Genomic DNA, 144,179 nt, shown 5'->3' with positions numbered 1-144,179 from the left:
TTAACCTTAACTTCGCCTGGGCATAGTCAGACCTATATAAAGGTCAATTTGGTCAAACACTTTATACTTTCCAAAAACCAGGCGAACTTATACTCGTATCAACCTCGGCGAAGTTAACTCTCGAATCGATTCTTGTTGTTAATCTCCGTTTTAATCCGTGTTAAAGGTGTGTAGGGTCGAGTGACTTATAATTCGTATCAATGGTGTTAATCAAATGTCGTTTTGGTCTGATTCGAGATCTCGCTCTTGCGAACTTATAAACACCCACTTTTCAAACTTATTTTAACATGTTCGTAACTAATGTGATCGTCTAGATCTCTTTAGTATCATGTCTTTATTGTCCACAATCACCAAATTCTCCAAATTCACTTAATCTGGCCTTCTAACCCTTTGTCGTTTCAGTTCAGGCGAAGTTATCGTTTAGGCGAAGTTATCCTTAACTTCGCATAAGGCTTAACTTCGCCTGCTGCTTTAATTTTTAATTAATCAGGGGCGAAGTTGTTCAAGGGGCGAAGTTATGTTTAGGCGAAGTTATCCTTAACTTCGCCTCAGGCTTAACTTCGCCTGAAGCTTTTCATTATTTAAAAGATTAATCTGTTGTTAGGCGGAGTTATTGTATAGGCGAAGTTGTGCTCAACTTCGCCCAATGTCTAACTTCGCCTGTACACTAAAGTTTATCTTAACTTCGCTCATGGTAATAGGCGAAGTTATGATCGGCTTTAACGATTCTCTAACTTAGACTATTTGTGGTGCAGATATGGCAGCTGTAGCAGGAGCCGGTGGTGCTGGTGGTGACGAAGGCGGTGATAACAACCGTCAGTTCTTTCCGGGGCACAATATGTATATCACACTGGACCCGGATGCTAGCGGTGTTGATGATTATCGCGAAATCATCACCTTTCTTATCCGCTCACGTATCTTCCATGCTATTACTACAACTCTGCCCATTTCTCTGCCAAACATAGAAGACTTCTGGCGAACGGTTGAGTATGATTGCAGAGTCGAGCCCCCAGTTATTCACGCCATCGTTAACAACCAGGTGGTGCAGTTCTCTTCTGAGCAGATAAGGGTCGCCTTGCAGTTTGGGAATGAAACAAGAGATGATCCTACAGACTTTGTTGCTCCATTCAGAGACGGTGCATTTTTAAGAATGGGATATTCTGGTCCATTGGGTGACACTCAGAGGCGCAAGGGATTTTTGTTGGATCAATGGCGCTTTCTCATGCACGTGATGATCATGTTCATGTCAGGTAGAAAGGCTGGTACGGACGGTATGGGTGCCACGATGCAATCGGCAATGACAGCACTGACTTACAACAAGCGTTACAGCTTCAGTCAGATGGTGTTCTATGAAATAGACCGTCAGAGACGAGCGGTGGCTCGTGAAAGATTCTTGATGTATCCTCGGTTTTTACAAATGATCTTGAATCATGTAGCTCCTATGCTACCTCAGCGCCGTCCGATTCGTTATGTGGAGAGTGTCAGCAAGAGAATTTTTGCACAGTGCAGAGCGTCGAGTGCTAGAAGTAAACCAGAGCTTCGTCCTCGACATACTCCGCTATTTGGGTATTTGATAAACCCAGCGTATGTTGCTCCTAGTGGAGACGAATTTCGGGATCCGGCACCGCAACAGGCTGCTGTTTCTCAACCACCACCTATGGTACAGCAAGCACTACCTGCTGCTCCTGTTGTGGCACCGGAGGATCAAGTAGACCTTGAAGCTGCTTTTGGTGGCCAAGGATTTTTCGATATGGAACGTGTTGACCCTGAGGCAGAAGTTCAGATCTCAGTTGCAGAGGTATCTGGTGTTGAAGTGTCTTTGGTAGCTACGTCGGTAGCTGATTCTGAAAGAACCGACTCTGACTCCTCAGCTGATGATGTTGCTGAAGCAAGACAAATACTGGTCACTCAAGAAAGGATTCATGGGAAAAGAAAGAAAGATACATATGACAGTGAGTCCGATTTTGAGGAGGAGTTGGGTCGTTTGATTCGTCGATCAAAGAGGGTTAGAACTGGTGAAGGTTCGGGAGCTAGTGAAAGCTCGAGGGTGGTTCGTTTCTCACCACCTGCTCTATCTGGAATGACCATGGTCCCTGCATCGGTGTCTGTGACAGGACCAATCACCTCAGGTGCCCCCGTGTTGACAACATCATCTTCTTTTGGCATTTCACCTACCACATTTCAGCTTTCGACGCCAGAAATTGTTTCCTTGCCACCTCCTACACTTACTCCATCGGAGGTGGTTGCAAGATTCGTAGAGTCGACGCTGGTTGCCACCGCAGGGTTATCTGTTTCAATACCCCCTGCAATTACGTTTCAACCTGTTTCTGATGTCCCAGCAACTTTGGGGATCCCTTCACCGTATGCTCAAGACACCTCTCATATGAGTTTTGATTTTGATGCAACCTTATCTGACTCGGACAGAATAGCAGCTCTTGAAAGGGTCGTGGCAGAACAGTCGAGAATAAATCTGATCCAGACTCACGCTATTCAGCGCCTTGTTGCAGAGAATCAGATTCAGTCGTCCCTCCTGATTGAGCACGGTAAACTTTTTGATGCCTTGAAACAGTTCTTGGCATCTCATGGGGAGACGAGCTGCAAAGGCGACGAGTTGAGGACGAAGAAGAGGAATGATCGAGACGATGATCCCAATGCATCGAAAGGTGCAGGTGGTGAGTTGCCAAGAACTGAACAAGCTCTTGGGACTTCCACATCTCAGGGGGAGTCTACTGGTGCAACTGGTGAATCGGGCGGTGATGACGTGGTGGTAGTAGATGATGAGGAGATGGTGGATGTTGATATTGAAGGTGACGACGATGTGTTACCGATTGAAGAAATTGAGAAGATAGGGGCTGAGATTGTGATTGACAGTGAGGTTGAAGAGGGAGAGATTGTGGAAAAAAACGTTTGAGCATGAAATTCCCGAAGTTGATAAGTCAGATATGGGCCAAGATATGGGAAGCGATGAGACTGAATGGGAAGAGCAGCCGAGATGGAAAGAAGGCTACGCTCAATGGTTCGTAAAGACAAAGAAACTGGCGGTTCCTACTATGTTCAAGAAGAGTTACAACATCAAAGGATATGCTGAATCGAAGAAGGGGATTATATGCTGGTTATACGATGAGCAGTTGAGGCTGTTTGTGATTAAACGTTTTGATGGAGTTCAGTATTTCAAGAGATTGTTGAGATCGTTTAATACCTTGCCGGAGTGTGAGGTGAAGGACTTAGCCAAGTTGGGGTTGATAAACAGGAGTGATGACAATATGGCTAGGATTATTGGGAAGATCGTTTGGAAAGAAAGTATAAAAGAGAAAATGTTCGAGTTATTAAAGCCGCAGAAAGGAAAGCTCGTTGAAGATAAAGACAGAGGTATGAGAGCTGATGGCAAACCTTGGAAGATAATGAAGTATAAGCCGATCCGGTGTTTAAAAGAAGTGCCGATGAAACAAATGCCCAAGGATGTCTTAAAGAATCTGAAATGGTGGTATGTTGATAGTGAAACAGCTGAAGCGGTGATGGAGGATGAAGATGAACAAGAGTTGCTGAGAGTGTATGATCCAATGCACTTGGTGAATTTGTCTCAAGCTGACTTGCAGGTGCTGAACGAGAAAAAGATATTCTATATTCCAGCATGGAAAGAAGAAGGAAAGAAATATCAGAGAGTAGTTTCCGTTTGTGTCAGAGAAGGAGTTCATGCTTGAAGACGGGTGACTCGAGTTTTGGGATTACAAGACACGTGATTGAAGTTAGAGATATGAAGCTACTGCCAAGGAGGAGTCTGTTGGTACATGATGTCAGTAGTTCAGTATCTAGTGTCTGTAATCGTGTTAGTTGGATTTGTTTATGTGTTTTAGATAACTTGTCTCACAAGTTCACCTGTTATAAGCGAACTTGTGGAACAAGAGAAGTTATCAACAACTTCGCCTAGTCTGTTAGGCGAAGTTGTCGATAACTATATATGTTTGATGTACGGGTTATTTTGTAACAGTGATTTCAGTACGTGTAATTGTGATTTGGCTATCACGTGTTAAAGTAGTTGTAATACAACGTGTCTATTGAGTACTGTAACGTGTCTTTGTACTTGGGTTTAACGTATATCGTGTCTAACACTCGTATCGTCTTACGTAGGGAATCCGCACCTACGTAATACGAGATATTTCCGTGTAGATCCGGCTGGGAACCTACAGAGATAAAACATATGATATATATCTTGATGCTTGAAAACTTGAACTAGACGAAAATATGGTTTTGTTAACAAAGTTGCTAAAATCAGAAACTTTATTCGAAACTTGAAGCTAAGGCTTGAGCATGGGTACTTGGATAATTATTTGATGTGTATTATGTGTTGCATGATGATGAAATACATGTTATTATATGCTTACTTGCTGTACATGATGATTTGACTTGATAATATAGCTTAAAAGGCTTTTCGGTAACATTAACGGTCGGAAAGTTCGAATTTTAAACTGGACTGACAAGGGGTTTTCGGGACTCTTTTGAATCAGCCCCTAAAACCATAATATTCTTATACCTAACATAAGTCAAAGTATAAGAGAAGGTCAAGAAAGCAAAACTTGACCCTTACACGATTCGTGTCGCGAAAATCGACACAAAAATGTTAAAAATTGATGTTTTTTAGAAAACAAAACCAAAAATAAAAACCATGACATTTTTATGAATAAACTTATGAAACTTGACTAAAATCATACATAAACTGAGTTTTGGTAATTTAAAATTCAAATTTTACACCAAAAGTTAATCGGTTCGTCATTAAGGGCAAAACCGTCAAAAACCGGCAAAACCGACAAAAAGCGTTTAAAAGTAATAATATGGCAAAACTTAAATTTTTCTAAATATTCCAGCAACCAAAATATTACTTTCACAATTTACATTTAATAAAAATTTACTAAATTATTATTAAGTAATTCTTTACTTGTGTAACCGATAATTGCTAAGTGATTGAATAGGAACCTAGTGTGCTTGTATGCTTGTGTGATCAATTAGAATGAGGTCATATAGGATAGGGTCGTCACCGAATCATTCAAACTTGAACTATAAAAATTAACAAACGTGTACGGATTTAGGACACGAGTTTTTTGGACAATTTCTCGAATTAACTGTGAGTTTTCTCTACGCCCCTTGTTTTAATTGTTTTTCTTAAAATGTATTGGGGAAAAGCATATTTGCGTTGATATATTTATAAATATATATATATATATATATATATATATATATATATATATATATATATATATATATATATATATATATATATATATATATATATATATTGTACTGTTTTCGTTGTATTGTTGTTGGAAAACGCGGATTGTTTTACAAATTGTTTTTATAGTGGGATGATACAATTTGGTTAAATAACTGTTAACCGGCGTAACGGACACAGAAATGTTGGTAGATCTTACGGGGTGACGCCCCCCACTTACACTCGCGTTGGGTTAAAAGTGGGAATATTTTGAGTATGGTATGTTTCGAGTTATCAAATTGGTAGTCATACACGCGTTGTACTCTTAACTAGTTTACAATTAACACTTTTTTTGTAAAATGCAATTCGTTGGTTATTTTAGTACCGTGTTTGGTATTGTTATGTATACCGTGTGTGATCTGTATGGTGTGTGTACCGTGTTTGTTCGGTACCGTTGGGGATATGGTAGGTTGCAAACTATTATATTCGCCTGTGTTACTATATATATATATATATATATATATATATATATATATATATATACGAAAACTGTTTTTATCGAGAAACTCACCAACATTCGTGTTGACAAAATTATTTTAATATGCTTTTCAGGCAAATGAGGATTTCTCGAGAAGGGAACATGAACGAAGTGTCGGTGTTTGAATAAGATGTTGTTTGTAATATATTAATGTTTTAAATAACGGCGACTACCACATCCCGAAAGGCTTAACCTAAGTCTTCCGTTGATTGTCATTATGGTTTTTCGGGGTGTGACAAGTCGAGCCCAGCCCGAGCTTGACTAGGCTCAACCTCGGTTTGTTTCAACCTTTACTTTTAAAACTCGAGCTCTGCTCATTGTTAGTTTTACAATCTCGAGCTCAGCTCGCTTACTAATTATTAATTAATTTGTATACATTTATAAATATTTTTAACTTTTTTATATATAATAATATATATTATTTATTTATTTTTTAATATCATTATATATATATGGGTGTGTTATTGTACAATAATGGTTTATCGTCGTACATTACGTATGCGACCTTCCAGAGCATTAGATAAAAACGCGCAGTTACAGTTTCGTAGATAACACAACAGTAGTACGCGATCAAATGCATCGATTACAAATCGATTCGATTCAAATTTGGAACTCCTCGCTCTATCTCATCCAATTTCTAAACTCTAATCACAGCTTAAAGTATAAAATTTTGAAAGTCAAAAACCAAAATTGAAATAGAACGTCGTCGAACATCAAGAGTCTTCAAATTGATCAAAATTGATGATTTAATCAGTCGATTATAAAATAGCAGAATAATACATTCAATTGAGCTCTGATTAGGGTTTAAAATATTATGCTTAAACGTTTAGAACAAAAAAGTTCATACCAAAAAAATTAGAAGTTTAGAACTTATAAACTAACAAAAAAATTGGGTCGCGTATCGCAACCGGGGTCCTTTTAACCCATCGCATACCGCGATGGGTCAAAAACAAACTCGTATATGTTTTACTCCCACCACCGACTCTTCTCCTTCCTTTATTTTCTTTTTTCTTCATTCTTCTTCTCTTTTCTTCTCTCTCTCTCTCTCTCTCTCTTTGCAACACACCACCATTACACCATCTCCACCGCCTACCATCATCACACCACCGCCACAGCATCACCATCATCAGTCTCATCACCATCGTCTAACAATAACCACTGTCCATATGGTTGTAAGCGAACCGAACGTTCAGCGAACGTTCGGTCGTCCGTTCGGGAAGAAGTTCGTTTATGTTCGTCAATTTAATAAACGAACCGGTCATGGACAAAAAAATTTCGTTCGGCAAGCTTAACGGACGAACACGGACAAGGGTCAAGTCTGTTCGATAGTTTTCGTGAACATTTGGTAACGTTCGTCCGATTACGTCTAGTAATGTCCGTCTGGTATCGTTAGTGTTTAGATATATCCAGTATTGTAATTTAATTATGGAATTTCTAGTGTTATTAATCACACTTTTATGTTACTACACATGTCTGATGTCTCTGATATTATCACACCCCGACTAGGTAATTACGGAAGCGTAATACGGGAATGTAACAAATAATTCTGGTATCAACCACATTGTTTATAAAGAAATTCAACAAACTAATTTACATCATAATACATGGGTTGGTACTATGTTTACAAACTAGAAGAAAATCACATAACCGGTTCACGAGCTTCTTATTCAATTCTATGTATTTGCGTCTATTCACAGCTAGTCAACTTCATTTCTAACACCAAGCACGTAAGAAATTCATTCCAACTTCGGTTTACCTGAAAAGCATGTTAAAACGGGTCAACTACGTCTAGTTGGTGAGTTTCAGTTTCACGAGTACGAACAAAATCAGTATACGAGTTCGTAAAGTTCACAGTATGTATGTATATATGTATGCGTATGATGTTTTTATACTAAGCCACAAGTGAAACCAAGACAGCTCGCACGCATGGCCACCCTTGCCCATGTACTCCCGTTGGCATTTAACAGCCACTTTGCCCCAAGTATGTACTATGTCTAACACCACATAGCAAAATGTAATAAGTTTAAATGACAATGTGCAACTGGGTTAACATGTTCCGGCATACCCCTCGGGCCCTGTCAGTTGGGTTTGTCAAATCGATAGTACTATCCACACGTCACTGGCACGAAGTTAATCACTTGTGTTTGTGGGGACTTTCAAGTGTTAGTACTTTGATAATTCACATCATCACAAGTTTTCAAGTATATAAGTATATTCTTTCCACCCCAAAAGTTCTTAAAACAGTTTAGAAAGTGGGGTCGTGAAACTCACCTTATCGTAGTTCAAGCTGGTAATATGTGTCAGTAAGTAAGGTGCCTCGATTATAGCTTGAATCCTATAACCGGTATCGTACTGTTAATACTAGCATAATGTTTAAGCTAAATCGGGCTGTATAACTAGTCTGGGTATAGCTGTTAGGCCCAGAACATGACCATAGACTTAGATTGTGACGATGTATACTGTGAAATATTCAAAAGCAGATTTGGCTCAGTTTCACCGTTTTACGAGGCTGGACAAGTTGATCGTTTATGTGTTTCGGGATCAGGTAAGTTCACACAAACTTAAGTAAATATATTGGTTGAATAAATGATTTGATTTATGAAAGAATTTTGAAGTTTCGGTATATGGATTGATCGCAGGGTTTGTTTTTGTTTTCACACAGGTTTGATTATACAAAACGCGTACAATCCACCCGAATTGTCCGGAATTCTTGTAGGAAGTTCGTTTTTATCAAATTCATCTAAAACTATGATATTTGACCAGTTTTGACATGTCGACATACCAGTCAGTCCGTTAAACACAAAACTGCCGGTTTCGTTGAAACAATTATAGTTTAAATATTTGATTAATCATAGCTAATTATGTACTTATATCTAAATTGGGAAAATTTTTGTAAAAATAAATTAAAATATGGAGAATTTTATAAAAATATTTCAGAAATTTTATGATTAATTATCTATTTATAAAAATTCATTTAATGTGTTATAATTAAGTAATAAATAGTCCGTTTATACCAAACGACATCCGAAAAATCCTATATTTTTTAAGTGGTTTCAATATCATCATATAGCGCCTGAAAAATCTATAGAATCTAACTCTTTGGCTAAAATGCATTTTTGGGTGTGTTTTTTGGCTGTTAAAACTCATTAAAACACAATTGCACAAAAATACTTAGACATCTCAAAATCATCCCAAACTTTGCCAGTAATCTTACCAAATCATTTATGGTTTCCGAACCAAGTTTCATAATTTTTCATGAAGTTTACATATTTTTCCCAAAAAACGCTAATAAACGATAATAAATTCGCCAAATATTCTCCGTTTATCGAAATATTACCAAATTTGAACAGGGACACATTTACATGATTCCTACTGTCACTGCAAAGTTTCATAACCTAAAAACAAGCAAGTCACAATCGAAGCACAAACAGCCCCTTAACGAGTATTACGGTATTACCTTGTCGGTTTTCGGTGGTTTTCGATGGTTTAAAAGACTCTCCGGGTCTTGGGTCGCAAACTCAGTATATCTACATATCATATAACATCCAACCAAGCATAAATCATCCATAGAACAACCTTGTTAATTAGGGTTTCGGTTTTGGTTTCAAACCGAAATTTTGAACCGTAAAAACAGCATATTCATGTTCTAATCCGTGTTTTTGGTCAAAAATCTATATGTTTCTGGTTTTTAAACATGTTTAACATCAAAACAAGATTTTAGTTGATTTTTATGGTTTTTTGATTGTTAAACATGTTTAAAACTAATCAAGAGTTAATTTCCCATGGTTAAAATTTGTTAATCAAATAAAAATCTCAAGAGTTTTGATTGTTACCTTGGAGGTTTTGGCTGCTAGGCGAAAAACAGCGCGAAAACGAGTGCTTTTCAGCCCATTTTTGTAAATTAAGAAAAACGTACTGACTCGTTGTAAAAATCCAGAATATTTTCACGGATTGCTTAGAACATGTCATATAAGTGTTTTATAAATATTTTTCGGCTTAACGGATGCTATAATGCTCGTTTTGATGTTAACGACTGCGTTTAAACTCATAGCGTATCAATAAACGAAACCTTTTTTTGTTTAAATGGTTTTAAACGTACTGGGGCCTAAATATCAATATGTTGGCCTCTATAATATATTTGTAACTCATATATGACCCCTCGGTATATATACGGGTCATAACTAGTATCGGTCGGTTACTCGTTTAGTCGCTACGAATTAACCGATTTATAATTTACTCGCTACGTATTGAATAAGGTATGCCTCGTTTTGTCACGAATGTCACATTCTCCCCCCGTTAAGAAATTTCATCCCCGAAATTTGATGTGTTATCGGTTTTCTTTTTAGGGAACAGGTGTGGGTATTTCTTTCGGAACTCATCTTTTCGTTCCCAAGTAAATTCAGGTCCTCGTTGTGAGTTCATCGAACTTATACCAATGAGATCTTGTCGTGTCGTAACTGTTTGGTTTTCCTGTACACAATTTCTACTGGTTCTTCTACAAAGTTTAGCTTTTCATTTACCTGAACATCTTCCAGTGGTACTATTGCCGTCTCATCAGTCTGGCACTTTTTCAGATTCGACACATGAAACACATCGTGAATAGTGCTCAGTTCTAAGGGTGGTTTTAGTCGGTAGGCTACGGGACCAATTTTTTAGCAACAATCTCGAAAGGTCCAATGTATTTCGGGGCTAATTTATCGGTCTTTCCAAACCTTATAACACCTTTCCAGGGTGACACTTTCAGAATTACTATGTCGCCTATTTCAAAATATAAAGGTTTCCTGCGAACATCGGCATAACTCTTTTGTTGGTCACAGGCGACTTTCAATTTCCGTTTAATCTTAGAATCTTATCAGTCATTTCTTGTATTAAATCAGATCTTGTAATTTGAGTATCACCCACTTCTGTCCAACAAAGTAGTGATCTACATTTTCGCCCGTATAATGCTTCATATGGCGCTGCTTGTATACTACTATGGTAACTATTATTGTAAGAAAACTCAATGAGTGGGAGGTGTTGATCCCAGTTCCCTTTGACATCCAGTACACAAGCACGTAGTAGATCTTCTAAGGTTTGAATAGTTCGCTCAGATTGGCCATCGGTTTGGATGGTAAGCGGTACTCAGATCTATTCGAGTTCCCAGAGCTTCTTGAACTGTTTGCCAAAAATGTGAAGTAAAGTGACTGTCTCGATCGGAAATAATCGAAAGAGGTACTCCGTGTCGAGATATAATTTCATCAATGTAAATTTGGGCGAGTTTCTCGGTAGTGTAGTTGTTACGGATTAGAATGAAGTGTGCAGATTTGGTTAATCGGTCTACAATTACCCAAATTGCATTGTGTCCTCAGGAGGTTTTGGGAAACGAAGCACATTGTAATTTGTTCCCATTTCTATTGTGGGATTTCGGGTTGTTGTAATATTCTCGAAGGTTTATGATGTCTTGCCTTAACACGAGTACAAGTCACACCTTTACTAACATAAGTGGTTATATCTTTCTTCGTACCATGCCGTCTATAAAACTGTTTCAAGTCTTTATATATCTAGTTAACACCTAAACGGATAGAATTTTCATGAATTTACTCGGTAAGGCTAGTTTATTGGCCTTGCCTGGATGGTATTTAATTTCATAATCCTAATCGTTTAACAGTTCTATCCATCTTCTTTCCCTCATATTCAATTATTCTTTATCAAATATGTGTTGTAGGCTTTTGTGGTACGTGTATATTGTACACTTGGTACCATACAAGTAATGTCTCTAGACCTCAAATGCACAAACAACTGCTCCCAATTCCAAGTCATGAGTGGTATAATTCTTTTCGTGTACTTTTAATTGTCGGGAAGTATACGCTATTACTTTGTTTCTTTGTATTTGTACGCATCCTAAACCTTTACGAGATGCGTCACAATAGACTACCAAGTCTTCAGTTCCATCTGGAAGACTTAATATTGGAGCTTCACATAACTTTTGTTTTAATGTTTGGAAGGCCATTTATAGTTCTTCTCCCCAATCATACGTTCGATCTATTTGAGTTAGGAGGGTTAAAGGTTGGGCAATACTGGAAAAGTTTTCTATAAATCGTCGGTAATATCCGGCTAATCCCAAAAATTGGCGAATTTCTTTTGGTGACTTAGGTACTTGCCAATTTTTAATAGCCTCAATTTTACTAGGGTCTACTTGGATTCCTTGTTGATTCACTATGTGTCCTAGAAATTGTACTTCTTGTAACCAGAATTAACATTTGGACAACTTGGCGTATAACTTTTCTTGCCTTAATAATTCCAAGATTACCCGTAGTTGTTGTTCGTGTTCCTCCTTAGTTTTCGAATATATCAAAATGTCATCGATAAACACTATCACGAATTTGTCAAGGTAAGGTTTGCAAACTCGGCTCATGAGGTCCATAAACACGGTAGGCGCATTGGTCAATCCAAACGACATAACCAGAAATTCATAGTGACCATACCGAGTTCGGAAGGCTGTTTTTGGAATATCTTCTTCCTGAATTCTTACTTGATGATAACCAGATCTGAGATCAATTTTCGAAAAATATTTCGCACCATGAAGCTGATCAAACAAATCATCAATTCTAGGTAAGGGGTATCTATTCTTTATAGTCACTTTATTCAATTCCCGGTAATCAATACACATCTGAAAACTTCCATCTTTCTTTTTCACAGATAACACTGGTGCTCCCCATGGTGAATAACTAGGTCGGATAAATCCCCTGTCTAGTAACTCTTGAAATTGGTTGGACAATTCTTGCATTTCAGAAGGTGCAAGCTGGTAAGGTGCTTTAGCAATGCGAGCTGCTCGTGGTATTAATTCAATACGGAATTCGACTTGTCGGGTCGGTGGTAAGCCAGGCAAATAATCGGGAAATACATATGAATACTCGTATACCACTGGGATGTCTTCTATTCATTTTTCATCTGGGTTCTTGACTGTTACGTTCGCCAGGTATAAAGTACAACCTTGGCGTAAATACTTTAGTGCCTTAAGTTGGTATACGAGAGGCAGTACAGTACCCGATTTCTCACCTTGAACAATCATCGCCTCATCATTCGAAAGGGGTATCCTAACAGTCTTATCCTTACAAACAATTTCCGCCTTAAACTAAGACAGCCAGTCCATACCGACTATAACATCGAAACTTCCTAATTCCACTAGAAGTAAATCAATAAGAAACGGGTGGTCGTTTAGGATCAGGGAACAGTTTCGAATGATTTGTTTCACAATTACAGACTTACCGTTAGCAAGCTCTATAGTCTAGGTATCTGTTAGTTCACTAACCGCCATATTTTCTAAGGGTAAAAAGTTAACAGATACGAAACTTCTATCAGCGCCCGTATCAAACAAAACTGAAGCATACTGACCGAAAACTAAGAATGTACCCGTTACTACGTTCGGATCACGAATCTCTTCACTCGATCCTATTACAAAAGCGCATCTCCTAACTGCATTGGAAGTTGATGCCTGTGCTTGGTTCTGTCTTCTTACTACATTCTGATTCAACTTGGAATAGTATCTTCGAAAGTGTTCCATACTACCACATTCGTAGCAGGTACGAAAGTTCATGGTAGGTGGAGTTTTTTGATTGAGTTGTGGTCGGGTTGGTTGAGGTCGAGGTCGAGGTGGATGTTGAGAACGACGAGGCTGGGTTGTTTGAGATTGTCGGTTCGGAGTATTCATTTTGTTCTACAATTTGGGGCACAATGCCCAATTTTCCACATATTTGACACATAACTGTTCGACACTCGCCAATATGATGTAAATTACATTTTTCACATTTCGGCAACGACCCTTTGTATGTATCTTGTTTCGTGTTGGAACTGGTCATAGTATAATTTTGAGTTGAAGGGCGGATTCTTTGATTCTGAGATTTCATTTGTGCTCTAGAGGTACAATCAGTTCGTTTCAGACTAGACGATTCCCCTGGTACACTTAATACACCGTTTCTTGTAAGGTCAAAATTAACGACGCCGACTTATGACACGTCACTTTCTAAAGTTGGGTGGGCTATGGAATTGACTATACTTCTCACGTTTGGGGTCAGTCCCCAAATGTAGTGCTCAATGCGCTTGGATTTCGGAATAATTGACCATGGTACTAAACGAGTCAATTTGTTGAAACGGTTTGTGTAACTTAAATGATCAGGGCCTCTCATTTCCAAATTCCAGAGTTCGTGTTCCAACTTATGGATCTAATTTCTTGGATAGAAATGTTTTAATATGAGGATTTTAAGTTCAGTCCATGTCACACTGTTAATCGCTTCTCGTTCCCGAGTTTGTACAATCATATTCCACCACATTAAGGCATGATTAATAAGCATGCTAGTAGTATACTTAACTATACATTATGGTGGACAGTTGCTTATGTTAATTTTCAATACATCTTATCAATCCGTTTAGTTCCTTAGTACCACTGAAATTTATAGGTCTACATGACATAAACTATTCATACGAACATTCTCGACAAGGGGATGCGTGTTACCAGAAATATTAGTATATAGTGGGGGAGTTATATTCGTGACATTATTTGTATTCAACGGGGAAATAGTATTCGTAGCTGCATTAGTGTTCGGCGGAGGTGTAGTATTATCGGTTGTATTGGTGCTCGACAGTTGGTTAACGGTTGTATTTTCAAGTATGCAATAGTCAGTATCACTGCTTGTAGTTGGCAAGCAATCATTTCGTCCACCTCCACCTCAGATATAGTATTAGTTTTCTCCGGGGCCATTCTATAACAATAATCATAAACACACAGCTATGCCAAAGAACACATTTGTATTACCCATAATTGTTACTGTACGTATTTATTCCAAAATCAACGCATAGGCTTAACCTGGTATAGGTCGGCACTTTAAATAGACATACTAAAATTTATCACTATATATAGACTTAACCCGGTAAGGGTGTCAGTGCTTGTAATAATAGTAGATTATTAACATCCTCCATGTCAGCGTAATATACTACTGCTAGTGCTGCATGAGGTATCAAAGACTACGTACAACCAACCAGACTATTTTTATTTCTGTTTATTCATATGTATATAATACAATAACCACATACAACCAACCATTTAGGCTGCAATAACTGTTTGACAACCCCATAACTAGGTTGCCACTCTGTCCAAGAGCTGTTAAGAATGAGTATCGGATCAATGTAAGTTAATTACTACTTGTTGTATATCCAGCATGTAATCATATAGCTCCTGTCTTCTCTGTAAGTTGGTAATTATAGCTATTAAGTGCTTTAGTATCTGATTAGTCAATACAGCTAACCAGGCTGGGTCGGCTAAATGGGGAGGTTCTTGATTAGGTATAGGTATACTCCGTGTATGGAAAGTTAACCAGGATACGGAAGGTTCTTTCCCTATGATAAGTTAATCTGGTTGGGGAAGGCATACTATCAGGTGGTGGTACTCTCGTACAGTCAGTCTGACTAGCTCTAAGAGTGGATGCAGTCAACGGGGTATGATGTGATAATGGTGTGGAAGATCTAGGAGTTCTAGTGGTAAGTATTGGTGAATCCTACCTCATGCTTAGGTGATGTTCTAGGGGAATAACTATCTCATCTATAGGCTGAGAAGTAAGGCTTATCAATGGCGCCTCATATGGAATCACCTCGTTTCTCTCATGTCCATCTGTTTCTACATATTTGTTCTCCTCTGAGTCTTTTTCTGGTTCTTCCTTCTCAAGAGATAGTGTTGGTATTTGATCAGTTGCATCATATCTGATTCTCAGCATCCCTCTTTACAAAGGTTACTATAATAATAACAATTCTTAATAACATTAATTATAATAATGTATAATATTAATTACAGTTTAGTACATACACGTATTCGCACACATTAGCATATATAGTCCTTTATTAGATATATAATTATTTAATATTATATTTTATACACATATGTTGTTGTTTTTACCTATTAGATTGTTCAACGACTCCTTCTCGAATTCCCTCGTACAAACAAGTCCGTTATTACGTTCCGGACCATAATAACCCACTTGTCCATTCGAATTCATCCCGAGAATCATCAGTATATATTATTTAATATTATTTTATTCCCAGAGTAAATCGAGCCTACGGTTATATTAGGGTATCCTAAGTGACATCCTAATTCTTTATAACCAATGGCTCTGATACCAACTTATGTCACACCCCGACTAGGTAATTGCGGAAGCGTAATACGGGAATGTAACAAATAATTCTGGTATCAACCACATTGTTTATAAAGAAATTCAACAAACTAATTTACATCATAATACATGGGTTGGTACTATGTTTACAAACTAGAAGAAAATCACATAACCGGTTCACGAGCTTCTTATTCAATTCTATGTATTTGCGTCTATTCACAGCTAGTCAACTTCATTTCTAACACCAAGCACGTAAGAAATTCATTCCAACTTCGGTTTACCTAAAAAGCATGTTAAAACGGGTCAACTACGTCTAGTTGGTGAGTTTCAGTTTCACGAGTACGAACAAAATCAGTATACGAGTTCGTAAAGTTCACAGTATGTATGTATATATGTATGCGTATGATGTTTTTATACTAAGCCACAAGTGAAACCAAGACAGCTCGCACGCATGGCCACCCTTGCCCATGTACTCCCGTTGGCATTTAACAGCCACTTTGCCCCAAGTATGTACTATGTCTAACACCACATAGCAAAATGTAATAAGTTTAAATGACAATGTGCAACTGGGTTAACATGTTCCGGCATACCCCTCCGGCCCTGTCAGTTGGGTTTGTCAAATCGATAGTACTATCCACATGTCACTGGCACGAAGTTAATCACTTGTGTTTGTGGGGACTTTCAAGTGTTAGTACTTTGATAATTCACATCATCACAAGTTTTCAAGTATATAAGTATATTCTTTCCACCCCAAAAGTTCGTAAAACAGTTTAGAAAGTGGGGTCGTGAAACTCACCTTATCGTAGTTCAAGCTGGTAATATGTGTCAATAAGTAAGGTGCCTCGATTATAGCTTGAATCCTATAACCGGTATCGTACTGTTAATACTAGCATAATGTTTAAGCTAAATCGGGCTGTATAACTAGTCTGGGTATAGCTGTTAGGCCCAGAACATGACCATAGTCTTAGATTGTGACGTTGTATACTGTGAAATATTCAAAAGGAGATTTGGCTCAGTTTCACCGTTTTACGAGGCTGGCCAAGTTGATCGTTTATGCGTTTCGGGATCAGGTAAGTTCACACAAACTTAAGTAAATATATTGATTGAATAAATGATTTGATTTATGAAAGAATTTTGAAGTTTCGGTATATGGATTGATCGCAGGGTTTGTTTATGTTTTCACACGGGTTTGATTATACAAAACGCGTACAATCCACCCGAATTGTCCGGAATTCTCGTAGAAAGTTCGGTTTTATCAAATTCATCTAAAACTATGATATTTGACCACTTTTGACATTTTGACATACCAGTCAGTCCGTTAAACACAAAACTGTCGGTTTCGTTAAAACAATTATAGTTTAAATATTTGATTAATCATAGCTAATTATGTACTTATGTATAAATTGTGGAAATTTTTGTATAAATAAATTAAAATATGGAGAATTTAATAAAAATATATCAGAAATTTTATGATTAATTATCTATTTATAAAAATTCATTTAATGTGTTATAATTAAGTAATAAATAGTCCGTTTATACCAAACGACATCAGAAAAATCCGATATTTTTTCATGTGGTCTCAATATCATCACATAGCCCATGAAAAATCTATAGAATCTACCTCTTTGGCCAAAATGCCTTTTTGCGTGATTTTCTTCTGTTAAAACTCAATTTAAACACAATTGCACAAAAATACTTAGACATCTCAAAATCATCCCAAACTTTGCCAGTGATCTTACCAAATCATTTATGGTTTCCATTCCAAGTTTCATAATTTTTCATGAAGTTTACCTATTTTTCCCGAAAAAACGCCAATAAACGGTAATAAATTCGCCAAATATTCTCCGTTTATCGAAATATTACCAAATTTGAACAGGGACTCATTTACATGATTCCTACTTTCACTGAAAAGTTTCATGACTTAACAAAAAGCACATCACAATCGAATCACAAACAGCCCCTAAATGAGTAATACGGTATTACCTTGTCGGTTTTTGGTGGTTTTCGATGGTTTAAACAACTCTCCGTGTCTTGGGTCGCAAACTCAGTATATCTACATATCATATAACATCCAACCAACCATAAATCATCCATATAATAGCCTTGTTAATTAGGGTAGATTTTGGTTTCAACCGAACTTTTGAACCGTAAAAACGACATATTCATGTTCTAATCCGTGTTTTTGGTCAAAAATCTATATGTTTCTTCTTTGTAAACATGTTTAACATCAAAACAAGATTTTAGTTGATTTTTATGGTTTTTGGATGTTTAAACATTTTTAAAACTAATCAAGACTTAATTTTTCATGGTTAAAATTTGTTAATCAAGTAAAAATCTCAAGAGTTTTGATTGTTACCTTGGAGGTTTTGGTGGCTAGGTGAAGAGAATCAGCTGGTTTTGAGTTGTTTGAAGTTCAAGTGCAAAATTATCTTAATTTGTTTATTATATACAAAATGCTAAAACAAGGGGGATGTGTCCCATTTGTGGCCGCAAGTAAAGGGGGGGCCTTTGGGCCTCCCTTTGGCCCATTAGTGCCTCTTTTTCCGTGCCACGTATAAATCTCGGTCCAAAATTTAATTCGGGTTCGGTTTTTCGCAAGAAAACTAGTTCGAGTGCGAAAAACAGCGCGAAAACGAGTGCTTTTCAGCCCATTTTTGTAAAATAAGAAAAACGTACTAACTCGTTGTAAAAATCCAAAATATTTTCACGGATTGCTTAGAACATGTCATATAATTGTTTTATAAATCTTTTTCGGCTTAACGGATGCTATAATGCTCGTTTTGATGTTAACGATTGCGTTTAAACTCATAGCGTATCAATAAACGAAACCTTTTTCGTTTAAATGGTTTTAAACGTACTGGGGCCTAAATATCAATATTTTGGCCTCTATAATATATGTATAACTCATATATGACCCCTCGGTATATATACGGGTCATAACTAGTATCGGTCGGTTACTCGTTTAATTGCTACGAATTAACCAATTTATAATTTACTCGCTACGTATTGAATAAGGTATACCTCGTTTTGTCACGAATGTCACAGATATTATAGTGATCTAATTTATGTTAATATATTAAGTGTTAAATATATTTGGATGTTATATGGTGTAATTCCAAATTTGTAGGTGAAGTTGTTTAGATTTATGTTTGGTATTAATATTTAACTGTTTATATTGGTCCATTAGTGTTCGTTATCCATTAATGTTCACATGTTCGCCTGCCCATTAATGTCCATTAGTGTATGTTTGTCCATTATTGTCCGTTAACGTTCGTTTACAATATTAACGGACGGACATGGATGGACACGGATAAACTCAATTTCTTAATGGACAGACACTGACATTAATTTTTGTTCGGTAGAGTGTTCGTGAACCGTCCGTTTGTTCGTCAAAAGCTTAACGAACGGACACGAACATGATCTCGTCCGGTCCGGTTCGGTCCGTGTACACCCCTAATCGTCCATCTACAGTCATTACTCACCACCGCCTCACCAACCACAGCCACTCAACACCATTGATTATTTTCAAGTAATTGTTTTTCGAAATTGAGGTATGTTTGATTTAAATTTTATAATTCTTTACTATTTGTCGGATTTAGTTGTTTAATTTTGGTTTGTGATAATATGCTTATGTTTAGGTTGAGTTCAGTTGGATTTGTGTGATGTCGTTAAGCTTGGCTTGATTAGAGTATTCGTTGCCGGGTTTAATCGGGTGCATGTATGGTAGAACTTGGGTTGTAATAAATATGTGTTACCAGGTTTCTTCGGTTGGGTACTGGTGTATTTTTATTAGTTGGTTTAAACGAGTGAGATGACGAATCAGGTTTGGTGTTTGATGTTTAAATCATTATGTTAATGTTAATTTAAATGATAGTGATTTTTCAATTTAAACGACTAATTCGAACTTAAGTTAATATTTTAAACTTACAAACCCGAGTTGGCATTTATATATTTTACCGACATGTGTGATGCTTGTGTGTTTTTCGCACGTTTTTCGAGACATTCAGTATGTTCGTTTGTGTCTGTTCGTTTTGTGTATATTATGTGTTTAGAGTTTAATCGAGTCTTCGGGGATATATTTTGTAGTTTTAGCTTTAAACGAACATTGATTTTCTCGCCCGTACTCGATCTTTATTCGGGCGGGACAATCTGGATTTTTAAACATATGTAAAGTGTATCCCCGAAGTTTTCGTTTTTATTTATTTTTCGTTTTTCCGTTATAGTTGTTATTTTAATATTATATTATTGTGTGAGACGACCGCGACCGAAATGCTATACGGTCATCATCATAGTTTATCGTTGGCATATCTAGCTTGCACTGTTTTATATTTACAGATGTGTCTGATATTCCAGGGTCCTCGCGCGCCGCTGGGTGCAAGAGACAGAGGCAGAGACCACCAGGTGCGGGAAGTCGTGGCCTGTTGGCTGGTCCGAGGGGTGCACCCGAGCCCCCTCGGCCTATTGTGCCACCCCCACGTGAGCCCCACGTTATTCGCTACGACGCGGCTGCAGATGCAGTTTCCGCTCTGTCAGCCATCGCGCCCACCTCAGCCGTCCGTTACACTTGAGATGATTTATCAACAGCAGGTTACCATTTTAGCTGGACAGGAGGCGTTTCGTGGTTATTTCCATACACTATTTGATCATATGCATGCACCACTTCCTCCTACACTTGTTGTGCCAGCTGATCAGGCTGCTGCGATTGCTGGTGGTGATGCGATGCAGGGTGTGGAGCAACTGGGTGCTGAGGATGTAGCTCCGATGGAGGAGCAGTGATGGATAGCAGCAGACAGCCGGTTACATTTTTGGTTTATTTTTTTCATTTATTTTTTTTTTATTATCATGGTATTTACTTAATGATATAATATTGGGAAAATATGTATGGGTAACCGGTTGGGTAATACATGTATGTATATTGTTGGTTTGATGTCTATTGTGCATAACTTTTGTATATTTTGTTGTAATTAGAACTTTGTGGGTGTAGTTCACTATAAATCCTCACGATTCCTCACTCGTCCACCCTGGCTACCAGGGGTTTAAAGGGCTTGTTGCATACGCTAAACGCAATCGTGATTCCTACGAAAGTGGGTTAGGTCTTTTAACATTTTAAACTCATTTAACAAAAACTTATTATGAAACTAACTAACTCGGCTCGGTAATTGTTTTATGAACTTAAATAAAACTTAGCTTTTTGCAGCAATTTTAAAAGACTTGCATCTTACAGTTGTGAGAAGCTTTGCTTCTACACATCTCGAGATTTTGTAGATTCAGTTACAGACTTTGGAGAAGACGAGTGTTCATGCGAGTACACAAGTGTGCATTAATGTCCACGGGAGTTCATGAGCCGCGAGTTGCATTGCATAGTTATTCTTATCAGGTGATTTCAATTTCATAATCTATTTTTGTCATTTTAGTTTAAATGTTAAGAGTGTAATATTTACTGTCAGTTCATCACAATAGAGCCACGGTTTTTTTTAAGTGTTTAACAGTCAATTTCCGCCCCGTCCCTCAAATGTTCGTTAATAGTTTTGAAATTTTAACATTGAGGACAATGTCAACCTCAAGTGTGGGGATAGAGAAATTAAAAAAAATAGAAATTTGTCAACAACACATGTTGAGTGAGTAAAGCACCAGATTTTGACACTACAATAATAATATATATAAGAGAAAATTCAAATTGTTCCTGTGAGATAACAATTAAGCCATAGCATGTATACAATTCAATTCAAACAAATAATAAAGTATGGGCTAAACTGTTGCCAAGCGAATCGGGCATTGGTTACCAAAGTGAGTTGTCGGTGAAACCATTGTCAAGCGAATCGGATGCCAGCCACAACGACGTTCGTATGATCATACTAAAAGTATAAATGTTGGACCCCTCCAAAATGCAAGCACACAAGCAAATAAGCATATAACAAGTTAGGCATAAACTGATATATACACGCAAGGATAACAGTTGTTAATGTGGATACTATATAATAGGTAAATAAATAAGATACGCATATGTCCTTAAAAAGGATTTAAAATAATTAAAAAGGGGAGTAATTACTCACCTAAGCAATTTAAGCAAAAGATAATGATTCGTTAAGAAAAGAGGTATATCAAGCTCTTCGGGAATTACCGACGAGAAATCCTAAGTAACAATAATTACGGCAATTAAATATGATTTCAGCAACAAAACTAAAACTAGATAGGCGTTTGGGAATTTGATGATCGAGTGTGTTCTTTGCATAAATTCAATATTACATTAATTTATTATCACTTTTATTTATAGAAAACAGTATATTGTAATTATATAAAATTATGATTATAAGTAGAATAAATAATATATAAATTTTGATAACTTATATAAAATAATAACCAAATTCTTTTACAAAATACTTAATAATTATGTAAAATAATAAGGTTTAATATATATTTTGATTATGTATTTTAAATAAACAAAAACTTTTATAAAAGCCTTTATAAAATATATATACACATATATATGAATATACATACACACACACACACACACATATATATATATAGTGTTAATCATGGTTCGGAAAGTAACTAGTTAATATGCTGGGTTTTAACAAAATATAAATGAATTACATATTTTATAATATTTATATTATTAATTAGTGTTTAAATGGATTAATTAACACTAAAAAAAATTGTTTCCAAAAATAGGGCCGGCCGGGACTCAAACCCGCGCCATGGCCGGCCATCAGAATTACACGCTCACACACCACACCTAGTCAACTGGGCTGGGTATCCTAGGTGCTTAAGATCTGAACAGAAAAATATATAAACAAACATTACAAAGACCAGAAACACCTATGAACCCTAATTTCACAATTAGTTTAATTCGTTCCTGTTAATCAATTAGATGTTAGGGTTAATGTAATACGATCAAAGGCGATCCTGAAGCACCATTTATTTACCTCTTGCGGTGTTATATGGTTGGGTATTTGGGAAGAACGGTAACCGACAGAGAGGGTGACGAAAGGTCAACCAAACAGCAACAACAATCAAATCAAATGCAGGGATATGATGGTGAGGGTTAAGTGGTCGTATATGTAGGTTTAATTGTATTGAGGTCTTCGTTATATAATGAATTTATGAATGGTTCTAGGTCGGCTTGGTTGAACAAGTAATACGAATTAATTGGATCACGTTAACTATATTAAAAACCTAGGTTAGGCCGAAGATGGTACATATAATACAAGGCATAATTCAATTACCAAGTTTACAACGAAGATTAAGTGCAAGAAAAAATCAAATGGGTTACGGGTTCGCGGATATGGTTCATGGGTTTGGATTCTGGAATATGGGTTAGAAGATATAATACTATATTAATATATCGTATGTTATTGGTCCCTAGACTATGTGGGTGGACACATATTATGGTTAAAGTGTAGTCTTGGGTTAAAAATGAATATATTTCAAAGTAGTTTACTTAATAAACAATTAATAATAAAATAATAATAAATACTCGATAAACGCGATATTTTATAAAATTTTTCCGAACATAAAAGCGGGTCGGGTAATATAATTTTGAAAAACCGAGTTGTTACAGTCTCCCCTACTTTAGGAAATATGTCCCGAAATTAAAGAATACCGTAACAAAACTATTAACTTTTGAGGAACAGGAAAATTTTAAATATAGTTTAAAAATTTATCATAACACAGAACCTTGAATGGTTAAAGCAACGCTCTAAATGAAAATCCGATAAGGACACTTATATATAGGATGTACGAGCGGCGTATCCACCATATCTTTATCATCTTTACATTTGTATCGTTATTCCAACTACTTTCGATTTTTTATTGTGTCACACAATTGCACGTTTCGTGATTTTCATGTGAGGACTTTGATAATTATGTTCCGGACCATAATTATTATTATCGTTGGATGGTCCACATGCTTTGTCTCATCGTATGGGTTTACAAAACATTTGAAAATATAATTTCAATAGAAATCTTTTTGAGAAAAGGTTTATAAGCGAGATATCTTTTAAATTAACAAAATTTATAGTTTGGTCATTTAAAATGGGGAATTTTATAAACAATCTTCCGGTAGTTTTAAATTGTTACTCAAAAGACATAACGATAGAAAATCTTAGTTATTACTTCAATAATTCATAAAAACGTTAATCCGAAATTTGTTAAAGAGTCAATACAAGGCAAAAATACGACGAGCAGCAAAGTCTCCTAGTAGCTTAAATCCTCAAATGCGCATGTCTTGAAACCTTGGAACTTGGGCATCTTGAATAATTTGATCCATAAGAGCTTGTGCAGTCGTGGTAGATTGTTTCGGCATCGCTTGAATAACTTGAGCTTGTACGGGTTGCAAAAGGGTTGTTTGATGGGTGTAGGTTTGATAAACTTGAGCTTGCGGGTACAGAATCTGATGTGTTTAGGTTAAATACGAATGATCTTGCTTAACGAGAGAAGCTTGAAGGACTTGGATTGATAGGTTTGGACTTGATGGGTAACGTAGTAGGGCGTAACTATAGTTTGAACTTGATTAGCTTGGATGATTTGAGGGCACATAATGCAGAGATGATTAGGGTTCCCATTGGTGGTAGGGGCATCAACTGCAGCCTACGGGATACTAGCGGGTCTAGATGTCACAGATTGTTGCGAGACAACTTTTTCACTAGGTGGTGCACGACAAGTATTAGCAAAGTGGCCATAACGGTTACATTGGATGCAACGGCGGCATAGAGATTTAATCGGGTGATGGTGGTTACAAATGGAGCATAACGGGAACATACCAAGATAAGGTTTCTTGTTTAAGGAAGCTTGTGGTTGAGTTGGATTAGTTGCAGCAGGATTCTTACGTTTCTTGTTGGTATGATGAGTGGAGGTAGATGGTTCGCAGTTATCAGAAGAGATGTTAGAAGAAAAGGTTGAACCGACGGCATTGATGTTTTGAATCTGAGTTACTATTCTAGGGATTGCAATAGTTAATTCCTTGGCTATACAAGCAGCCATACGGGGGTCGTGAGAACCGAATTATTGACGTTAAGGACGGTGGTGGTGTCTTAGAGAAGACATTCTATGAGAACAAAAAATAAATATTTGTAAGATGCAGGATATATTGAGGAAAACAATTTAATAGTAAAAGTCAAATTGTTTTAGATAACACGCAATAACTTTGCTTTAATAAATAAGGGGTACATCGCGTAAATATTTATTAGATGATGAAGTCAAACAATTAATGTGTGATAACTAGTTGAAGAGATAAGGTCAGTTTAAAATTAAATTTTTATTTGATTAAGTTAACTTTAAAATAAACTAACGAAACATAAATTGTGTGTTGGCCTCCCATGAGCTTTCCATGTCAGTTTGAATGGCCCAACGAAACTAACGAGTTAAAACAAATGAGTTAGACGGCCCATGCGCGTTACATGGCATTCTAACCGTCCCAACTAGTTAACGAATTAATAATACAATAGAGTTTGTCGACCCATGAGCGTTACATGATGTCTTAACTGACCAAACTAAATAACGACTAAACGAGGGAAAAATATGAGTAGTTGGAGTATCCCGTGAACCACCACGTATGATGAACTCCAGCAAAAAAAACATTCAAAACAAGTTGAGGAATGGATAATAGTGGTGCCCATGGATACCATGGATTTTTCACCCAACTAACCATTTAAATAACGAAACACTATAATCGGAATTACGAATATAGCCACGAACCACCGTGAATTCAGTTTAAAAATCAACCTAAGGTATCGGTCGTACGACAGTTGTGTTCCGCTTTGGCCGAGAGGAACTTGTCATACTACCTAGTCTTAACGTGAATGAGCAAAAACAAAACTAAGGAATTCTTAAGGAATTTCCCAAAAATAAAAGACAATATAATTTGATTTACATTAGTTAAGAAAAATTATCTTTGAAGGTTGAGGCATAGCCTCGGAGTTGTATGTGTGTGCACGACAATATAATAGCAAACAATCATTAAATAATTATCTAAGAAAGTTGTAAACAATTAATTTGAACACATAAGGTAAACAGATAAGCACGTATGAGGTCCTAACCATATTTCTAGGACTTTTCTAACGACCTATCTTAAACTTTCGGCTCTGATACCAATCTGCCACACCCCAACCTAAGGCGGAAATGTCGGGGCGTGAGCTGATTGTTCACAGCTCTCAAGGCACTATCATGCAATATTTAAAAGTGACAATATCTATTTAATTCAATTAAATAATTCAAATAATTCAAGTACAAAGTACATAATACATAACATACAACAAAACAAACTTATATCTCAAATAATCTTGATTAAATTCTTCTATCTTAAACCTTTCACTAAGTCTTCACCAAATCTTGCAACTAGTTCATACAATAACCTGTATATGCGTATAAAATAGAAAGTTTTTCAACAACACATGTTGAGTGAGTAAAGCACTAGATTTTGACACTACAATAATAATATATATAAGAGAAAACGCAAATTTGTTCCTGTGAGATAACAGTTAAGCCATAGCATGTATACAATTCAAACAAATAATAAAGTATGGTCTAAACAATTGCCAAGCGAATCAGCCATTGGTTACCAAAGTGTAGGTGAAACCATTGTCACGCGAATCGGACGCCGGAAACTACGACACTCGTATGATCATATTAAAAGTATAAATGTTGGACCCCTCCGAATTGTAAGCACACAAGCAAATAAGCATATAACAAGTTAGGCATAAACTGATATACACACAAGGAGAACAATTGCTAATGTGGATACTATATAATAGGTAAATAAATAAGATATGCATATGTCCTTAAAAAGGATTTAAAATAATTAAAAAGGGGAGTAATTACTCACCTAAGCAATTTAAGCAAAAGATAATGATTCGTTAAGAAAAGAGGTAGATCAAGCTCTTCGGGAATTACCGACGAGAAATCCTAAGTAACAATAATTACGGCAATTAAATATGATTTCAACAACGAATCTAAAATTAGATAGACGTTTGGGAATTTGATGATCAAGTGTATTCTTTGCGGAAATTTAATATTACATTAATTTATTATCAATTTTATTATCATTTTTATATATAGAAAATAGTATATTGTAATTATATAAAATTATGATTATAAGTAGAATAAATAATATATAAATGTTGATAAATTATATAAAATAATAACCAAATTCTTTTACAAAATACTTAATAATTATGTTAAATTATAAGGTTTAATATATATTTTGATTATGTATTTTAAATAAACAAAAACTTTTATAAAAACCTTTATAAAATATATATACACATATACATGAATATACATATACATATATATATAGTGTTTAATCATGGTTCCGAAAGTAACTAGTTAATATGCCGGTTTTTAACAAAATATAAATGAATTACATATTTTATAATATTTATATTATTAATTAGTGTTTAAATGGAATAATTAACAATAAAACAAAAATTGTTTCCAAAAATAAGGCCGCCCGGGACTCAAACCCGCGCCATGGCCGGCCATCAGAATTACACGCTCACACACCACACCTAGTCAACTGGGCTGGATGTCCTAAGTGCTTAAGATCTGCACAGATAATATATAAACAGACATTACAAAGACCAGAAACACCTATGAACCCTAATTTCACAATCAGTTTAATTTGTTCCTGTTAATCAATTAGATGTTAGGGTTAATGTAATACGATCAAAGGTGATCCTGAAGCACCATTTAATTACCTCTTGCGGTGTTATATGGTTGGGTATTTGGGAAGAACAGTAACCGACAGAGAGGGTGACGAAAGGCCAACCAAACAGCAGCAACAATCAAATCAAATGCAGAGCTGTGATGGCGAGGGTTAAGTGGTCGTATATGTAGGTTTAATTGTATTGAGGTCTTCGTTATATAATGAATTTATGAATGGTTCTAGGCCGGCTTGGTTAAACAAGTAATACGAATTAATTGGATCACGTTAACTAAATTAAAAACCGAGGTTAGGCCGAAGATGGTACATATAATACAAGGCATAATTCAATTACCAAGTTTACAGCGAAGATTAAGGTGCAAGAAAAAATCAAATGGGTTACGGGTTCGCGGATATGGTTCATGGGTTTGGATTCTAGAATATGGGTTAGAAGATATAATATTATATTAATATATCATATGTTACAAATTGGTCCCTAAACTATGTAGATGAACACATATTAGGGTTAAAGTGTAGTCTTGGGTTAAAAATGAATATCTTTCATAGTAGTTTACTTAATAAACAATTAATAATAAAATAATAATAAATACTCGATAGACGCGATATTTTATAAAATTTCCCAAACATAAAAGCTGGCCGGGTAATATAATTTGGAAAAACCGAGTTGTTACATACGTTGATCTGAACGATTCGTTACCAGTTGCTATAATAATTGATCATAGGGTTGTTTGATTAGGTTGAATACGATAAAGCATATAGTTTCCCTTAACTAAGTCACACTGGCAGTGACCGTATGATAACTAGTGTCATGTGTAAAGCGACTGTTGATGCCTAAGGTTTTGTCTAGTTAATCAGTCTGAGTTGATCATTGATAATTAATTTGTTAGGTTGCATGAGATTACCCTTAATTGCATACTTGAAGTCATGTGTGTTATTTTCTTTTTATTAATTGATTGAAATTTTCTTTGTTTGCTTGTTTGATATTGAAAACTAAATCATTTGCTAGTGTGATCAGCATTTTCGACATTTGCTTCATAATGATAGAGATTAGTTACACATTACACTGACCACATACTCCTTATGGTTCGACACCCTACTTACCTAGCTTTATTAAGTGATTAGGACACTGATTCAATTGTTTTTTATTAGATAGCAACAGTCTAGCATCAGTTTCACATGTTTGTATGAATTTAACAAGTTTAAGGATTCTAACATGTCAAACATCTATGTGTTGATTGTCTGAAAAAGAAGAAAGCATGTTGGTTTTCTGTTGTATTAACCCTGTTTATAATCATGTTTGATGACATATTATTTATTGGATGACTATATTCTAAGAAATGTTACTTTTTTAGGGTCAAGAAAAGAGTATATGTACTATGTAGCATCAAAGTCTGCAAAATAACATATTTGCCGGTGGCGTACGTGTGTGCTGAAGTTGCAAATAACTGACCTGCATTAATCTTTAGTTTCACTTGTTTGAATGTATTTATCAAGTTTAAGAATCCTAACATGTCAAAACTCAGTTGATTGACTGTTTGCAAAAGAAGAAAGTATGTTCTTTTTCTACAAAATTAACCCTGTTTATAATCATGAATGATGGAATTATTGTTACTAAACATATATTTATGTGTTAGTTGCTCAGGATTTAATTTAAGTTATAATATCAAAGAGGAAATGGGTCAGAAGGGCCAAGGAGTGTAGTGATTCACGTTACCGGCTTCAAAAAGTTCAATGTGTTTGCTACCAACCCGACTGAAACCTTAGTTTTAAATTTAAGAAGTTATATTGAAAAGACAGTTTTGCCCCCTAACGTCACTTTAAGTAGTTGTACAGTTCTCGAGACTGCAGGTGACGGTGCTTTGCTTGCACTTCAAAAGCTTCTAGAATCAAGTGAGAACAAGTCCGGTTCCAAAGAAATTATATGGGTGAGATTAATATTAAATTGAACGTTTTTCTATGATTTAATTCATTGGGCGGATTGTTGTTTAGTAGGCAGCATAAGTAGAAAGTTTGAGAATGACAAAAGGTACAAAGCAACACGTGTGGTCGGTAGATTGAAAAGATTAAGAGCCAATATTGAATCTGCTTGTGTAATATCTTCATGTGTACATAATGACACGTCACACGTACTCTGTGAACTAAAACGTTTATTCACATTTGAATATACTCGATATTGGACCTGTGTTTTTATATTCAAGGGCCTAGATTTGTTCTTTTTGCTCGTTTTCTATAGTTCTCAAACGAACTTATGAACACGTCCTGCTAGCTACAAAACGTGTGAAGTGATTTTTCAAAGTATTCAGTTCAAGTGTGACAAGTAAGTTTGCTTTGTTAGTCAAGATGGTGTCTTTTCAGGAAACTATAAGTAGAAGGGTTTGAACCAAATACAAATTAAATTAACATGCTAAATGTGAGAATCAAGTAGTGTAATTACAACATATTGTAATTATGTGGTGTGATTACAACATAGTATAATTACACTACGATGTAATTACATAATTACACTATTTGATTTGCATGTTTAGTATAGTTTTTTAATTTGTACGTTAATTTTCTCCTAAGTAGAATCTACTTACGCTTCACCGAAAAAGACACTGCCTTGACTTGCAAGTCAAACTTACTTGTTACATTCAGATTGAGATCCTTTTGATACACTGTAAAATGGACATTTTAAAGTCGGTATTCACATATGTGATGCAAGCTGTCATTTTTCGCTGAGTTATTGGCTTTTTTTAATCAGTTTTGAATACGAAAATTGGGTTAAGTCAAACTGTATTCTTCTTTGCACTTTCACGCACGACTGTATTTATAGGGTTTATTACTTTATTACACCAAAACGAATTTTACTTGTAATTTTTTTCTCATTATATATTAGAATATTGTTTCCTCATATAACATTTAGGGCCGGATCTTGGGTCGGGCAATCCGGGCGACCGGTCAGGGCACTTAATTTTTGGGGATACAATTTTATATATATATATATATATAGGATGAATATCATTACAGAACTTTTAAATTATTTAAGAACTTGAATGAACCCTTGAAAACTAACGTTTTTTATAAAATTTTTTGCATATTAGTGTTTTTTGAGAGTAGTTTTATCATTTTATTATATCTATATCTACGATTACAATTTTAAAAAATTAGTTTTTATACATATTTATGTTTTGTTTTACACCTATGTAAATTTGTTAGTACATAAATTTTACATATATGTAAACTTATGATTAATATATGTAATCAAAATTTTTATATAAAATATGATAAAACTACTCTTAAATAATGTTAATATATAAAAAAAATTAAAAAATTGTTTGATTGTTAAGGGTTCCTAAGAGTTCTTAACTTTTTTAGAATTCTTAAATGATACCAACCCTAGGATGAGTATATATATATATATATATATATATATATATTCAATTTTTTTTTATAAAATAAGTACAAGTCTTAATCCTTTATTAGTTTTTTGGGCCTAATCTTTTTTTACCCATAAACCATTTGAAATATTAGGCCCACGGTCTTTTTATTTCGTTAATCGTTAAGGTCTACGACCCATTTTAATTCAGCCCGGCCGAGTCATGTAAATTCTCGGAGACAACCCTTGTAGCATACTTTCGGTTTCCTATAATTGTAACCTTTATAGACGTAAAACAGCGACATGGCACACTGCCCACACTGCCATGTGATAGAAAAAAAAAGAAAAAAAAGAGGCACCATATCCCCATTTTACACGCTATATAAGCAGTTACTTACAAGTTACAAGGGTATAAAATAGGAAGCATATTATATACAATGGTAAATAAAACATATGTTCTTACATGCAATGCAAAAGGGGAAAGTTACAATTAGATATTAACTTTTATCATACCACTATTTTATAGGATTTTCGTATCAAGTATTTAGTGAAATTAATCATTAAATTAATGAGATGTTATAACCCGTTTAAGGACTATCTGAGTTTGATAAAACTCATACACATTAATTAAGAAATCTTCATTTACAAATAACGTAATTAATGTGTAGAATCATATGTTGTTTTTAGTAGCAATTGTGTTTAGAATCATCTTACTTACTAAAAGCATCCACAATGGTGGATGAGTAAAAGGAAACTAAACGCGCCAATTACTACAGCCTTTCTTAACCAGACATAGGACCTCTTTCCTAATTCATCTACGGTCTTATCTTACAAGCACCAGAATGAGAGAAGGACTTCCTGGCTTGACTTTCTCACATAAAAACTTCATTAGTATAGATCTGTAGCCCGTTCTGGGTCTTTAACCGAAACTGGGACTAGGCATGGAAAAGCTCGATCAACGTCCTTTTCTCCCGAGGTTCGAAATGTGGAGGTACCTTTACCGTCACCTGCTAGCTCTGTCCGCCGCAGGTTAGCGACATAAAGTGCGAATAAAGGTTCATCGGGACATTTTCTTCAACAACTAAAGCCCTTATTATCCCCGCAGAGCCTCCAAAGGAAGTAAAGACTACAAGTCCCTAAGGAAGTTCCTTGCCCACTTCTTGGCATCTGCCTTGATTATGTTTCATGTCCGTGAATCGTATTCATGTCCGAACCCCTTCTCTGTTGGTGAAGTCGCTCTACGGTTCGAGTCCGTATAGCCCTAGAGCCCTATACATACAATTCAAACAATTCACGAATAATCGGGTCATTTCTTGGTGAACATGATCTGCCATAATCTCTTCGATCCCTTCATTTATGTGCCAGAATAAAGAGAGATTTGGTAGGAAAGTGGAAGAGACTTTTTTGTATATGATAATCAAAGGGAGTGGGAAAGCTGCAGTAATTCTTTGGAAAAGCCCGCTTCTCTTTGTTTTCGAGCTTTAATTCTTCAATCCACTGATTCGTTCCTTCATATACCTCCCCACCAATAGATAGAGACAAATGGGAATAACCGAACCACGTCTACAAAATGCCAGTACCATGCAGCTACTTCAAAGCCAACGTGATGCTCCTATCAGCTGTCATATCAGATTTTCAATCATCCACTTTTAAACATCAAAAGTTTCAATTTCTCCTCCAACTCTACATCCACTTTTAAACATCCTCATATTACACATACTCACCTGCTTTTATAAATTCTTTCTATAAACTAAAATATTTTTTTATAAGTATTTTATTTTTCTATTTCATATTATTACTGTCTTTCGAAAAATTAGGATGGTTAGTTGGTTACCTTTAGGTAGCGTTTGGTATATGGTAATGAAAGACGGAATTGAATGACCCATTCAAACGTAATGAAAATATGTATGTTTGGTTGAAATTCGGAAAGGAATAAGCTATTACCAAGGAATGTTTTTCCTTCTAAAAATAGTCATCTTCATTCCTTCCATCTACCCAGTTTTTTTTCCATTTTATGTCATATTTTCAAGTTAACGTATTTTGCCCATCTGAATTGCTTGTCTTGGGACACAAAAATTCTGTAAAATTTTATTCACATATTTCAATAATAATATTTTCTTTTGATTGCATTGTAATTTCTTATGTCATTTGATATTTTGATCTATAGAATATATTTTTGGAGGTCTCTATACTAAAAATTTTATTCCTTTCTTGTGATTTTGTTTCTCTAAATTAGAAAACATATTTAAATTTATTATAGTTTTTTAATTGGATAATGTTAAAGTTGGTAAAAATAAATTATTTTGAAGCTCGGTTTATCATTTTTTTATGAATTATTTTTTATTCCTTTGACTTTTCAAGCATACTAAACAGTATAGAGTAATGATACATTTCATTCTCATATAGTAACCAAACAGGGCACCATTCCCTCATTTATTTTATTCACTTGTTCATTTCATTATATTATACCAAACAGATCCTTAGTATGTAAGCTTAAACAAATAATATTTTATTATAAAAAAATTTACCATTGAAAGTAAAAACAAATAAAAGAAAATATTTTTTTAGTTCAAAAAGAAATAATTAAAGTGAAGTGTTGAAATTGATTTCAAAATTTAACTGAAAATTAATTAGATTTGACTCAGTTATCATGTTAGCTTACGTTCAGCTTGTGAATACGTTCTAAACTGAAAATCCAACGGACATTTAATTCTGAATTTGAACAACCATTAGGTGTAGACGTGCACATAAAAACCGGTTCCGGAACCTAATCGGTGGAACCGAACCGGAACCGGTTCCAGTTCCAACCCGGTTGGAACAATACCCGGTTTGGGTATTTTTGTACCCGAAAATCGTACCCGGTTCTAATATTTATATGTCAGTACCGGTTCCAAACCGGTTCCTACCCGGTTCTTAATTGGAACCGGTTTGATTCGTACCCGGAATAACCGGTTCCGACGGGTTTTTTTGAAGGGTCAAACAAAAGTCAAACTAGCCGTTGGAACCGGTTCCAACGGTAATATAGCCGTTGGAACCGGTTTTTTTTAGACATCAATTAGCCGTTGGAACCGGTTCCAACGGTAATATAGCCGTTGGAACCGGTTTTTAAGACAATAGATCCGTTGGAACCGGTTCCAACGGTAATATAGCCGTTGGAACCGGTTTTTGGGCCAAACCTATATATAAGTTGTTTCCATTACTTGTTTCACCACCAAACTCAAAAACAAACTACAATACTACTCCTTTAGCAAACCCGTTCCTTTACCCGACCATCCAACTAAATATTATTATGGCACCCATCAAAAAAACTAACAACAAGGCTAAGAAGAGTGTTTTTATTGCCCCCGTTCCTGTTACGGAGGACCCAAGGGTTGTTACGGTAGTCAACCATAACCGCAACCAAGACGTATGGAAGAATTGGGATTTGATTGTGGATGACGAAGGTTATCAAAAGGCTCGTTGCAAACTATGTGGTTCATTATTAAAGCACGATTTCAACTCTACTTTGAGAAAGCACATCGAGAAGCCATATTGCAAGGCGTTGAAAGGCATTGGCGCGACCGATCAAATTGACTTGGGTAAAGATGGTACACTATTTCGTTACAACACGACTCAAGTTCAAGATAGAATGGCAAAGTTCGTTATTCAACGAGGTTTGCCGTTTAACCACTTTGATGACCCGGAGTTGACGTCGTTGATTCGCGAAACTCTACAACCGAGATACACACATGTAAGTCGTACTACCTTAAGACGTCATTGTATCAGGTTGTGGGAGTGTGCTAAAAAAGAGTTAATCGAGTCTTTTCATTCTTTAGAAGCCATGGTTAGTTTAACTACCGATGTTTGGTCGGCACCACACGGGTTGCCCGAATCATACATATGTGTCACCGCTCATTGGGTTGATCCGGTGACATGGCAATTGATGAAACGCACCATCGCTTTTGAAAACTTCCCGTTCCCACATACCGCCGAAAAATTGTTTGAATTACTTGATGAAGTTATAACGACTTACAACTTGAGAAATAAAATATTTTCGATTTCGTTTGACAACGCTTCAAACAATACTAAGGCGGCTGAAAAATTTATCATTAAATATTCACCACCTTGTTTCGGGGATTTTTTTCATGTCCGATGTGTTGCACATATCATCAACTTGGTTGTCCAAATAGGTCTTGACAATGAACACATTTGTGATGATTTAAAATACTTTAGACTTATGTTACAAGATGTCTTCAAAAGTGGTAAAAGAAGACATCTTGAATATAAGAACTATTGCAAGTCGGTTGAAAGAAAGTATTTGGGGCCGAATTGGGACGTTCCAACCCGTTGGAACTCAACTTGTCATATGTTAAAGTGTGCTTTTGCCCAACGCCAAACTTTACAAGCTTTTCATAACAATCTTGTTGAAGAACGCGAGGCCGATATGTTTCCAGAAAGTGTTTGGGTCCAAGTCGGTTATTTGTTGGAGTATCTTGATGTGTTCAAAAAGTCAACAACAAAATTATCGGGAGTCTATTACCCTACTAGTTGTTGGGTTTTGCAAGAATTGTACTATATGTCTTGTGTTTTTAAAAGCTTTGCGGAGAAGAACAAACTCTTCGAAAATATTGTTGCGGTGATGAAAGAAAAGTTCATAAAATATTTTGAAATCATACCGCCGGTCTTCACTTGTGCCGCCGCATTAAACCCCTATTGGAATGTTAATGGGGTTGAAACAACGATTGAGGAAATATTCGACAACTTAGGTATGCACGAGATTGACCCGAAGTTGTCGACGGAAGCGAAGGACAAGTTCAACAAAAACCTTCAAGACCTTTATGACCATTATTTTCAAATGTATGGTCCAAGCACGAGATCGTCTTTTGTGAAAAAAACAACAACTGGTAGGCCGTGCAATGACCCACTTATAAACTTGATGAATGGGATTCGTGAATCGGCATCTAAGAGGCAAAGAGGAAACACACCAAGTAGCGAACTTGGTCGATATAGTGGAGCAAACTATGTTGAGGGCGCAACGGTCGACGAAATTCGCAATATTGATTTGTTGGCTTGGTGGAAAGGTAAACAAAACGAATTTCCCATTCTATCCGTCATGGCTCGTGATTTGCTTGCCGTACAAGCCTCAACGGTTGCTTCCGAATCGGTTTTTTCTCTTAGTGGGAGAGTGTTATCTATGCGAAGAACAAAACTAACTCCCGAGTCTCTAGAGGTTTGCATTTGCCTAAAGGACTATTTGGATGCGGTGGATCGTGTACAACACAAGGCGAACTTTGAAGACGAAATACCAATAGAGCGTCATATTCATGATGAGGAGGCGGAGGACGGGGTTTCTTCCGATAACGAAGACGAGGGTGAAGACGAGAATGAAGACGAAGAAGAGTTGTAATTATTTGTTTTGGTAAACTTATTTGTAACTTGTTCAACTAATATTTAGTTTTGATTTGTTTTATTATAATTACTTTTGTTACTCATGATTAATTGTTTGTTACTTTTTTAATAACGACGAACATTTTATTCATCTAAAAAATAACTATTACAAACATTATTAAAACATAAACGATACTAAACATAACAACTAAAACATAAAAAACAAAGTCCGTCGTTTTAACCCGGGAATACTTATTTTTGGGTTGTAGAGCCGGACGACTCTCCCACTTCCGTTTTTTTAGCTTCCATTCTTCTTTTCTCTCGACAATACTTATTCGTATGTTTTCGTAATGTCGAGTTGGAGGCTGCTTTAAGAAACTTCGAGCAATATTTGCAACGTGCCAACTCATGTGAGTCGGTCATGAGACACAAATCGTAATGAACCCAAACATCGGGGCATCTTGTTGTTTCGATCACCATAACAACGTCATCATTGGTTGCCATTTGTTGTCGGTTTAAGGTTAATTGTGGTTTGGAGTGTGTTTTATAGTTTTGGGAGTGGTTTAACAAGTACACAAACAAACCTTGCTATTTATAGAAAGAAGATAACCTATTTATAGTTAAAAAACCGGTTTCAACGGTCTAAAACGGCTATATAGCCGTTGGAACCGGTTCCTAACGGCTATAATGTTTAAATTTCAAAAAAAACCGGTGGAACCGGTTTTTACGTAAAAACCGGTTCCGGTTCCAACCTACCCGGTTCCTAAAAGTTTGCATTTCTGGGCATCGGTTCGGGTCGGGAACCAAACCGGTTCCTGACTGTAACCGGTTTCATTTTCTACCCGGTGTGAAAAAAACCGGTTCCGAACCGGTTCGGGTTTTCAAGGTGAACCCGATTTGTGCACCTCTAATTAGGTGGCATGAATTAGGATTCAACCGTTGTTTCTTAAAGCCGTAATTAGAGGTTTGGTTAAAAAATTCTCATCAAAACGACCATTTCAGACGTTAACGCCCCTTTATACTACCAACTCAGTTCACCAATAACTTGGCACAGACTAAAACCCTCAACTAGACAGATAACGACACATCAAAAGCGGGCAATTAACACACAAATAGATCAAAAATAAAGATTCCAAAACTCGATGGATAGGAAAGTAGAATATAACTTCATTGTTGATCACCATCAAAACCAAACATAAACATAAACTGATTCAAAAGTAGCGTCTAAAAGACAAGCTCGTGCGGTTTCATGCCTGCTTTCAATGAAAACCGTGCACCCAAATAGCTTTTCAAATCAGGTACAGCCTCAATGGATTGTATCAATGCTGCATCCACTGATTTCTGGTCATCCTTTTTCTCCTGTGGAAGCACGCTCTTTTCCTATACATGATTTAATAATTAATAATAACTTCAGTTTGTGTACACGGGTCAACCCAATCTCATATGGGTCAAAAGGATTCTTGATTTAACCAAAAAAAGTCAAAAAAATTGTGAATGCGAGTCAACCAGTTACCTCTTTCTCTGCCTCAAAAAACTCGCCTTCTCCTTTCTTCTTCTTTTCAACCTTCTTTCCAAAGTACTTATCATCAATCTTCTCAACGTTTACACCCGAGATGTCGACTTTGGTTGATGTTGCAATCACATACGACTGATTCACCCTCCTCAAAGGAACACCATTGATCTTAAAGGGGCCTAGAAAGCGGAAAACACTTTTAAAAGACAAACAAAATAAACACAATATAAAGTTAAACAACATTACCAGTAACCAGCAAGAGTCCTGAGGTAAGTTGCTTCAAGAAAACAACTCTTTTGCCCTTAAATCTTCCAGCCAAGATAATCAGCACGGTTCCAGGGGTAATGCTAGCTCTAAACACACAGATAAGATAACAAACCAATTCAACACATATACAAACTATGCATATACATTAACATGTATAAAAACCTGAGTTTGGTGGATCGGGGTTTGCGTTTGTAGACAAGCGGTTTCTTGACATCATCAGCTGGATAGAACTTTGGTGGCTTCTCGGTTGGAGCAGCTGCAACGGCTTGTTTCTCGTGTTTAGGAAACGCGCCACCATTCTTGGCCTTGATGGCCCATAGACCCCTCTTGTGGTACATCTTTGACCTTGAATACTTGCCTACGCCTCTGATCAAATCAGGGTTTCTGCACGCATGAGGTTTCCTCGCCTGCGGTGCCATTGATTCTTACCTAAATTGTCAAAAGAAAAACCAGAAGAAACTCGTTAGCTAAAAACAAGCATAAATCAACCCCAAGTTCAAAACTACAAGCAATCGTTTATTATTTATTAACTAATGCTCGGCTCGAGGTCTTAAACAAGCCATTGCTCTTCTTCTGTGAAATTAATACATACATGCAAGTCTAAAATAAGTAAACCTTAAAAATACATACAAGTCTGGAGCTCGAAAAGGCTCGGCATCGTTTAGATTAAAGATCATAACTGATTAGTTTAGTTGATAGATGAATAATCAAGCAGTAAGTAGTATACTAACAGAACAGTTAATAACTAGTCTAGTATGCATTTCATTCAATAATAATCAAGCAAAATCAGATTCACAGTAAACAAAACCTAAATTAATTAATTAATTGATCTAAATGGATGGATATATTAATCCAACAATGAACAATGACTGGAACTCAAATTACCTGCGAAGAGCAGCCGTCTGCAAGCAAGAAAAAGAAACCCTAACAGCCTGGTGGTCTGGTTTATATGTAAAATGTGTCAAAGGGCAAAATCGTAAAATCAAAAAAACCCTAATAACAACACGTACACCAATCTTATGTTTACATTTACAAAAATTTATACGACAATTTTATTTTTTTTTATAAAAAAAAAACTTGAAATAGTTTATGATTTGTGACAATTCTTTTTTATAGCACTTGGGACGAATCTGTGACTTTTAAGTGTTAAGTTATAAAATATAATAATTTGTATGTCTGTTCTAGGGTTGGTGGTCCAGTGACAAAGATAAGGTCTCATTTTGTGCCCGGGAAATTCAAGTTGTGTTCTTTTTTATAAATGTAATGTTTGAGTTTGTTTTTATCTGAAGATTTAAAAGCTTAAATTATGATAAAAGAGTCAGACAATGATAAATTATTGAAAACGCAAAATTAAAAGGCGAGAGTCAGAGCCTAGTGATTACTATTGTTTAAATGAAAATAAGTAGATCGGTATATCTACTTTGAGATTCAAATGATTCATTTGTTAGCGGTTTACTAACTTAACAATGTGGTTCAAAACTTGAAATTGGTTGTGTAAATCAAACATGTCAATCACCTTTTATTATGCATACGTAATGCCTGAAATACCATAATCATAGATTGTCTTGTTAATTTAAAAAAATCATACAAACCTTTCAATTAACTTTTATTATGTATACGTAATGCTTGAAATATGTAGTTATGTATGGTGTCCCCCTTACAAATGCGTGATTATGGGTTCAAATTCTTACAAGTGTAAGGTTGTGGTTTCAAATCTTACGGAGCAGCTCCCTAAACCCAACATGTTCTTAAGTGATCTTAAGAACATGAGATAAAAAGCACCTATCGCATCAAAAGTATATCTAGTGAATTCGTGTAAAATGTAAATATGATAAAAAGCACCTATCGCATGGGATTTTATAAAAAAAGGGTTTAGAATGTGGCTAACGGAAGCAATCATACGGCTAGAAAACCAAACGCTTCAACAAACCTCAAAGGTTCTAGACAAAACGTATAAGTTCACATTTAACAACAGTCAAACTAAAAACCTAACATAAATGTTCACCGCGAGGATAAAATAACATTAACCCGATTCTTATTCGTTATCTTCATGACCAATACTTGTTGCAAAGGGTTCAAACTCCGCAGGTTCATCAACATCCATATTGCAAACATCAGCGAGTGTGTTCATGCAATATGTAAACATTTAACCAAATCGTAGTCGTTTGTGCATAAGGCTGTCAGTTCCAAACTTATAACCAGTGTTAAAACTACTGTTATTTATAATTTCATCATTTTGATTAAAAGTCTATCTAATTAGAGCATCCATCAAACAGTCATCTATCATTCAGCAAGCATACCAGCTTACACAACCTTAAACATGATAGCTCATAGATAAAAACCGACAAAAATACCGAGCATAATTTAATACAAAAAAGCCGAAAACTTGTTTTCTTGTACAACTAAGCTTTATTTACACGAATCTTTTGGCCTTCAAGCACCTGCAAGAACACATATAACAAAAGTCATATCCAAAACAATCAAACTGAAACAACACTAGCAGTGTATTAAGAGTACAACCAAACATGCATGATTTACAAACTTACAGCATCATTAAACGATGAAATGGCAGCTTCTACCTCCTCTTCTGACGAGAACGAAACAAACCCGAACCCACTCGATTTTGAAGTTCCTGGAACCCGAGACACTTTGGCACCAAGAACATTTCCTTTTTCTGCAAAAAAGCTTTTAAGGGAGTCGGATGTCACGGTTTTTGCAAGGTTACCCACATAAAGTTTGTAAGGGCTGTCAACAAATGGGGCTTCTTCTGATGGAAGGAGTGTAGAGCTGACTCCAGTCAGAGGCTTCTCTGTGACGTTTACTTTGATTTTACGCCCTCCGATTTCCTGGTCACGAAAATTACCATGTTACCCTTGTTGATGGATGTCTTTTAGTCATATATAAAAAGGGCAATTTGGACCCCGACTTATGTTCAATCTCTATTATAGATATTAATAAATTATTTTTCTTGTTTTGAAATGTATCCAACTTGTAATTTTGAAAAAAACTGAAGATTTTTTTGTAAAATCCTCATTTTGATTAAAATTACAAGTAGTAAACCTTTTATTAATTAAATTGGACATAAGTTAGGTGCCTTGTTATGTAGCTTGCTTAGGCATGTAAACGAACCGTACGTTCAGTGAACAGTTCGGTAGGAAGTTCTTTTATGTTCATTTATTTTAATAAACGAACGAACATGAACAAAAAAGTTTATTCATTTAGTTAAACAAACGAAAATGAAAACATGTCCGGTTCATTCATTCAAATTTGTTCGTGTCTGTTCATGAACGTTTGTTCATTTAAATTTGTTTGTGTCTGTTCGTGAACGTTTGTTCATTTAAATTTGTTTATGTTCGCGCGTTTACGTTCATTTATGTTCATTTGTTTAAGTTTGTTCGTTGATATATTCATTAAAATTATTCGACCCAATAAAACATACTATAGTTTTAATAACTTTTTAGGCCCAACACATTAGTTATAACTGGTTTTAGTTATAACTGGTTTTAGCAGTTCGTTCATCTATGTCAATTATGTTTGTTCGTGCACCGTTCGTTTATAACATTAGCGAACGAAAATAAACAAACACGAGCATTAAAACTTTGTTCGTTCAATCGTTGTTCGGTTAAAGTTTAATGTACGGACATGAACATGCTCCTTTCATGTTCACTCGGTTCATTTACAAGCTTAAAGTTTGCTCTGTCTCTAACATACCCTTTAACAATGATAAAAATATATGAAGACTCTTGTTGACGCATATCAACAGATAATGGGTAAATATGTAATTTTGCATGCGATGGAAGCAACTCACCGTGCCATTTAGCTTCTCGATAGCGGCATTTACATCTTCAATGGTTTTCATTGTGACAAAACCAAATCTTCGACTCCTTCCAGAATACTTATCATACAGTACCTACAAATTCAAATTATACAAAGCTGTTAACTTGGATGCTGACAAAAACCAATATTTTGAAAAGAAAACCAGGGACATTTTTATAATTTGACAATTCGGTTGCCATTTGAGCCGAACAAACAACACAAGTCCAAACATCCTAAAGATTCTAGCAAACAAAAAATGAACTATTTTCAACAATTCACGTAAATTTGGGCAAGCCTGGTTATAAATATCAAAAACGAGCAATATTTCCCGAATGCAAAAAAAGATAAGACTTGGTTACTCAAACTATGTATGTACTTTATTAGAAAAGGAGTCATCCGATGCTTCAAAATCTGAAATTTGATGGTAACAATTAGGGGTTCACATCATCTTAAACAAACCAAACACCAGGCATACATATGTACATAATTGGAAAGTTCCTAAACCCGGTTCAAAAACGCACCAGAAGAAGTTGAATATGCCAACAATCTATACCAATAATAAGTATATAAGTGAAACTAATTCCTAAGTTTAAGTCTTAAGTGGTTTGACCTCAAGTTTATGAAACTAATAAAACATCAAAATGTGCAATAACCGCAAAGCCAAATTTCTATGCATGTAACTAATTATGCACATATAAAAAAATATCTACATCATTTGAATTCACATATAGAATCGAAAACCACAAATTCGATGCAAAAAAACAGAAATAAAAAATTCAAGTTTTTGGAGCCCGATTCAAATGCTAATATGAACACGCCCACCCCTAAACTGATCCTTAAGCTCAAACCCAAGTAATATGACCTCAAAGTTCAAACGTGATACATAATTATATAATAAAATATAAAAAAAAAACCCATAAATTAAAAAACAACCTCTGCTTTCTCAATGGCACCATGTTCTTGAAAAACCTTCTGGAGGTCATCATTGGTTGTCGTCCGAGGAATGTTACCGACATACAGCCGCCTGGCGGCTTCCGACGAAGGGTCAATTGCCACCGCAGTTTCTTCGGCAACACAAAGAAGCCTTGTGGGCTGTCTTGGGTTTGAAAACTGAAAGAGGGGTTAGAGAGAGTGGTGTTCGGTTTTGAAGAGATTGGTGTTTGGGGTTTGAAGGATAGTGGGGATGCAGAGATTGTGGCCATTTTGGAAGAATAATACAACCCCTACTGAGATGAGAGAGATAATAATTAATTTGCAGTTTGAGCAAGAAATGGTGAATGAAGAGAGTAGTGACGATGGATAGAGATAAAAACATAAATTGAGATTTTTTTACATTTTATTGAAAGAGTATAGATTTTTTTATACATAATTACAAATTTTGTCATTTATGTATATGCGATGCGATTGATAAATCAGGTTACTTAAAAAGTTTATTTGCGGACAGTGTTCTTCTTATGACAAAATACATTTGTTTTTTTTCCTTTACACGAACTACAATCCAAAAACTCAGTTAAATCTAAATATGCCAAAACTTAATAAGGTTTTTGTTTAACATATTTTATTTAGTTTCTTTTTCTAATAATATATTTAACCTTTTTAATTAAAAGTATACTTAAATAGTATACGTAAAAAGACTTAAATGCCCACACATGCCAATACTTAACAGGGTTTATGGATGCCAGTTAGTCAAAATGACAAAAATCAAACAAACATGCAATGAAAATTGTAAAGGACACCGCCTACAAATAAAATATTTAAAGGACCTGGTCTATAAATTGCATATGTTTAAAGGACAAAATTTGTAATTCTATCTTTTTATTATATTTATAATATTTTAATAGAGGTATAAACAAATCAGTTTCGTGTAAACTTAAGCTCTACTTGTTTAGCTTAACGTGGCTCCAGCTAAGCTTGTAAAATTGTTTTCAAGCTCGGAGTAAACCTACTCTGGATACATTAATGAACACATAACATGCGACTTAATGAAGTGCAATGACGAAAATGACAAAATTACGGCAAATACTTTGACCATCCATTCGATCATGTTTTGTTTTTCATTTCATCTTAACCTGTGTGTATCTTACATTCTATATGTTCAAAATTTTGCTCATGGATAAATTATGAGGTGGAAAAGTCAGTTGCAACGACCCAAAATAAAATACTTGGGTGTTTTCATCAAGTATAATTTCAATATATGGTTGTATAGACCTTAAACAACATACTGGTTAAAAAAAGTTGTCCCGCCAGAGTAGTTGGATGTGCAAACAAAGTGTAATTATTGGCTACAGTCGATCGTCCCCCCTACCACTAAGGTAGGTTCACCACTGCTTGGCTAATCTTATTATCGTGTTATTATGAAAAGTGGATAATATTGTGTGTAGTTATGCATCACATGAGAGTGGTTTGTACTTTGTACATAGTTTCTTTTGTTAGGTTTGATATTAGTGTGGTAAGTCACTAGGTCATTTTCAATAATTAACTTCTTTTGTGTTCGTAAGACTATACATAACCTTTTTGTACAAAAGAAAGTTATTTTATTCTCTTGTTTTTCTAAGAAAGTTCAATACACATTAATTGGTATCATAACGCAATTGTTCAGGCTCAGCCATGTATACTTCTATCTTCACCTTCCAAACTATTCTAGCTAAGCTTTGATTACTTCGAATCCTATTTGGCACCAACACCACCCCAACCGATTGCACCAAGATTGCCTACCTTATTAGTTGATGTTACGTTAGAGAATTCTCAATTCATTCTCTAAAATTATGTGAGGGAGATTTGTAAATAATATGGTATGGTTATGAGTGGTTGTGAATAGAAGAGAGAGAAAATGTTATATGAAAAAGTTAAATTTGGGGATTCACTGCACATACCGTATATTTTTTTAATATTTTTTTAAAGTGGTTGTGAGTATAAGAGAGAGAAAATATAATGACAAATGTATAAAATGCATTATTTAATTAAAAAGGAGAAAGAAAATACAGTGATTTTAATGTAATTATATGATATATATGAATATACGGTAAGAAATGAGCTAGGAATGCTCTTAATAAGCCCTATTGCTATTACTACTTCCATTTGAACATCAAATTTTGTTTTGAGATTTCAAACATCCTCTAAAATCCAAATGGTAGGCATGAGCATACAAGAGTTCCACCCGCATTTAACAACGACTTCAACGTTGTTTAGTGTCCCTACTTCATAGAAAACCACTACAACTGATACATCTACCATTACCTGAATGTCAATAGCCTCTTTCATGATTCCTCACTTTCTTGAGGTGTTGGCCTTGCCCTTACTCTCCAATTATTTAGCATAAATAAGTCATTCAACACCATTTCAACACACCAATCAAACTTACATTTGAACAACAAAACTCTTATAGAAGAGGCGATTGGGAAACATAGTGTCGTCCATCGTGGCGCTCTATTAAGACCTCACTGTAATTCACTCAAAACAACGTAATGGCCCAATTCTCTGGTAATAGAAGCTTGTGGAGTAGGCCAATCTCCTTACATATAAAAACAGACTTTTGGTGCAATCTTCTTCTATAGAATTCTTAAGAGCATTCTCATCTCATTCTCCATCTCCATATTTATAATTACACTACAAAACACTACATTTTTCTTTCATGTTCAATTAAATAATATTACTTTATACATTTATCATTACAGTTTTATCTCTTCTTTACTCACAACCAATTCAACAAATATTAAAAAATATATAGGGACAAACAAAGTTTCCTCAAATTTACAAAAAATCACTACCCTTTCTCTCTCCACCCTATAATTCACACTCACAACCACTCAAAATCACACCCTATAATTACAAACTATCCTCACATTAATATAGAGAATGAGTTGGAAATGCAGTACAGACTTTAAATAAAAACACAAAAACAACTGCATATCCTAAGTGCACTTTATTTTGATCAACAAACAGGGGAAACATGGCCTAAATTATATGTATGCATGTATCTTAAAACAAGTTTAACAAATAGCTAGGAAAATGATGGTTATAGCTTCTTGAGTAAAGTCGTCACGCTATTAAGATACGAGAGTCGGGTCACTTGAAAACGAAACAATACTAGAAGAGGTTCGTTTTTATACGATGTTGGAGAGATTCAAGTTTGAATGAATGAAAATTAACTCTTAAGTCATATATTCATAAAGTGAGGAATACTTCATGTCTAAGCTAAAGAATCATGAGGTGTCAAATTATTAGAAAATGGTGTAGTAAAATTTGAAATGTGTTCCACCAACTATTTTAAAGTATTATGTGTGTCCTCATGACTAAGCTTGTTAACAATAGAAGTTGACAAGTATCATTTTATCTCCATAATTAAATTTAGAGCTTACATGTGTCTCTCACACGCTTATAGAAAAGAAGATATTTTCTTTTAGTTATTCCTTCCACAATATATAAAAACATATATATATTATTTACTAATACTCATTTAAAATATTTAGACTTTGACTTTGTTTAATCACTCGGTTAAATATCTTATAACTTTGAACGCTTATTTTTTCTTAACGAGAGTTTAATATATATTTAAATATTTTATTTTATACTCCAGAACGACCATATCTTAATTTTACATCAATTTCCTTTTGTTGGGTATTTACACTTTGGCCCTTCAACTTTTATAAATTGACATTTCAAAAGAACATTTTGGCGGTTGTCACAACCGGTACCATACTGAGCACTTTTGGTACTAGTACCCATTTTGGCGAATTTGGGGTCATTACTTTTGGTAGTGATTTAGTATGGTTGTTGTACCAAATTCATCCCTAATGAATTGTGCCAGTATAAAATCATAAAGTCTTGCAAAACCTTTGCATAGTTTCAAAAACATTGATCGTAGTAGAAACATCTATATATCAATCACTAATATAAGTATATCATAATAAAACTATTAAGATTTATATAAACCGGTATACACTAATAACATATGCATCTTTCATATGTTATAGTCTTCGAAAATTCACACTTGTGCATTTCATATTGATGCTCCCAACATTAGATGACATAGGTTGTTTTTTTTTTTGTTATTTCATCTTAACACACTTACAACGTTTTTTATAATGTGGTTAGACATTTGATATATTCTTACCGACTTACAATTAATTGAACAACTCTCAAGTTGTTTGTTATGTAAATCTCTTATGGCAATCATCTTTTTTTAAGAGAATTTTATCTTTGATGTGTTCATAAAAAATGATTTTAAACACAACAAGTAATAATTAAGTAATGAGAAATCCTTTTAATTTTATGGTGAAACATACATGTAAAGTGTGGAAGAAAATAAATAGTTGAGGTAACACGCTAGCTATATCAAGGGGACATAATAATAATAACAATAATAATAATAATAATAATATTGTGAAAGTGCCGCCACACCACAAACTTTCTTTCTTTCTTTACGTCAATTTCTTCTTCACCTCAAAGCACCTACAAATACAAATAATAATCCAGATCTAAAACACAAATATCACTTCATACAACAACGATCCGCTTCAATTCACTCTCTTTCTTTCTTTCTTCAGGTATCAATTTTGAATGTTTATTATTCACTCTTTCTTTTACGACTTTTTTTATTTAATTTTGCGAAGTAGACGTAGATCTAGGGTTTTGCTTTGTACGATTAGGTTTCAAGTAAGCTTAAGAGTTATTATGTTGATGCGAAATCTCACTTATTGAATAGATAGACATATCTAATTAGTGAATTCAGATTGCTGGACTTATCAAATCAGGACAATATTATTAATAATTTTTTCCGTAAAGATTGATTAGGGCAGCATATAATAACGTAAGAATGAAGATTTGATCTTCCAAATTGCAAAAGTTTAAATTGCCTTTGCTTTCATCATTTTAAACACTAAATACTACGTCTTCTTTTTATAGTAATATGATTCACAACTTTAAGCTTTTTTAGTCCAACTTAACCTGAAATGTACTTTCATTTTGCTGCAGCTTAAACGTTTAAATGTTACACATTTTATGACCTGATTGCTTAATCATTTAAGTGTTACGCATTTTATGACCTGATTGTTGCAACTTCTCTGATGACACATTACTGCATTATAAACATCAAATGCTTATGATTCTCTATTTTTTTTTAACTTTATGTAGATTCTTCATTAGCTGTCAAATATGTGGAGAATCAAGCAATTCATGCCTAAGGAGAAATCAGGACTTGAAGGTCGCGTGATCGACATTGGAAATTTGAAAATCCATGTTCGCCACGTCATCGCCGAGGGCGGGTTCTCGTGTGTTTACTTGGCTCAAGATGCTCTAAATGGTTCAAAGCAGTATGCACTGAAACACATGATATGTAATGATGAAGAATCACTAGAACTAGTGAAGAAAGAAATATCTGTGATGAAATCACTTCAAGGACACCCGAATGTTGTTATGCTATGCGCTCATTCTATTTTTGATATGGAGAGAACGAAGGAAGCACTCCTTGTAATGGAGTATTGTGGTAAGTCTCTGGTTAGTGTTCTTGAGAGCAGAGGTGCTGGTTTTTTTGAGGAAAAACAGATACTTTTAATGTTTAGGGATATCTGTAATGCAGTTTTTGCTATGCATTGTCAGTCACCACCCATTGCTCACCGGTAAGTCACTATACATATATTGCAATTTGTTCCTTTATGGCTTAGTAACCAATTTTAAATCTGCAACTGCAGTGACTTGAAGGCAGAGAATCTTTTGCTTGGACCTGATGGTTTATGGAAGTTATGTGATTTTGGTAGTACTTCAACGAATCATAAACGTTTTGAGAGGCCAGAAGAAATGGGCCTTGAAGAAGACAATATACGGAAGCACACAACCCCTGCCTATAGATCACCTGAGGTTTAATAAAGGACTTGTTTTCTTCACACGATAATTAATACTCAGATCAATTTTTTTTTTCCGTCATTTCTAACTTTTGTTCTTGATTCAGATGTGGGACCTGTTTCTTAGGGAAGTTATAAGCGAGAAAGTTGATATTTGGGTAAGGTTATTGGTCTTTATGTGTCTTGTGTGACATGCTAAAGCGTGTTTGGGTTGACTCACAAACATGCTGATGCGGAACTTCATTTAATACAGGCGATCGGGTGTCTTCTATTTCGCATATGTTATTTCAAGTCTGCATTTGATGGTGAATCGAAGCTTCAAGTTTTGAACGGAAACTATCGGATTCCAGAACAACCAAAGTACAGCTCATCCATTACCGATTTAATCAGGGACATGCTGCAATCTTCACCAGATTCCAGACCAGACATCACGCAGGCAAGAGCTTTGCTTGATTGGACATTCATCTCCATGAATTTAGGTTAGTTATAGATTGAACATGTTCATGGAACATAACATGTCCATGATCACTGATTCTACTTTGTTTGATTGATGCAGGTGTGGTTTCGTGTTAATGGTCTGTTACCTGATGGATTACAAAAGTCATTACCAGATAGACCACCTGAAATGCTTCAAACTGACATGACTGAAGGTATGACACCAAATTTTATTAAAATTTTTTTATAGTGGCTTGACTTTGGCCATAATGCAGTGTGCACTTATTAATATGAAATTATGAACATTCAATTTAATCGTATCAAAACTCTGGCTTATTAGAGTAGTTCAAACTTTAAATCTCAAATCTTACAAAGACTTGCCAGATGACATTTGTTTAACCCCAAAATTGGTATATCTAGCTTAATTTGAGTATCTGCTATTTGCTATTAAGTATTTTATTTTAATTATTAGTTAAAGTAGAGGGGGTTCATAACGGGTTCAGGTTAAAGAAGCCGTTTTTTAGTATTCGTCAAAGCAGTGCGTAGGCCTGTAAACGAACTGAACATTCAGTAGTCTGTGAAACATTTGCCGGGAAGTTTGTTTATGTTCGTTTATTCAATAAATGGACAAATTTGCACATAAAGTTTTTGTTTGTTTAGTTAAACGAAGAAAGATGAACACGTCTCGTTCGCTCATTTATGTTCGTGAATGTTTGTTTACGTTATTTTGTTTGAATTTGTTTATGTTAAGTTTGCCAGTTTACGTTTGTCAATATATTCTTTCAATTTTTTTTAGTCCATTACAATTTAGTCTAGTTTCAAAACTTTTTAGGCACATGTTGTTTTTCACACTACTTATACTCTTTTAGCTAGTTTAGCTCATTTGTTAATTTATGTTCAGTTATGTTCGTTCATGAACCGATTGTTTATACTGTTAATGAATGAACATATTCATCTTCTTAACGAACAAGAAAACCCCATTCTTTTTGTTGTTCGTATTTGATCATTTGTTCTGTTAAGTTAAACGAACGAACACGAACATGCTTTGTTTGTGTTTGTTCGGTTCGTTTTTACTGTTAACGGGTGAGCATATTCATTTTCTTAACGAACAAAGATAAAGAAAGTCTTATTCGTTTAAATGTTCATGTTCTCGATCGTTTGTTCAGTTAAGTTAAACGAGCGAACACAAACATGCTTTGTTCGTGTTTGTTCACAAGCCTAGCAGGGTGGGTAGGTTGGTTGGCCCACAAGGCCACAAATGTAAGAACAATGTTAATCTAAATTTTTGAATAAAACGATTTATGTAACTTTTCTGACTTTTAACCATGCTTTTATCTTGATCCTTAATTTGACCCGTTCAAGATAATAATACAACCCGTCTAATGATAAACGGGTTTAAAACACGAAATTATTACCTAATCTCAAGAATTAGGACTTTGTTATTATAATCAATTTATTATTATTGGTGCTGGTGGATTAACAGGTATTCCAAAGTCTGCAAACAAATCTTGTCCAATGCCTCGTAGAAGTCCACCTCCACCTCCAACCACTGCTGAGTCAGCACGGACCTCACCTCAACCGGTGGGAAGTGGTGGGCCCATAGGTGCATTTTGGTCAACTCAGCATGGTAAGGAAACAGCTGTTGCTGAAGATCTTAGCAAAGTTACATTTGATGAAGAGCCAAGTGTTCCCGAAAGGCGATTTTCTATGCACAAAAATAGTCCCTCACAAAAACCAGTTCAGGACAAATCTGGCCCTTCAAAGGACTTCGAAATGAACTTTTTCCAGGATGGTACAAATGCCTTTGCAACTGAGTTTGATATTAATAAAGTTAACCCCAGAATGAGTAATGTTGACTCCGGAAAAGAAGAACAGTTAGAGGCTGAGGTGGAAAGATTGAAGGGACAGCTGAAGCAGGTTAATATGGAGAAAAGTGAGTTAAGTTCCAAATATGAAAAGTTATCTGCTATTTGTCGCTCACAGAGGCAAGAGCTTCATGATTTGAAGCAAACTTTTGCTTCTACAACCCCGTCACCAACTAAAACCGCCACCAAAATCCAGTCATCTCCTGTAATTCAAAACCAGTCTCCCACTCAGCAGGTAAATTTCTCAAAAGTTTTATTAAATTTATTTTAAATGACAAAACTACCCCTCCATTTAATATTGAAAACTAAAGAATGGGTGGGACACACTTGAAGATAAAAATAAAAAAACACAATAAATACCTTCACATGAACCTTTAACAAGTCAGTTAGAAAAGGGCACATTAATCATCTAGCAAGTTACATAACAGAACTTTTATACGACAAAGGACGAAAAACCGCTGCAACACATGAACTTCAGTGACATTTTTTGTACTTATTGAAGTCAGACATGAGTAGCGTATAAACCCCAACCATAAAAGACAAAGCTGTAATTTAAAGTTTTATACAGTGGAAATAGGGCAAACCCAGCAAAAGTTTCCCATATTAGTATATTTAAAATCCATAAGGTTTTCTCTGTATCTAAATATAGATTAGTGTTAATGTAGTTTTTGTAGTCATATATATTTAACAAATTAATATTTACATAATTCAAATAACTTTAAACTGTGTTGTTCAATCGGTATATGTTCTTGATTAATGTTTGCTTGATGAAAAGGGACTGTTTGATGACACACCTCCAAAGTCTGAGCAAAACTCATGGCAGGCGTTTCCGGAGGCTCCACCTGTAACAACTACCCCACTTGTAACAACTACCAACTCTAAATCTGTTAGAACCAGAAATGGCCACCAGAACAACAAACCGCCTGTAGAAGTGGCAGCAGCAGCAGCAGCAGCAGCCACCAGTTGGGGATTTGAAGCAGAAAGCTTTACAGCGGTTCCTACTCCCAGCTCTCAGGTAAACGTGCATTTGAGTCCACCTCAAGGTTTCGGTGACTCCAAAAAGAAAGAAAGTAAGTCGAGTTCTCAACCTGCGGGATGGGCGGGTTTTTAAGGAGATGTTATATCTATCATATATGAACTTTGTGTTGAAAAAGAGGCGATTTATGGGCTTGTTTGTCTGATGTGTGTTCTTGTATACGGATTCCAACTTTTGACTTCGTGTTGTCGAATGATTTGTCAGTGTTTGTTTTTGTGGATTTGAAAAATTAATATATGCTTATGAAGAATATCACGCTTTTGAAATGTCGTATCATAGTGAATGCGTTTTGTGGGTGCTTGTGAATGGTTAAACCGACTGGTGTACACGGTACGACCGAAAGTAAGTTGGTCAGGCACATAAACACATTGAAGTTAGAAATCAGATAAATGACACTTTTTAAGTATTTGACATTTTAAATTGGGTTTTGGGTATGGAGTATTTCAACAGAAAAACTTTAACCTCATAAGATATAAATTGGTATACCGGATACACACTGGTATATCCGCGGACCAATGGCGAGCAACGAGTCACCAATGGGATTGACATTGGTCACACATTGAGGATGAGGGTATTGCATGTTCTGATTTTTTATGATTGAATGTTAGTCCTACCAATAACACAAAATTGTTGCAGCATATACATGTGATATTACAAGGTTGCGTAAGTTGGTTCCTCACTATAAACATGTGATACGGTTGGTGCATCACTTTAAACAAGTAATACGGTTCGTCACCATAAACATGTGATAAGAGTATCAGTTGAAAACGTCAAGGAGTTGAACAGAGAAAGAGCATTGGATGTGAAGTTAATGAATTAAACCTGAGTTGGAGTGAATATATACACGATATGATTTGGACGTTTCACTACTAGACATTGGATTATTTCATGTATGTTAGAGAATTCCCATCGTATACATTGTTTTATGTGAGTAGAGTTTTTATATTTTAAGGAGTGATTTAAAGAGTCGTGAGTGAAAGAGAGAAAAACTGTAGTGAATTTTCTGTATATTTGAAAAGTTTCTGTAGAAAATTTCTTAATATTTTGTGAAAGTGGTTTTGGATAAAGGAGAGAAGAAATGCAATGATAAATGTAAAAAGAAAGATTATTTAATTGAAAAACAAAAAAGAAAATGTATTAACTTTTAATGTAAATTTGATTTTGGAGATAGGGAAAGGGATTAGATTGCTCCTAGTGTATCGATGTCTTCGTCCTTTCATATCATCAAACCTACCTACTACAGTAGAAACTCGATAAATTAATACTTGATTATTTAATAAACTCTCTAAGATAATATTTTTTGCCGGTCCCGACTCGGAGTTAGGGTGCTAAATTAATAATTCGCTAAAATTATAAGATAATACATTTTTGATAATTTCTTTAGACCCCATATAAAATATAAATTAATAATTCCTTATATATAGCATATTACATGTATGATTTATGAATGTTTCTTGAAAAATGACTCAATTGTCTTTTGTTTTTTTGTTGAAATCAATTTCCCCTTGAATCTCGTCTCTAATTTTCCTTAGCATGGTAAGAACTTCTGGTGTTGTTTTCTCATAGCTCAACAAGAAATTGTTCAATGTGATTGCCGCTTTAATAGCTTCGTTTCGCGAAGGGGGCTCCATTGTAGAATAATTAAGTGGAAGCTTGAAAAGTGTTTGTAAACTAAGCATTCTACTATAAATTAATAAAATATTAATTAATATATAAGTTAATAATTATTAATATATTGATTAATTAATAACTCTTTTAATTAATAAATTTTGGTGGTCCCAAGTATATTATTTTATAGAGTTTCTACTGTAATTAAAATAAACTAGTGTCCCGAGAACACACTTCACATCCACAGACTATACTAGTGTCTTGATGAGGCACGTCATATGTAAAAACTCTTCATTACACTTAAAATTTCCATACACTTAAAATCTTAAAATGTAACTTTGTTTATAGATAACAAAACCGAGATGATGTTATTATGTTGCTATAGTAGAGAGTTTGAATTTAGTGATTTAAGAACATAAATGTCCCATCGGGAGAGGGCCGCTCATCTTATATATAAATCATCACCATTTGTTATCATTAAGACTAATTATAAGAAATCTAAGACTTTATACTTCGAAATGTGCTAGGATCAATCAAGATGGTTCTAAACACTCAATTAAGTTATATCAAAACTATAACATAATAATCACACTGATTGATTTGCGAAGACTATTCAAATACAATTGAACAAGAGTATAGCAGAGGATAATTATTTCAGCCTTAATTGTATCATGCAAGTATTCCCAACTTATAGTCTCATATATGACTACATGATCTATCTATATTAACACATAACAATTAGAAATTAGAAATACTAATAAATGCAAAACCCGTTAATTTCTCGCATATACCAACAACCAATAATTTAACCAGAATCATGTCATGAAACAAAGTACTAAGAATCGACACCTTTCACCATAACAAAACAATATTGACGACCATGGGCGTTATTGAATGCGGTAGTAAACACGTTGCTCGGTAACACAATCAGTTTACTTGTTTCGATGAGCATTAACCATTGTGATTCCAAATAAAAAAGAAATGAAATTAAAAATAATAACAGAATCAATCAACATAGATATTGTTAAAAAGACTTGAATATATACATACATAGACAAGTAGGAAGTCAAAGTCAAAGACATGAGCGGAAGTGAAAGACAAGAATGAATTAATTAAAAACAACCAATCGCTTTCGACTCCAAAACCAAACCCTAATTAATAAAATCACCTTCGATTGAATCTTAATTTGATTCCAATTGAATCTGAATTTGATTAATTACAATTCCAATTGGTGAATCTAGGGTTTTGCGCGGTTAATTGTCGATTAATCCTAGGGTTTAGTTTGCAAGCTGGCAATGGATTACGAACCTTACGATAGCAGCGGTAAGCTATTATTAACTCTCTATCTATTGATTGATTGATTATTTGAATCATTTCATAAATTATTATTATTATTATTATTATTCTGTGCATTTTGTGTCTGTGTATATGTTGTTAATTAGGGCTTAATTAATATTATTTATTAAAATTTGATGCTGAAGAAAGTAGTTATATTTAGTTGAAATTTGTGTCGGCTTTTATTAAATGAGATATAAATGTTAAAAGAAGAATGTGAAGTTTAGTGTTTGGTATTAATAATGAATGATACAGAGAAAAAGTGATATAATAGCAAAGTGTTATTGTATTGGATAAGGTAGAGTGGTAGAGTAGACCAACTGTTTCTTTTTTTCTCGCTCATGTGCGCGTGCTTACACCAGACCGTCTTGGATTTCTGATAGTCAACTCAAAGGTTGGTAGTTATTAAATGATAATTTGATTATAAGTCAAGTAGGGCCCTTAAGTAAAGATCTTGAGTAAGCTTCCTTTTTGGATTTAAAGATGGCTGCTTGCGTATCTGACGTATCTTTGATGCTGGGCTTCTTTTGGTTGCTTTCTTTTTAGTTCTACTTTTAAAGGACGGGAGCACGTGATCTTTCAGATTGTTTTGACATGATTTTTAGTTACGTATTAAGGGAACATATATTTATCAGTTGTCTTTTAGAATGTTTACAAAGGTATATTCGTGCATAATACCTTTAATCTCTTTGTACATCAATGCTTTTAAGCAATGTACTCACCATCTCAGCGTTTCTAGTGGCTTGATATGATGGCTGTTAAGCAAAGATTGCATCTTTTGTTTGAAACATGAACTCTATGCTGTTCAGATGATCAGATCGGAGGTAGGAGTAGAGGCTCGCTGATGAATGATAAGTGTGCTCAAGAAGTAACCTAATTTAGGAACCATAAAACGAGTATTAAGACATTCCTCTTAGATAAACCAGTGAATGTGTTGTATATTGATTGTGTATCAAGTAGGGTTACGTAGGGTTTCTATATTTAGAGAATAATATTACACATAGATACCATCTAGTCTATGTTAAATCATGTAACTTGTCTAATACTCTGTATGTTATTGGATGTATATACTGAAATACTGATTAATTCATGGATTGGTACTTGCCTTTCTAACAGTTAGAGCTTCAAAATAGGCACAAATGGAGCTTGACAAATATTCATTTACACCTGCTTGCATTGAAACTGCACATATGCTAATTAGAACATAGACCATAGCTATTTTTTTACCTTTCTGAAGTGTGGTCCTTGTTGAGGGGTAATTCTCGTAGTAAATCTGCTACTTTGTTGGATTTAGGTTCATGTCCTAATGAACTGGAAACCTGGAATGGTATATAATGTTGTATATTATCCGAATCCATGCTGCTTGTTTTACATACATATGAATGATGGTTCCATCCTTTTTGGGTGACTGCAAGTACATGATGATAGTGCAACTGTAATTTCTATATGTTCGTGGTTGGTACTAGTGGAATATCAACAAAATATAAAATGGTTTAAACATCTGTGATGCATATATCGTATGTAAATCACTTCTGATTCCTGTTCCCCAATAAGAGCTAATTTGTTGTTTCAAATATGTAAAGCACTAGAAAGTTTTTGCTCTCACATTTTTAGGATAACATAACTCATAGGTGAATTTCTTTTCATTAACCGAAAGTGCTGCAGGAGCAGATGATGCCCCGGGGTACTGGTTTCGATGACCTGATACTCGACAGTGACTCAGTATTGATTCTTGACTGTGATCCTGCATAGATTAAGTAGCCAAACGGTTATCTGAGAATTCGAATGTGTAGATGTATAGCTGGGAGTTTGAATTTGAATCTTTTGTTTATATTTTATTTCAATCGTTTCATTTATTTTTTATTAGTTTAATTTTTTGTGGGGTTGTTATCTTGTTTTTAGTTCAAAGCTTATAAAAGCTTAAGTACTTATAAAGGTTTGACCTAAAAACAAGATAACAACCCCACAAGAGATAAAACTAATGAATGATAAAGATAATACTCTTGAATAAAAGTTAAAGAAAGATTCGAACTCCAGATAAGCGTCTTCAAATTTTAATTCTCAGATAAGCGTTCAACTCCTTAATCCATGTAGAATCACAGTCAAGTGCCGGTCGCGGGTAGGTATCGCCGTTGGGTTCTAGGTTGTTGGGTCTGGTTGCTCCTCGCATCCTGATAATGTAGATGCCATCTCACTCTTGTACATATATATCTGTCCTTTGGAGATTATGCCTTCTAATGATTGTCATCATTTACTTGAAGTGGGTAGATATATTAGGACAGATGTTTATATCATAGTTAAATGGTTAGATTCATATTACCAAGGTCTAACTAGAACCTTTCTCCAGAACAGTAAGATAAGAAAAAATTGTATATCTTTCATAAATGTATGCAATCTAAGACTAACATGTACAATATGTGTTGAAGCATATTCAATGTAATAGTACTAGATGTAGAAAAACAGCAAACATGTATGGAAATGGGATCACCCATGTAGTATCGCGGACGCTAATGGACTGGGTGATTAGTTTATGTTAATGGTTTGTATTAATGGCAGGAACTGATGATGATCTTCCGCCATCTCATCAAAACAGAATTCCGAGAGGTGGACGTGTGGCAGGTAATGGAAGAGCTGCAGTTATGGGTGGCGTACAATATCCTCCTCGGATGTATGGGGAAAATGATATGGAAGCCCAAATACATCTCCTTGAGCAGGAAGCATACATTTCAGTTTTACGAGCCTTCAAAGCTCAAGCAGATGCAATTACTTGGGTATGTTTTGTCATTATATATATGCATGAATCTTACGTGTTTTAAATCTTAGATGTTCAATAAATGAATTTGTCCAGGAAAAGGAAGGTTTAATCACCGAGCTCCGAAAAGAATTGAGACTGTCAAATGAAGAACACAGGGAGCTTTTGCTTAAAGTAAATTCAGACGATGTAATCCGAAGAATAAGGTCCAATAGTTACTAAAACGTATATTGCCATGTTATGATGTTGAACTTGCTTTTCTGATTTCTGGCTATGTATTATGATGACATTAGGGAGTGGAGACAGTCGAGTGGGCTTCAACCTGGGATGGTCAACACGAGTCAAGCGGTTCACGATCCCTTACCGAGTCCATCTGTCTCAGGAACCCGTAAGAAGCAGAAGATGACCTCATCAGGACCTTCTCAGTCCTTTGGTGGGCCACCACAACATGTACCTCTACCCGCTTCTTCATCTGCTAGAAGAGCACCAGTGACAGGGAGTAAGGGGAAAAACAAGAAATCTGTAAGCTCATTTTTATATTTACTTCTATTTACCATTTTTATCTTATGCTGTTCACCAATTCACTCTTGTTTTGTCATGGTCAGATGATGGGTGGGGCGTCTTCCATAAAGCCTCAGCAACCTCCAGGCCCAAATGGCAGGGCCCAAGTTGGTAACCGTGCCACTTCTGGTGCTGTTGCAAACGTGCATGCTGAAACATCTGCATTCTCCCCATTAATTGGGAAAAAAGTAAGAACCAGGTGGCCTGATGACAACAATTTCTATGAAGCTACAATAACAGACTACAATCCTGTTGAGGTAGTTTGATTTCCTTACATGCATGCACTCATGACTTTTTGCCTCCAATCCTGGAAGATGTGCTGAAAATATGACTTTCAGGGTCGGCATGCTCTAGTATATGATATGTATACGGCAAATGAGACATGGGAGTGGGTTAATCTTGCTGAGGTATGCGTAGATATATCTTTTGCTATGTTTTTTTCTTCATCATTTTAAAAATATCTGTATTATTTCTCGTTGATGCATAATAGATATCTCCAGAGGATATACAATGGGTGGACGGTGAGGACCCTGGGATTCCTCATCGTGGATTGGGTCATGGAACGGGTCGACCCGTTGGACGAGATAATGGTGCAGGTGGAGGAAGAGGCAGAGGGATGACCAAGGGTCAAACAAGAAAGGAGTTTCCACCATCACAGAATGGCATAGGAAAGAAGGGTTTAGATGATATTCAATTACTCAACACTGATACACTAATTAAGGAGGTAAATAATTTAACACTCGAGGCCAGTTTCAGATTCTGTTAAATTGTATTTTCTTGTTTAACGGTTTTTTTATTGATGAACATGTGCAGGTGGAGAGGGTGTTTGGAACTAGTCACCCAGATCCTCTTGAGATAGAGAAAGCTAGGAAAGTCTTGAAGGTTAGAACAACACAAAGTCTGAAGTTTTGTACTATTTTTTTTTAAATGTCATTATTGATTTTGATATTATGCAGGAACATGAACAAGCACTTGTGGATGCCATTGCAAGATTAGCGGATGTCTCGGATGATGAAAGCGGTACAACCTCATTTCAACTATACTATGGTTTACTTTTTACGTTAAAGACATAATGCTTAAATCAACTGTTCTTCATTTGAATGCAATCTGATAAAAACATGATAAATCTTTACTTTTGATTATATTATTTACCAGCTCATTTCAACTCTACTATGGTTTTTACTTGTTGGTTGGTGTCACAGATGAAGGGGGGCGATGATCGATTCGTGGACGACCAATGGGTTGAGAATAGCCGAGCGAGCGATTAATAGTTGCATGTAGCTTTTATGGAGAGGACCGTAAATGGCATGGGGAGAGATGATAGTGACACAGACTAGAGATGTTTATTTTAGGGATAGAGGTTGCACAAGTGCAATGAGAGTGTTTTAAAAGGCTTTGTAAAATATCATGTTTGTTGGTTTTTACTTAGTTATGTGTAGCAGTTAGGTCACTGGGAGCAGCCTTTCTGCCCGGAAAGATTCAGCCTCATTGCACCCTTAGCTTTGCGGACCCAACAACAGCTCTCCTATGAGTAGGATGTTGCTGGTGTTTGTGGGGGTGTGGTGATGGTTGGAGAAAAGGGTTGACTTATAATGTTCATACTTGCATAAATTCATTTGTGGTTTTTTTGTACACTTTACTTTGAGGGTGTTATTTAGAACCTACAAGATGAGTTTTTGGTGTAAAGACTAAATAGATACAATAAGTTTATTTAGAACCAAGTTATCAAATATCAAACAACCTGTCAATTCTTCATATCAAAATCACATGAATATAGTTCTCGCTTCATTAACTGCATCAAAGTTAGAAAATTAGTCATCAAGATCAAAATCCATTTGAATAAAGTTCACTTAGCTTTGATGCTAAATTGTTCTCTGGACACAATTGATGAACATGAAGATAATTTACCCCAAATACTAAAATATCTATAACTAATGGGTAACCATAAAAAATCATGATATTATATTTTACAAACACAATCTCTATTCCTAAAATAAACATCTCTATCGCCTCTCCCTGCTTGTATTGGGTTATCCACGCATCAATTGCCCGCCATCTGTAAAGCCACCCAACAAAAATCAAATTTGCTGATCATAAGCAGGGGTGTAAATTTCTAACATGCCATGGAATTATTGGGTTTGGGTTTAGCATAAAAAGGTTAAGGACCATGTTCATTACATGAAGGATCGTTCTTTTTTCAAAAGAATGTAAACTAGAGAACCAAGCCCATAAATTAAACTTGATGGTTATTTTAGGCCAAACTTTTTATAGTTAAAAGGGAAACTAATATAAGATTTTGTAATAAAATTAGTGTCGCATGTAAATTGTATTTTTTTATTGCTAAACAATAATATGCTAAAAACATGGGCTAAACGGGTCGTGTACAAGTCAACCCACGAATATTCGTATCATGTTTGGTTCATTTGTCTAACACGATTTTCGGTTTGTGTTGTGTTGGGTCCGTATCGAGCTGGACCCCCAGAAAGCGAATTCATAGCATAAGTCATGACTATACTTCACGATTGCGCAATCCAAATTATTATAGTTATCATGTTTTCTATGTAAAACATATTAGAGTTAAATGAGTTTGTACCACTTTCACCATCCGAGATATTTGCTAGCCTTGCAATGGCATCGGTAAGTGCTTGTTCATGTTCCTGCATAATATCTATATCAATAATGACATGTTTATAAAAGATGTTACCAAAACTTCAGACTTTGTGTTTTTCTAACCTTCAAGACTTTCCTAGCTTTCTCTATCTCATGAGGGTCTGGGTGACTAGATCCGAATACCCTCTCCACCTGAACATATCAATCAATAAATGAACTGTTAAAACTAAAAAATAAGATTTAACAGAATCTGATATTGATACTGAATGTTTAATTAGATACCTCCTTTATTAGTGTATCAGTGTTGAGTAATCGAATATCATCTAAGCCCTTCTTTCCTATGCCATTCTGTGATGGTGGAAACTCCTTTCTTGTTTGACCCTTGGTCAACCCTCTACCTCTTCCTCCACCTGGCCCACTATCATGTCCCACTGGTCGACCCGATCCACGATGAGGAATCCCTGGGTCCTCACCTTCCACCCATTGTATATCTTCTGGAGATATCTGCATCAATAAATAATACAAATACTTTTAAGAAGAAAAGAAAAGAAAATATATGAAGAGATTTATCTAGGGTTACCTCTGCAAGATTGACCCACTCCCATGTCTCATTTGTCGTATACATATCATATACTAGAGCATGCCGACCCTGAAAATTATACTTTCAGCATATCATTCAAAGTCCAAAAGTCATGCGTGTTAAGAAACTAAACTACCTCAACAGGATTATAATCTGTTATTGTAGCTTCATAGAAATTGTTGTCATCAGGCCACCTGGTTCTCACTTTTCTCCCAATCAACGGGGAGAACGTTGATGTTTCAGCAGCCCCATTTGCAAGTACACCAGAAGTTGCACGGTTACCAAGTTGGGCCCTACCAGTTGGGCCTGATGGAGGGTGCTGAGGTTTTATCGAAGACGCCCCACCCATCATCTGACGATGCCAAAACAAAGTAAAATCGGGGAAAAAACATAATATAGAAATAATAGTTATTATAAAAAAAAAATCAGCTTACAGGTTTCTTGTTTTTCCCCTTGCTCCCTGTCACGGGTGCTCTTCTAGCAGATGAAGAAGTGGGTAGAGGTACATGTTGTGGTGGCCCACCAAAGGATTGAGAAGGTCCTGATGAGGTCATCTTCTGCTTCTTACGGGTTCCTGAGACAGATGGACTCGGTAAGGGATCGTGAACCCCTTGACTCGTGTTGACCATCCCTGGTTGAAGCCCACTCGACTGTCTCCACTCCCTGTTGTCATCATCCAAGATAGCCAGAAATCAGAAAAACAAGTTCCTCATAGACTTGGAATAATAATACAGTGTGTATTTATTAAAACTATCGGACCTTATTCTTCGAATGACATCATCTGAATTTACTTTGAGCAAGAGCTCCCTGTGTTCTTCATTTGACAGTCTCAATTCTTTTCGAAGCTCAGTTATTAAACCTTCCTTTTCCTGAATAAATTCATTTAATGTACATCTAATTAAAAACCTGATTAAAAAAATGAAAGATTCGTGCATATATAATGACAAAACATACCCAAGTAATTGCATCTGCTTGAGCTTTGAAGGCTCGTAAAACTGAAATGTATGCTTCCTGCTCAAGGAGATGTATTTGGGCTTCCATATCATTTTCCCCATACATCCGAGGAGGATATTGCACGCCACCCATAACTGCAGCTCTTCCATTACCTGCCACACGCCCACCTCTTGGAATTCTGTTTTGATGAGATGGCGGAAGATCATCATCAGTTCCTGCAGTAATCTAAACTATTAGCATAAACTCATCATCCGGTCCACTAATGTGTGATCCCATATCCATATCATACGTTAACACATGATACTAGCTACTATTAGATTGCATACGTGGGCCCCACCTAGGTTATAAAGTAAGCATTTGTTAGCCACGCTTGTTGGATATGACTTCTACTGTTGAAATTTATTTCACAGTTTTGTATCTTGCTTTCTTTGAAAAAGAGTTTTAGTAGACATTGGAGATTATTATCTAACTAGATACAGCAAGATTACATCTTCTTGACATGATAACGTGACTTAATAAGGTGAGGATTATCAATAAAGAAGAAACAATGCATATCCTCAAAAGAACAAATTATGTAAAAGAGTAGCAGGGCATCTGTGTTATCAGAAAAGAAGTTCACCAACGGGTTATGTTATCCTCAAAAAGTGGGAGGAAAAGCTTTTTACTGAGCATCTTACATATTAGCACAGTCAAGCACCTAACATAATTCCACCAACAAGAGTAAAAATTTCCCCTTTTCTTTGTGCGAAGATTCCAAAGAGATTTACAGAACAGAATCTCCATTCACATGCATCATGCATGTGAAACAATAAAACAAGAAACATGGGTTATAACACTATACAGCACTATATACCCTTTCAGCTCAATGAGACACGAACCTAAGTGTGATTTGATTAGGGTTTAGGTTGTACATAATAGAGTGAGTGTTAAGGGTGAAGACATATAAAGAGGCTAAAGTTATTATGCATTGTAGACCTTCAAAATGACAAGATTCTAGAAGATGTTGATAGATATGTATTCAGCTGATCATACATCACATGTAAAAAGCATTATCCCAAAAGGTCTAATGGTTGTATGGTATTCAGTTATAGGCAATTTAGTGGTCTAACTTACAACCTAAAATTGAAATTGAGTTGAGTCTGGTGAGTCCAATATATCAACAACACACTGCTATCTCAGTTTGTGTGTATCATTATTCATTTATATTAATATAATAAAATAGGTCCACACTTACTTAGCAAACACTTAATTTCTGTCTACATTTAAAATTCCAGACAAATAAAAGCAAGTCTCTAGAGCATATATATATAAAATGAGTAAAGCAGAATTAATTAAGAAACAAATATAGAGAGACAGTTAACCGCTGCTATCAAAAGGTTCGTAGTCCATAGCCAGCTTGCAATGCAAATTACCCTAACCCTACGATTAATCGCCAATAAACGAATCGCCTGTGTACGTATAGAATACGCGAATTGAATCGATTGATTGAATTGAAGGCGATTTAGGGTTTGGTTTTGGAGTTGAGAAAGAAACAAACAAAGAAAGCAAGCGATTTACCCTTCGTTTCTTTATTATTTCTTATTCTTCTCTTTCACTTCCGCCTTCTTTTCTTTTCATTTGGGGTTTTGACTTTTTTACTTTTTACATTGTAGTGTTTACTTATCTTGTTATGCTCAACTCTATTTTTATCTATTCTACTTTTTAATCATTTTTATTATTCCTTATTTTATACTTATTATTATCATATTGGGTTTTAATAATTCAACATTTGACTTAAGGATGGTATTCAACTCCAACTCCGACCCATTAGGAATAGTTTTGAACTTTTTCACGGGTTTGAGATTTCTAGACTCTAGTATATCCGATTATCTGATAACATAGGCTCATTCACCCGATTATATACCCGATATTACATATATAGTATATTCTAAATATATTATTTGTCGAAACTTGTTTTTGACAATTATTTAACACATTTTATCTTTATGGTAGCCATTTTTGTAATCGACTAGTTTTGAGCCTGGTATACCCGACATGTGTTTTATCTAAACAAAATGGAAAACCTGAAACACAACAGGTAATTACTCAATTAAAACTCGACGGGTTTGGAACATACTTTAATAATTGGGTATGAGTTTGGGAATACATAAAACTGGCCCATTGATATCCCTACATTCGTCGACGCTAAGCCGAACTTTAAAAATTGATCATAGTAGTCTCAAGTTTCAACTTTCAACATATTTTTTTCAGCGAGCTTTCATTAATGAGATTAGACTCTGTTTGTGAGTTTTTTACCAAACTAGTGTAGTTAGTAAAATTATTTACCAATCTAGTATAGTTTTAAACATATTTACCAAAATGGGTATTTTTAGTGGGACCCACCACCCACTCACTTCATCTTCTTCCTTCTAACCTAACCACTCTTTCTCTCTCTATCTAGACCACCACCATACCACCACCATGTTCTTGACAATCTCCGGCGGCCTCCGATGCCTCCGCCGGAAATATAATACATGATGCCATGGTGGTGTGCCGAGACAGACATCCTTGAAGTACTCGCCGGATCCTAGGATTGCACCAGACTTTAGTGTACCCATAAGTTTTCCGGCGTATGTATCCGCCGGCGCCGGCGATTCAGATTCTGCAGATTTGGATTTTTCGGCGTGGATGATTCTTTTGTGGGTTTGAATTTCAGTGAAATCACTAACGGCGGAGTTGAATAATGAGTTCTTAGGTGAATATCTTCATGCAAAAATTGAAAGAAAATGATGAAATCGTTGAGTTTGATTATTTTGATGAATAATCTTTTCTCGGCAGATTATTTTTATAAATAATTGATGTATTCATCGTGTTTTCTATTAATCTTTTCACCACGGCATCATGTACTATATTTCCGGCAGAGGCATCGGAGGCCGCCGGAGATTGTCAAGAACATGGTGGTGGTATGGTGGTGGTCTAGATAGAGAGAGAAAGAGTGGTTAGGTTAGAAGGAAGAAGATGAAGTGAGTGGGTGGTGGGTCTCATTAAAAATACCCATTTTGGTAAATATGTTTAAAACTATACTAGATTGGTAAATAATTTTACAAACTACACTAGTTTGGTAAAAAAACTCCTCTGTTTGTAATTAAAGTGAATTTGTGTTTCTTTGATTTATTGTACTGATTATTAAAGTACTCATGGAATAACGTGTGCTTTTATTCATTACTGCAAGCCCTATTCAACTTGGTTTGTTATATGATGATATCTTTGTCCTACATATAAGGAGGTAATTCATGATTTCTAAATCGAATAGAAGTATCCAAAATACAAACGAGATGGATGTTTGTTGTCCCAACCATTCTTTTAGTCCCAAGCCTGCTAAAGAAAGAGATAATTTATAACAAAGTTTTAGTGTTGTTGATTCCTAGGTGTAGTGCTTCTTCCCCTCTGCTGCCTATTGGTATTAGTGGACTAGGATTGACCTGTAATACCGAACCATAGGTATAACCTTTCGCTCAATACTAGAATCGAGAATTGAAACATAGCATTTGAGGCTGCATTAATCGAGGATACACGACAGAAGGAATTGTTCTATTTCCAAACTTTACCTTCAACAAGCGTCCTCTGGCATTACGACCTTTACCACAATGATGCTGTCCATAGATCAAATTATTTCGTGGATTGGATTTCACTTGACTGTCTACGGTTCCATTGCGTGTGCTCGGGGTAGAAGTTTTGTATAAATGTATCGCCATGCTATTAAGTATTTTGATTTAAGTTCTTTTCTTTCTAAGAGGTGGAATAGAATAACCAGGTTGAAGCGTCCCTTTTGAAGCAAGAATTGCTTTTCCTTGATACCTAACATAATGCATGAAAGAATCTTTGAACAACCATAAATTAACTTGAAAAGCCCTGGCAAGCCCAATATTCGGGAGAGCCTTTACCTGAACCCATACGTGTTTCAGCGGGCCTTACTGTAACTGGTTTATCTGGAAATATACGGACCCATATTTTTCCACCGCGACGTGCATTTCGTGTCATTGCTCGTCGACCCGCTTCTATTTGTCTAGATGTGATCCAAGCGGGTTCAAGTGCCTGAAGAGCGTATTTACCAAAACAAACAGTATTACCTTGATAAGACATTCCCTTCATTCTTCCTCTATATTGTTTACGGAATCTGGTTCTTTTGGGGTTATAGTTGATGGTTTTTTTTTGAATTCCATCTCTACTACAGAACCGGACGTGAGAGTTTCTTCTCATCCAGCTCCTCGCAAATAAATCAATTCAAAATTTGATACCGGAATATTCGGTTTGATAACCTGCTACTAATTCTTCTTCTGCTTCTGGTAAATCAAAGGGTAATCGTTCACACTCGGCTAGGGAAGAAATTAGAAAAACTAGAAACCCTATAGGTTGACGCCACAAATTCCATCCCCAAAAACCATATTATGAACTATACCATTTGATCCCTATATCAGCCAAAAATTGTACTAAAATACATCATAAATGGATTTTACCACGAATCCATTGATTCTAATTGATTCTATATGATTTATTATATTACTACCCCTTTACCGTGGTTTGTTATATGATGATATCTTTGTCCTACATATAAGTAATAACCCTTGTATTCATAAAGTCATGGGGTATACTCTAACCCATCTTAATTCCACATAAGCTTCACATCACTCATTTTCTTCATCTACACTCTATGTCATCCAAATAAAATGGTTTAGCTCATTTAACACATAATTAATATAACAAGTCAATTAGTAATTAATACATAACTAGTATTCAGACCCGCCGCGTTACAGCGGTTGGGTGTTAACTCCTGTGTCGATGGCTCAGTTCTTTACTACTGCTGCAACATAGGTTGCCACGTGAAATAGCAAATGGTCATCATAGCCTAGACCGAAGATTTAAGCAACAAACCGAGAACAAAAACCACCAGCCACCACCAACGACACATGCGGCCGGAAATCATTGAATATTTTAAGCAGCAAACTAACAACATAAACCACCAGCCACCGCCACTACTTGAATCAAATGGTGGTTGTGTTGCACTTTGTTTTTGTAAAATAAAAAACACTACTGTCATTTGTTTAATTAACAATTACATAAGAAAATAAGAATGAATGATGTGATTTTTGAATCATCCAATTGATTTTTGGTGAGTTTTTAGAATCTGCACGTCACGCCGGGTTTGTGACAGTTAAAAAACATGTTAACATCATAAAACTCCACGGCTTAGATCTCCATCGTGGCTGTAATATATGAAATAACGGAAATAAACCTCGTGCACAGATCGGTTTCAAACAATCATCATAGCACAAACAAATTAAAATAAATCAAAGCTGCAAAACGAATCCAGTCATAGCATTGAACACAATTAAGGCAACGAACACCCAAAAAATGAGAATAATCTCATCGGTTGCCATTACTCATCACAAAATCTTCGCCATGATAACAAAGTTATAAGCAATCTAAAGAGGCTCATATCTCAGATGTGGCCACCACCACCACCACCTAGGGTTTCCAAATGGAACCCGGCAACAGCAGGTATCGATGGTGGCCGGAGGTTGAATGGTGAAGTGAGAGAGGATGGGTATTTAATTGTTTACAAAAGAGTAAAGAAAAGAGACAGGTCATCTCATTATCTTTTTAACACATACACGTGTGAGAGAGACACCAAGCACAGTAATCACATCGAACCCTTCTAAACATAAGGTTGTAAATAAACTAATGGAGCAGTACCAAACTAATAGCACAAAGTACGACATATGAAAGCCCAAATTGCAAACAACAGTGAAATTGTGTGTGTTAAGAATGTTGTAAATTAATATATATAATAATTAATACATATTGTTCATTTTAACCCGTTAAATGTATAATCCATGGACTATTTTAACACACTTAACACAAGTGGAGAGTGGTTTAATTCATCTTTAAAGTGTCATGTCACTTTAACTTATGTAGGGGTTAGAGTATACCCAATGGCCTAAGAATCAGTGGCAAAGTTTGGACGCATATACCATGATGGCTGAACTCAATACGTATAAATTTTTTCATAAACCAAGGTGATCAGGCTAAAAAATTTTGAACGAAAACTAGTAAATTTACAATATGTGTAAAATTTTTTGGACGAAAACACATAAATTTACACTACTAAGCGAAAAAAAACAAGACGACCGGAATTACCCGAGGCCACAATACAAGCTTCCCACTTGATTAGAATCATAAGTAAAGTGCAACTATTTAACTAATAACAATGAATATTTGATGAATACTGTACTTATATTACCCATCAACTCGGTCCATATGACGTTTCCTATGAACCCAGTCCGTCAAATTTAACATCACCACCAACTTCGATTTCAATAATTACTGATTTATCAAAATTCAAAACACGTATTTATATATATATGCATACAAAGGGAAAGAAGTCAAGAACTATATATGTATCTCAACTTTATATTTGATATGGTTTAAAAGAGACGTTTATTATTTTGTATATATGCATACAAAGGAAAACGGACAATCTATATACATCGAGATTACCACTATCGTGATATTGGTTAAAAGATCGAGACGCTTATTATTTTGTATTAAAAGTTCAAAGCTTCATGTTTTCCTGAATTCTCCATTTAGAGTTATCATAGCATCTCAAATATTTGCAGTCACGTATCGGAATCACTTTCAAGGTTAGTATTTAATAATTTGTTTTACTAATTGTTGTTTCATGATTTTTTCATTTGTAAAAGAAAGTGTTTTTTTTTTTATATTTGTTAGAACTTAGAACAATGGAAAAGGTTGACTTGGCAGTAGATAATAAAGCATCTAAATTTGCATCAGAAGATGCCATCTCCAACATGCCCGAGAATGTGATAACTAATATTCTGAATCATTTACCAATACGAGATGCCATGAGGACTAGCATCTTAGCAAGAAACTGGAGGTTTAAGTGGATTATGCTTACCAAGTTGAAATTAAAATTCCGGTTCTCTAAGTATAGGAGAGATTTAACTAGACTTCTTCTTCATCTTAAAGGTCCCATAACAAAGTTTTCGCTCTATATAACATGTGACATGGTATTGGACGGTGAGGATATTAATCATTGATTATGTTCCTGTCCACAAAAGGAATTAGGTACCTCACTCTTATAAATTTTCGCCAAACACCGGTTAAGTTGCATACCCATCTTTTCTCTTGTCTAGACTTGAAACATTTGAGGCTTCAAAACTGTTCTTTTCACGTGCCACCTAGCTTTCATGGTTTTCCAAACTTATTGAGCTTAAAGTTCTATGACGTAAGATTCAAAAGCGGCAACTATGGAGAATTTATCACTTGGTGTCCCTTACTAGAGGTTCTATTTGTCGGTAATGATGAGGATCCTATGAGAAAAATGAAACTGATTGAGATTGCAAAATTCGGAAATCTCAGAAAGTTATCTTTATCATTGTGTAATCTTGACAATATAACGATCACAAGTTATACCATCTTTAAGCTTGCGGGTTATTTTCCAAAACTTCAAGAGCTTTATTTGAATTTTGCGAAGTGCAATGTAAGACTATTTAGGACCTCTGAAATTTACTTTGCATCATACATACAACTACATAACACAATGAATTTACTAACCAACTAATGTGGCCTTTTGCATACAACTTTTCTTATAGTATAATAGAGAGGAAGTTGTCAGAAAGCAGGCTCCCATCGGTTTTCCATGCCTCAAGACTCTTGAATTATACGTGATAGATTTGAGCATCGCTAATATGTTATCGTGTGTTATTGGAATGATGCGGGGCTCACCGAATTTGCAGTCCCTCAAGATTGATGTGAGTGAAATATATGTAAATCATATATGTTTCTAGTCTTAGTCTAGTGAAATATATGCAAATCATGCCACTTAATGATGATATGGATCTTGTAGATTCCATACGAGGATGATGTGCCAACCCATACACTTGATTTTCCAGAGATAGACTGCAACACAACGGGGCCGTTGCAGCTACGAAGTGTGGTGTTTGAATGCTTTAATGGTTTAGAGAATGAAATGCGTTTAGTACGATATTTACTTGCTTGTTCTCCGTTTCTAGAGTGCATGACTATCGACACCAATGGTGGCAAGTTGATGTTTGCTAAGAAGTTGTTGGAGTTCCATCGAGCCTCCCCGGGTTGCCGAAGTCTATATCTACTAGCTTTAGTATTTTGAACCTTCATATGTTGTATTTTCCATGGTTGTGTGAATTTGGTTCTTATGCTTTTGGCATCACTCTTGGCTTATGTAATTCATGTGAAACTTCTATTTTAATTATTGTGACATTCTTTTTCTAATGTGAGAAACTTTAACCACAAATTTCATACTCACGGGACTTCACCAATACGGATATTAGTCAATATGCGATTAGAAATAGGGAGTGAATTGACGAATTAGATGAAGTGCAAAAAATGATAAAATTTCAAACTTTTCATTAAAATTACAAGTTTGTAGATGATATAAAGATTTCAATATGAATAATTTTAGAAAAACCTCACACCCAATTCTACAATATTCAATTACTCCCTCCATCCCATTATAAGTGTCATAGTTTGACTTTTTAAGTCTTTCTTTTGCAACCTTGACCGTAAATATTTTTGTTCGTATCATATAATACTTGATGAAAATTATATCAATGTAAAATACATTTAAAACCCAATCCATTCATATATTTTACATCAAGTATTATATAACACAGACAAAAATATTGTCGGTCAAAGTTAAACAAGAAAGATTTGAAAAATCAAACTAAGACACTTATAATGAGACCGGAGGGAGTAAATAATAACTCTGTTCCTTTTATTCTATTTTCGATTACAAACTGCTCACGTGAAATATAGGAAATGAAATCACTATTCACTCCCTATTTCTATTATTTATATAAGGTAATTAGATGGAGTTCAAAACTAACAAAATCCTACATTTTAAAAGTTTTAAGGATGATATGATAGGGGAAGATACCGAGACCTAATGTGCAGTTGGATGCTGAGAAATTTATTTTTTGGGTTTAGTTTTGTCACAAATTCTAATTTATTTATTTTTAAAATATGTTAATATTTGGTATTTAGGCGAATGCATTTTTTTAGCTTTAGTTATTTACGATACCTTCATGACCTAACCAGTGCCGACCAAAATGGCAATGGCTCGCAGCCGCAACAAACAAGTTTTACCAACCTAAGACGAATTAATTTTTTACTTTAGTATTGGTGTCATTTCCAACAATTTGTTCTTTAAATATGTTATTTTTTGGTATTTGGACGCTCACAAATGGATTTTTTTGGCTTTACTTTAAGTATCATCACTAACCTAACATATACCAACTGAATTCACGATGACTCGCATCTACAACGAGTAGGTTTTATCAACCTAAAACACGTTTTAAATATTTTTTTTGTTTTGTAAGAAGTTATACTAGTGCAATACTATTCTCGGCGTTTAATAATTTACTTTTTGGGTTTAGAATCGCTACTATAATGAACCTAACTGATATGGACCGAATCAGTATCGTTATGTCGCCGCAACATGACGAGTTTTGATACCTGGTGATTATTTTAAAAAATTTGTACAATTGGTCCGCCTCAAAAGGTTGTCACTAGGGATTCAAACGAGCCGAGCCCAAGCTCGACTAGGCTCAAGCTCGACTCGTTTAACTTACACAACCCTTGAGCTCGAGCTCGCCTCAATCTCTATTTCTAAAGCTCGAGCTCGGCTCGTGAATAGTTTTTCAAGCTCGACCTCGACTCATTTACTATTTCTTAATTAATTTTTATATATTTATAGTTATTTTTATATTAATTTTTTTCAGCTATAATTTTATATATATTATTTAGTTATTTTTTCGTAACATTAGATAGATTAATTAATAATTGTTAAGTATATATTATAAAATTATATTAATGACATGCTCGTTTATTAAACGAGCTTACTTCTAGGCTCGAGCTCGTGCTCGACTCAGCTGAGCTTTTTCACAAGCCAATCTCAAGTAGCTCCACTCATTTACACCCCTAAGTGTCACTCATATAAGTTTCAAGATCCTCAAACCAACCGTTTAGCAATCAGCATTGTTCAATGCAAATGAAATGGAAGAAAGTGAAGCATCACTTTCTGGTATCACCCTGGAGAACTTCAAGTCACTAGGCCATGTACCAATGACGGATTGGTTTCAGTTACAGAAACGATTCCAATCCAAATTCTTCTAAGTGCTTCCGATACTGGAATAGAGACATTCTCTTAATTACTGTTGTTCTCTGATATTTTCTACATCGGGCCTGCAGTCTTGGTAGATCGATTCATTCCATTGCGATAAATTGGTGTACCAACAGACCTGTGCAGTTTGTATGCTTTTATTCAAATTCAGAAATTCAGACAAAAAAACTAAAAGAACAATATTGACATCAAGAGAACCGATGTCAATATTGACAGCTTTGGTTAGTACAGACGTACAGTATGGCACAACAACCAAGATCAGCACGGATACATCCCTGGCTGGAGCTGTGAAGAGAACCGAAAGCAGACATGTCGGCTCATTGGGGTCAACAGGTCAAGCTAACTATACTACAAGACCTCAGGCCACACAAATTTCAAGCTTGAAAATACTTTGTATCAGATTAAATACAATAGTTTCTAAACAAATGTAAAACAACGGCCACGACGACAGCTGACACGGGCACTTTGTATAACCAACAAACCATAACATGTTACAACTTACAACATATAATGTGTTCAATTACAAAACTAAAGAAAAACAAACAACACTCACACTCAACAGCTAAAACATGCTTCTATAATAGTATGAAACATCAATGTGATGAAAAAAACACGACTAAACTTAAATATCAGGAACCCACTTCTAAAAACACAAACCGATAAACATTACCTCAACCGTCCCTCCTAAGCTCCCAAGTCATCCCACCTTCTAAAACTCAAACCTGTGACACGTTACTTCTTCTAGAATTAGCAGACGGGTGTAACTCTGGGATAGTAAGATCAATCTCTACATTACTATCGGTTAACTCATCTCTGCATTTTGGGGCTCGGGTTCAACATCAATAATATTATCTGGTATCAGCTGTGCATTGTTCCGCCTCAGAAAACGGTGGTGGCGGTGCCGGCGACGAAATGGCGAAAGTGAAGGATCGATTCCAGTTTCCGCACCAGAAAGATTGTTTTCCCCAACCGACCCGATTCCATTTCTTATCCTTCTAAGCGCTTCCGCTACAGGAATACTCGAAACCCCCCTAACAACCCGTTGCTGCCTAACACTTTCCACTCGCCGAGCCTGCGGTCTCGGCGGAACCTCAACCCCAGACTCCAACTTCAAAACCGGCCGACTCCTCCCGTTTCCATAAATAGGCGTAACACTCGAGTCCGTGACTTCCCCTTTACAAACAGGACACTCTTTCGCAGTCGAGTCCACATACGCCAGCTGGTAGAAGCAACACCAGCAAAACAAGTGGCCGCAACACGTCAAAACCGGATCCCTTGCCATTTCCAAACATATATTACAATCGAAAAAACCACCGCCACTGGCATCCTCCTCCTCATCCTTATTAATATTATTATGATTATCCGTGTTGTTGGAATCGACATCCATGGATAAGGCTTTAGCTACGTGAGTAATATCTCGTTTACTGTTAGGGTTTTGTGAATCAATGGTGTTGGTGTAACTGAGTTCTGGGTTGTTTCGAGCCTGGCGCCAGCGTTGGCGTTGTCGAAACCTAGCGGAAACGGCTTCGAGCTGGCGAAGGCGGTCCTCGATTCGACTATGAGTGGTGGTGGTGTATGATCCGAAAGGCGGAGGTGGGTGTTGGTTCAAATCGAGATCAATCAACATATCATCATCATCGTTATTCATATTATTATTATTATTATTATTATTATCAGTCATCTAGGGTTTACAGATCCCTAATCATATTCGAATTCATATAAATTAATAAGGGCGAAAACATGAAATTAACATGGCGAATAAGTTTAAGTTTAATTTGGAGAATTGAAAGCGATGAATATTGCAATCTGACCTGACTTTCATTTCATCGGACTTTTATATTCATTCATTCAGAGGTGGGAGAGGATAAAGCACATGCTGCTGCTGCACTTTGCTCAAAACTGAATGAATGAATGATATATGAATGGTTCACAGTAGGAGCTCCTGGATACGGTGTCGTATCACTTTTCGTATTCTACTCTAGGAGAGTCGAGCTCGTATAACTTACACATATCTCGACCTATGTTTATTTTGAGTTCTATTTTTAAACCTCAAGCTCGATTTATGTGTAAATTCTCAAACTCAAGTTTAGCTCGTTTATTATTTTTATATAATTATAATTATATATATATTTTCTTTATAATTTTATGTGTGAAACTATGTATTATTATTTAGTTATTTTTATTTATTTTTCATACCATTATATATATTAATTAATAATTATTAAATAAGGTCATGTTTTTTCAACAAATGACAAGTATGAGGATTTTTAGCCCCAAAAGAATCAAAATCTAATTAAAAAACGAAACAAGTAAAAACACAAAAATGTTTTCGTCTTTCTAGTTCTAAAAATAGGATACAATGATGAGTGAAAAATATCATTGTGTATTTTTGTTTATCATTGTGTTTTGTGTTTAGTTTCGTCATTGATTGTGTCTTTCCCCCCCTGATATTGTGTTATAATACTCAACATTGTGTTATATTATGTTCAGCATTGTGTTATTTTCGAGATATATTGTGTCTTTTTTAGTTACATAATAATGGAATTACCAATTATGGTAGATTTGAATTATGTGAACAAATCTACCATTTATATTATTAGTATTAAACATACCGTCTAGCCCCAACCGAAATGAAAGAACTCAAGAAACAACTTGACGAGCTACTCGAGAAAGGTTTCATCCGACCAAAGGCGAAGGATATCAAGGGCTAGGGGTGGCCCCGCCCCCCTGTTTTTTCGCGCATTAGTGTAAATTTAGTTGTTTTTCGCCTGAAATTTTTTATACATAGTGTAATTTCACCTGGTTTTGGCCAAAAGTTTGAGCCCGACCCCCCCTCGTTTATGATTTTATAATACATTTTGAGTCCGCCCCCCGACATTTGTGTCCAAGCTTCGCCACTGCATCCGACCAAGTTCATCTTCGGGGGGGGGGGGGGGGGAATTCTATTAGTCAAGAAGAATGATGGATCCATGAGAATGTGTATCGACTACTGAGCGTTGAACAAAGTCACCATCAAGAACCGATATCCACTCTCTCGAATCGATGATCTATTCGACCAACTTCAAGGCGCAAGCTATTTCTCAAAAATCGATCTGCGTTCTGGTTATCATCAACTCAAAGTCCAATCCAAAGACGTTCTGAAAACCGCTTTCCAAAGAAGGTATGGACATTATGAGTTCACGGTCATGCCGTTTGGTCTCACTAATTCCCCAGTCGCATTCATGGACATGATGAATCGGATTTGTAAGCCTTACTTGGATAAATTTGTTATCGTATTTATCAAAGACACACTTATTTACTCTAAGTCTAAGGACGATCATGAAACTCATCTCCGAACCTTACTTGAATTACTTAGAACCGAGAGATTGTACGCCAAGTTCTCAAAATGCGAATTCTGGCTTCACGAAGTACAATTCCTTGGACACATCATAAACGTGAAAGGAATTCAAGTCGATCCCGCAAAGATTGAAGCTATCTCTAAGTGGGAGATTCCAAAGTCACCAACCGAGATCCGAAGTTTCTTAGGTTTGGCTAGCTATTATCAAAGATTCATCGAAAACTTCTCTCGTATAGTCGTTCCCCTAACCTCGTTAATCCGCAAGAACATCAAGTATGAATGGGGAACCAAACAACAAGAGGCAGTCGATACACTTAAACAAAAACTCACCCCAAGCACCTATTCAGGCCTTGCCAAAAGGTACTGAGGACTTTGTTGTCTTTAGTGACGCGTCCCATTCTGATTTAGGATGCGTACTAATGCAACGAAAGAACGTAATCTCTTACGCCTCTCGTCAACTCAAGGTACATGAAAAGAACGACACAACTCACGATCTAGAGTAGGCGCTATAATCTTAGCCTTAAAGATATGGAGGCACTATCTCTATGGAGTCAATTTTGTCGTGTTTACCGATCACAAGAGTTTGAAACATATCTTTGAACAAAAAGAGCTCAACATGCGTCAAAGGTGCTTGATGGAAACTTTAAATGACTACGACTGCGAAATCGTCTATCACGAAGGTAAAGCCAACGTTGTGGCTGACGCCTTGAGTCGTAAAGAACATGAAAAGCCAAAAAGAGTTCGAGCTCTACGATTAGAACTCCAAGTAGATCTGATCGAGCAAATCAAATCCGCTCAAGTCCAAGAAATCAACGAAAACAAGATCTCCGATGAAAAACGTAATGGCACCAATGACTCGCTAGTCAAGGGTGGCAATGGTATACTTAGAATGGGAAACCAGATTTGGGTACCGATCGTTGGGTACTTGCGTGAAAAGATAATGAACGAAGCTCACAAGTTCAAATACATGATACAACCCGGTAGTGATAAAATGTACCAAAACCTAAAGCCGAACTACTGGTGGAATGGAATGAAAAAAGACATCGCTTTGCATGTTGCAAAATGTTTGGCATGTTTGAAAGTCAAGGCTGAACACCAAAAGCCCTCGGGATTGCTTCAGCAACCCAAACTTCCCATTTGGAAATGAGAGTTAATAACAATGGACTTCATCACGAAACTCACAAAAACAACTCGTTAACATAATGTCATTTGGGTTATCGTCGATAGATTAACAAAATCTGCTCACTTCATACCAATCAATGAATCTTACTCAATGAATAGATTAACGCGTATCTATGTGAACAACATCGTTGGTTTGCATGGAGTATCGTTGTCTATTATTTCTGATCGAGACAGCTGATTCACGTCTTATTTCTGGAAAAGTTTCCAACAAGCGATAGGCACAAAGTTAAACCTTAGCACCGCTTATCATCCTAAAACCGATGGGCAAAGCGAAATGACGATTCAAACGTTGGAAGATATGCTCGCGCTTGTGTGATAGACTTAGGTGGAAGTTGGGACGACCATCTACCCCTAATGGAATTAAAATATTCATGTTGTAGTAATTCATCAATATGTTTATGGATGAAAACATCAGCTTTTGCATTATCCTGTTCAGAGAAATTATTGTCTTCTTGGATTGTGTCTAACACATCCATTAATTTCAAATGTCTTTTGACATTTGCTGTCTAAGACATATAGTTTTCTCCAGAAATGTTGAGTGCAGGGAATTCAAGTTTTGAGATATTTGACATTTTGTTGCTAAACTTAATAGAGCAAATAATAAGATAAATATTAGAATCCATATATATCAATCAACAATGAGATACAATACATTGGTAGAGCTATAAACATATAAAAGAAAAAGAAAATGCCGAAATCTTCAGATGGAAGATTAAAAATTAGAATGAGAAGTAGTATAAGCATTATAGTGACCAACACCAAAACCGGGTGAATCATTTTAAAAGCTTTATCTTGGATAAACTTAAGAAGAAGAATGTTTGTTGTAAATGAAATAGAGTTGATAATTGGTTATCTATAGTGAAAATTTATAACTGTTTTACAACGGTTATATTACCGTTTTATAACGGTAATATTACCGTTTGTATGTGTGTGTGCGTGTGTGTGTATATATAATATTAATTATTTTAAAGTAAGATAATAAATAAGATATTGAATGAAATTTATTTCATAAAATATATAATTAGTATGCACAATAATAAGAATAGAATTGTTAGTATAAATGAATCTAACTTCTAAATGAAATATTAGTGTGCATATATATATACCGTTTGTATGTGTGTTTGCGTGTGTGTGTGTATATAATATTAATTATTTTAAAGTAAGATAATAAATAAGATATTAAATAGTGTATTTCATAAAATATATAATTAGTATGCACAATAATAAGAATATAATTGTTAGTATAAATAATTCTAACTTCTAAATGAAATATTAGTGTGCATGTATAAATAAAAGTTAGTTGTGATGAAAGTTAAAAATTTGATGCATAATGAAAAGTTAGAATAGTTATCAAATTTTAATAACAATGTTTATACACATAATTGTTATTACTTTGTATACGTATATTCATATATATTTTTTCAATGTACATAATTAAAGAAGTGTTTATGATGCTTATGTGGATACCTTTGTGACTATTACCTTTGTGACTATTACCTTTATTGATTAAGATATAAGCGGTTCGTGCTGATAACGTGTTATAATTTAACTATTATTTTTAAGAAGGATAAAGATAGGAACTTATTCAAGTTCTGTTGTTGCAAGGATGATCTTTCATTTTCATCGTAGTAGTATTTATACTACACAAAAGTAATCTACAGGGGACAATCTCAACTATTGAATTTAATTTGGAGTGTTTTTGTGGCCAAATGTTTGACAAATGTGTCATCCATCAATAATTTACAACAGTCATCCAATAATTCACAACAAGGTAAAATTTATCATAAAACATTTTTAATATGATGAAATTCATATGATGAGAATTTTGTTTATAAATAGTCTTAATGAACAAGGATGACATATTAAAAATCATTATGAATAGTTCAAAATACTTTTAACTTATATCGAAGAGATGACAATAAATGAAATTTTGTAATAACATTGTGGCGTGAAATCAAAATGAGAAAATTTGTATAGAAACTTTACCATGTGAAATCATAACATATGAGAATTAATCATAACAGACAAATAAAATTATATAAATGAGAATTTTGTGATTGAGGATTGATATGAAAAAATAGAGAAAAATTTATTTAAATCCTTGAAACTTGGAAATAATGTCTTAAGATTTAAAGGCGGAAAATCATGCATGAACCACCATGACTTGACGTCCCGATGATAAATCTTAAATAAAAATGAGATAAAATGTGGATTTGAACATGTGCACGTATCACCGCGTCTTTCATGTTTACGACTCAAATCACGATAATAACAACCAATAAAATTTGAGATACAATGAGATGTTAAAGCACTGGTCCACGTATTACCGTGGCTTTTATATCTTAACATCAAAATATAAGGAGACAACCGGAACGCTTGCATTCGACAACTTAAAGTGGTTGTCTCATATGAAACAATCTTTAAGGAGATTTGAAACAACGTAATCCAAGTTAAGCTCGTGATCCATAAAAAACAATAAAAACTAATGTTTTGCGGTAAGGTAAGGATACCTTAGATTATTATGAGAGTGTGTGTATGTGTATATTTACGATTTGATGAAATAAATAAGTATATACATAAATAAGTGCAATGAACAATCGAGTAGGGTAAACACGTTTAGGCAACACGTATAAGAAGCCTAAAGCATAAACTATACTAGGTCGTTACGTCTAACCACATATCCTATAGTCATGGCTCTGATACCAATCTGTCACACCCCAACCAAAGACGGCGGAACATGCCGGGGTGCAACGGATTGCCCAAGAACACAAGACACTATTAAGGTGACAATATTGAATCAACTCATTTAAATTCATAAAATCATAAAATCATAAAAAGTCACATAGCATGTTCATACAATAACCGAATTCAATCATAGCAAATAATATATTGTTCGTTTTGCTAATATCCTAATAGTCTTGATTTCGTTTTCCTTCAAGTCCTCAAGTCAACCTAAATTCAAACCTGTAACATTGCATAAAATAGAATTTGTCAACACATGTAAGGCCCCGTTACCGGTGCCCTACTTTCGGTGTTGGATTTACTCATAAACACAGTTCTAAATATCATAGTTAATTAAAACTTTACGCGGAATATAAAACTTTCATAAACATTACATAATAATTCATAACTTGTCTTAAAACATTCTCGTCTTTCAACATTAAAACATTAAACAACTTGCGTCTTCAGATGCCAGACTCTTATTCTTCCGCCATGTGTCTCCGCTCAAACCATCTGTTTCATCCTACTTACCTGCGTGGATACTAAAAGTCAGCTACGCTGAGTGAGTTCTAGTTAATCACATATCATACCATACGTACACTTACCTTCAATTATGCATTCGAAGATGCATAATAATTACTTTACTATTTTACTTTCATTACATAACTTCATACTTACGTACATACTTTATTACTTTCATACTATATATTTATTGTCCTTTCTATCTCAAATAAGATTAGGGTCTGATCCCTTCATTTTCTATTTCAGATATTATTAGGATCTGATCCCTCTTTTTTTTGTCTATCTCAGATATTATTAGGGTCTGATCCCTTTTTTGTCTATCTCAGATATTAGTAGGGTCTGATCCCTCTTTACTTTTCTATCTCAGATATTATTAGGGTCTGATCCCTTACTTCCTCATCTTCGTACAATCTGTCTTTACATACCCGTAACATACATATACATTCTTTACTCATTCATACATATTCAGATGTTGTACATATATCTATCATACACATCCATCTATTATATACATACCTCCCTTGTCCTTACGTGCAATTTCCGAAGATTGTTCACGTACCGACAAGATTTCGTTCACATTCAAGATATACATAATTAACATATAAATCATACATGGCATACAATTACCACTTAAGGTAAGTGTATTAATTATCACATCGAGTATGTACACATCCCCGAAAAAATAACAAGGAAATGGGGCTAGAAACTCACCTGAATTCTATTTCGTTCTCCGTTTATTGTTATTCCTTTCTTTAACTGAGCTCGGCTGACTGTACATTAATTATTCGTATCAATATATATATCCTATCCATATCATATTTGTGGTTTAGTGATAACCCTCAACGAACAAGGGTCCGGGGGCAGCGTCCCTGGCAGAGGGGTTCTAGGGGCGGCAGCCCCTAGCAGGGTCCAAGGGGCAGAGCCCTGGCTGGGGTCGAGCTGCCAGGTCAGCTTGAAAAAATTTTATTTCCATTAACTCTCTTAACACATTTTTCATTAGAATTTAAATTATTATTTAATTCGCTAACTCGTTCTCTATAACGAATTAAGCCTGATTCGCTATCTAATTTGTTATCTTATCATGACTTGATTCATCATCTGGTACGTTATCTTATCATAACGAATTGGCAAGTAACGAATCACCTGGTTCGTTATCCTAGTTCGCTAGCCTAATTCGTTATCTTGACGTGACATGATTCGTTATCTTAATATAACGAATGGGTAGGTAACGAATTAAAGGTTCATTCGTTATCAAATCACACGAATGAGTCCCATTCGTTATGACCGCGTAGCGAATTGATCAGTCATAACGAATCATCTCGGTTCTTATCCAGACTTTGACTCAAGGGTCAAAGTCAAAATCGTTATGAACAATACGCAGTCAACATTTATCAGATCTACAATTAAACCTTCGATCCTTCACGAAACATCATGATTTAGGTATCAATGAACTCGGAATCACCTCGCTTACAAACCCCAATCATCCATTCATCCAAATATTCGTGTTTATAAGGTGCGATTTATGCATCTATATCACGGGTCTTTTAGGTTATCAATTAACCTATCAAATGTTAATCAATTTCAGTAAGTTTTGTTTCATTAGATTTGTTTTCACAAGACTCAAACATATCTATGATTTCTAAACGATTTCGAACCTATATGAACAGGTTCTCGATATAAACGTACCTTAAATGAGTCGTTATACGAACACGGTCTAGTCTTGATGTTGTTTAGGTTTGTCACCATGATCTTGCACCAACGGGTTCGGGTTTTTACCTTTGGATCTTGGCTCGGGTTGAAGGATAGTGTTTGTGTGTGTGTGTTTTTAATGGTGTAGGATATGTTGTAGAGATGAATAAAAATGGAAATGTTTAGGGTTTAAGGGGTATTTATACTCCCTTAAACCCATGGACCTAAGGTCCATTCCATCTCAAATCCCATCTTTTGAAGTCCAAGCCCACATTCTATTATTTATTTATCTAAACCGATAAACAACACACTATAAAATAACAAAATTTATTTTTTTTATTTTTTATCGAAAGTAGGATGTTACAAGTTTTCCCTCCTTAAGGAGTTACATAAACAAATTTGGGCAACTTGACTTTGGAAAGTACTTTAGAATCTGTGATTTAATCGTAGAAGCTTCGATTAGAATTCCGCATTGGAGATATTATTTTAGGGTCATCCTTGTCCACCCATGTAACTCATAACGAGTCCATAAGCAAGCCCAATACATGAATAGAAAAGAAACAAAACTCAATTAGTAAAATAGTCAGATATTAATGTTGTTTGATAATAATAATAATAATAATAATAATAATAATAATAATAATAATAAAATTAAAATTTAACAATTTAGAAAACATCAAAACTTGTGAACCCTCGGGTGGGCAAAAGTGAAATTGCACTAATTTTGACGTTATTTTACTAATCTCGTGAAAATAACGTTAAAAGTGACGGACGGTTAATCAGGCATCATGTAGTGGCGTTGATAGCTGAAAGATAAGGGTACATGCACCGATCAGCCGGTGTCCCGATGATTGAGTGCTATGTGCCTTATGTCCAAGGCTTGATGCAAAACTACTATCGAGCCGGGGGTCTCACCGGAAGCAGCCTCTCTATCCCTATGGGGTAGAGGTAAGGCTGCCTACATCTTACCCTCCTCAGACCCTACCATAGCTTTGCTATTGGTGGGATATACTGAGTACGACGATGATGATGATGATGATGATGATGATGAAAACATCAAAACTTGTCGACAACACAATGTTTGATCTTAACAATATCTTTAGTTGACATCTTGATCATTACAAATCTTTCCTCTTAATAAAAGGCAATTTGCCATTAACTAGAGGTATCATATACACAAAATAAGAAAAGAACAAAAGAAGAAAAAAGATGAGGTTACACTCATGAACGACATTGACATTTATTTTTAACAATTGCTTAAACAACATAGAACAAAGATGAACACTTCCAATTTAAAATCCAAAACCCCCCAATCCAGCCCCCATTAATCCACCCAAATCACCAACATTTCCAAGAACCGAACTTAAATCCAACCCTCCAAGTCCACCATTAGATCCATTGAGTAATGATTGTATCAAGTCTCCACCACTGCCGCCACCGCCTCCCATGAATGCTTGAAGCAACTGATTACTCACACCACCACCGCCACCACCCATGAGCGCTTGCAAGATTTGGTTATTCGTGTTACCACCACCCAACATTGGTTGCATAAACCAATTATTCGCATTACAACCGCCATATCCCATCATCATTGCTTGGAGAATTTGGTTTCTTTGATTATTTATTTGATTCAAGAACAACATCTCTTGGTGACTCCTACTAGGAACCCCGGTGACCACTTGTGGCTTTCAAGATAATTGAAATGAAAGACAAAAAAGCAATCAGCTAAGAATATTTTATGTGTATTGAATAACTGAAAATCATATTTGAAATTACAAAAAAAATAAATGAGAAAATTTTCAAACTAGTCATTTTTAACCCATTTGTTTCCAAAAATAGCTAGGTTTACAAATATCTTCAAAATAGTCAATTTTTTCTGTCGGATCCGAAGGAATTTTAACACCGTCCGACGAAATTTTTGAACCTTTAAAATTGCGCTATATGTCAACTTATTAATGGATTCGATTGAATTTTAGTGGGTCTGACGGAATCCTTTATCTTCTACCTCTCAAACCATAAACATCCATAATTAACAAAATCAAGCAAATAAATAGTTTAAATCGCTAAGTTTTTCGAGGAGAACACAAACATATTGTTCAATTTCACTCTAAAACTCAAAATCAAAAACCCGCGAACTGAAAAATCTAGGGTTCGTCAGAGGAATTAAACAATCTGTTCGACGAAAGCATGAACTGAACCGTCATATCCGACTGTTTATTAATACGTCGGTTTGTTTCATTAAATATGTTGGACAAAAAGGAAAACCGTTGGATCCGATGGAATAGTATGTTTCGTGGCGCGTCCTGATAGGCTCATTATTTTGTCGGATCAGAAACGGTTTCCGCCAGATTAGTTTGGCTATTTCTGGAATTTGTTATGTTATGTATTGGGCTAAAACCGAAAAAAGTGAGTTAAAAATAGCTAGTTTGGAAATTTTCTCTTAAAAATAATAAAACTATAAAATAAAACGTCAATAACATTACCGAATAAATGATAAATCAAATCTATATATATATATTAAAACAATAGAGTTTGTGTCCACATGCCCTCTTTCTATTGGTCTATTCCTAATCTTTCCATTTATATCAACCACTTCTCTATTTTTCTTGACAATAAAATAATTCTAAAATAATTCTAAAATAAAATAAAATATTAAACAACCCATTTGTATTAATTTCTATTAATTATATTATTGGATTTTCCATAAATAACTTATAATCTTAAAATTTCTTACTATTAAAATAATTCTATATTAAATTATAAAAGACATCCTATTGATAAAATTGATAAATGATAATTCATTTTCTTATTGTATGATTTTATAAATGGTGACATTCGTCAATTTTTGAACCCGAAACCTTACCCGTTCCGATTTTTGGAAAACCCTAAAATTTTATGTTTTTATACGTGTATTTAGATAGTAAAACACTTTTTCAAATTTTGTAAACTTTTTTTATAGAGGCTATTTAAACATGTGCTTATGACGTAATAACATTGTAATTGTCAATAACGGTTTAAATTATTGTTCTTTCAATAACGGTTTATCATTATTGGTCAAATTCTATTTAATATGTTTTCATATTTTTAATTTAAATTTAATATCATAAGCAATTAAATCACCAGTGTCAACGAAATTTAAAATTTTTTTATAGTTTCTAATATTATCAGACTTTACATTTTAAAATAATACACATATATGTGTTTATGTTTTTACTTAATATCTATTATTTTTTATTAGTCAATGTTCCCAAAATACTAAAGACTAATAAAGATGACAAATTTATTTATGTAACTTACACAATTCATGTAAATTAATGCATTTTTATATTATCAAACTTTGTTTTGACTATTAATTCAAATTATTTTTTGATTTTTACAATTTATATCTTATAACTTGATAATTTTTTTAATTTTTGCAATTTTTTTATACTTATAATTCAAATAATTATATACATTATATAGCTTAACTAAATCATATCAAAAATAAAATCAATTGTATCAACAAACTATGTAGATTAAATAATATTTTATCTTACATAGGTAAGTAATGATAGGTAAGTTTATGAAACATGTCTGTTACAGGAAGACCAACTGTTTATTTGTAAATCATCAAATGCTTGGAATTTTTGGATTTTGGTGTTTGTGTACTATGATTTATGTTTGGAAATCATGACATGTGTTATAACCATCAAATTAGGTTAATATCTTAATTTATATTAAATGTAAAAAGTTAATAACTACTAAAAACCTGTTGTAAATTAAATATGGGGTTTCTATGTTTGAAGAAACTATATTGTATACATTTTATCATTTTGTTATTTAAACCGCCCATTTTAATTTATAACTTACAATAAATCCAATTATATTTACTTTTTAATAAGGTAATGTATTTTATTGCATCTTGATTCTTATTTACATTTAAAGTTTTGACTATGTTTTATATGGTACAATATATTTTATGATGTTTTAATACTTACATTATAAATTATATGTTCAGCGTATTTGTTACGAAACTTTTTTTTGGTAGATGATATGTTTTATTAAAGATCATATAGGGTTGATTTTATATCACAAAGTCAAAAATTACATATTTATTACAAAGTCATTTACATGGTATATTTATCTTAAATTATGTGTGTGACGTTATATAGTATTATTATGTTTTGATTTTATATTACAAAGTCAAACATTTCATTTAGTTTCCAATATATATATATATATATATATATATATATATATATATATATATATCTTCCCAATAAAATTTTAATTTCAATTAACAAACTTTATTAAACGAAACAAGTATACCTCAAAATTACCCGAATTTGATGCTTCTATTATTATACATAAATTTTTGGCGGGTTCAACATTTTAATATTCGTCTTCTAATCATTTAAATTGAAGACTTATATTTTGGCTTAAGTATTTTTCTTCCAATTATAATTCCGACTCTCATAATAATTTTTCCGTTTATGGAAAGATTGTGCTATTTGTATTAACAAATGTAATTCCGTTTTTATAAAACTCAAATAACGTTTAGAAAACATAAATTTATTAAATCAATATATGGTTTCGGTTATCAAATGTCTACCAATAAACTTTTTGTATATTCTTAATATTTAAATACCAAGATGTATACATTTTTTGTCAACACATTTTTCTTTCACAATATTGGTTGTTTTAAATATATAGGGAGTTACCATAAATCGCAATATATATATAATTTGACATAATTTAATGTATTTTACTGCACTATAATTCGTAAGCTTCACCAACATAAAAACCTTTTCTTTATCTTATATCTTATATTTGCACGTTCAATACTTACGTTATAAATTATGTTTTTAACATCTTTATTACATAACTCAGTTTTGGTAGATGATTTGTTTTGTTAAGATCTTACCATGTTTATTTTGAGATGATTTTATAATAGAAAGTCATAATTATATTTTCCTAAATATCTTTATTTATTATCATGAATCTTAGAATTTCAAATTCAAAAACCGTTAAACAATTTATTAACCTAAATTAGAGGCTCATCTTTTTATAATTAATTTGTTAGTTAAATATTTGAAACACGTTTTTTGGTAACTAATTAGTTAAAGATGTAGAATTTGTGTATTAATGATAATCACTTTTTTTTCAGATTTAGTCTAACCAATTACCCATGAACTTAGTCAATATTTTGACTGAATCAAACGAACTTTATGAATCAAATTATGGCGACAGAGTAGCAAAACCAGCTATCCCATTTAATTAGTTAAATTGGTCGAATTTTTTGTTAATGTAAAACATTATTTATGCCAAAGAATTAGCTTTGTCTTTTCATAACATAGGTTTGTCATAAAGTTGCCAACCATAAGTTACCTATGAAAACTTAAATAGTATTTAACCTACACATTTTTTTGATCTCCATTCAACATAAAATTTTTTTACACACAAGATGTCAATAGTCAATTTTGGTGGCTTACTATTTTTTTGATGAAAGTTTTTCTAATTCTTCATGCCGTTTTAAGTTAAACAATATTCTTTGTTTGGAGTATACAAAGGTATGTTGGTTTTTTGTGGAATAAAATCCTTCGTTATATCAATACAATTGTCTACATTTTTAAGTTGTTCATATTTTTCATATGATAACCTTATTATATTATATTACAGATGTTTTCAAAATCAAAGAAGCGAAATATTATTGAATCATCATCTTCTGATTAGAGAAGCAATTCAAACGGTTAGTCAATTTAATATTTTTTGTATACCCTTTAACGCTACATAACAAAGAGTTTTTTGAAACGTGCAGTGTCAACGGCAAGACAACCACTCGGTATCATTTCCAACATGTTAATATTTCAATTTTTACACGTTAATAGGATTTCATATGTTTATATGTATTTTGTTTTGTTATTAGATTCTAGATGTTCAATAACAAGAAATCCAGATATTTGCAACTTAATGAAGAAACATATCTGATTATATGGAAAGAGGCTCCTATGACACATAAACATTCTTTTGAAGCCTTGAATGGGACTTTAAAATATGTTTTAAAAGATGGTAACTGTAATAGTTGTGAAGATCTTTTTTTTAGGGGGGGGGTATTGTTTTTTGGGGTGATTTTGGACAAATATTATCAGTGGTACAAAATGGATCATGGAGTGACATTGTTAATGCTTCACTTAGTTCATCTCACATTTGGTCCAAATGCAAGGTGTTTAGGTTAAAAAAAAGATGAGGTTAGTTGTCGGGTGTCAATCGTCAGATAATGAAGCTACCAGAAGATTTGCAGAATGGCTGTTAGAACTTGGTGAAGGAAAACTTGGAGGTCAAAATGACAGCTAAGACATTATACATATACCAGATGATCTTTTGATTGGTGATTCATCTAATCCGATTTCTGATTTGATTGATTTTGTATATCCATCATTAGTGGACAATTTTAATGATATTAGATACTTTCAAGAATGAGCCATACTTGAACCTTTAAATGAGGTTGTCCAAGGCATTAATGGTAGATTTTTATCGTTTTTTTTCGGAAAAAAAGTTGAATACCTCAATTCTGATAGTGTTGGGCTTGGTTTTGATCCAACATTACACTCACCAGATTTCCTAAATGGTTTAAAAATGTCAGGAATGTCTAACCATAGATTGATTCTAAAAGTAGGTGTCCCAATAATGTTATTACGAACATTAATTCGAAGAAAGGTTTGTGCAATGGTACTAGGTTACAAGTAATTAACTTGGACATACGTTTTATCGAAGTAAAGGTTATTTCAGGTACTAATATTGGTTATCGCACTTATATAACTCGTAGTGGTTTAATCCCTTCAGATAAGAAACTTCCAATCAAATTGAAACGAAGAAAAGATCCGGTTGCAGTTTGTTTTGCAATGACCATTAACAAAAGTCAAGGGCAGTCACTAGCAAGAATTGGCATATACCTGCGAGAACCGGTGTTTACACATAGTCAACTATATGTAGTTTTATCACGAGTGAAGAGCAAAGACAATGCTAAAATGCTTATATTAGATAAAGAATGTAAAGTTACAAATAACACTACAAAAGTACAAATGTGGTTTATAAGGAAGTGTTTAGTAGTTTATGAATTTTTTTTGTTGAAGTTTTACTTATGTTTCTAAGCATTGTAAATTGAATGCTATTTTGGTTGAAAACTATGCTTAATATTCATTTATTTTGGTACTTGTATTATTAACAACCATATATCATATTTATGTCACAACAAATATATATCATAAACTATCTTGTCATTTAAAATTATGTGTATTTGTTACATGATTTATATATTTCCACCCGTGTCGTACACGGGTCAATAGCCTAGTAATAATAACTGTAACAGTTAACAACCTTAGATGTCGCACACGCCAAATGAGCATCAAATCCACACGAACCACACCGGTACAACCAACACTTGCTCCCGTCAGTCACACCACAGACATCACAACGAAACCCACCGGTCCCATACGGCGACAAAAACACAAGGCTGAGCTGGTGAAAGTGGCTCGAGTGAGATACCGACAGCGGCAACGTAGCACAGGCTGCATGGATGTTCACACTGCATTCTTTGCAGCTGTATGCAAAGCCATCCCCGTGATTCGCACAAGCGTTGCAAGTGAAACCACCATTCGGGTTGCCGAGGGAGAGAGCGTGGTGATGGTGGCAAGGGTGGGTGATTCTTGGAGGGAAATGGTTTGTTGCGGCTTCCGATTGCCTTCCCATGTTGGCTGGAAAACTTGCCCCAATACATACATACACACATGCATGTGTGTATATATGCACATACACAATAATATTTTATCTGAATAACCCCTCCACCACATAACATGAAACGCGTTGGTGGATTTGTAGTGATTTTGTGAATAAAGAATTTAATGAAAAGACATAACTATCAATTAAGGATCTAAAATATAGTATTTCAGCGAGCTGAAACAAGATCAAGAATAATTGTAGGTGAAGTTAACTACATGATTATGTGTAATAGTCAAATACATAGAGTTAGGTTAGTACTATTTGACTATTTCAATGGTTTTTTTATTATATATGTAACACCCCAACCCGGAGCAGGCTGACGTGTCACTATTACAGATATCATAGACCAAACAAAAACCATTTATATGAAATGAAAAGAATCCCATGGCAACCAAAAGAGTTAAAAACACTGAAAGAAATTCTAAGTCAAATTTATTAAATTCTTAAATAAAAGAAAATTTAATCAAGTCCTTATTCTTGAGCTTCATTTTACTCTCATCACTGATCTCCCCGATTTCCCGAATTACCTGTTAGCAAATAAGACAGACACAAACAAGAAAATACGGCTGAGCCAAAAATTGCCCAGTAACGGAAAGAACAATAGTATAGGTAAAAGCACACATAAGACAAAACACATACTGAAATAGAACTGAAACTATTGCGGATATAAAACCACGTTTTAGACCGAACTATAATTAAATGCGAAACATAATCCGATACACGATCGGGACGTAATCTGAATATACTCAAATTTAACCAAATGCGTATACACGTATCAAAACAGACCAGAAATATAGCGAAACAAAATATAATTACTAAAATACACGACGATGATGTTAAAATAAAAAGGTCGTGTAATACGGAAGCACCCAGAGCCTAAACAGAGGGGTACACAGCTAGCTAGTCCATGCACCAAGGAGACGGTGTGGGTGGCGTGCACACATTGTTCCATCTCAAACAGAAGTCAGGAGTCAGGAGTCAGGAGTCGGAGCTAAGATCGATCTATACGCCTCTAAGTGGCCAAGGTACTACATGAGTACTTTCAGAGACGCCGTGAACTTTGATTACGCACTGTCACGATAAGTGCCATGTCAGGAGTCAGGAGTCGGAGCTAAGATCGATCTATACGCCTCTAAGTGGCCAAGGTACTACATGAGTACTTTCAGAGACGCCGTGAACTTTGATTACGCACTGTCACGATAAGTGCCATGTCGTTGACGCCCCAACGACAAGTCAGAAATGCTCGGGTAACAGAGTACTGAACTAAAGTCGTATAACTAAAAGATATCTAAACAGGAACATGCAATAATGAATTCAAAATATATATAACCTATTGCATGCTATAAAATTAATATAACCATATCATACGAATAAACCGAACTAGATAACAAAAATCCGCACTACGAAGTGACGGACATCGAATATAAAATGGACTAGAACCAATACTATGAGTAAGCGAAAACAAAATCCGCACTACGAAGTAACGGAATATATAATACTAAGAGTACACGAAAACAGATTCCGTACTACAAAGTAACAAAATAAAATATAATACTAAGAGGAAACAAAAACAGAATCCGTACTACGAAGTAACAAGAAACAGAATCCGTACCTTAGTTGCTAAGCAAAAGTAAATAAATTGGCTTGTCTCCAACAATTATGAGGACCTATGGTTTATTTATGGATCAATTAACTTTGACGAAACTAAACTTACTTATGCGACATGTTGAGTTATTGACCTTCCGACGACAAGACTTTAATGTTGAAACTTTTATATATATACTAATAGATATTTCATTAAATAACTTTTGTTGAGTTATGACTTCCACGTAAACCATTTAGTGACCACAATTACTTTTCATAATACTAATAAAATAATGATGACATTTTTGTTCCATAAAACTAATAAAGATACCAAGTAGATTTAGTTAGTTAACTTATAAACAATTAGGTTACTCAAAACTCTATGTGAGATAAATAAGTTATTATTTATAAAGGTAAAACTATTTATAATAAGTTATTATATAATTTAGATAATAAACCAAAATAATAAAAATTCTCTGATTATCATGCAAAATAAAATTCATTTATACATATTAAAACATGAGGTTCTCATTTAACCTTCATAACCGTGAGTCTGTGGCAACCCAATTCAACATATATTATCTATTTATTAGCCGTCGGGACGAGAAATACGTAATCAAACAATTGTTCACCAAATAGGCTAAGATACATTACCTCAATGGTCGGACTGAAAGAACGAAAACGGAGACAACGAAGGTGATGCGCGTTGCGTTAAACGATGATGACTGTATCGGTTTCTTTAAACAGTTGCGTTCGAAAGCGAGGGCTCAAACGGTGTTAGGCTGTCGGAGTCGGGACGAAACCGCAGGTTAAGACGACAGTGGCGGTACACGTTGAGTGATGATGGTGGCGAAATCGTCGGAATTTGAACCGTGTCGCGAATAGAAACACTAGGTTTGCAAGGAGGGAAGTGATGGCATACTGTCGGTTGTGAGGGTTGGCGGCAGCGGTGTCGCCGGCTGCCAATGTGTAGCAACAGCGGAGTCGGGTCACGCGGAGAGAGATAGGCAAGGTGTGAGAGCAGATGTCGAGGTTTTTTTTTTTTTTTTTGATGTTGATAGAGTTAGGGTGCTTAAAAAGAAACGAATCAATCATCTCAGATATATCCGAAAGTTTGAATTTGAAGAAGCCAACTTGATGATAAATGGAAATTTAAAATAATGCACATGTGGTTAGTCTTGAGTTTGAACCCATCCATTATGTTTATTATTATCATATATATATACATATATATATATATATATATATATATATATATATATATATATATATATATATATTTATTATCCAATATCAAAGTTCGGGTTATTATAATTATACTCCCCTAAAAAAAAAATTTCGTCCTCGAAATTGTAAGACGGTGACACCTACTTTCGGATATCACGGAAACGAAACAAACTTTAAACTTTCATAAATTCATACATGACAATTGCAAAGTCTTGGAAACAAATATTAGGACATATAAAACAGAATTCATATGAAATCAAAACCATCCAAACTGAAATAGCTGACTCGTTGCCATGATGATATTGAACGAAACTATGGGTAACCTAAAACTTGTATCGGATAATACTAGTTCTTATAAACGGAAATCAAAAATTTCATTTGAACACAGAATTACATATAACATAGTGGATAACTAATAACTAAAATAAATAAATTTTGATGAGCTAAAGCCTATGACTAAATTGTGTAACTAATAACCAAAACGAATGACAGATAACTGAAACATGTGACTTATAAGTGGAAATAAAAAGTGATAACTAATGGAATACTAAAAAAAAATCAAGACTTAAAACGTAAATTTTCAAAAACATATTTTGAATATTAACATGCATTTCTACACTGATATAAAAATAAATAAATATATAATAAAAGACACGTAACACTAGCAGATAATAGCGAAAACTTAAGACAATGTCGTATCTAAATATTAGAGGAACATTAAGCTGCAAAATGGATTTTAGTAGCACACATACATACCTGTAAATTCATGGTTTCGTTCGCGACCATAATCATCAATTTACCTTACGAGTGTGTCCTAACGGTCCTTCCATTACACATCTTAAAGACTAAACTTATATAAAAAAAAAATGACGTGTTGATATACTAAAAAAAAAAAATGATGTCAAAATCTTGACATAAATGATACGAAACACGACCCAAATATGCTAAACTTCAAACATACCAAACATAAGAGTCTTCTAACATGACAGATAAACAGAGTGTGAAACTTAACAAAATCCAAATTCGCACGAAATCAAACCCAAATAAACTGAAATACGGGGTACTAAAACGAAAACAAATACGGATAATCAAAACGGTTCATGGCTTCAATTTCCCCAGAACTAATCTTTTTGCGCAGGTCTAGCGTTTTCTCCATTATTAGCTCTAGGGTCCCGCTGAGGGCAGTCTCTGATCATGTGTCCTGCATCTCCGCATCTAAAACAACGACCTTCAGCTCGACGACAAGCACCTCCATGACGTTTCCCACACGTGCCACACAGAGGAGTATTTCGGTTTTGTTGATTAAGTGGTTGAGCTCTGGTGGGGTTATGATGTTGTTGCATATTATTCTGTGCGGTCCTATGATTCTGATTTTGATTTCCCCCATTTCGTGGCTGATTGTTGAAATTCCCATCAGTACGCTGTCTACGGTCTCGGGGTACAAGGGACTGTTCGGTTCCAACCTGAGCAGAAGATTGACCCTGATTATTTTCTCTTGGCCGCTTACGGCTTTCATCAAAAGACTTCTGGCGGTGTTTCTTATCATTATCAAGGTTCTTAACCGCATCAACTATCTCATTTATGTCATTAAAACGGAGGTTCAAGATAAACTTCCTATCTCGGTCACAAATGGCCCACTTGAAATGGTTGGTCTGTTGTTCTTGCGTGCCTACAGTTGGGCCAAGAAAACTAACCAATCGACTGAAACGATTTTAAAACTCAACGATGGGCTCATCATTAGCCTGAATAATTGAAGAATATTCTCTCAAATATTCACTGCGATCAGCATCAGTGAAATACTGTTGGTAAAACAAAGTACGGAATTCATTCCAAGGAAGTGTAGCAGCATAATTGTCTCCACCACGTGCAGCTTTCAGTGTCTTCCACCATCTGTGAGCGTCATCTTCGAGCTTGTAAGTAGCTAACCGAACCTTAAACACATCTTCAACACCCAGCACTTCAAACAGTTTCTCGATGTGCGCGATCCAGTTTTCAGCTTCTACTGGAGAACTAGCAGTACTAAAGGATTTTGGCTTTTGCTTTTGAAAACGCTCAAGCCAGACATGAATACCAACAGGGGGATTGTTGCCTCCAGCGTTGTTGCCACCGGCGTTGTTCCCACCGGCATTGTTGCCACCGGCATTATTTTGCTGCAACTGTTGTATGATGTTAGGGACTATTTCCGCAATAGCTGCATTGACGGCGTTAGTAACAAGGGTCGCAAGAGGAGGGTCGTTTCCAGCATCATTCTCGTTTTGGCGATTCACACGTCTTCTAGGAGGCATCTGGAAGTAAGGTAGCGTATGAGCTGAAAGATAAAGATTTACGGAATACGCGGAGAACGAAAAGAGGAATCCTAACCCGACGTCTACCCATTAACTCACATGATTAATTATTTATTGTATAAGTTTTCTACAGGAAAGAGCCTGAGCTCTGATACCATAACTGTAACACCCCAACCCGGAGCAGGCTGACGTGTCACTATTACAGATATCATAGACCAAACAAAAACCATTTATATGAAATGAAAAGAATCCCATGGCAACCAAAAGAGTTAAAAACACTGAAAGAAATTCTAAGTCAAATTTATTAAATTCTTAAATAAAAGAAAATTTAATCAAGTCCTTATTCTTGAGCTTCATTTTACTCTCATCACTGATCTCCCCGATTTCCCGAATTACCTGTTAGCAAATAAGACAGACACAAACAAGAAAATACGGCTGAGCCAAAAATTGCCCAGTAACGGAAAGAACAATAGTATAGGTAAAAGCACACATAAGACAAAACACATACTGAAATAGAACTGAAACTATTGCGGATATAAAACCACGTTTTAGACCGAACTATAATTAAATGCGAAACATAATCCGATACACGATCGGGACGTAATCTGAATATACTCAAATTTAACCAAATGTATATACACATATCAAAACGGACCAGAAATATAGCGAAACAAAATATAATTACTAAAATACACGACGATGATGTTAAAATAAAAAGGTCGTGTAATACGGAAGCACCCAGAGCCTAAACAGAGGGGTACACAGCTAGCTAGTCCATGCACCAAGGAGACGGTGTGGGTGGCGTGCACACATTGTTCCATCTCAAACAGAAGTCAGGAGTCAGGAGTCAGGAGTCGGAGCTAAGATCGATCTATACGCCTCTAAGTGGCCAAGGTACTACATGAGTACTTTCAGAGACGCCGTGAACTTTGATTACGCACTGTCACGATAAGTGCCATGTCAGGAGTCAGGAGTCAGGAGTCGGAGCTAAGATCGATCTATACGCCTCTAAGTGGCCAAGGTACTACATGAGTACTTTCAGAGACGCCGTGAACTTTGATTACGCACTGTCACGATAAGTGCCATGTCGTTGACGCCCCAACGACAAGTCAGAAATGCTCGGGTAACAGAGTACTGAACTAAAGTCGTATAACTAAAAGATATCTAAACAGGAACATGCAATAATGAATTCAAAATATATATAACCTATTGCATGCTATAAAATTAATATAACCATATCATACGAATAAACCGAACTAGATAACAAAAATCCGCACTACGAAGTGACGGACATCGAATATAAAATGGACTAGAACCAATACTATGAGTAAGCGAAAACAAAATCCGCACTACGAAGTAACGGAATATATAATACTAAGAGTACACGAAAACAGATTCCGTACTACAAAGTAACAAAATAAAATATAATACTAAGAGGAAACAAAAACAGAATCCGTACTACGAAGTAACAAGAAACAGAATCCGTACCTTAGTTGCTAAGCAAAAGTAAATAAATTGGCTTGTCTCCAACAATTATGAGGACCTATGGTTTATTTATGGATCAATTAACTTTGACGAAACTAAACTTACTTATGCGACATGTTGAGTTATTGACCTTCCGACGACAAGACTTTAATGTTGAAACTTTTATATATATACTAATAGATATTTCATTAAATAACTTTTGTTGAGTTATGACTTCCACGTAAACCATTTAGTGACCACAATTACTTTTCATAATACTAATAAAATAATGATGACATTTTTGTTCCATAAAACTAATAAAGATACCAAGTAGATTTAGTTAGTTAACTTATAAACAATTAGGTTACTCAAAACTCTATGTGAGATAAATAAGTTATTATTTATAAAGGTAAAACTATTTATAATAAGTTATTATATAATTTAGATAATAAACCAAAATAATAAAAATTCTCTGATTATCATGCAAAATAAAATTCATTTATACATATTAAAACATGAGGTTCTCATTTAACCTTCATAACCGTGAGTCTGTGGCAACCCAATTCAACATATATTATCTATTTATTAGCCGTCGGGACGAGAAATACGTAATCAAACAATTGTTCACCAAATAGGCTAAGATACATTACCTCAATGGTCGGACTGAAAGAACGAAAACGGAGACAACGAAGGTGATGCGCGTTGCGTTAAACGATGATGACTGTATCGGTTTCTTTAAACAGTTGCGTTCGAAAGCGAGGGCTCAAACGGTGTTAGGCTGTCGGAGTCGGGACGAAACCGCAGGTTAAGACGACAGTGGCGGTACACGTTGAGTGATGATGGTGGCGAAATCGTCGGAATTTGAACCGTGTCGCGAATAGAAACACTAGGTTTGCAAGGAGGGAAGTGATGGCATACTGTCGGTTGTGAGGGTTGGCGGCAGCGGTGTCGCCGGCTGCCAATGTGTAGCAACAGCGGAGTCGGGTCACGCGGAGAGAGATAGGCAAGGTGTGAGAGCAGATGTCGAGGTTTTTTTTTTTTTTTGATGTTGATAGAGTTAGGGTGCTTAAAAAGAAACGAATCAATCATCTCAGATATATCCGAAAGTTTGAATTTGAAGAAGCCAACTTGATGATAAATGGAAATTTAAAATAATGCACATGTGGTTAGTCTTGAGTTTGAACCCATCCATTATGTTTATTATTATCATATATATATACATATATATATATATATATATATATATATTTATTATCCAATATCAAAGTTCGGGTTATTATAATTATACTCCCCTAAAAAAAAAATTTCGTCCTCGAAATTGTAAGACGGTGACACCTACTTTCGGATATCACGGAAACGAAACAAACTTTAAACTTTCATAAATTCATACATGACAATTGCAAAGTCTTGGAAACAAATATTAGGACATATAAAACAGAATTCATATGAAATCAAAACCATCCAAACTGAAATAGCTGACTCGTTGCCATGATGATATTGAACGAAACTATGGGTAACCTAAAACTTGTATCGGATAATACTAGTTCTTATAAACGGAAATCAAAAATTTCATTTGAACACAGAATTACATATAACATAGTGGATAACTAATAACTAAAATAAATAAATTTTGATGAGCTAAAGCCTATGACTAAATTGTGTAACTAATAACCAAAACGAATGACAGATAACTGAAACATGTGACTTATAAGTGGAAATAAAAAGTGATAACTAATGGAATACTAAAAAAAAATCAAGACTTAAAACGTAAATTTTCAAAAACATATTTTGAATATTAACATGCATTTCTACACTGATATAAAAATAAATAAATATATAATAAAAGACACGTAACACTAGCAGATAATAGCGAAAACTTAAGACAATGTCGTATCTAAATATTAGAGGAACATTAAGCTGCAAAATGGATTTTAGTAGCACACATACATACCTGTAAATTCATGGTTTCGTTCGCGACCATAATCATCAATTTACCTTACGAGTGTGTCCTAACGGTCCTTCCATTACACATCTTAAAGACTAAACTTATATAAAAAAAAAATGACGTGTTGATATACTAAAAAAAAAAAATGATGTCAAAATCTTGACATAAATGATACGAAACACGACCTAAATATGCTAAACTTCAAACATACCAAACATAAGAGTCTTCTAACATGACAGATAAACAGAGTGTGAAACTTAACAAAATCCAAATTCGCACGAAATCAAACCCAAATAAACTGAAATACGGGGTACTAAAACGAAAACAAATACGGATAATCAAAACGGTTCATGGCTTCAATTTCCCCAGAACTAATCTTTTTGCGCAGGTCTAGCGTTTTCTCCATTATTAGCTCTAGGGTCCCGCTGAGGGCAGTCTCTGATCATGTGTCCTGCATCTCCGCATCTAAAACAACGACCTTCAGCTCGACGACAAGCACCTCCATGACGTTTCCCACACGTGCCACACAGAGGAGTATTTCGGTTTTGTTGATTAAGTGGTTGAGCTCTGGTGGGGTTATGATGTTGTTGCATATTATTCTGTGCGGTCCTATGATTCTGATTTTGATTTCCCCCATTTCGTGGCTGATTGTTGAAATTCCCATCAGTACGCTGTCTACGGTCTCGGGGTACAAGGGACTGTTCGGTTCCAACCTGAGCAGAAGATTGACCCTGATTATTTTCTCTTGGCCGCTTACGGCTTTCATCAAAAGACTTCTGGCGGTGTTTCTTATCATTATCAAGGTTCTTAACCGCATCAACTATCTCATTTATGTCATTAAAACGGAGGTTCAAGATAAACTTCCTATCTCGGTCACAAATGGCCCACTTGAAATGGTTGGTCTGTTGTTCTTGCGTGCCTACAGTTGGGCCAAGAAAACTAACCAATCGACTGAAACGATTTTAAAACTCAACGATGGGCTCATCATTAGCCTGAATAATTGAAGAATATTCTCTCAAATATTCACTGCGATCAGCATCAGTGAAATACTGTTGGTAAAACAAAGTACGGAATTCATTCCAAGGAAGTGTAGCAGCATAATTGTCTCCACCACGTGCAGCTTTCAGTGTCTTCCACCATCTGTGAGCGTCATCTTCGAGCTTGTAAGTAGCTAACCGAACCTTAAACACATCTTCAACACCCAGCACTTCAAACAGTTTCTCGATGTGCGCGATCCAGTTTTCAGCTTCTACTGGAGAACTAGCAGTACTAAAGGATTTTGGCTTTTGCTTTTGAAAACGCTCAAGCCAGACATGAATACCAACAGGGGGATTGTTGCCTCCAGCGTTGTTGCCACCGGCGTTGTTCCCACCGGCATTGTTGCCACCGGCATTATTTTGCTGCAACTGTTGTATGATGTTAGGGACTATTTCCGCAATAGCTGCATTGACGGCGTTAGTAACAAGGGTCGCAAGAGGAGGGTCGTTTCCAGCATCATTCTCGTTTTGGCGATTCACACGTCTTCTAGGAGGCATCTGGAAGTAAGGTAGCGTATGAGCTGAAAGATAAAGATTTACGGAATACGCGGAGAACGAAAAGAGGAATCCTAACCCGACGTCTACCCATTAACTCACATGATTAATTATTTATTGTATAAGTTTTCTACAGGAAAGAGCCTGAGCTCTGATACCATAACTGTAACACCCCAACCCGGAGCAGGCTGACGTGTCACTATTACAGATATCATAGACCAAACAAAAACCATTTATATGAAATGAAAAGAATCCCATGGCAACCAAAAGAGTTAAAAACACTGAAAGAAATTCTAAGTCAAATTTATTAAATTCTTAAATAAAAGAAAATTTAATCAAGTCCTTATTCTTGAGCTTCATTTTACTCTCATCACTGATCTCCCCGATTTCCCGAATTACCTGTTAGCAAATAAGACAGACACAAACAAGAAAATACGGCTGAGCCAAAAATTGCCCAGTAACGGAAAGAACAATAGTATAGGTAAAAGCACACATAAGACAAAACACATACTGAAATAGAACTGAAACTATTGCGGATATAAAACCACGTTTTAGACCGAACTATAATTAAATGCGAAACATAATCCGATACACGATCGGGACGTAATCTGAATATACTCAAATTTAACCAAATGTATATACACATATCAAAACGGACCAGAAATATAGCGAAACAAAATATAATTACTAAAATACACGACGATGATGTTAAAATAAAAAGGTCGTGTAATACGGAAGCACCCAGAGCCTAAACAGAGGGGTACACAGCTAGCTAGTCCATGCACCAAGGAGACGGTGTGGGTGGCGTGCACACATTGTTCCATCTCAAACAGAAGTCAGGAGTCAGGAGTCAGGAGTCGGAGCTAAGATCGATCTATACGCCTCTAAGTGGCCAAGGTACTACATGAGTACTTTCAGAGACGCCGTGAACTTTGATTACGCACTGTCACGATAAGTGCCATGTCAGGAGTCAGGAGTCAGGAGTCGGAGCTAAGATCGATCTATACGCCTCTAAGTGGCCAAGGTACTACATGAGTACTTTCAGAGACGCCGTGAACTTTGATTACGCACTGTCACGATAAGTGCCATGTCGTTGACGCCCCAACGACAAGTCAGAAATGCTCGGGTAACAGAGTACTGAACTAAAGTCGTATAACTAAAAGATATCTAAACAGGAACATGCAATAATGAATTCAAAATATATATAACCTATTGCATGCTATAAAATTAATATAACCATATCATACGAATAAACCGAACTAGATAACAAAAATCCGCACTACGAAGTGACGGACATCGAATATAAAATGGACTAGAACCAATACTATGAGTAAGCGAAAACAAAATCCGCACTACGAAGTAACGGAATATATAATACTAAGAGTACACGAAAACAGATTCCGTACTACAAAGTAACAAAATAAAATATAATACTAAGAGGAAACAAAAACAGAATCCGTACTACGAAGTAACAAGAAACAGAATCCGTACCTTAGTTGCTAAGCAAAAGTAAATAAATTGGCTTGTCTCCAACAATTATGAGGACCTATGGTTTATTTATGGATCAATTAACTTTGACGAAACTAAACTTACTTATGCGACATGTTGAGTTATTGACCTTCCGACGACAAGACTTTAATGTTGAAACTTTTATATATATACTAATAGATATTTCATTAAATAACTTTTGTTGAGTTATGACTTCCACGTAAACCATTTAGTGACCACAATTACTTTTCATAATACTAATAAAATAATGATGACATTTTTGTTCCATAAAACTAATAAAGATACCAAGTAGATTTAGTTAGTTAACTTATAAACAATTAGGTTACTCAAAACTCTATGTGAGATAAATAAGTTATTATTTATAAAGGTAAAACTATTTATAATAAGTTATTATATAATTTAGATAATAAACCAAAATAATAAAAATTCTCTGATTATCATGCAAAATAAAATTCATTTATACATATTAAAACATGAGGTTCTCATTTAACCTTCATAACCGTGAGTCTGTGGCAACCCAATTCAACATATATTATCTATTTATTAGCCGTCGGGACGAGAAATACGTAATCAAACAATTGTTCACCAAATAGGCTAAGATACATTACCTCAATGGTCGGACTGAAAGAACGAAAACGGAGACAACGAAGGTGATGCGCGTTGCGTTAAACGATGATGACTGTATCGGTTTCTTTAAACAGTTGCGTTCGAAAGCGAGGGCTCAAACGGTGTTAGGCTGTCGGAGTCGGGACGAAACCGCAGGTTAAGACGACAGTGGCGGTACACGTTGAGTGATGATGGTGGCGAAATCGTCGGAATTTGAACCGTGTCGCGAATAGAAACACTAGGTTTGCAAGGAGGGAAGTGATGGCATACTGTCGGTTGTGAGGGTTGGCGGCAGCGGTGTCGCCGGCTGCCAATGTGTAGCAACAGCGGAGTCGGGTCACGCGGAGAGAGATAGGCAAGGTGTGAGAGCAGATGTCGAGGTTTTTTTTTTTTTTTTGATGTTGATAGAGTTAGGGTGCTTAAAAAGAAACGAATCAATCATCTCAGATATATCCGAAAGTTTGAATTTGAAGAAGCCAACTTGATGATAAATGGAAATTTAAAATAATGCACATGTGGTTAGTCTTGAGTTTGAACCCATCCATTATGTTTATTATTATTATCATATATATATATATATATATATTTATTATCCAATATCAAAGTTCGGGTTATTATAATATATCCCACTGTTTTATCATATAGCTACTTGTTGTTTTAAATTTTCGAAACAATATTAGACTTTCGTATTATATTTTTAATTTAAGATCTGTGTGGCTGTTTATTTATCAATTAATTTGAAATTTTGGTGGTGTTTTGCATGATGATGTTTGGTTATGATGCTATTTTACATTACAGCACATGATATGATAGTTCACAATATTGTGGTATATGATCATCCATAGAATTAACTACAATTTAGGACATAATTAAGGACATAAAACCCATGATTATCGATCTGTTGTGAATTTGCTAACTAACATAAGATTCTTTGTCATATTAGAAATAACTAAAACATCACACAATTGAAGTTGATTTATTGGAAATTAACTTGTGAATGTCCAATATGTGATGTGGGAAGAATATTACCATTGCCAAAGGTGACTCGGGCATTGCTTAAATAGGGAGCCGGTTGTGGACATGATTAGCAGTCGGTGTCATATGTTCATGTAGCACCCAAGCTCAACAAATTTACCTTGAGCTTAAATACATAAGAAGCAAGAGTATGACGAGTTGCAGCATACTGATTGTAGTTTCTGCGTAATTGGCAAAGTGGTTTCATGATATCACGAAAAGTGAAAGGGGAATGTCTAGTAGTATTGATTGGCAGAAAAGAGGAGGGATTAGGGTGAAGAAAGGGTGATCGAGATTTTATTGCTCGAGAGGGAGGCATAGATCGATTGTGATCAATCTCTACACCAAATTAATGAAAGATATTCGACTGCTTGCAGCTCGGTTCGATAAAACTTGTTATACAATTAATTATAAATATTTCCATATGAATGTATGCAAATTTTACATTTTTCGTTGTAACTCAAAAATGATTATTATAAATATATATAGATTTTTTATTTATATTTCCATATAATTAGTGAATGCAAGAGTATACGTTTTAACTAAAGCTAGGGTCAGAAAAAAACTGAAAAAAGAAAAAAATAGAAGAAAAAGAAAAGCGAGAAATAATTTTTATTTATTTTATTTGGAATGAAGTCTACTTGCATAGCGCAATTTCAGGGTCTTTCTCATAATCGAGTCCACGCCCACAGACTCAGGATGGGGCAGTGCCCCTTCTTTTTATGGTTACTAAAACAGAAGTTTGTAACAGTTTTGAAGTTTTTAAAGTGGTGCAACAATTCTTCTAACTAGCTATAATAAGCCTATAACTATAGTAGTGTCTTTTGAAAAAAGAAAACTATAATAATGTGTCTAACTTCTTGTGTCTGATTCGATCAGCATTGTAATTAATTTTGACTCACAAATTTGAGAATTACTAGAATCCAAGGATCCAACAATCTCTTATCAGTTGAACTCTTCCAGTCGACATAGAAATTATGAACTAGAACATGATAATTTATGCAAAAAAGTAGCATTGTTAGCCTCACCAAAGGAGTCATGGTCTCCAACTGATCACATCGACGTGACCAGTAATCGGACTGATAATCTGAAAGGTACTTAGAGTAAACAACGATAAGTATGTAAGTTTGAGTGTATGTGTGATCTGACATATATTATTGAATGTCTGAGTGTATGTGTGATCTGACTGATCCGCGAGAGGGAAGGTCTACCCTCCGTCCTGCGGACGTTCTTGTGTTTGGCTGGGCAGGGGGTAAGCATGTGTGTGTCGACCTTACTGGGGTGTCCCCATTGGTGGGGCTGAGAGACAGTGGCTTCGTTCCGGGACAGACGGTTTTGTGAGCGGAATCTAGGAAGGTTGCTAAGCATGAGGCAGCGTGTTTGGAGAATCAGCACGTGTTCCTTCCATTTGCCTTCGACACATTTGGATCCTTAGCTCCCGAGGCGGTTCGCTTTTTGGAGCGGGTGCAGAAGGTGGTCCACAGTGACTCGCAGAGCCCGAGGAACCAATGATTAATATTTAGTAATGTAGGCTTAGCGATTTAAAAGGGGATAGCGGCGCAGCTTGTTGCTCGCTTACCCATTATCTAGATGTAGCTCGGTTTGTGTTTATACATGTATAGATGAGCAATGAAGGCATTTATTTTCTAGTAAAAAAAAGATTACATTAGAGTAAAGGTTTTTTATAGAGATTTTTAAATTTGGCTGACATTGTTATATTTTCGAAACTCGGTAAATTTAAAAAATGAATAGAACTTTAAATGGTTAAATTTTTAGGATAAGTCTCAAGTGAAAACCCTCTGCAAGTGCTCCGACACCGTCACACTCCACCGGCGCCGTCGACCTCAGTTTTGTCACTGCTGAACCGACATCAGAGATAAGGAACCTTTAGTATTCAGGGCGATTTCTAGGGTTTAAGGCAATAGGAGGCTTATAAGAAGCTGCATATTAATTCAAATCTGATCTTAATTCAATCTCTGGTGACTTTTGTATATTGGTGATATTTAAGTTGTTGAAAACAGGCCTTTAGGTTGTGTTTTTAAAGATGCAAACCATGTGTTGGATGAAATGTCAGTTGCTTTCGTAGCTCTTGAAGTATGGGTTTTAAAGGCATTTTGGCCTTGAATATGTTTCTTTGTTGCTTTACAATCATGGTTGTCTATTTAAGCGTAGTATAGGCGTTTGTTATCTATGTCATGTACTACAATGTTCATGGCCAATGGAAGCACCATGAGCTTAAAGTGAAACACGAAAGCACCCTTCTCTCGGCGTTTGGTAACATCTACAAGGCTCTTTTTAAGTTACCTTTTGGGCATATTGTTTTTTGTCTTGGGATTTTATATTTCATAACAATTTTGTTATTTACAATGCGGATGGCAATCCGTCATATATATATAACGGGCCAAATTCTCATCTTTTCCCGTTTCACCGGTTAAAACAATATATAGCCGAAACATGCACGCCTACTTAAATGGGTCAAGTTGTATACGGCAAGGTACAAATATAACAAGCTACAACAAGGTACAAATATAACAAGCTACAACAACTTCTTGCTCATTCGATGTAATGAAAGCCACTTTATATGTTTTGATACACACCAGTTTAATAAATGAATATATTTTGGGACGGTGTTTCTTTAGTGTTTATTAGTAACTTTTAAAGTATTGTAGTAATGCTAACAAGCCAAAGTTGGGACGTTAATTTAGAACCACAATGATGTGGCTAGAGATGAAGAACCACAAGTCTAAGTACTGCCGTAACGCACGGATAGTCTAAATAGTTGATCAAATGTTACCTCCCGCAGCGAAGCGCAGGGTAAAAATCCTAGTTGACTTTTTATAAGTTGACCAAACATGTTCTCTTTCCATTAAACTTCCCTGGCTATGCAAACTTGACAAACACACTCTTATTTACATCCATTTCATCCCTTCGAAATTGGGACACAAACACACATACAACAAATAAAGATATGATGAACTCAGGGTACAAGCATTTTAGCCATGCACACAATCTCATCATGCACCAAGCACATGAAGCTGCCAAGATGTCATGCTCCGGCTGCAACTCGTTGGTCAACGGGAGCGCATATGTTTGCTGGCAATGCAATTTTGTGTTACACGCGCAATGCTTTCATGCAACTCGGTCCCTAAAACACCCTTCTCACCCTTATCATCCTCTAACCTTAGTTCCTTACCCTACCTATCCCTCCAATTCCTTTTACGGCAACTCATGTAAACTCAAAGGAACCGGATTATCCTATTCCTGTTCCGATTGCGAGTTTGACCTTCATGTCCATTGTGCTCAATCCGGTTCTCATGGTAGCCAAACACAAAATACTCCTCTTCAACATGCGCACATGCATGGCCCACAAGTGGGCTTTGTTTCTGCTCAAACCACTACTCATAACCCAAATACTAATCTCCAATATTCTTCCATGAATCCGAATACACGGTTCGAAGATATGGCTTCGATTAAGGATTCGTATCTTGAACAGATTAAAAAGAAGCAGGATGTGGAATTTGAACACGTCAAAATGAATATGTTAAGGATCGAGATCGCAGATGAGGAGGCTCGATTAGCAGCTATTCATCGCCAACGTATCTTAGACCTGATTTAGTTGCATACTAATGGTTAAAGATCGTTCTGATTGAGTGATATCTTTAGAAAGAAAACTGGTTGTACCACAGTTGTCAATGATTGCTGTCGTTCTCTTCACTTGAGTGTCATTATGTTCATTTTCGTTGTGTATGGTGTTTTTAAACTTGTGTTTGGATTGATGTCCATCATCTGTGTGTCCTAATTTAATTTCTTCACTTTCATATATATATATATAAACTACTTTCTTATGAACCCTAATATGTTATATGTCACATCTATTTCATTACAAAGTACAAACCGTGAAGATGCGTATGATCATTTGTCATCCCAACAATTCTAAATCCATTTTACTTTTTTTTTAATTCAAATAAAAATTAAAAATTATTATTATTTTGTAATTCAAGTAAATAATTATGTAACGGATTTAATCCAAACAAATAATAATAGTGACAAGAATAATAAGATTAATATATTTAATAATAATAACTGTCCGATAAAATAAAACTAAATAAAAAGCATTATATTAATTAAAAAAAAAACATACATAAATAAAAGAGTACATACTAAATGAATGAAATATAATTAAACTGGCCATCAAGATCGTGTATGTGGGCACATACAATATGCTCCACACGAGATCCGATCGAAAATACCCATGGGTACGTCTGAACAACGCAATATCAGTATATCACAACAGTATCCTCGCTTGGTGGGATCAGGAAACCAGGTCTACACTTCCATGTGCTCGTACACAAGTTGAATGTCCTTGGATGTCAATTGACACAAAAATTCTTTCTCGTAGAAGTGAATAGCACGCACCACCACAAAGTATTGTAGACTTTCACAAAATGTTGATTTAGACATACTCAAGTATTCATCATGCACGTCCGGAGGATTCCTGCATTAGTTGACGTATAGCCAACGTGCACTTCTTCAATACCGTGAAACCTACTTTTTCCATCTGGCATCGATCTTGTTTGAAATGTGAGATTAGTAAGATTAGTGATATGGTGATAACTAACCTATTAGTAAGATGTACTAGCTAGTAATCATTATTCAATAACGATCACGTAGTGAACGTAAAGTGAGTTTATTAACATTTAACTGGACTATATACATCTTGTTTTCCATTCATTGTTATTACATGCAAGTTCTATAGTTCTGCATGAGTTTTATAAACATGACCAAGTGAAAAACAAAATTAACTTGTACAACTCAACACCCTCTCTAGTTTTTTCACATAAAATATAATAGCAATGTATTCTAATAAAACAAAACAACATGACACATGTCACTTGAAGATTTATTCTGATCCTAAAATTTCTCGTTCAAACTATTTTTCTATATTTAATGAAAACATATATATTTATGTCAGTGTAATTAAAATATATCAATCCATCATTTAATCAAAAAAACTAATTATCTAAATAAATCAATCCATCATTATGATCATGTTTAGGAGTAGTTACCAAGTTTACTTGGCTAATTAAAATGATAATTTCGTGGAAACGTGGTTGGTGTTGAGAAACCATAATATCCAATTTCTACTATGAATTACAGGTAGAGAAGAACAAGTCCTTGGCTATTTTGCAAGAAGGAAACCGGTAGTCAAGTTCAACATTGTTGTTGTAAGCAAGTGATACACATATGATATGCGTTGTTAGTACGTGATAGCTAGAATGTGGTATTGTAAAATAGATTTGTAAAAATCTAGAGAGGGTCAAGTGATACGCATATGATATGCGTTGTTAGTGATAGCTAGAATGTGGCATGGTAAAATAGGTATGTAAAAATTTAGAGAGGGTGAATAAGTTTTTTTTTAATTATTTAAAAGATTTGAAGGATTTCTTATGGGTGATAACAATAATAAAAAACAAATTAAACAAATGATATGGATCAGAAAGACATAACCACAATCACATGAACACCATGATGTATAGTGGTTTGAATGAAGGTTAACTACTCACCGTACATACACTTCTTGTTCCCGAATAAGGGTTATCTTCACATTTTTAAAAATCTCTCTAAGGTAGGTAGAAAATCAACGTTACAAAGATCTCATTAACAAGGTAGTTATTACTCTTTACTTTCTATCTTATTTAAAATTAAAACTTTAGAAGTGATCATCAATCTATAATCTATGAGGATGTTTTGTAAATGTATTTTAGGAAGCGCCTTTTAGATAAACTCTAATTTAGTCAATCAAATTTCATATAGCATGCTACATCGTGAGATAGAAAGGGTTGACAATCTCACATTTAATGCTTGACCAAGTCCAATTCTTATTTTTGCATTAAACTATTGCCATTGGACAAATCTTTTTATCTGACTTTTTATAAGTTGACCAACATGTTCACATCTCCATTCCGATTCCATTACTCTTTAAACAACTTCCGAGCTATGCAACTTGACATAACACACTCCTATTTACATCCATTTCATCTGTTTGAAGTTGGATACAAACACACATACAATAAAGAAAGAAAAGATGAACTCTGGGTTCAAGCATTTTACCCATGCACATAACCTCATCACGCACCAACCACATGAAACTGCCAAGATGTCATGCTCCGGATGCAACTCGTTGGTCAATAGAACCGCATACGTTTGCTGGCAATGCAATTTCGTGTTACACGAGCAATGCTTTCATGCAGCTCGGTCCCTAAAACACCCTTCCCACCCCGAGCATCCTCTAAGTTTAGTTCCTTACCCTACTTATCCCTCCAATTCCTTCTATTGCAACTTCTGTAAACTCATCGGAACCGGATTATCCTATTCCTGTTCGGATTGTGAGTTTGACCTTCATGTGCATTGTGCTCAATCTAGTACTCATCATCAAATGGTGTCACAAAATGTTTATGTTCCTGTGAATGGTCAGACACACTTGCATGGTCAACATGTGGGCTTTGTTTCAGCTCAAACCAATACTCATAACCTCCAATATCCTTCCAATGGTCAGGTGACAGAATCAGGTCCACTTACAGATTCGGATCAAGAACACATAAAAAGGAATGAGCAAAGGCTGAAGATCGCAAGCGAGAGGTATCGATTAGAAGCTATTGGACGTCAAAATTGCTTGGACCTTATATAGATGCACACCAATGGTTAAAGAGTTCTGATTTCTACATAAACAGTTGTCAAATACTGATGTTCTCTTAGTTTAAGTGTCATTCTCTTCATTTTCATTATGTGTGGTGTATTTTTTATATACATTTGTGTCTTGGTAATTTCTTCACTTTCTTATGTATCAATAGTTCATTAATTTTATTCATAATTGTTATTTATACTCCATCTTATTACGTTGCAAAGTCAACTTCTGGACAATAAGAAACTCCAGTCTCCATAAGGAAATAGGTTGGCAATCGGGCAAATTTTATTGCTACCAATTTCTTTTTCTTTGCCTACATTATGTATATATGTACATTTACCGAAAGGGATCGTAAGAAGGCTAAAAAGAGATGACAAAACCGAGAAAATCACTGTCAACCAAACGATTTTTTATAATAAACTTTTTTCATTAATGACAAAATTAGAGATGTATAAAGTTATATATGACTCATGAAGTAACATATATATGTTAAATATATGTACCTCGTATAAAATATATATGTGTAAGGCCAAAAAGTTATGACTTACGATATCAAATTACAAAATCCAATATATTTTATGGTATAACTAAAGCCGACGAGAAAACCATACACGAAACGAAAGCTTCGGGACACGCGTTTAGCTTTAACGGGGATAAAACTTCTAGAATATGTATTAAGCTATAAATAGAACACTTGTAGTCTTTTATATGTGTGTGTTTTTAATTGTGTAAATCATCCAACCAAGTGGAGCTCACCTTAGGTGGGTTGGTTCTTTGTTTAATCTATCAATCTTTTAACCAACAACTAGATCGTTCATTTATATATTATCTTTATGTTTTATTTATGTTCGGTCGTTTGATTTACCGCACCCGTCTCGAAACTTTGTATCAAGAGAAAAACCGTTCGTATGGTCGTTTTGGGACCTACAAGTGCATTTATATATTATCTTTATGTTTTATTTATGTTCGGTCGTTTGATTTACCGCACCCGTCTCGAAACTTTGTATCAAGAGAAAAACCGTTCGTATGGTCGTTTTGGGACCTACAAGTGGTATCAGAGCGAGTCGAATCTTATGATTCAACTTTGCTCTTGATATTCGAGTTCTATTTCCGCGATTACCCAAACCGAGACGTTAAAGCCCCGTTAAAGTTTGAAAATAAAATTTCTAGATCTGGAAATAAAGTTGGAAATAAAGTGGAAAATAAGCGTGTTTGAAGCTTTTCCTTGTAGATCTGGATGTTCGGGTTCTACAAGTGCCAAGATTCGGGCGATTTGGGAACCGTTCCGCCAAACGCCGAAAATCCGGAAACCCTACGGTTTCTTCCCGATGACAGTTTCGAAGTTGAAAATGTAAAATATCAAACTCCGATACACGGATGTCGGTTATTTCAGGTCGTAGCGACTGTTGGATGAAAATGTGACCGATGGGTTTGCCAATAACTGCTGACGGTGACAGATGGTGGTTGTCCAGGTTTCTATTTATAAAAAAATGTTCAAAACGATTCGAATCGAACTCAATTCAATTCGAATCCATTAGAATTAAAAAGTTTTTCAGGCAACATTTTTCAGGCGACGGCGAGGAAGAAAGAAAGAGAGTAGAGAGAGAAACATGAATTTGAATCCAGATCTGCAAAAAGAAAAATCAACGTGGCAGCTATGCTCATAGGCGATTGTTACGTAAGTTTATTTGAATTCCATAATCATAGATCTGGTGATGTCACTATACCACTAAAGTTGTGTTTGTTTATACTCGCCGAAGTTTGTGGTCTGGCCTGGGAGCTTTTCCGGTGAACCAAATGGATTGTGTGGATGCTGAGAGATGTTGTCGATGCACATGGTGGGTAACCATGATGGATGATGACAGTTTGAGACATGATTATGAAGGTGTTTGGAGAGTGACTGCCCGGAGTATGCTTTACCGGCAAAGCATAGTTGTGCATGAATAGAAGTTGGTGGCTGAAATTGTTAGGGCTGGGATTATGTCACTTTCTTAGGTGGGATGAATGTGTCACCCAAAACTTCACCAGGAAACAATATTTTTTTGGGTCGTTTTTTGGGTCGAGAACTTAAGTCCAGTTTGTTTACATATTTGTTTTTGACTGAGGCTAGTTCAACCTAGATTATATACTTGAGCATTTGGATCCTTTTTTTTTTCAGAAAAGGTTAAATGGACCAAGTGTTTGCAAGATTATATATTTCGGGGATCGAGTAAATCAATTACTTTTCGGGTTGACCAAACTGAAAAAAGTTAAAATTCGATCAGGTTTCCGTGAAAGTATTATTTCCATATTATTTTTAAGGCGCTTAAAGAGAAAATAATAAGCTTTGTCATTTGATCGTTGTTCTCGGCAGTTTGTCGACCTTGTGTTAACCTATATTGCTTAAAAAATCCGAGATGGATAAAGAAGCGAGAACTCCTTCATGAATGAATTAGGTGGATCATACCTTGAGGGGGTGATTGAAGAAGCCCGGTTATCTGGTTGATTCGTGAAGATCCCATACACGATTCAACAAAGTTTTTGATATCATAAGTCAAGGGGGTGATTCTAAGGCCAAAAAGTTATGACTTATGACATCAAATTACGAAAGCTTGTTATATATTTTATGGTCAAGTTAATATTTAAAGCGGATGAGAAAACCATACATGAAACGAGAGCTTCGGGATGCGCGTTTAGCTTCAATGGAGATAAAGCTTACGGAATATATATTAGGCTATAAATAGAAGTATAGAACACTTGTAGTCTTTTATACGTGTGTGTTTTTCATGTTCTAAATCATCCACCCAAGGGGAGCTCATCTTAGGTGGGTCGGTTCTTTGTTTAATCTATCAATCTTTTAACCGAAAATGAGATCGTTCATCTATATCTTATCTTTATGTTTTATTTATGTTCGGTCGTTTTATTTACCGCACCCGTCTCGAAACTTTGTATCAAGAGCAAAACCGTTCGTATGGTCGTTTCGAGACCTACAATATGTAACCATTACTTAACATACATGCACCTCGTATAAAATACATATATTTAAATTCGTAGGCTACAAAAGAAAATTACATTTTAACCTTAGATTTAAAATAAACTTGTTTTTATCCGTTGCCTCGGGTTGTTTTGGATATGTTTATGTATATTTCACATGCGGTAGTGGTTTGATGTGGGTTTGGTTGGTATGGGTTATGTTCGTAAAGATACCGATGATAAATTAAAAAAAATTAACCTGTCAACTCAAAAAACAGTAGCGCCGCTCGTATAAGTTAATGCAAAAAATATAACATATTACATATGGAGTAACATTATCGACAATGATTTTCCCTCATGCGTTGTGCGGAGAATTTGGTCGGTAAAACCGTGCGTTGCAGCAGCGAGTCAATGCGAATTCAGTCGGTATTAGCCACACTAGTTACGATACTGTGGCTAAACCCGATAAAAAAATTGTCAAATTAAAATAATCAAAATAAAAGACCCCAAAAAAGTAGCTACACTTGTGTAACGTATTATTAACATAAATTAACACTTTTAAAACAATTTTTATTAAGTCCGTAAACCCTGAGTTTGGCAGTGGCAATTCGACGTATATCCGGTCGGTTACGTTCGTAACGGTACCATAATTAAACCAAAAAAACAAATACGTCAATTTTTAACATGTTAAAAGACTTAACATATAAAGAAATAAAATATATAAAACGGCGTTTATTTGGTTGGTAACACCCAAGCGTTGTAGATCCTAGGCGCTGCGGCGCTTAGTCTGCGCGATTTTCGTCGGTTTCGATTATGGTACCGTATAAACAACGTTGGTAAAACCGTACTAAAAATATTTTTTTCAAATTAACATGTAAAAAAATTAAAAATATTTAGAATGACCTTTTTGGATCGGTAAGACCCGAGCAATGTTGGTCCCGCGCGTTTCGGCATTGAATCGACTCATATTCGGTTGTTTTCGGTTACGTTAGTTAAGGTACCTAAACTAAAACAAAAAGGCCAGTAAAACCCGATAGTTGATAAAACTCGAGCGTTGTCGGTCTCAAGAGTTGCGGCAACAAGTCGATACGAATAATATTTTAAACTATTATTTACACCCCCGCATTGTGGCGGAGGTGTAAAAACGTGTATTTACATATTCACTCCACTTGAAAGCATGAAATTATCACCACCACTGCCTTCGTTCGCCGTCCCCTCTCCCGCAGTCAGTAACTAAAGTTAACCATTAAGAAAACTAAACGAAAAGTATACGTAAAAACGTTGAACCACATACTCTCATTCTATCGTGTTAACACCCAAAATTTAGACCGAAACATAAAAAAAATAACTAAGTCAACTTATCATCTACGCGTTACGATGGGGCTGTTAAACGGGAAAATAGACATAACGTTCAACCACACACATGTGTTGCAGCGCGTTAACTCGTTAAATTCATACGTAAAGGATGTACATAGAAATATACATCTTTTCGGCATCAAATAATCTCTAAAAACTGCAATTTTCATCTAATAACATAGCATAAAAGACTACTTATCATAATAAAACATAATATCAGGTGAAACCAAACCCAAACGAAGAAACAAGCAAAAAGACAAAGAAAAACAGAAGAAAACACAGCAAAACAAATAAACACGCCCCCATGCCTCAAGAAACACGCCCCCATGCCTCTGACACAAGAAAAGACAAAATCTGAGAACAAAGGCACGGGGTCGTGCACAGCATGCACGGGGCCGTGGACGGGAATGCAGAAAAGACAAAGAAGAATTGAGCACATTGTCACTAAAAACCACGGGGCCATGCCTGCTAACCACGAGGCCGTTGCCACCTCACACAAAAGACAAAACAAATCTGGCACATGTCATAAAAGTGCACGGGGCCATGCTCATCTTGCACGGGGCCGTGTCTCATCATCCAGATTGCCTATAAATAGTGGCTCATGTTGCATTCATCAAGTGTGCCTTGAAAATATTTCTATCCGATTCTCTCTTATAAAAACACACACTAACACTCACTTTGAAGATCTAGTGAAGAGTTTGAAGGTTTGGAGGTCATCATCACTAATCATCATCAGCAACCATCATCAACTATCATTAAAAAGAAGGATTCATCTACATTTGGTTAGATTGTTTCAAGTTTAATCATGTATTTGTTATTATCAATCATCTTAATGTTTATCATAATGCTCATTATGAGCTAAACTCCTTTTACCATCTAAAATCTATGAAGAAGCTTTGTTTTACTTGATAATTAATCAAGACATGTGATGTAGTCTAGTTAAGTACATGGTTATGTTACAATTATCTTTTGATGAGAAATTTTTCACCATCTTAAATCACTAATTCAAAGTTGGTGGAATGTGTAATCATAACCTACTTAAATCAACCAAGGGGAGGTTGTGTGATGAATTACAACCACCCGAAGTTGTTAGAATTGGTATTCGAGAAATTGAAGTCAATCATAATCTTTCTACTTAATGAAACTACTTGCTAACTTAAAATTGACTTCATTGAGATGATATGACATTAGGAAAGGGAGGACTTTAAAATGCGCATATCATCTCCTTAGTGCCAAAGATGCTCACTTTGGGTTAAGGAGTTATCTATCATATATTGCTATGGTAAGTTTATCACATGTCTACGTATTAATTATCAATGCTAAAATGGAGTGGATTCTTGATCTTAGATGGTAACCTTCGCATAATTGAAAAACTTGTTTAGAATCTCTTTTCTTGGTCACCTATATATTATATATAAGTATTTATATTTTATAAAAGTTCAAAAAAAAAAAAATAAATAAATAAACCCAAATGATTAAAACCTCCGATTAAAGTAAAGCTACGATTTATTATTAGAAACCCTTGTGTCCACGGATCGATACATGGTTCTTACCAACACTATTCTACATATGCGATAGGTACACTTGCCTATTTTGTGTGTGTTTAGTCTTTGTAGAAATCACTTTTATAAATTTAAAACACGATCTTGTGCAAAAGTAAATATCCAATCCTTCTATATTTCATACCACACGTACGCACGCATCAGTAAACATTATACAAAAAAAGATGAAAAGTACAAGGCACCAAAGTTAAAATTGTAAAAATATATTTTGTGACATACATGTAAACTATGAAAAAGTGTAGGGACCAAAAGTAAAAAAATAAAAGTTATATAAAAATGAATATTACATGGTACAAACTTGGATGATAATGTACAAAACACTAATGCATGTTTCTCCCACTTTTATTATTATATAAATATCAAATTTAAAACAAAAAATATATAAATTTCTTGGACCAATCACAGGCCACGAAACGGACCAATCACAATTAAGTGTTGCCAAACTTCTTATTTATACTATATAATAATTGTATAAAAGTAGCTACTCGGTCGGGTAATGGCTTCGGTGATTGGAAATTTTTTGGTTTAAATTATCATGGAACTCCAGATACAAGATATATACTTCGAGGTTCGAAAACACGGCTTGAGCTCGGGAACGTACTTCACCACGAAAATCAGAACAACTCTCAGGGTTGGGATGTCCATTAGAGCAACCCAAACTTGCTATTTATAGTTGAGTTCATCAACTCCTGGGACTGTTGGGAATTTGGAAGTTCATTGGGTCGCATGTTGAACCATCGAACATGTGCCAAATTGTGTAGATTCAATGTTTATCCATCCGCTGGCGGACCGTTGACGATCTGTCGGGTATGATGAGTCATTTATACGAGTTACTCTTTAGTGAATCGTTATCCACCTAATTGATCCCTAACGGGCCGTGTCAGGAAAACGCTAGTGGTCCGCCGAGGCATTTTATTCAGAATTACAATTTAAACCATGAGCTGTGGTTTAATTACTTTTTGTCCTTTGGAAAATTGACATTTTAGCACAAAAATATTAGGATGTTACATAACTTTCTTTTCAAAATCTTTTATTTTGGAAGAAAAGTGGAAAGAAAAATTATTGAAAGTTAAAAATGTTCATTTTCTTTCCACTTACATTCATTAAAGAAAATCTAGAGCACAAATTTTTTTGTGTTTCCTTCAAGTTCTTTCAACTTCTTACCATAAATGACTTGAACGTATGCATGACTTGAACTTCTTACCATAATAAGTTCTTTCAACTTCTTACCACAAAGTTCTAATTGGTTAGAACCCAAGCCCTAAAACTTTTAGGCCCAAATTAAAAAAATGTTTACATAAACAACCTTCGATATTTAGATCCAAATCTTAATCAAGCCCATTAGAACCGGTTCCTTCGCCTAGAGGGACTCGGTACCCCAGTTAATACAAGTACCACCACTCGCAGTCTCCGATCGCCACTTGCCGTCATGTTGCATTTTGTTCACTGTCAGATCCTCCAATTTTAGTAACTTTTCCAGTGATGATACATTTGGAGTCTATCCGTGGGAGTCTGCTTCGTGAGATAATGGTACTTATACGCTATATAGTTGTTTTACATGAATTTCAGGGTAAAGCGAGTTTAGTGTTTTACATGAATTAGGATGTTAATAGTGGATCTATAGATTGATGTGAACATATTTAGGATTTTACAAGCAACACAAATCGGACAAATTGCCCGACAATTATCCGAAAGACCTCCTGGCGCTCTTCCAAGCAACACAATCACCAACCCGAATGCAACAGCTAACGCTGTTACACTCCGAAGCGGTATGACCACTATTGTCTCACCAACCTCAGAACCAGTTATGGAGAAGAAGTCTCCTGTTGAAACGCAGGAAAGGCTGACCCCAACAAGCATAATCCAACCTAAGGAGCCAGTCCGAACTTATGTTCCGCCTATTCCATACCCTGGAAGACTGAAGCAGGAGCGATTGGAAGCCCAATATGGGAAGTTTATAGAACTCTTTAAACAACTCCATATCAACATCCCTTTTGTCGAAGCTATTGCTCAGATGCCAAAATATGCCAAGTTTCTCAAAGAAGTGCTGACAAACAAAAGAAAGCTGGAGGTGCTCTCGCATGTCACTTTAAGTGAAGAATGTTCGGCTGTCCTCCAAAGCAAGCTACCGACAAAGATGACCGATCCAGGGAGCTTTACTATCCCTTGTCTCATAGGAAACTTATCTGTTAGCAATGCCCTGGCTGACCTAAGAGCTAGTTTTAATTTAATGCCTTATGCGGTTTTGCAAAACTAGGGATAGGAGAACCAAAGCCCACCCGCATGAGCATTTAGTTAGCTGACCGATTCATTAAATATCCTAGGGGCATTGTTGAAAACATGCTTGTCAAAATTGACAAGTTTGTTTTCCCAGTAGATTTTGTGATTCTAGACATGGAGGAAGACAAAAGTATACCTCTAATTTTAGGAAGATCCTTTTTAGCCACTGCAAAGGCTATCATTGATGTTTGCACCGGTAAACTCACTCTCAGGGTCAATGACGAGGCAATCACTTTTGACATAGGAAAATCTATGCAATATCCGCAACAACACGATGACACTTTATATTGTGTTGACATCATAGACTCCATCGTAAGTTGCTATATGCGAGATTCCTCCATCAATACTCCCTTAGAAACACAAGTCTTAGACAAAACACTCAACAAACCCATTTTAGAAAACGAAAATCTCAACAATAACTACCAAGAAGAATCAGAAACGATATGCGAAATCGTTGAAAACAATGAAAAATCAAAACCGTCAATTGAATAACCACCAACCTTAGAATTAAAAGAACTACAAAACATCTCGATTACGCCTTTCTAGAGAAAGATTCTCAACTCCCAGTAATTATTTCATCTCACCTTTCTAAAGAAGAGAAAGACGAACTTCTTAAGGTTCTCAAAAACCATAAGAAGGCTATCGCATGGAAGATCATAGATATAAAGGGCATCAGTTCCTCCTTTTTTACTCACAAAATTCTCATGGAAGAAGAATACAAACCTGTGGTCCAACATCAAAGACGTCTCAATCCAAACATGCAAGATGTGGTGAAGAAGGAAGTAATCAAACTGCTTGGTGCCGGATTAATCTACCCAATCTCAGATTCACCTTGGGTAAGTCCCGTTCAAGTAGTACCCAAGAAGGGAGGAATGACGGTCGTAATGAACGAGAAGGACGAGCTAATACCAATGAGGACCATCACAGGCTGGCGAGTTTGCATTGATTACCGGAAGCTTAATGATGCCACAAGAAAAGATCATTTTCCACTTCCTTTCACAGACCAAATGCTCGAACGATTATCTGGAAAAATGTTCTACTGTTTTCTTGATGGATTTTCCGGATACTTCCAGATTCCCATCGCTCCTGAAGATTAGGAGAAAACTACTTTTACATGTCCATACGGAACATTCGCCTACCGAAGAATGCCATTTGGACTATGTAATGCTCCAGCCACCTTCCAGCGTTGCATGGTGGCCATCTTTCATGAAATGATCGAGAACTCTATGGAAGTTTTCATGGACGACTTCTCAGTCTTTGGAGACTCCTTCGATCATTGCCTGAAAAATCTAGACAAATTGTTAGCTAGATGTGAAGAAGTGAATCTAATGCTCAACTGGGAAAAATGCCACTTTATGGTAAAGGAAGGCATTGTTTTAGGACACAAGATTTCTCAAAACGGACTAGAAGTTGATAGGGACAAAATAGAAACCATATCCAAACTTCCACCGCCAACTTCAGTCAAAGCCATTAGAAGTTTTCTAGGTCACGCAGGTTTTTACCGACGCTTCATTAAAGACTTTTCAAAAATTTTAAGACCCATGACCAAACTTCTAGAGAAAGACGCACCATTCATCTTCTCTGAGGAGTGTGTTGAGTCATTCAATGCACTAAAAAACAAACTTATCAACGCACCAATCATGACCACACCCGATTGGAACCTTCCATTCGAAATCATGTACGATGCAAGTGACTTTGCAGTTGGAGCAGTACTCGGACAACGCAAAGAAAAACACTTTCACCCAATTTACTATGCCAGCAAAACTCTTAATGATGCACAAGAAAATTATACCACAACAGAAAAAGAGTTACTAGCAGTAGTATTTGCCTTTGAAAAATTTAGATCATACCTAGTTCTTTCCAAAACCATAGTTTACACCGATCATGCCGCAATACGGTACCTATTCAACAAACAAGATGCCAAACCTAGACTCATCCGGTGGATCCTACTACTCCAAGAGTTCGACATCGAAGTTAAAGACAAGAAAGGAGCAGAAAATGTAGCCGCAGACCACCTCTCACGTTTAGAATGTCCAACTCCCAAAGAACTTCACAAAGAAATCATCAATGATAATTTCCCACATGAAGTCCTCATGCACATTCAAGAAGTGATAAAAGAAAAATACGTAAGTCCTTGGTATGCAGACTTCGCAAACTACCTAGCTTGCGGGATCCTTAGAAAAGGGCTTACCCATCAACAGCGGAAGAAATTCTTCTCCGATCTTAAGTTTTACTTCTGGGAAGATCCATACGTATTTAGGATATGTGCGGATCAAGTCATTCGTAGGTGCGTAGCAGGTAAGGAGGCCTTAGACATTCTCAAACACTGCCATGAAGGACCAACGGGCGGACACCACGGTCAGGAAAGTTTTCAATACAGGATTTTTCTGGCCCACTATATACAAAGATACACATACTTTGATCCAAGCATGCGATGCTTGTCAAAGAGCCGGAAACATCCCATCAAAAAATGAGATGGCTCAAAAGGGCATTCAAATTTTTGAAATCTTTGATGTATGGGGAATAGATTTCATGGGGCCGTTTCCTAACTCACTCGGAAACAAATACATTCTTGTAGCAGTCGACTACGTATCTAAATGGGTCGAAGCACAAACTCTTCCCACTAACGATGCTCGAGTAGTTGTACGATTTCTGAAAAAGTTATTTTCTAGATTCGGAACACCAAAAGCCCTCATCAGCGACAGAGGTCCTCACTTCTGTAACACCCTGATGGACAAGGTCTTAGCACGATATGGGGTTCACCACCGCCTGGCAACACCATATCACCCGCAGACCAGTGGATAGGTGGAAGTCTTGAATCGAGGAATTAAGAGAATTATGGAAAGAAGTGTGGGGATGAATCGCAAAAATTGGGCAAAAAAATTAGATGACACATTGTGGGCCCTTAGGACGGCTTACAAAACTCTCATAGGAACGACACCCTTTAAGCTCGTTTATGGTAAGGCATGTCATCTATCAGTAGAATTAAAACACAAAGCCTACTGGGCCTTTAGAGCAGTGAATTTTGATCTAACGTCCGCCGGAGCAAACCGGGAAGATCAAATTCGTGAGCTCGAGGAACTGAGAACAATGGCCTATGAAAATTCCTGGTCATACAAAGAAAAGACTAAACGCATACACGACGCTCATCTAAAAGGAAATAAAAAATTTCAAACTGGCGATCGTGTACTACTATATAACGCTCGTTTACGTCTTTTCCCAGGAAAACTGAAATCCCGATGGTCAGGTCCATACGTAGTTGAAACAATTTTTGACTATGGAACAATCGAAATTTCAAATTCAAACGGCCAGAATTTCAAGGTAAATGCACATCGATTAAAACCATATATCGACGGTCCACTTGAAGAAGTATTGGGGGTATTAACCCTCAAAACTTCTTGATTAAGAAAGTAAGGAAATAAGGTCTGGCCAAGACCTTCTAAAAACTAGGCCTTGTAAATATTTTATCAAAAAATAAAAGAATAAAAAAAACGAGGGCGTGCTTTCAAAAGCACGGTCCCGTGCCTAAAAATGTGGGCCGACATCTACGCAGCAAAAATTTCAGCCAGACTGGTTTGTAACTGAATTGTCAAACTAAAAACACGGGGGCGTGCTTCCATAAGCACGGTGCCGTGCTTGGTTTCCTGTTTGGTTATAAAAGGCACCTTGTGTCATTACATTCCTTGCACAATCCAAAACCAAAACCAAAAACCTCTGAAAATTCAGCATGCCAACTAAGATGAATGAAGCAATTCCCGTTTCCCGACATCCGAGAAATAATGCCCACCATGTTTCCAAAACCGAGCTTCTCTTGAAACTTCAAGAACTCGTGAAAGAACTCACCGAAATGAATCTCCTTGCGGAGAAGCGTCTCGTGCAACTCACCGAATCGGTGGAAAACATGAAAATGGAACTCCGAGACATCAACAAGCAACTCCAGTTTCAAGTTCTCGGTTTCACGTATTTTCCACCACCAGGACCATTCGGGGGAGGAGAACCTTTCGGAGAGCTCTAGGAAACTTAATTTTATGCTTTTAAGTGTCAAAAGTGCATTAAGCACAATGTACTAGGACTTCGGGCTTAACCCTATTATTCTCTTGTCTTAGGAAACCCGGGCTTATCCCGTAATTGTTCTAGGATCTTTATTTAATGAAAAGTAATTTTTAGATGACCAAACTTCCAAATTATTACAATAAACGTCATTCTAAAATTCCGGATAATGAATCATGTTGAAAATTATAATGAAAATCACCGTGACAAAAAGCACGGGGCCGTGCTTTCCTAAACACGGCACCGTGGTCACCCTAGAATCTTCAGCATGATACGCGTTGACTCCGTACAATTTTCTGACTCAGGAACATTTATTCTTCTAGCAGCACGGGGCCGTGTTTCCTAATACACGGTGCCGTGTTCAACTTTCCAGTCTCTATATAATGCATGCATAATTTCACTATTCCATTCACACCAAACAAAAATTACTCAAATGGAAGGAAAACTGGTTGAATGGAAGCCAGTGAAAAATAGGAAACAACATGAATCTTCCTTCCTCGAGGAACAAGTCATGCGACTCCAATGCATCGTAAGAGATCAAGTTGAAAGCAACATGCAAACCGAAGCTCGAGTAGTCGAGTTGATTAACAAAGTCGACTTGCTTAGGTTCGAGAACTTCCATGTGGTGGATGGCCACCACAAAGATGTGACTTCCAAACTTAACTTTCTCAACCGAGAAATCGTCACGCTCAACAAAAAGCTTGACGAACTTTTGAAAGCCAAACGAGCACCACCACACATCCAGGACTTGTTCGGAAGTGGTGGCGTTGAAGTTTCTGTCTTTGTTTCTTGTTTAAGTTGTTTCCGCTAGAACTATGTGTTAGGACCCGAGAATTGTTGTTGTACTTTTCATTTCATCTATCTTTAATTATGTCTTTACTTTTATGTTCTTAATGAAAATTAAGATGTTTTTACCAAGTTTAAAATAACCAGACAATAAAAACCCAGTTAAAAACAAACCAGCTCGACAAATAAACAAAACAGTACTATCTACACTAAGCAGCACGATACCGTGCTTCCTGATGCACGGTGTCGTGTTTTTGGTGTCAGGGCAGTTACGAGTTTTTAACTTAATAAAATAACGTTCTATCACTTCCAACCCTATTTTTCACTGCGGGAACCGCCGAAACCTCAACTATTTCACGACATTCTTCATCAATTCATCAATTCTAAACCTAAGGTATGTTAATTTAACAAATGTATTGTCTAAATTCGTCATTCTAGGTTTAGAGTAACCCTAAAATTGTTCAAATCGACCAAATCGGGTCAAAACCCGAAGAGGGTATGGGTTATTATGCTTGATTATGATGAATAGATTGTTGAATGATTGATGGTTAGGGTTTAATTGAAAGAAACAAATCGGGTTTTGGGTTTTTGCACAAATATCCGACCCACCATTAAACCCAATTGATATAACCGGTTAGAAACAAGGGTTCGAGTCTGAGTAAGTTAGAAATTGATATTAGAAACACGAGACGTGCCCAAAACAACACGAGTCGTGGTCAACCAAAAGTCAAAATTCAAAGGAACTAAACCAGAAGCAGCAGCACGGCACCGTGCTTTTGAAAGCACGGCACCGTGCTTTTGAAAGGACGCCGCCGTGCTTTGCTTTCTGTTTAAGCAAAATGCAAATTTTTCGTAAATTTTGACTGATATAAGTGTAAATTGCAGATGGCCGAGTATGGGGAAGATTTTCATGCATTCTTAGTCTTCGGAAACTGCAAGAAAAAGGACCAATTGGCAAACGAAAGATTAACGTATCTCAACAACAGATATCCAGAAGCCCACTTCCGTGCATGTGAAACCACCCTAAGAAACGTAAACCAATGGGACCGATATCAAAGCATTCTGACGAAACCTTGGAAACGTGTTTTTAACCAGACAGGGGATTAAGTTACAGAACTCACGAAAGAATTCCTAGCCTCGTTCAACTTTTGGAAGAAAAAGTTTGACATGTGGGATACTAAGGCAATCGAGTTTCGTTGTGGGGGTGTTTGGCATACAACTTCTGTTACACAACTAGGTATTGATTTGGGTATTTACACGGCCAAGGAAACTGACACCGACATCTGCTTCGAAGAAAAAACAGCATTTACAGATGAAGGTGACGATGATGAAGCCGTAGCAGGTGCCATAAGGGAAGAAGCTTGGGAACAACTAAGTTGTGGAACAACAAGGTACAGGCCAAGCGTCTCTAAAAGCACATCACTACGTGACCCGCTGATGAGGTACATACACCGTTTGCTGAGTCATACCGTCAACGCTCGAGGACAGAGTGAAGGGGTTGTTAACCTGAAGGATCTTTGGGCATTATACTGCATGAAAAACGACATACCATGCAATATCACTATGATATTTTGCAAACTTTTCATGTCAAATGCTACTGCCCGAGGAAATTCCCCGATCTTTGGTGGTCCCTGGATCTACAACCTCTACCAGACCTATGGTGCAGACACAGAGGGAACCCCGAGTCCAGACACGATCGCTCTCAACTTTGATTACTGTGAAAGCATGCAGATGGTTCAACAAATCAGCCCGGGTGTGTGGAGATTTTGTGACAAGAACAACCAAGTGTGGGACCCAGAAGACCCGTCAGAGATGATGATTCAGGATGTACATGAGAGACGACAATCACCGCCCAGACAGCACCGCCGCCGCACTTACCATCAGACAAGAGGCCCATCTTCATCAGGGGCCGGCCCCAGTTCATCACATGATAGCCGATACTCTTTCGAGGGTATATTTGGACTTGTTGATCAATTCTCAGCTAACACTACTGCCTCGTTTAACAGGATGTCAGACAAATGGCTGCATCGGACGCACAGCAAGCAGCCGAATATGCAGAGATGAGGCGAGATATTGATCGCTTGGGCTATCGCATGGACAGGCAGTGGGGACCATTTGACCCGGATGTGGGTAACTGATGACTGGCGGCACTGGTAGGTCGGGCACGGGCACGGGTTGGTAGTATTTTATGAACTTATGATGTGTGTTTTAAACAATTTACTTTTCATCGTACTTGTTTGTTTGTTTTTATGTTGGTTTGGATATTTTATGGCCGCGGGTGCCAAAGACATTATGCTAGGTACTTAATTAGCCCAATAGGGCAAGGGATGGATGATTCCATACCCAATTTTCAGCAGTTTATGCTTGGTTGTCTGTGGTTGTTTGCAGTTTTATATTACATAGGTACAAAAACAGGAAAACAGACGAGAAACAGGGGACGCTCTGTCAAAATTTCGTTAACCCGTAGGGAAGTGACTCTCCATTTTACCCATAATACTCAATTAGAATTTTTATATTTTCATGAATCTTGTCACATTGAGGACAATGTGAGATTCAAGTGTGGGGAGGGGAATTACTTGACCAATTGTTTGTCAAACTAATTATAAAAATTCTCTAAAACAAAAATTTTTTGCAGCAAACAAAGATTACTCTAAACCTAAAAAGAAATCCAAGAGAAATATTTGCAAATAACCAATCATTTAAAAGTGAAAAAGCAAGAAAAAGTTTTGTAATATTGAGACTAAATTTATGCAAAATATGGCGTTAATACCCAATTCCTCCGTTACTGTGAGATAAACCTCATGCCGTATAAATATTTTTCGGAAGCTTTGAGTAAGTCATATGTTTCATGTGATTTAGAACTTGTCACAATTATTCATTTCAAGACCACACGAAGCGTTGTATACGGAAGAAGGTAATATTTACACAAATCCATTAAACCCATTACAAAACCCAAAAACCCAATCACTTTATCCATTTTCACCGGTAAAATACAACACTGGTCTTTTACCGGCAGACCCTAAAGAACTGGAAATGTATTCTTTCGATTTCAATTTCCTTTGCTGCATACACTTCACAAAACCTAGGTTGCCTCCAGAACTTAGGGAGAGAATCTTTCTCTTTAGCAATGAGGTGAGGAAAAAGTGGCGCCAAAACGAACAAACGCCACCATTATGTGGAATTTCCAAAAACGCAATGAAGAGAAGAGCAAAAAGATATGAACGATGCTTAGGTTGCGGAAACTGGTCCCACGAAGGAATATGTAGAAAAAGTCAAACTCAGTCTCAGCATGAATATACCGAGCTAATGAGGGTGGGGGCTATTAGGCTCAAAGCCGAACGATCCATTAGAGTTGGAAGTTATATTCAGAATAGGATTGAGGAAGAATTGATCCACATCCTCGATAAAACCGGTCTTGACGATTTGACCTTAAAAGAGTCATTAGGTATATAAAAAATAAAAAAAAATAAAAAAACAAAAAAAAACGACGATTTGGAGAAAAGGAGCTAAACCATTGAAGACATCTTAAGACTCCCGACAGTTAGTGGAAGTTGTATTTACCATTAATCCCTGAATCACCAAATACCAATCCCTACTCACACAAAACCCCTGTTTACCTTCTAATCTATGCAACCCCTCAAAAGGTGGAGATTTGAACTCGTTACAAGCTTATTTATCACAGGTTGCATTTCGGCTAAGAGTGTTCACATACCTACATCACATGTATAATCAGATATAAAACCGAGTGTGAGTGAATATTGTGAGAACGTGACGTTTTGCATAAACGGAAACTCATAAAAACAAAAGTTCTCTCTTTTATCACTAACATAAAGATTGGTTATTTTGTTTCGTCTTCTTAAAGATCACTTAAGGAGTAGCTATTTTAGAGGATATTTATAAGAGGATTGCTTGAGGACAAGCAATGTTCAAGTGTGGGGATGTTTGATGTACATAGAAATATACATCTTTTCGACATCAAATAATCTCTAAAAACTGCAATTTCTATCTAATAACATAGCATAAAAGACTACTTATCATAATAAAACATAATTTCAGGTGAAACCAAACCCCAAACGAAGAAACAAGCAAAAAGACAAAGAAAAACAGAAGAAACACAGGAAAACAAAGAAACACGCCCCCATGCCTCAAAAAACACGCCCCCATGCCTCTGACACAAGAAAAGACAAAATCTGAGAACAAAGGCACGGGGCCGTGCTCAGCATGCACGGGGCCATGGACGGGAATGCAGAAAAGACAAAGAAGAATTGAGCACATGTCACTAAAAACCACGGGGCCGTGCCTGCTAACCACGGGGCCGTTGCCACCTCACACAAAAGACAAAACAAATCTGGCACATGTCATAAAAGTGCACGGGGCCGTGCTCATCTTGCACGGGGCCGTGTCTCATCATCCAGATTGCATATAAATAGTGGTTCATGTTGCATTCATCAAGTGTGCCTTGAAAATATTTCTATCCGATTCTCTCTTATAAAAACACACACTAACACTCACTTTGAAGATCTAGTGAAGAGTTTGAAGGTTTGGAGGTCATCACCACTAATCATCATCATCAACCATCATCAACTATCATTAAGAAGAAGGATTCATCTACATTTGGTTAGATTGTTCCAAGTTTAATCATGTATTTGTTATTATCAATCATCTTAATGTTTATCATAATGCCCATTATGAGCTAAACTCCTTTTACCATCTAAAATCTATGAAGAAGCTTTGTTTTACTTGATAATTAATCAAGACATGTGATGTAGTTTAGTTAAGTACATGGTTATGTTACAATTATCTTTTGATGAGAAATTTTTCACCATCTTAAATCACTAATTCAAAGTTGGCGGAATGTGTAATCATAACCTACTTAAATCAACCAAGGGGAGGTTGTGTGATGAATTACAACCACCCGAAGTTGTTAGAATTGGTATTCGAGAAATTGAAGTCAATCCTAATCTTTCTACTTAACGAAACTACTTGCCAACTTAAAATTGACTTCATTGAGATGGTATGACATTAGGAAAGGGTGGACTTTAAAATGCGCATATTAAGGAGTTATCTATCATATATTGCTACGGTAAGTTTATCACATGTCTACATATTAATTATCAATGCTAAAATGGAGTGGATTCTTGATCTTAGATGGTAACCTTCGCATAATTGAAAAACTCGTTTAGAATCTCTTTTCTTGGTCACCTATATATTATATATAAGTATTTATATTTTATAAAGTTCAAAAAAAAATAAAAATAAACCCAAATGATTAAAACCTCCGATTAAAGTAAAGCTACGATTTATTATTAGAAACTCTTGTGTCCACGGATCGATACATGGTTCTTACCAACACTATTCTACATATGCGATAGGTACACTTGCCTATTTTGTGTGTGTTTAGTCTTTGTAGAAATCACTTTTATAAATTTAAAACACGATCTTGTGCAAAAGTAAATATCCAATCCTTCTATATTTCATACCACACGTACGCACGCATCAGTAAACGTTATACAATAAAAGATGAAAAGTACAAGGCACCAAAGTTAAAATTGTAAAAATATATTTTGTGACATACATGTAAACTATGAAAAAGTATAGGGACCAAAAGTAAAAAAATAAAAGTTATATAAAAATGAATATTACATGGTACAAACTTGGATGCATAATGTGCAAAACACTAATGCATGTTTCTCCCACTTTTATTATTATATAAATATCAAATTTAAAACAAAAAATATATAAATTTCTTGGACCATTCACAGACCACGAAACGGACCAATCACAATTAAGTGTTGCCAAACTTCTTATTTATACTATATAATAATTGTATAAAAGTAGCTACTCCGTCGGGTAATGGCTTCGGTGATTGGAAATTTTTTGGTTTAAATTATCATGGAACTCCGGATACAAGATATATACTTCGAGGTGCGAAAACACGGCTTGAGCTCGGGAATGTACTTCACCACGAAAATCAGAACAACTCTCAGGGTTGGGATGTCCAATAGAGCAACCCAAACTTGCTATTTATAGTTGAGTTCATCAAGTCCTGGGACTGTTGGGAATTTGGAAGTTCATTGGGTCGCATGTTGAACCATCGAACATGTGCCAAATTGTGTAGATTCAATGTTTATCCATCCGCTGGCGGACCGTTGACGATCTGTCGGGTATGATGAGTCATTTATACGAGTTACTCTTTAGGGAATCGTTATCCACCTAATTGATCCCTAACGGGCCGTGTCAGGAAAATGCTAGTGGTCCGCCGAGGAATTTTATTCAGAATTACAATTTAAACCATGAGCTGTGGTTTATTTACTTTTTGTCCTTTGGAAAATTGACATTTTAGCACAAAAATATTAGGATGTTACATAACTTTCTTTTCAAAATCTTTTATTTTGGAAGAAAAGTGGAAAGAAAAATTATTGAAAGTTAAAAATGTTCATTTTCTTTCCACTTACATTCATTAAAGAAAATCTAGAGCACAAATTTTTTTGTGTTTCCTTCAAGTTCTTTCAACTTCTTACCATAAATGACTTGAACGTACGCATGACTTGAACTTCTTACCATAATAAGTTCTTTCAACTTCTTACCACAAAGTTCTAATTGGTTAGAACCCAAGCCCTAAAACTTTTAGGCCCAAATTAAAAAAATGTTTACATAAACAACCTTCGCTATTTAGATCCAAATCAATTAATAAAGCCCATTAGAACCGGTTCCTTCGCCTAGAGGGACTCGGTACCCCAGTTAATACAAGTACCACCACTCGCACTCTCCGATTGCCACTCGCTGTCATGTTGCATTTTGTTCACTGTCAGATCCTCCAATTTTAGTAACTTTGCCAGTGATGATACATTTGGAGTCTATCCGTGGGAGTCTGCTTCGTGAGATAATGGTACTTATACGCTATATAGTTGTTTTACATGAATTTCAGGGTAAATCAAGTTTAGTGTTTTACATGAATTAGGATGTTAATAGTGGAGCTATAGATTGATGTGAACATATTTAGGATTTTACATGAAAAGTTATATATGACATAACTGATTGTGTAACTTTCTTTGGTTTATGATTTATAGGTTTAGTTTTGTTTTATCTATGAAATTTTCATGATATTTGACTTGCAATAGACGGGCAGAATCTTATTAACATGAATACAGATGTGAATTTTTGAATCATTGATCGGTTCTATTATGGTGTTGGATTTGTTTTCCAGTTTGTTATATACATATCAATTAAGAGGCAATTATTTAACTACTGTTACAATCAAGGATCATGGATATATTAAAACTTTGCTGAAAAGTTGAAATTATAGTTTGATTCTCAAGATATTTCGCACAAACAATTACGGTTAGTGCACGCCAAGTGTATGACTTAATGTCACTTTATTCTTTTCCTTTAATGGACTTGAGCAGATTTCCTTTAAAATCAAGAACAGTCATCTCCCCATCACCTTCATCAACCATATCTTCCGTCACAGAGGTATATTTTCATTTAGTTGTTTTAACTTTATATATGAATTTATCAAGTGCGCTATACAATCAGCTTAATTTATTAACCGTTTCGATGTTCAGAAGGACTTAGTTGATTTGTTTGCCACTTAGCCTTACAAGTGATATACAATGAGTAACAAAATCTAAATTGTTGGAGTATGTTATCTCCCCCTAATAAAAGCGTTAAAAGAGTAAAAGGGGCCGTGAAACTCACTGTTTGCGAAGTTAACAAAAAGATCCGAGAAAAGCGTGCGTCACAGAAATCCTCACTAGTGCTCTAAAAACAAACATGAGATTTCTAAGTGTTTAAACTACGAGTGACTCTCTAGACTCGACACATATAAGTTATGCATGAGATGCGTTCGTGTTTCGTTTGTGAATAAGTGCGACTCGACAAACACGTTGGTGATAAGTTACATGTATGAACAAGTATAGTGTTAAATGTTACTATGGTACATTACCAAAAATTATCTCCCACAAGGGAAAATATGTCAAACACACAGAAAACATCGATCAATTAATCACTTTTCATGTTAACTCAAGGAATACAACAGCTAAGTTACCGAGACAGATTTTAACACGTCAAGATTCCTCTATTTCATAAATAATAACTTGTAAATAAAATCACAAAAAATCATCACAGAAGCACACGTGAGTAAGGTTTCAAAAAGTATTTTTATTATATTTTTACTACATACGGTTTTCTCACAATGATCAAAACAACAGAGTAAGCACACAACAGTCATTATCATGCGCAACAGAACGTTATTTGCTATTCCCGTTACATGGCTAATCCAATTAATGCAAGGCCAATTGGGTTAGATTCTTCACTCAAATTATTAACTTCCAGAAGTGGAATCAACTCAATTGGTCTTATCGTTTGAGAGATATACTAATTACAAAACAGCCTACAAGCAGGCTTCCCAAAACAGACTCGCACAACAGATTTATAAATTAATAAAAACTAACTTTCACATGTTCAAATATTCCAAACTCAGACTCTTTAAAAACTAGACTCAACCTAATACATCATAGAATCAATAATCACTTCAAAACACATCATTAAAATCAAGTTACAGTCATTTTAACACGAAATTATGAATCTATCCAGCATTAGTTTTCATCGAAAACTCAACAAACTATTAACCTATGAACTAACAATCATGCATACAATCCTAACTCATCAACAATCAACATATTTAGCATTTAGGGTTTATGATTAATATGCTTAATTATGTAATGTAATCAATAGAAAGTCTAGATATGATGTTAGTTACCTAGTTAGCACCTGGATTCTTCAATAAGCTTGAAAGATTGATTGTATGTATGTGTGTGTGGTGTGTTTCGGTCGAACCAAGGGAAGGGGGCTGTCGATCGCAAGAGGGAGGGAGAGGGAGAAGAGGGTTAGGGTTTATGGTTAAGGTTGTTTATATATTAATTAAATAAATTACAAGTTACAACTAGCACTCTCAACTTCTATTTTGTATAATTCTAGCATAAAACATCAATCACCTACATAATATGATGACATGCATGCAAGCACACATTTACACATATAAACTAACACATAATTATATCAAGTACTTGTTTATAATATTTATTGTTTGTTCACCAACGGTTTGAGTTGACTCGTGTGTGTTTCGGTGAAACTCTGAAAGACTACTTGTGTAATGATTGTCATGCGTCATTTAAACCCTAATTAAATGTAATGAGATATGCGTTAACTGGAATGACACAGTTCGTGTGATCTTGAGTTTGAATTAACGGAGTTTGGATTAACGGAGTTAACCTGAATTTGACGAGTGTCACAATAAAAGATACTACTTTCATTAGTTTTTTGTTTTTTTATTTATTCTTATTATTTTATGGTTTTTAAGTTTCTTGATGGAAGCGAGCTAAAACGTTTATAAGATTGGTAGCTATTGATCAAATTGTTAGGTTGCAACAATAAAATTAAATTATTTTCAAAATAGAAAAATTTATAAGGGTGAAATAGTTTCTAGGAGAGAAAAAGTGTAGTAATGGTTTTTAGGAGATCGTCATTTGAAATAGCGGGTCTCAGATGATATATATGGTTTGTCAGTTTTTGTTAGCTGAGTTGGATAATTAGCAAGTGTTCCGCCACTTCAAATGGCGGATGTCATACATTTTTTATGTAATCCGTCATTTGAAATGGCGGATGTCACACACTCTGATCTGTCACTTTGACTAGCGGTTCACGATACCCAAACTAGCTTACCCCTATATGTCAAAAAATCTTTTGACAGACATTCGCAATTTGTAATTGCAGGTGTCGTCTGGACATCCGCCCAATCAAATGACAGGTATGAAGAATAACTATACTGCCAGATTTTACTCTTTGATTGACAACTCCACTCTCCTTTTTCTTTTTATATTCAATGTTTATTACTTTTATTTTAATTTTTGAAAATACATTATTTATAAAATAATATAAGTAATTATTAAAAAATAATTTGTATTATTAAAAATTATGATTAATATGATCACTGTTAGTAAAAGTAATAATATTAATACAATTAATATTAATAATGCAAACATAATTTTTAATATAAACAGATTAATAAATAAAAAAAAAGATTAATAAAATTAATATGAACCCACTTAGTTGACATAAAATGCTAATCATAATGTTTTATAATACAAATTAATTTTTAATAATTACTTATATTATTTTATAAATTATGTCTTTTCACAAATTAAAATAAAGTAAAATAAATATTGAATATAGAAAGGAAAATGAGAGTAGAGTTGTCATTTAAATGATCAAATCTGACAGTACGGTTACTGTTCACACCTGTCGTTTGAAATGGCGGATGTCCAGACTACACATGTCATTTCAAATGACGGATGTCAGTCAAAAGGTTTTTTGACATATAGGGGTAAGCTAGTTTGGGTATCGTGAACTGCCAGAAAGTATGACATCCGCCATTTGCAATGACGGAACACTTATTAATTATCCAACTCAGTCGACAAAACTGGCGGACCCTATATATCATTTGTTTCCTAGAATTCATTACTACACTTTCTCTAGCCTAAAAACCATTTCACCCTTATAAATTTTTCTATTTTGAAAAAAAATCCAATAAAAAAGAATGGCATCGGTTCCAGTTCTAATTTTGTAGACATGTCTGTGTGAGGAAAATAAAGAAACAATGTTTATAATGTAAGATGGGCTCATGTATGGTTAAGTCAAAGCTAGTTGTTGTTTTTGGTGGGCTGAAGAAGTTAAATGAGATGGTTGCTTTTAAATTGATATACTGACATCAGAAGGAAAAATGGGCTTCTTGGGCATATGATGCGTCTAACAAACGAAACCCGAATTGTTTATCTTGTATTGTTATGAATTTTGTTTAAGATTTTCTTGCATTATTTGGCCTCGTTTGAAGATAATTGTTATGATAATTTATATGTGCTAAGGTTTGTTGAATGTTCATGATCTTTATTGCATATATTTGTCCAATATTCATATTGTGAAGGTTTTCTTGCACTAATTGCTTGCGATAATGAGTGTTTTGTGTTCTTGATTAGGAATTCGTTTTTAAAAAGATTGGCCATGAGTCTGGTATTGTAAAAAGATCAGACCATGAGCATAGACATGTGTGTGCATGATTTAACTAATGGATTAAAGAATCTTCTTTATGGGTAATGGGTATATCCATCAATTAAGTTTGCATTCACACACATGTTATGCTCAAGCCATGTTTGTCATCAAACACGAATGTGCTCTTGAATTACATGATCGTTTTCGACATTATTTTGACATAAGAAAACAATTTATCTTGCAACTAACTCATATATATAACTAATTGTGTTTCTTATCCAAATTCATAAAACTTATGTTTTGCTATATATTTTCTAGAAGGTTGCATCTATGAGTTACATCATATAAGAAAAGTAGATACAATTAGAAGTATTAGAAAAATTATATTGTTTGCTTATGATCAAGTGGCCACCATATCCTTATATTATAAGAAATAAGATATTCTAAAGTAATTGTGAAAGATTAGTTGAGTGTTTTAGATGGTTACACAAATAAATTAAAAGCAAATAATTAAGCACAAAGAAAAGCTTAATGAAAAGGACGACACCTTGGCAGAACTTGAGTAGCCGCCAGGTAGGATTATTTTTCTAAAACTAATATCATTCTAGCGTCATATATTACCCTCCATGAATATGATGGTGAAGCAACGAGGCTATATGTTATCCTCGCGCCTCTGGTTTACGTTAAATTCCAACATTCTATGTCTATATCATCAATTTTATCAATATTGTTTGTTTTGATTTTCGAAACTAACGACTTTGCTTTATGTTTCTCAAATGAAAACTGACAGTTGGCTATCTTGAAAATTTTCCACCGAGGGTGTTTAACCATGGACTAATCCTTCCATCCACATGCAAAACATCTTGCAGTGTTTTTATCTAAATACTCAAAAAGACTTTTCTTCTGTAGAGAACACTTACAACATTTTTATTTGAAACAACACAACTCTTCAAGAAAGAGCATGTCAGTGATGATTAAAATAATTTGCAATTATTTAGCTACTATCAATAGTATGAAAACGTTCATTTTGAAGTCCTTCATCATCGGTAACTCAGGTGGGTGTACATTGTGGGCTAGCACCGACTCCACCTCCACAACTTTTTAACAAAAAAGGCATCAACCCATCATCGCCCAAACGTTGAATTTAAGTGTGGTCCACCACATAACAACAATCACACTTTAATTTGTTTTTTCAATATCTTGTTAACTCACAACACATTTGTTAAAGCGTGTATTAGTTAAAGCCCATTATTTACATGGTAGTGAACTAGTGATGTGGTGCTTTAACTAGCCTCTTCTAGTTAGCCCATAACACGTACATATTCTTACGGTTGATCACCAATAATTAATGTCACACACACACCGTTGATCACCAATAATTAATGTCACACACACACCGTTGATCACCTAAGTTGTTTTTGAATTACATGTAGTGTTGATAACCTAAGTTGGTGTTGATCACACTTTCTATCGGTGACTGTGCGCTACTAAACAAATGGTTAGTATCAACGGATGACTACCCAGTGGAACAGTTTCGTCGGTAATTAGGCACAGAAAACAAAACGTTATATATTCACCAATAAGTTACTACAGTCCATTTCCATGCATCAATCATGCATACGCAATCAACTTCCAATAATATTACTAAAATAATTATAATTGTTTCCACCGTGGCCTAAGAGCATTCTCATCCAACCACTATCTCTAAACCAAAAATTACACTAAAACTCACCATATTTTCTATCTCCATTTCAATAAATAATATTTTTGATACATTTATCATTATTTTTTCTTTTTTCTTCACTCACAACTACTTTAAAAAAATATATGGGGTAAACAGTAGTTTTTCAAATATACAGAACAATCACTGTGTTTTATAAAATATAAAACTCTTCACCCATAACAAACTAAATCACTATCTAAATTGTAAAAACACCCCATATAAAATAGAATGTTAGATGAGAATGCTTTAACAAACGAGGCATCCAAAGGAAGCCGCCCCTTGGAACCCGCTTGGGATGTTGCCAACCATGGGGTTGACGCCTCCTTGAATCCTCGAGTTTGTTGGTTTTTAGTTTCGAACAATCATATACCCCTCAACTTCTTATCAGTCACTTTCTTTATGTTTCTAGCCCAGTTACTTTGATAGGCACGTTGAGATCAGAAGATGGCATTTGATAATCAGATGGGGCCCATCAGTCAACCACTACAAGATTTGACATTTATAATTAGAAAAATTGTAAAAGAAAACAATGCCCAAACCTTTTCTCGTCCTTAATTTTAAGATCTTTTCTTTTTTTATTTGTTTATTTTAAATTCTTTGTTTTTCTATCCTTCATTTGTTATGTTCATTTGCACCCTTATGTAATTCTCGTACAAGAAGATAGGACTTGTTTATATTACTAATATATGTATATTATATTTTCAAAACTAAGTTTTTTCGTCCTCTTCAAGGGTTTAGTATTAGTTTAGTATTATTTCGTTTGTCGGACTCATTTTGATCGACTCAAATTATACCCAACCAGCATACAAAAAAATCTTGTATTCGTCATTGCTTCTAATTCATGTATAGATCTGGAGTTCACCTTCTTTATCTTTTAAAGTGGTCTCTCTTTAAAATCTGTTAATCAAACTTAATTAAATTAAAGAAAGAACTTAAAATACCTTTATTTAAACAAATTTAAATTAATAATAACCAAAATAAAATGGAATTTGTCATCTTAAATAGTGAGTTGAATAGTTTATCTATCATTTGAATTTGCTATACTAAAGAACAAATATATAATTTTTTTTTTAAAGTTATTGTCAAACACGTAATTTTCCAAAAAAAACAACATTTATACGATAAATAATATAATTCAACGAAGGAGAACGTAAATACGTTTAATTCAAATGTAAGAATTTACAAAAGCTTTATATAAATGTAAACTTATTGATAACATTGAACTAAAAATTCAATTTCAATTAATTAAAAGAATGAAACTAATCAAATGAGTTGATGAAACAATCCACATCTTAATTAGTAAGGCCTATAGTAAAACTCATCCCTTGGTCTCTTTAAACCACCACCATCCTCCGAAGAAGACGAGGGTGGCGACACCGCCATCACGACCGTCTTCCGCCTTGGCGTCACCCTCACCGGCTCCGCCATATTTGTCCCAATCAAATGAGGGAAATTCAACAAAGCTCTAGACCCACGTATCTTATACGCAGCTTGATCATACGCCAACGCGGCATCCTCCGGTGTCTCATACGTCCCGAGCCAAACCCTAGCACCACGCTTCGCCGGATCTCTTATCTCGGCTGCGTACTTCCCCCACGGCCTCCGCCTCACACCCCGGAACTTCCGCTCTCTCGACCGAAAATGCCACGTCTTCTTCTGTTGTTGGTGGAAAAAGATCTGGGATTTGGGAATCGAAGAGAAGATGGTGTTGGATTGAATCAAGAAAAGATATATCAGATTCCGACATGAATGGTTGATCTTGAAACATGTTAGTGTGAATTCTTGGATTAAAGTTTAGTTGTGATGTTGTTGTTGAAATATATAATTGCTGTGTGGATGGTTAGATATGAGGGGGTATATATACGTAACGTAGGGAGAATATTACCTAAAGCTTAGATAGGGACCTGCCATGAAGTTTCATAAGCCATGCAATGCAAATTGCAATATTTAATATTTATATATAAAACGTGGTGGTGTTCATTATAACTATAACTTTAGGAAGTTGGATTATTTTATTTATATTGTGTTTGTAATATTATTAATAGTATTAATTGGTTCATTCTTTTTGTGTTTTATACCGACTGATGAAAAATATAATATAAAATAAATATTGTTTATCTACAACATGTATTTTTACGACTATGTATTTATCAAATTGAGTATTCAAAGAATTTGATAGTTATATATATTCATCCAATAGTACGTTATCAAGACTATTTGTACATATATAACTTTAAACGTTTCAAGTTATTACATAGACAATTTGTCTTCTGTTCGAATACAAATTCCTTAGTATATGAAGCTCTTTTTTTTTAACGATGACTTTCGCATTTAAGATATATCACACTCTTCGATCTAACAGGAGGAGGAGCCCCGCCACCTCACTCGGGCCATACTATGTTGACATAATCGGGATCCACGCTGGCATCCGAGTTTGGCTTGTCCGTTCCTTGTAAAACCCAGGTGGCTCACCCTCGCCGAATGCATGACAAGTTTTTTTGCTCTGGAAAATTCCGGTCGGAATCAGGACTTGTCATGGCAAAATTATTTATTGAAATTGTGTTAAAATAGTTGTTGAATTTTTAAAATTACGCTTAAAATTACAAAGCCGTTTAGGCTGATTATGAGAAGGAAAATTATTGAAATTGTGTTAAAATAGTTGTTGAATTTTTAAAATTTTAGGTAATTTGGTGTGGCATATTTTTATTTGGTACGACAAATTCCCATTTGACACAGGACTGTTACGCTGGTGCAGGGAATTTCATTTTTGATATGTGGCACAAGAGATAAAAAAAGAGTAGTTTTCTAGTTTTTTATACTCATGTGTATATTTTCATCTACACATGCTATATCAAAGAAATGAAAAAAAGTATAATTAAGAACACAAAACCAACAAAGGCAAAAAGGTTAGGAAAAATTGCTAGCATAAAAAACGCAGTGTTTAGTGTATTTGATGAATTAGAAGTGTAATATATATATGATCACTTTTGTATTATAGTGTGTTTAACAAGAAAATGAATTAGAAGTGTAATATATATATGATCACTTTTGATTCCTATTGAAATATGGTGTCAAAGCAGGTTTTCTGGTCTTAGGATCAATCTGCTCGAACCGCTTATCATCTACAACTCTAAAACTCATTCAACCCTGTTAAGAAAAACCCGATTCAAATTGTTACTGTGTCGAAATAGTGATCAAACATCATGACTGGAAACAACAACAATGATGAGCTCACATTGAAAATCACAAACCTGTTAAAAGGCATCCCCAATACTCAAAACCAAACTCAAAAACAAAGCCTCTCCGCTAACCTACCATCTCAGAACGGGGTGGGGTTCGGATTAGCTACCACCAGGTCTCACGAATCGGAAGGACAAGGACTAGGGTTTCTGTCAAATGGGAAGATGATGTGTGAAAAACGTATATAATATTAAAAACCAAGTTTTACCGAATTCACCTAAAAAACCACACACAATCGGCAAGTGTACCGGACGCAATGTAGCTAGCAAGTAAGAATGGATATCGAACCTTGGACACTATGGGTAAACTCTTATTATTAAACCTAAAAGATTACTAACCTCGACTTTCTTTTGATTTTTTATAATTTTTTTATATTAATTAAACTAATAAAACTTAACTAATTATAAATTAACTAAAATAAAACTTTATAAAAATTTGGTTTTAAAACAAATATGAGAAACGACTACCTAGGTAATGGAATCATACTAGTTAAATTAATAGTTAACGAACTTGACTTGGTTGAAAAACAATATCTTAAAAATATGACATTAAAGACCACTAAAATACGCTAAATCGCCCCCCAGCCTCACCAACGACACCCTAGAACTCTAATGACATGTGAAGCTCAATTGTTAAAGGTTTGGATCACCTCCCGGTCTCACCTTGCCTTATAATATTATGGTACCCCAAAACCCGAATTACCTCCCGGTCTCTTCGAATACAATATATATTAATATAAAGAGGGTATTTTTAATTAACTTGAACACAACTTGTATCACAATAATCTTAGGGACCTAGGATAACTCACTTCAGTGCAATTATTACCCAAACCCACATTAGACAAAGATAACACAACACTAAATCACCACCCGGTCTCTCTAGTGAAAGAACATTAAAATCTAATAAACTTTTATAGATTACTCCTACGGTTATTTCGACCATAAACCGCAAACAAGTTGAAAACACAAAGTAGACAACCTAATCATGCGTCTAACAATCACCAAAAACTATTAAACACAAGTGAAATAAATATTAAAGTAATAAACTAGATTTAATCACTCAACAATATTGTGAACAAACCAATTAAAAACTTTACCATAATACCAAATCAACCAAAAATCAATAGTAGTTCGTCAAACCATTAAATCTAACATAGTACTCAACCAAAACCTAGGCAGTGTAAAAATTTAGCTACTCATAACAATAATAAACGAAACAAAAATAAATGAGTTCATAACAAAAATATATAAAGAGTTTGAATAAATAATTCGCCAGTTTAATAATGATCAACTCTTCGTGCTTTCTGTCTTGTCTTCTATTCTTATTAATTTGATTTCTTACTTTTAACTTGAATACCCAACAACCCTCCTTGATTTCATGTGACCACCAACCACATCCACACAAAAACTAACGCCGCTGACCAAATCAGAAAATTACCTATTGACTTTGGTGCGCCACCCTTCTCACCACAAAACCTAATTATTCTGTTATTTTTTTGCTTTGACTTCACGGCACTCACACAAGACCAAAAAAAAAAACCAAATAATCTCCTTTTTTCCTCTTCTACTCTCGTCTCTTTATATATATATATATATATATATATATATATATTAGGGTTTTATTTTTTTAGCTCCAACAAATATTAAAGCCCACGAGTTTATGTTCTGGTTATAAATTCTTTATTTCTTTTGATCTTCTTGTGGGCCCAGCCCATATGTCTTGAAAAATTTGAAGTCCAAGACTTTGACACCTACAATGCATTCACACAACATTTATTTAGTTTTAAGCTTGTTGTCTCATGAAACCTTTAAACTTTAAATATGTATCGGTTGAGAGTAGTATTAAATAAAAACAACGTCAAAAGCTAATTAAAATGTAGGAAATATCTATAATATTTATATATAATTTAGCCCATATCAGAAGAAAGGAAATTATGAAGGGGCAAAGGAGGCCGCTATCGTCAGAAACCTAGGGGCCACTATGAACGATGGCGAACTGGACGACATCAGAATAATTAATGGTGGATTTGGAGGGATCGGATCTGCCGGAGAAGAAACGCCTCATCAGAATGGTAGATATGGTGGTAACCAACTCTCAAACCCTCTTATTTGTGATCATAGCTTTATTGACCCTTATGTTTCAAAATTATTAGATAACCCCCCTGAATTTTATTATAAATCTGGAAAATCTTTGGAAATACATAATAACTCAAAAAAGAAATATGCTAATTTTGACACTGGCCAAGAGTTTGAGATGCTTAAAAAATATTACCCCTAGCGATTCTGATTTTTACAAAAATAACTTAAATAAAATTGTCGGAGAAGTTAACATGGCTAATACATGTGAAAATTTAAATAAATCATGGATTTTTGATTGTGGTGCTACCGACACCATGACTTTCAAACTATCCGACATAATTTCGAATTCTAAACCTAAGATTAATAGCATAAAAATCGCTAATGGGGAAATAGTTCCCGTAAAGGGGGGAGGAACTATTGAAATATCACATACTTTGAAACTTTCAAACTGTCTTTACGTACCATCTTTATCACATAAATTATTATCTATTAGCCATGTGACAAAAGAATTAAATTGTTCGGTTTTAATGCACCCGACCTTTTGCATATTACAAGATATCCAGACGGGATTGATTATTGGGCGTGGCACTGAACGCCAAGGATTGTACTATGTTGACGAAGTGACTCAACATGGTACTGTGATGTTGGCTCATGGAACTATCAATAGAGAGGCGTGGTTATGGCATAGGAGATTGGGACACCCATCTCTTGGTTATTTACACATTTTATTTCCGAAATTATTTCCTTTAAATGAAACAATAACCTGTGAAACTTGTGTTTTGGATAAAAGCCATAGGCATACTTTTAAACCAAATAACACAACGAGTGAATCTACCTTTTTCCCTTATCCATTCGGACGGATGGGGTCCGGCCAAAGTTAGTGGTGGACAAAATTTTCGTTATTTTGTTCTCTTTATTGATGATTGCACTCGTGTGACATGGATTTACTTTCTAAAACATAAATCTGAAGTTTTTGATAAATTTACTATGTTTTATGCCATGATACAAACACAATTTCAAACCAATATTCAAATTTTACGATCTGATAATGGTGGAGAATTCATTAATAATTCAATGAAACAATTTTGTCAAACAAAAGGAATAATTCACCAAACGTCGTGCTCCTATTTAACATCCTAAATTCTCGTATTTAATAAAAGAAAGTTGTGTTTAGTTATCGGGCCTGAATAATTAATTAGTATTAATAAAGAGCATGGACTTGAATTAATTAAGGTGGATTAAGTGGTAATGGGCTTTAGGTCCATGGGCTTCAAGAGGTATAAATACCCTCTTAAACCAACCTAAAACCTTAAACCCTCATTTATATCCATCCTAATCTCTACACACTCAAAAACACACACACACTTCCTTACTACTATTTACGGCCGAGAGAGAGGAAGAGGGTGAAACGACCAACGAACTTCGAATAGCAATAGATCTCTCATATACGAGCTAGATACAAGATAACCAAGCAAAACGCGACCAACCGAACGGATAGAAGGTATGTTTTGATCCTAAAGTTTACGTTTTTATAAACGTTTAGCCTTGAAACTTAGAACGAGAATAGATCGGGGGTAAACGAAATGTAAAGTTGTAAAATTGATGCTAAAACGAAACTAATGAACCCTTACACCTGTGCGAATCGATTAAATGGAAAGATATAGTCTTGAACTCTTAAAGGTCCCAACTTTATGCGTTTTCGGGCCAAACCTTATCCAAAAACGACCATAGGATTGATCGCGAGTTGGTTAAATATCGCATCCAAGAATTTCACGTTAAAACAGATATGATTGTGGGGGATTAAGATTGAACAGAGGCGGCAGCTGGGCAACTTCGCCTGCAGGTAACCTCGCCTGCAGCTAAGTTCGCCTGATGAGAACTTCGCCATATGCTAAGTTCGCTTGATGACAACTTCGCCTAAGGTTAACTTCGTCTGAGTTTAACTTCACCTAAGGTTAACTTCGCCTGAGGTTAACTTCGCCTAAGGCTAACTTCGCCTGAGGTTAACTTCGCCTAAGGCTAACTTCGCCTGAGGTTAACTTCACCTAAGGTTAACTTCGCCTGAGGTTAACTTCACCTAAGCTTAAGTTCACCTAAGTTTAACTTAGCACTAAGTTGAAATAATCTGATACGATAGGACTAGTATTGATACGTGTAACCTATATACAGTTAGCAGAGCACAGTTAAAGAGAGGAACCACGATAAACGGAGAAAGGAACCGCATTCAGGTGAGTTTCTAGCCCCATTTATGTGTTATGTTTTCGGGGCTGTGTGCATACTCAATATGTTTGTTAATACGCTTATCCTAAGAGATAAGTGTATGCCTTATGTGAATAATGTGAAATGTATGAATGATTGCCTGAAGGTACGTGAACGATCTTCGGAAATTGCACGTACTGTCAGGTTGTAACGCCATGTTTAAGGTAAGTATGATATGTATGCTTATGTGTATGAACGTGATAAAGTTAATAAAAGAAGGAAAGGATGGTTGTATGGTTACGAAAAGGGTACCGAGACCTAAAAAAATACTCGAGGTATGATGTATGGTTGTATGGTAACGAAGAGGGAATCGAACCCTACTAATATTCGAGAACTAGGGAACCGAACCCTACTAATATTCGAGGAAAGAGGGTACCGAGCCCTAATAATACTCGAGGAAGGAGGGTACCGAGCCCTAATAATACTCGAGAAAGGAGGGTACCGAGCCCTAATAATACTCGAGGAAGGAGGGTACCGAGCCCTAATAATACTCGAGGAAAGAGGGTACCGAGCGCTAATAATACTCGAGGAAGGAGGGTACCGAGCCCTAATAATACTCGAGGATGTAGGGCGTAATGCTCTTTATAACGTAAGATATGAAAGCAAGTTTGTACAAAAGAAAGTATGAAAGTATGAAAGTATGAATGAAAGAATATAAGTTTGTGTGTATTGTATAATGTATGATTAACTAGAACTCACTCAGCGTAGCTGACTTTTAGTATGCACGCTGGTGAGTAGGATGAGGCAGCTCGCTTGAGGAGACACGTGGCGTTGAATAAGAGACTGGCATCGGAAGGATCAGGGCGTGTTATGTTTTAATTACTTAGTTTTCGAAAGACAAGTTGGTTGTTTAAGACAAGTTTTGAATTGTTATGAAATGTTTTATTTAAGTTTTTATATTCCGTGAATGTTTTTAATTAACTCTGATATTAGAACCGCGTTTATGAGTAAATCCAACACGAAAGTAAGGCTACCGGTAACGGGGCCTTACAAGTTGGTATCAGAACAAAGTTCGAGAGATTTAAGCATCCTACATGCTTAGACTCGAACAGAGAATGGGATTTAAGTAAGAAAAGAAACAAGATGCCAGTTCAAGAATGCCATGGGTCGCTCAAGCAAGCTCAGCAAAG

At 35.4% G+C, this 144,179-nt stretch overlaps 5 protein-coding genes and 2 pseudogenes across 8 annotated transcripts; 3 read left to right on the top strand and 4 right to left on the bottom strand.

The window, feature by feature from the left end:
- Positions 1-37,348: 37,348 nt before the first annotated feature.
- Positions 37,349-38,985, bottom strand: LOC143613949 (large ribosomal subunit protein eL6-like). 2 transcript variants are annotated; one of them, XM_077087523.1, is made up of 5 exons: positions 38,933-38,985; positions 38,210-38,476; positions 38,027-38,133; positions 37,781-37,959; positions 37,349-37,647 (listed from the first exon to the last, which is right to left on the bottom strand). In XM_077087523.1, the coding sequence occupies exons 2-5, from the start codon at positions 38,464-38,466 to the stop codon at positions 37,492-37,494; spliced, it is 699 nt and encodes a 232-aa protein (XP_076943638.1). In that variant the 5' UTR covers positions 38,467-38,476; positions 38,933-38,985; the 3' UTR covers positions 37,349-37,491. The 2 variants fall into 2 exon arrangements, with proteins under 2 accessions (XP_076943638.1, XP_076943639.1); XM_077087524.1 differs by having other exon boundaries at positions 38,210-38,471; positions 38,924-38,970.
- Positions 38,986-40,267: 1,282 nt separating this feature from the next.
- On the bottom strand, positions 40,268-43,080 carry LOC143613951 (small ribosomal subunit protein cS22-like; annotated as a pseudogene). The gene is made up of 4 exons (XR_013150213.1): positions 42,797-43,080; positions 41,856-41,957; positions 40,594-40,893; positions 40,268-40,488 (listed from the first exon to the last, which is right to left on the bottom strand). The product of XR_013150213.1 is annotated as a small ribosomal subunit protein cS22-like (transcript).
- Positions 43,081-47,336: 4,256 nt separating this feature from the next.
- LOC143613952 (uncharacterized) lies at positions 47,337-52,252 on the top strand. The gene is made up of 8 exons (XM_077087526.1): positions 47,337-47,409; positions 47,996-48,480; positions 48,553-48,718; positions 48,810-48,860; positions 48,956-49,138; positions 49,259-49,352; positions 50,621-51,237; positions 51,778-52,252. The coding sequence occupies exons 2-8, from the start codon at positions 48,017-48,019 to the stop codon at positions 52,111-52,113; spliced, it is 1,911 nt and encodes a 636-aa protein (XP_076943641.1). The 5' UTR covers positions 47,337-47,409; positions 47,996-48,016; the 3' UTR covers positions 52,114-52,252.
- Positions 52,253-54,790: 2,538 nt separating this feature from the next.
- LOC143613948 (protein EMSY-LIKE 3-like) lies at positions 54,791-60,024 on the top strand. Its single transcript, XM_077087522.1, has 10 exons — positions 54,791-54,969; positions 57,538-57,752; positions 57,830-57,939; positions 58,027-58,255; positions 58,339-58,551; positions 58,633-58,701; positions 58,785-59,018; positions 59,108-59,176; positions 59,251-59,314; positions 59,497-60,024. The coding sequence occupies exons 1-10, from the start codon at positions 54,942-54,944 to the stop codon at positions 59,511-59,513; spliced, it is 1,248 nt and encodes a 415-aa protein (XP_076943637.1). The 5' UTR covers positions 54,791-54,941; the 3' UTR covers positions 59,514-60,024.
- Positions 60,025-60,128: 104 nt separating this feature from the next.
- LOC143613953 (protein EMSY-LIKE 3-like) lies at positions 60,129-63,963 on the bottom strand. The gene is made up of 10 exons (XM_077087527.1): positions 63,800-63,963; positions 62,439-62,653; positions 62,244-62,353; positions 61,919-62,147; positions 61,621-61,836; positions 61,485-61,553; positions 61,187-61,408; positions 61,028-61,096; positions 60,888-60,951; positions 60,129-60,350 (listed from the first exon to the last, which is right to left on the bottom strand). Exons 1-10 carry the CDS (start codon positions 63,825-63,827, stop codon positions 60,325-60,327), a joined length of 1,248 nt encoding a protein of 415 aa, XP_076943642.1. The 5' UTR covers positions 63,828-63,963; the 3' UTR covers positions 60,129-60,324.
- Positions 63,964-69,217: 5,254 nt separating this feature from the next.
- Positions 69,218-70,612, top strand: LOC143613955 (F-box/FBD/LRR-repeat protein At1g13570-like; annotated as a pseudogene). Its single transcript, XR_013150214.1, has 3 exons — positions 69,218-69,978; positions 70,091-70,249; positions 70,345-70,612. The product of XR_013150214.1 is annotated as an F-box/FBD/LRR-repeat protein At1g13570-like (transcript).
- Positions 70,613-73,108: 2,496 nt separating this feature from the next.
- LOC143613950 (uncharacterized) lies at positions 73,109-74,540 on the bottom strand. Its single transcript, XM_077087525.1, has 2 exons — positions 74,469-74,540; positions 73,109-74,355 (listed from the first exon to the last, which is right to left on the bottom strand). Exon 2 carries the CDS (start codon positions 74,336-74,338, stop codon positions 73,460-73,462), a length of 879 nt encoding a protein of 292 aa, XP_076943640.1. The 5' UTR covers positions 74,339-74,355; positions 74,469-74,540; the 3' UTR covers positions 73,109-73,459.
- Between the last annotated feature and the right edge of the window lie 69,639 nt (positions 74,541-144,179).

The sequence above is a fragment of the Bidens hawaiensis genome, unplaced genomic scaffold (genome assembly GCF_021521415.1).
Source record: "Bidens hawaiensis isolate Kalapana, Puna unplaced genomic scaffold, B.hawaiensis_p1.1 tig00038577_1, whole genome shotgun sequence".
Classification (NCBI taxonomy): domain Eukaryota; kingdom Viridiplantae; phylum Streptophyta; class Magnoliopsida; order Asterales; family Asteraceae; genus Bidens; species Bidens hawaiensis.
Note: the sequence above shows the minus strand (reverse complement) of the source record. Positions and strands in the feature narration are given on the sequence as shown.

Excerpts from the sequence above, each read along its gene's own strand:
- LOC143613949 (XM_077087523.1), bottom strand. The coding sequence starts at position 38,466 with ATGGCACCGCAGGCGAGGAAACCTCATGCGTGCAGAAACCCTGATTTG. Across the intron at positions 38,134-38,209 it reads CCCCGATCCACCAAACTCAG|AGCTAGCATTACCCCTGGAA; the intron begins GTTTTTATACAT and ends CTGTGTGTTTAG. Across the intron at positions 37,960-38,026 it reads AGGACTCTTGCTGGTTACTG|GCCCCTTTAAGATCAATGGT; the intron begins GTAATGTTGTTT and ends TCCGCTTTCTAG.
- LOC143613952 (XM_077087526.1), top strand. The coding sequence starts at position 48,017 with ATGTGGAGAATCAAGCAATTCATGCCTAAGGAGAAATCAGGACTTGAA. Across the intron at positions 49,139-49,258 it reads CCAGACCAGACATCACGCAG|GTGTGGTTTCGTGTTAATGG; the intron begins GCAAGAGCTTTG and ends TGATTGATGCAG. Across the intron at positions 51,238-51,777 it reads ACCAGTCTCCCACTCAGCAG|GGACTGTTTGATGACACACC; the intron begins GTAAATTTCTCA and ends CTTGATGAAAAG.
- LOC143613948 (XM_077087522.1), top strand. The coding sequence starts at position 54,942 with ATGGATTACGAACCTTACGATAGCAGCG. Across the intron at positions 54,970-57,537 it reads CGAACCTTACGATAGCAGCG|GAACTGATGATGATCTTCCG; the intron begins GTAAGCTATTAT and ends TATTAATGGCAG. Across the intron at positions 57,753-57,829 it reads AAGCAGATGCAATTACTTGG|GAAAAGGAAGGTTTAATCAC; the intron begins GTATGTTTTGTC and ends GAATTTGTCCAG.
- LOC143613953 (XM_077087527.1), bottom strand. The coding sequence starts at position 63,827 with ATGGACTACGAACCTTTTGATAGCAGCG. Across the intron at positions 62,148-62,243 it reads GATGTCATTCGAAGAATAAG|GGAGTGGAGACAGTCGAGTG; the intron begins GTCCGATAGTTT and ends TGATGACAACAG. Across the intron at positions 61,097-61,186 it reads CTGATACACTAATAAAGGAG|GTGGAGAGGGTATTCGGATC; the intron begins GTATCTAATTAA and ends TGATATGTTCAG.
- LOC143613950 (XM_077087525.1), bottom strand. The coding sequence starts at position 74,338 with ATGACTGATAATAATAATAATAATAATAATAATATGAATAACGATGAT.